The following is a 120,758-nucleotide window of genomic DNA, read 5'->3' as shown; positions in this document are numbered from 1 at the left end:
TGGGCTGTATCCACAGCTTTTTCTGGGTGAATTAGCTGAGGAGTGCAGGAATTCACATACTGGTTTGTTATCACTCATGAATACTGGGCTATGGGAATTTATTGGTTCTTCAAGAAAAAAGAATATTGGAACAATTTATGTAAAAATTACAGGACACAAAAAGTTATGGCCTTTAACTTCACTCTTGCAATGAAATTACTGTGGCCAGATCTCTGGATGCTGTCCCACTTGTGTGAAGTCACCCTGGTGCCCACATTGGGCTCATTGCTGGATCAGGGCCTTTATAAACAGATCAAATAAAAACAAGGTATTTTTAAGTGCTGAGCTTCTGCACTGGTGCTTTGAGGAGTATCTGATTTAACAGGAAGAGAAGATTTAATAGAATCTGATCTAATTTCACTGCTCAGCCTGTTCTGTATTAGTATTTACACTACTTTTTGCATGATACAATTGTTTCTTTGTGCCAGCATCTGTAGAAAGGATCATTTTAGATCTGGAAGAGATGTATTAAAATGTGTAAGTCTATTAAATGTCACGTTATTTACTTTGGCTAGTCATTTCTTTCAGTATTTAAATTTAAACTAAAACAAAGTTTTACAAGTCTGTGGACTCGGATATTATTTTATTTGGGCAAACAGTAATTAAGGTTTCCACCTTGTGGAGCAGAGTGGAATTTCCTGTAGCTGAAAGAATTAAAGGTAGCCTGCAAAGGATTTTTTTTCTTTATAATGGAATTTCCCCCCTTCTAGCTTTATTTATGATACATGAAGAAGATTGGGAAAGGGTGTTTTTTAAAAAATATTTTTTCTGTTTATGTTCTGATTTCTGATCTTAGTTTTAGTCATTGGCATTAAATCAATGTGACAAACCAAAAACAAAATCAGAAGTCCCATTCTGCTCAACTTTTCCTGGACTCTTGGGATGTCACATTGTCACTAGTTCTCCAGTCACTATAGTGACTATAAACAAGACTTGGATTTCAAATGGAAAGAAGAAGACAACTCTATGTTCTCCCCTGATTTGTTGTTGGAAAAAACAACAAAACAAACAGAACTCCCCAAAGAAACAAAAACAATTTACAGACCTCATTTATGCATCATAAGATAAGCAAAGCACAAACTTATTTTGTTCCTTTTTGGATTTCATCTTTAAATTCAAACCTCACAGCTCCTTAGGGAAGCTCAGAGTGTTTACATTGAAGACCTAATACCTGTGCTTCATTTTACCAGATCTAGAATGATCCTTAGTGATGTGGCTAGCCATGGACCATGTTTGCAGATTGCAGATGGATGCAGATCCGAATTTTACTTCTAGAGCAGGGGTGCTGGAACAATCTTTATAGTGGGGGTGCTGAGAGCCATTGAACCAAACTGTAAACCCTGTATATGATGGAAACCACTTCAAGCCAGGGGATGCAGCAGCACCCCCAGCACCCCTAGTTCCAGCACCTACGATCTAGAGCCCTGCAAATCTATGGATATCCACTTTGTATCTGCAGAGAATGTTTGCAGATTGTGGATCAGATGTGGATACAAATTTTGTATCCACGCAGGACTCTAGCTATAGTGTTTGCAGAAAGCAATGTCTTCAGTTTATATAGTGTGGGTTCATCTTCAAAGGAGACAGTCAGCTGGATTTAGGACTCACATTTACATGATAATGGTATGTAATATGAATAGAAATGTTTTCATTCTATTTTTTGTTAATCTGGATTAAAACAATATTGGTTTTCTAGCAACTAAATGTCTCCCTGCAGTTCTGAGGATTCGACATATGATGTTGTGTTAGCTCCCCCTACAGGTCATAGCGTTGCTCTGCAATGTCTGCATCAACCAAAAGACTGAAGCCATTATACAGCACTTAATATCCTCTTTCCCTTCCTTCCCCAGGGGTGCTAAGAACAATGTGGGGGTGCTGAGAGCCACTGAATCAAGCTGTAAACCCTGTATATGATGGAACCAGTTCAAGCCAGGGGGTGCAGCAGTACCCTCAGCATCCTTAGTTCCAGCAGCTATGCTTCCCCCAGTGTAGAGTGATAGAAGGAGCAATTGTTGGTTAGCCCCATGCTCACCTCCTCCCCCCATGTGTTAGCATACGGAGGAGGGTCTGTGCTGCACATTCCACAGTGACCTTCCTGGTTCAGCTACACAGGGGCCTTCTGCAGCTGTGGAAGAGGAGGCTGGATTTGCCCATTAATCTTACTGTGCAGCAATGTATCCATAGGGAAAGCAGATCTGATCAGACCTATTGTATCTCACAGGGGTGTTGTGAAGAATAATTACTTGATTCTTGTTTGCAGGTCCTTGGATGAAAGGCACTAAAGAAATACAAGGCACAGTGGAAGAAGCTGTCAACGTGTATTAAGAATAGCACACAGTGTCATGATACTGACCAGTTCTAACAGCAATATGTCACATCCAATTGTAGCCATTAGAAGTTAGAGTATTCATACAATGGCTTCATCATATGCCACATGGACTCACTGAAATAATGAGACGTAGTTACTATCAAATCTGCTAACAATAATGATTCCTATCTACTATAATACACAGTATAATCACTCACCTTGCTAGTCATGAGTTCAGGAATCATTCTTCTCCAATGCTGAACCCTTATCACTGGATGCTGCTTTACACTCAAATTTGATCTTTTACCCTTTGAATCCATATGCACTGAACAGTGAACACCAAGTGTGTAATTTGTGGCAGGTGATTGCTACAATGTGCCATTCCTGATACGCACAGTGCTATTACATAGAATAGCAGCCTGTTATTCTATGGCAGACTGAGTATTTTTAGTCAAGTAATGACACAGAATAACCTCTCTGTTTCCTGTAACTTTCCAGCCTGAACCAGCTTTGAAAAAACCCGATGGAAAGGGATTCAAGGCTGTTAATTAAATTTCATCCCCTATAGACACTAGATTTTTACTTGGATCCCTTTAAAATGAAAATCTGTGCTTCTTTCAGGATAAATTATGCTTACAATGAGCAATCAGTTGGTATCTCCTGTGCTGGGAAATCTCAGCAGGGAGAAGACTTTTGCTATTGATAAGACATTTTATTTCCTGTTTTCAGAGTGAAAATAAACTTGAAGGTATTCAAGACACTCATTCTGTTTACAGCATACCTCTCGCAATTAGTCATATGGCCATAACTTGACTGAATCCCTTAAAGCAATAGCTGGGAAACGGCAGCACCAGAAAAAATGCTTAGTTATTGTCCTCCACCACCTGACAAAAACAACAGTCTAGGGTTTTGGTCAGTTATCCTGTTGGCCAATTTACAGACACCACAAGCTGGAGCATTTAAAAACCAGACACTTGCTACCAGGTTGGACAGCCACCAACCAAGCTGAATTGCTGCTTGATTTGCAAGATGTTTCGTATTCTGAAACTGTGATCAGTGCAATGTAAAGGTCTTGTTATTACTTTGCAGACATTACTATGAGCAGCATGAGCATCAGTTAGAGTGTCTCTGGGCTGCTGTAACTTATATTGGGGAGTGGAGTTGGCTACTGGCCAGGCCCAAAATCTTATGAGGTGCAAAGATAAATTAAAGTAACTTTTGGCCTCCCTCCCTTGCTTCCTGCATCAGATGCATTTCCACTGGATGGGAGAATTAGGCTCAGAAAGTCTTATAGCTATGGGCATACATTCTGGGTCTCCTGAACCCATGGTATGCAGCATTGTTACTAGGAGCTGGGGCGTTTGTGGAACACTGTGGCTTCATACTGACACTGGGGAGAAGTCATCGCAGAGGGCACTGGTTCAGCCCTTTGACATTAGCTGACAATAAGAAAAGAATAGATTCTTCAGGATTTGGCACATGTGGCTTGGTTCAGTTGCTCCTGAAGTCAAAGGCCAAACTCTTGATGACTACAATGGGCTCAAGATTGCGCTCCTAGTGAGGAAGCAAATGGATGCTTTATTTTTCCTGTTCAGCTTGCATATGCTTTTTTTAAAATTTCTCTTTCCAGACTCCAGCAATAATCCTTGCTGAGCAATGAAGGCAGGCAAAGTAAAGGAACAGAATGTGGCTTTATCTCATACAACTCTTATGACAATCAACAGTTCCAAGAGCTCATGGATTCAACAGAGGTCTCTTTTCTCCCACCTCTTCGTTTAGCAGGGAAGACTGTGATCCTCTTCAGGATCAAGGCAGTGACTTCCACTGCTATCAGCATCTTTGAATTCTGACACTTCCTGGAAAGACTCCCCACTTTATATTAGCTGAAGCTGATAATGGGAATCCAGCTGCAGCTTCCCTGCAGGGGATCAGGCCTCACTAGTGCTGCTGAAGTGCTTAGTCCCCATATTGGCTCAGGCAAGTTCCAGCCTGAAGTAGCATCTTGGTGGAAGACGGTATTTACCGTCACCCTGAGTCCTTAATCCAACCCTCTTTAAAGCTCCAGAAGACATAGGGACAGACCCATATATATGGGAGAGCAATGGGTGCTGGTATCGTTGCATCATTTTCCCCTCTTCAGTCATCTTCCCCAGACTTACAGGCTATTGTAGTGATCTTATGAAGGAATTTTCTGAACTTTGCTAACATTGCGATAACTTAGCCCTCTAGTTATGTCACAAAGCAGGATTGTAAAATCACCCTGTTCTGGTGTGACTACTGTGGCTCAAGGATTTCTCCACCATCACCTTCCAGGGGCACAGTAGGAGAATGCAGGTCCTTTCTTTACTCTGGGTTCTGATTCAGGAATGCTGTTGTGAGTAGTGATTGGACCACTTCATTCCAACCCTATTTCATTTCTCTAGATCACTTCCTGTCTAGGCCTATCTCTAGGCCTTTTGCACAGTCCCGTCCTGTCCTCCCCAGATCCCTTAGAAGAAACAGCACATCACATCAGGTCTCAGGCTTGGTCTACACTTAAAAATTAGGTTGCTGTAGCAACGTCAGTCCTAGGTGTGAAAAATCTAGCCCCCAGTATAGAAGCATCTGTATGGATGGAAGAATGCCTCTGTCATCATAGCTTTAGGCTTTCAGGGAGGTGGTGTTCTGATGCTGACAGAAAACTCCGTTCTATTGGTGTGGGCTATGTCTACACTATGGGGTTATGCCAGCATAGCCAGGGTGAGCTAGCTGTGCCACTGTAGTTTTTGTAGTGTAGACACAGAATAGTGTTACTACCTGGGTCCAGTACTAGTCAATATTCAATATTTTCATTAATGACTTGGATAATGAAATGGAGAGTATGCTTATAACATTGCAGATGTCACCAGGCTGGGAGGGGTTGCAGCATTTTGGAGGACAGGATTAGAATTCAAAACTACATTCACAAATTGGAGAATTGGTCTGAAATCAGCCAGATGAAATTCAATAATGACAAGTGCAAAGTACTTCACTTAGGATGGAAAAATCAAATGCACAACTACAAAATGGGGAATAACTGGCTGAAAAGGATCTGTGGGCTATAGTGGATTGCAAATTGAATATGAGTTAATAATGTGATGCAGTTGTGAAAAAGGTTAATCTCATTCTGGGGTGTGTTAACAGGAGTGGTTTATGTAAGACGTAGGAGATAATGCTCCTGCTGTACTTGGCACTGTAGAGGCCTCAGCCTGTGTCAGTACTGTGTCCAATTCTGGGCACCACACCTTAGGAAAGATGGGGGCAAATTGGCGAGAGTCCAGAAGAGGGCAACAAAAACAAAGAAAGGTTTAGAAAACCTGATCTATGAGGAAAGGTTAAAAAAATGGGGCTTGTTTAGTCTTGAGAATAGAAGGCTGAGGGGGGACCTGATAACAGTCTTCCAATATGTTAAGGGCTGTTAAAAATAGGACTGTGATTAATTGTTCTCCATGTCCACTGAGGGTAGGACAAGAAATAATGGGCTTAATCTGCAGCAAGGGAGATTTAGGTTAGATATTAGGAAAAGCTTTCTAACCATAAGGATAGTTACATTCTGGAATAGGCTTCCAAGGGAGGTTGTGGAATCCCCCTCTTTGGGGGTTTTTAAGAACTGGTTGGACAAACACTTGTCAAGCATGGCTTAGGTTTATTTGGTCCTGCCTTAGTGCAGGGTACTGGATTTGATGACTTCTCGAGGTCCCTTCCAGCTCTACATTTCCATGATCTGTTTATCTTTTACCTTCAGTGGCTTTCCTGCCAGGCTGTATACTGGCCTAGAAAGCCATTCCCTGACACTGTCTTTATCCAGCACTCCTCCCTGATAATGAACCCCTAGGTTTCTTATATATAGTCCTGGTTGATCACGTGTCCCACCTTTTTGGCCACCTAACCCCAACCAATGTCTGGATTCACTCTTGAAATGGCTACCTCACTCTGCTACTGAAACAGAGAAAGAATCAGGGCTCACTAGATACCTAAGCAAATAGACGTGAATAGGCTGATCTTGATTCGTTCACCTTTAAACATATCAAGATTCATAGATTTTAATGCCATAAGGGCCCATTATGATATTCCAGTCTGATCTCATATATAACATACCCACTCACTTTTGTATCAGGCCCTATAACTTGTGTCTGTAGAACATACCTTTGAGAAAGACATTTCCTATTGATTTAAAGACTGCAAGTGATGAAGAGTCTACAACATCCCTTGGTAAGTGCTCCAATGGTTAATCATTCTCACTGTTGAAAATACATGCTTTATTTAGATGTTCTTGTTAGGCACTCAATTATCACTGTGAGGGTCCCAGTGTAAGAACCTATATAGGCTAGACGAGACTAGAAAAATGAGGCCAGGCTGAAAATAGAATGTCCATTTTTAAAAACAAAACAAAAAGTGCTGGCACAATTTTATTCTAACCTGCAAAAATATACCCAGCATAAATCTGAAACTTTCCAGCAAATGCTAAAAAAGTGCAGCTTCTGCATTGCTGGTACAATTTTCTAATGAATCTTTAGGTAAAAACACCAGCTGTGCTAGTGAAAAGCCAGCTGTTTGGTTGTTTCTAACTGAAACAGAAAAGGACCGGCTTAAAGAGCAATGCATAACTTTCAAACCCTTCATATTGCTGCTCCGTTTTGTGTAATTTAGAGAGGCAATCGGTTTCTGTGACACTTCTCAGGGTACCCAGGACTGTGACTGTCCCAACTAACCCCTGTTTTCAGTCTTACTTGTGCTTAGCTGGATGTCAGCTTTTTAACACCACCAGCCTTCTAGCCACTCAAGCATTCTCCTCTGGGCTATGCCAGCCCTTACTTTGCCTTGCAGGTTAACAATAGCTGCACGCCAGTCCCCAAGTCCCTTTGAAGTTTTCCCCAGAAGTGTTCAGCCTCAGACACTGGCTACTCAGAGAAAATACTGGGTCTGCAGTTCCCAAAGGAACAGCATATACACCAGATTGTAAGATTCTGCTCAGGACCAGCACTATGCTTAACACCACAGCACTGAGATATATTTATAGTGGTAACAAAACTAAATTTATTATCAAAGAGTTAGGAGATAGGGAGTAAGGCTGTTGGAAATCAATGGTTACATACAAAACAAAATCATAACACACTTTCTCGAGACTAAACTATTAGGTTTATCACCCATCTAAAGAAACTTTACCTCACCCAAAGTTTTCTTCAGTGATTTCAACCAAGGTTGGCTGATATCCTGTTTTCATTAATGCAAACACACTGCCTATTTACTTCCTAGGTGCAGGATGAGGGAGTATCTTCTTTGCCTCCTACGTATACCCACAGAATTCATTGGCCATCCTCAGACACAGGATAACTATCAGTGGTTTGTTTTTCCCTGTGTACTGCTTCCCTGTTGACTTCCTATCTCTTTGTTAACATCTGACTTTGTGTGTAAATAGGCAGCCGTGATGTTAGCTTACAATGCTTAATTTACATCCCGACAGAGAGACAGGCGAATAAACATCTTTTGTCCGATAGAAAACCTGTATTGTCACCTCTGCAGAAGACTCATATGTTGATACAGACTCGAAGAACATATTTTCAGTATAAGTAACTCCTTACATAGTATCTGTACATACATTTCACAGTAATTTTGATTGGTGTGATCCTGGCTTTAAGACTTCAGAAGACATTGTTTGGTAAACCAGAATGTACATACCAGAATCAAGATATTCTTGTAACTCCCTTGCCAGCAGGCATTAAGGAAGTATTGGGTCACAGGTTCTTTCCAGAGGTACAACAGCCCCTCCCACAGAAAAGCTTGCAGGAATAGACAGGAAAGACACAGAGTAATATATGGGTCTCTCGCCCTTGTCTTTCCACCCATGATTCCCCCCTCCCAATTGCAGATTCCCTGACTCTTCATGAGATCAGGGTGTAGGGTGGGGATGAAGGACAGTGCTGTGTGTGCTATGTGTAGCAGATTCCCACTGTACGAGGAATTCCTGTTCCCCCACCTTAGAAATTAGAGATCACATGACCTGTTAGGTCACATCTCTGTCATTCCCCTCCTGCGCAGTGCAAGATTGTTCCCTATGCTACGTTCTCCAGCGCTTTGTCTGTCCAATCTTAAATCACTCCAGTATTGGGGTTTCCACCCTCCTCAGTCTAGTCTAGTAGACACCAATGTTGAAAATGTTGCCAACTCTCGTGATTTCATCCTGATTAGGGCCCTACCAAATTCGTGGCCATGAAAAACGCGTCACAGACCGTGAAATCTGGTCTCCCCCCCACCCCCCCGTGAAATCTGGTCTTTTCTGTGCTTTTACCATATATTATACAGATTTCTCAAGGGAGACCAGAGTTTCTCAAATTGGGGGTCCTGACCCAAAAGGGAGTTGCAGGGGGGTTGTAAGGTTATTTTAGGCGGGGGGGGCCGCGGTATTGCCACCCTTACGTCTACGCTGCCTTCAGAGCTGGGTGGCTGGAGAGTGGTGGCTGGAGGGATGCAGCTGCTAGTCGGACGCACACCTCTGAAGGCAGCGCCCCGCCAGCGGCAGCCCAGAAGTAAGGGTGGCAATACTTAGACCATGCCATCCTTACTTTTGCGCTGCTGGTGGCGACGGCTCTGTCTCCAGAGCTGGGCTCCCGGCCAGCAGCCGCCGCTCTCCAGCTGCCCAGCTCTGAAGGCAGCGCCGCCGCCAGCAGCAACGCAGAAGTAAGAGTAGCAGTACCGCGACCCCCCCTACAATAACCTTGTGACCCCTCCCCCCAACTTCTTTTTGGGTCAGGACCCCTACAAATACAACACCGTCAGATTTCAGGTTTAAATAGCTGAAATCATGAAATTTACAATTTTAAAAATCCTATGACCGTGAAATTGACCAAAATAAACTGTGAATTTGGTAGGGCCCTAATCGCGACTCTTGTGATAGTTGACTTTTTTTTTTTTAAAGTACCAGCCACTGGAATCAGAAAATTGCCTGAAAAGCTCAGCTGTCATAAAGAAGAAGAGGGAGGTTTCTCGCTGTTCTGGGTGCAGAGAAAAGCTTGAAAACATGCACCTTAGATGCACCAACACCAAAAAAAGGCAAATCAAAAGAACCTCATATTTATTTATTTTTTTAAATGTCATTATTTTAAAGGGCTTAACTCATTATTTCTGATTGCTTGGGATTGGCAATACTGGGAATGTTTCCTGATGCTCACTCTACAGTTTACCTTGATCCTTTCCAAATTTCTAAGCCTTAGTAACCAGCGCATTAATATTCAGCGGATGCCCCATTGATTATGTTTTTATTTACCCGGAATTTACCTAGCATCTTTTTAATCAATGTAAATAGCTAGATGCAAAAGGCAGTTATTACGTATGACTGAAATGCATTATTAAAGCACTCATCAATGGGTTAGCGCTGTGCAGTGTGAATTGTATCTAAAATGCCCTCAACATTTTTATAGTCAATAGGCATTTAATAAAAATGCCATAGCGGTCTTATTGGATCAAAATCTATTTAAAATCCAAATGAAATGTAGGTGCATCCTCTGAGACCAGTGAAGCATTTCAGTTACTGTTCAGTGTAACTTATCCAGAACAACTATTAGTCCGTTGGCCTGCAAAGCCTATGCCTGGAGGCTACACAAAGCAGTATTAAGCAACCAGAGGCGGGTCGAGCGGCTAAAGCTCAGGACCTGGAGTCAGGAGATACAGGCACTATTCTCAGGCCCACTGTGCTGCTCTTCTGAGATATGGCCTACTCAACATTTTGGGAGGAAAGAAGTGTGACTAGAGCCTCCCCATCCACTGTCCCTAACAATCCCTGCAGGGCCATCCCTAGCTATTTTGGTGCCTCTGCGGGGTGGGCTGTGTGGGGCCCCGCCCCAGGCCTCCGTGCAGGATGGGGGGAGGAGGAGATGGCCACTTGTTGTGGGAAGCGGAGTGAGCGGCCCCAGCCTGCTCTGCTCCCCTGGCTCCCAGGCTTGGGGTGGGGGTGGGAACTGCCCTCCAGCACTCCCCAGCGGCATGGCTGGGAGCCAGGAGAGCGGAGCAGGCTTGGGCCAGGTCACTCTACTTACTGGTGAGTTCAGGGATCCCAACCCCTTCCAGAGTCCTCAGGGGAGTGGGGGCGGGGGTGGGGCAGAGCAGGGGTGGGAAGAGGTGGGGCTGGGGAAGAGAAGGGCAGGGGCTGGAGCAGCACCCAGTGGTGCAGGGCACCAGGCCTACGCAACTGCGTACTTTGCATATGGGTAAGGATGGCCCTGAATTCCTGGCTGCCTTGGGGTAGTTGCCAGTTGGGGGTCAATTACAGTAGCCCTCATACTGCACTAATTTATACCGGTGCCTTATCAGCTCCCAGCCAGTCCCAGCACTGGGGAACACAAAGGTTGCATAAAACCATCTTAGTTCATCCACCCCACCCTGCACCAAGTGCAGTTTGGCCGGAGTATATCATCTGGGCCCTGGTTTCTATTGCTGCATCTTCTACAGATTTACCATGTGACCCCAGGCAAATCACTTAGCTTGCTTGTGCCTCAGTTTCCCCATTTGGAAATGGGGATAATGATACATGGGAGGATATGAGGGTGCATTCCTTATTAATGTGTGTAAAGGGCTTTGAGAGTCCCAGATGAAAGGTGCTATACAAGGTTAACAGATTTTATTATTCGCGATTAACCTTGAATTTGTCAGAACCCGTGTTCTCCTTACTGATACCAAAATTCTAACCAAAATCTTTTTGAAAATGACTGCCGCTTCTTCAGTCCCCTCCCCACCCCCAGGCCCTCAGATCCAGATTCATCTTAATTTCCAGCCCTGCTCTGGAAAAAGATCTCTTTCCTCTTTTTGCTTTATTTAAGCTGCTACAGTCCATGGGTGGAGAGTCAGGGCAATATGGAAACTAAACAAAGAGTTTCTTTTCCTCTGGGAAATTAACCAACATATTTGTTTTGATTTCATCTCAGTTTCTTTGCAAATGACTTTGTGCTGAGCCATTGAACTTTCTGTAAACACTGTAGTGAGAGCCATAAAATAAATCATCCAAAGAAGGAAAAAAAAAAACAACCCCTAAACACACATGAGTTACTGGAGCCAGTTCTCTGTTCTCCCTGCTCTTTGTTAACCATCACAGAAGCTGATTTTCCTCTGAGTCACATAGAGATAACATAAGGCAGCATAAACAAGCAGTGGAATCATGGAGCAACTTGGAAAATAGAGATGTTTATTTTTTGAGCTTTGACATGCATTAGAAGAGACATCATTGTGGTATTAAAAAAATCCAGCATGTTATCATCACAGCAACCATTGGACTTCTTCAAACACAGAACAGCATTAGAGAATAAATGACTCAATGTAGTCTGCCGTGCAGGAAATTATATGTAGCTGTCCAGATGGACTGGAAATGGTACTGTGTTTGATCTTCTATCCTGGGCAAATCATGCAGTGCCAGATCAAGCTCCCGTTTGAGAGCACTGGAACCCCACTTTCTTCCAAGTGTAAGAAAATCTTCTCTAGCAGAAAGACCTCCGGGTTCAGACCAGGATTTTGGAGTCACTGAAGTAGAGGCAGTCCCTGTAGATTCCATTCCAGGGTGACCAGACCCTTTGTATTCTGGGTCAGGGCGTTTCAAGAAATTATGCATTGAACTTTGATAATTATTTTTTGACACAAGTGTTTGAAAAGTTGTCATGTGTTCTGTCTTTGTACAGCACCTCACACTGCGGTCCAGGTCCATAACTAGGGCTCTTAGACACCAGGGTAATTCAAATAATAAATAATAACATGGAATGATTCAACTTTATACTGCTTTCACATTAATAAATCCTCCCAGGACCTCTGTGTAATATGATTCTCTTTTACTGATGGGGATAACAGGTGAAGTGACTTGCTCAAGACCATAGAGGGATTCAGCATTAGGGCTGAGATACAAACTCAGGACTTCCTTGGCTCTCAGACCTCTTCTCACAATGCACCTGTGCCTAGAGTATACACAGACTTTTAGACACACTTCTCTAATAGGCTCCCTTTCTGTTTAAGCCTATCATCAGTTTTCATCTCTTTCCACCAGCCCAGCAATGAAGATAAAAGAAACATGAAGGTTCCAGTCCTTTCCTTTGTGTATAAAAATGTATTAAAGAGAAGGAGCTAGCAGAGCAGATGTATTGCTTCTTGGTGACCATGATGCATGGGTGGCAAGTGAACGTGTGGTTGTGGGAGGCTAGACAAAGAGTGTTGCAATCGGCTCAGGGGAATTCTATGTTAGATCTGCTCTTGACAGATACAGAGGAACTGATCACAGAACTAAAAATTAATGGTAGCTTAGGTGCAAGTGATCATGACTTGATCACATTTATAATGTGCAAACAGAACAAAGTCCAGAGCAGTAATATATATATACTTGGTGATTTAAAAGGGTCAGATTCACAAAGCTGAAACCAATCATGAGCCAAATCAGCTGGGAGGAAGAATTTAATCAGAAAAATTGTTTAAGAACACTTTGCTAGATTCCAAAAATGCCACAGTAGAGGAAGAAGTCTGTATTGGTTAAAAAACCAACCTGATTTAGAGTGGGAATGAAGGAAGCTATAATGAATAACTTCCCCTTTCTTCCACGTTTTTTTTATTTTTGATAGTAATAAATATAAATCAGTATTTAGGAACTGTAGAAAACTCAGAAAGCAAGCGAAAGGAAAAGAAGAAGAAATCTAGAGCCAGCAGAGTTAAAGATAATAATAAATAATAAATAATAATAATGAGTTTTAAAAATTATATTAGAACAAAAAGAATCCTGACAACGGTATCGGTCCATTACTAGATGGAAATGGGAGAATTGTCAATAATAATCCTGAAAAAGCAGAAGTGTTCAATAAATATTTCTGTTCTGTATTTGGGGAAAAAACAGTCTTGTCATATGATTATGATAAAATTCTCTCCATTCCACTAGTATGTCAGGAACTTGTTAAACAGCATCTATTAAAGTCAGACATTTTAAAATCAGCAGGTTCAGATAACTTGCATCCAAGAGTTTTAAAAGAGCTGATTGAGGAGCTCACTGTACCATTACTGTTGCTTTTCAATAACACTTGGAACACTGGGGAAATTCCAGAAGACTGGAAGAAAGCTAAAGTTGTGCCAATTTTTTAAAAGGGCAAATGGGATGACCCAGAAAATTATAGGCCTGTTGGCCTGACATCCAAACTGGGCAAGATAATGGAGTGGCTGATATAGCACTTGATTAATAAAGAATTAAAGGAGAATAACATAATTAATGCCAATGAATATGGGTTTATGGAAACAGATCTTGTCAAACTAACTTGATATCTTTTTTTTGATGAGATTACAAGTTTTGTTGATAAAAGTAATAATGTTGATATAATATACTTAGACTCCTGTAAGGCGTTTGACTTGGAACCACACAACATTTTGGTTAAACAACTCAAATGATATAAAATTAACATTAATGGATTAAAAGCTGACTAACTGATAGGTCTCAGCACTTAATGGTAAATGGGGAATCTTTTTTGAGAGGGTGTGTTTCTAGTGGGGTTCTACAGGGCTCTGTTGTTGGTCCTAAGATATTAAACATTTTTATCAGTGACCTAGAGTCAGGAGATACAGCATGCAGAGCTGGGATTGCATTATGGATTCTGGTCAGGAAACCAAATAATATTTAATGTGCAACACCCACCTTAATTGTTTTATTATGTTAAAATGTCAAGGTTGAATCTAACCATTTCTGCTTAAGGTCAAATGCTTTGTGATATCCAGGAATATTTAAAATACTGCCAATGAGCCATTAAGAGCCAGTAGTTAAATGTAAGTGTGGTTTTTGCTCTGTGATTCATTGTTTTTCGGTAGGGCTTGGGGCAGGAATATCAGCACTGAAACAAACAGCTCATTTCTCTCAAGCCTTTTCCATGCTAACCTTCTTTCCCTTAAATTTCCCACAATTGCTTGAAATGGAACCAGGAAAGCAAAACACAGAACCAAAAACAAACAAACAAACAAAAAATCATTAAGTCACCTAGATTCTAAAATAAAAGCAGACACTGAGAGCCAAGCAAACAGCAGTGCTGTAATGTACTGGTAGTGGGTGAGTGAGCTGTGTAAGAGTGAGTGAGTGATGTTGCCCTCTAGTGGCTAGCTTAATGCTGGGGTAAAGGACCTACTACTCCCAACAGTTACACATATTTTTATTTAGTTCATGTGTTAGAGAACTGTATGTTTAGATATAAAAGATGAGGGTTCTGATCTCAGCTCTGTTGTGTGCAATTTATATTTTAACTGCATCTGCAGCACACGGGTTTGTTCCTGTCTGTGAGAGAGACAAACAAAGCAATAAAAAGCAATTCTTGGGATAAGAGCCCTGTAGATTTGGATGTCAGCTAGACATGAGATAGTGATTGGCTTCTCCCTGTGTGAAAATTGAGTACAAAAGACAAGAGAAGCAAAGAGCCAGGAGAGACATTTCTTGGAGCTCCGCTCCTTTGACATTGTATATTCTTGGATGTAGCTGAATGCGATGACAAGAGCATAATTGGAGAGAATATGCCATGAGCTGGGTTCTACATATGCCAGTTTCTACACATGAAATCAAACCTTTGTTTCAGGAAAGATGGTTGCCTGTGGCATTTTCCTTCATGTAGGGTTGGCAGGAGAGGACTTTTATTATTAAAAATGTAGATGGCTCCAATGGCTGGAAAAAAGAGAGTTAAAATCAGCTTGGGGAAGTGCATAGAGTTAGGAATTTGGAAGCATGACAGAAATGACATGAGTCCTAGAACAAATGGAAGGTGTGTCAGAGAGCATAATGATTGTTATGCGTACTCAGGGTAGGTCAAATGCTGCCCTGACTATGACTACAATATGTTTACATGGAGTGTAAGTCAGGAACGAGTGTGGTCCTACAAAAATAATGTCTTATAGCTCATTTCTGCCAAGGATCTCAGATCTGCAGTTTAGGTACTGTATATATGTCTCCAAGAAATCTCTACAAAGCTCCCTGTGTTGATACTCAGTGCTGACTCTTTGGCACGTTAGCAGCTGTGTCTGAAGTCTCTCTCCTTGAAGAGTCTCGGTTTGATTTTCAGACCTGCAGTTCTGCTGTGCAGAGCAGGTGATGGTTTCTTGAATGCATATGTCCCCTTTCCAAACCCTTTTATATTCCATTGGCTTTTACTGCAGGAGAAGGATCAGACACAGAACGTTTGCTGTGTGACTCCAAGACATGTGTCTTGTTAGCCTATATAACAGACTCTATAGTACGACTGGCAACGAAAGTCAGTTGGACATCATACCATGGACCATACAGCTACAAAGGTCTCAATCAGGATGTCTGCTGCCCCCTATCTGCTACAGCCAGAAACAGCGGTATATACCAGAGATTTCACTATTCTTGGTTCCCCTACAAACATACACATAACTCACATTCTTCTGCACCCCTGCCTTCCATTATGTTAGCAGTGATCAGCTCCTATCTGATACCATCCATAGAGAACCCAAAGGATCTACAGCCCTTTTCCATTGCACTAGCCATTCAAAGCCAGCTGTTGAAAGCTCCTGCATAGTTGCACAATGCCCCATATGGAATAAGGTTTAGTTATTTAATTTCCCTGATGAACAGTGTGGCATTTCAGTGTTCTCTGACTTCTTAATCATGAATTAGCCTACTCTTTCATTCCTACTTTCACTATCCCTCTCCTTTTCCTTGACATTCAGAAAAAGTTCAACAGGAGACTGTCACATAACGGTTTTTATCAACTCTTTCCCCCTTGCTAGAGTTATTAATTCTTTTTATTTTAATAATCAAGATAATAAAATAGTATTTTACACTGGGTTGGCCAGAAAGATCCATCAGTGAAATGTTCTGCTTCTGAGGTGAATGCTGAATCTGTTTAATACTGTACAGAAATGCTACCCAAGAGTTTAAGACAGGAAGTAAAGAAGACATCCATGAGTAACCACAGGGAGAACCCAAATAGGCAGAATGTAGAAAAAAATGTCAAATTTGGCTGTAACATCAGGGCTACTCCCCTAATCATGTGACATGTGCTGGGAATGAGTCTGTTTTTTTGTTTCATTTCAAAGTTCATGAGGCTCACAAGTTTCTGGCTCTGACTTGTTGAGTTGCTTGAATAGTAAATAATCAAAACTCATTGGTAAATATTTGGATGAATCAAAGTGCCACTCTAATTTGCAGGCTGTACAGATGTACCCTTAGTCTCCCTGTGCCTCAGCTGTCATCTGTACAATGGGGATAATAGCATCATGAGGGTTTGGACAACTGCTAGATATTCTTTAAAACTCTGGTGAATTCTGAAAGTGGCATTGATATTAGCATGAATGATTATTCATTTGAAAATTCATCTGAAAAAACAAAAAGGATGGTTTTACTGCAATTAGGGTGCTAGCCAGGAACTTGAGAGACCAGTTTTCAGTTCCCTGTTCTGCCACAGACTTCCTGTGTGATCTTGAGCAAGTCACTCTGGCTATGGATACAACAGCGAGTGGTGGCCCATGGCAGTGAGTCTCAGAGTCCTGGTTGACAGACTCAGACTTGCATTAGGGTGCTAAAACTGTGTGGATGTTCTGCTTTGGGCTGGAGCTTAGGCTCTAGGGAGAGGGTAGGCTTCAGAGCCCAGCCGAAACATCTACGTGGCTATTTTTACCTCTGTAGTGCAAGCCCCGTGATCCCAAGTCTGTTGACCTGGGCTCTGAGACTTTTTGCTGCAGGCTGTGCAGATGTACCCTTAGTTTCTCTGTGCCTCAGCTGTCATGTGTACAATGGGGAGAATAGCACTTCCCTATCTGACAGGGGGATCGTGAGGATAGATACATTAAAGATTGTGAGAGGCTCAGATATTACAGTATAGGTAGCCATATTAGTACCTAAGATTGACAGAAAAATTGTAGAAGAGAGAGCATTCATTGTTTAGCCATTCTTAAGAAGCTCCAGTCATTCAGTCTGAGAGCAGAAACAACACTGCATGTGATTTAGGTGACCAGTCACACAAGACAAATAGTGAATAGTCAAAAATAATAGCTTATGAACAATCAGTTGTCTGAAACTCATTCACCCTGTCCATTCAGTGAAGCCTTATGACTAAACATATACACTCACACTGTCTAGAGAAAGGACTGATACATTGGCTGGGGGACTGGCTGTTTGGGGGAATCGGATATAGAGTTTTCCACCTCTATGTCACCAGCTACAATCTAGCCAGGTTGTTAATAAGGGAAAGTTGTTTTTGTCAGTTGACTGTTTAGTGGTTCAGATTAAATGAGCAAATGACCTCACTCCAGTTCCTACTGGACAATGGTCCATATTACTGACACAATCTGCCACTCTCCTTGGTAGTCTCAGAGAGGTTGTGGATTGAATGGACCGCGGTAACTGAACTTCCCTCTTACCTTTCAGGGTTGAAGCATACTGGAAGTGTGATATAGATACAATGTATATTGCTGTCACCTGTGTCATCTCTATTCTGGGGATGAGCAGAGAGCTTCAGTGTCTGGCACTAAATTCCTTTAGCTAGATCATAATGTTGGGGATATTTCAGACCTCTATGTCCTGTTATCTCCAGATCCATCTCTAAAGGGAAATATGTGGAGCCTGGAGACTGATGGCTGGACTTTGAGGTCAGGGTCACTGATCCTCTCTCGGTTCTGAGGACATCTGTGAAAGGACACTCTGGGTATTTCACAAGACAGCTGTCCTGATGAGAGATGCACAAACCATCAGATGACCAGAGAACAGAGCATGCACAGCACACTAAATGGGGCAATTTTAACAAAGAATTTCAGTGGCTTAAATGGGTCAGTCAGAAGCCCAGCAAAACAAAGTTTGTGAGAAGCCAATTTAATCGTGCTGCATTTATTCCTAATTAGCTCTTATATAGTGTTTTCCATCCATAGATAACTATCATTACCTCAGTTTTCCAGAGAGGGAACCTGAGGCCCAGAGCAGTGCAGTGTCTGCCAGTGCAGTGTGAGTTTCATATTTTCCATAGAGATGTTTTCTAAGGGCTTGTCTGTGCACAGCCCAGCATAAGCAGCAGGGCAGAGCTGCACCATGCCCTCTCCTCCCACACTGGACCAGTCCTGTTCTCTAAAGGAGACCCCCCACCTCTGCTTCCCTCATTCCCACCCTCTCAGATGTTCTCCTGCATGTGGGACTGCAATTGTGCCTGGCCCTTATGCAGGATATGGGAATGGGATGTAGGGGGAATGGTTCCTTTTTTCACCCCTGGCCCTACTCTGAATGCCCACCTGCCTAATGACTAGGCACAACTGAGTATAAGAGCTTGATTCAGCTTCCTATTAAAATCATTTGGAGTCTTACTGACTGCTCCCTGGCCTGCCAGTCCTTTGGATCAGCCCCGCGCTCAGACTGAATCCCTGGATCTGAACCACTCTGCTTTGGCATGAACTGGTATGAGGATCCAGATTTTGCAGCATGGCCCATCTCTGGTGGACCTTTCTCATGGGTGAAGGTGAAGGCACAAAGCCTTTGTACATGGAAAGCTTTGGGCTTTGCTATTGTAGCAGAGAAATTACAGTTCCTGTTTTTCATCCTCTTCTTGACAGGAGAGGCTGGCTCAGATTAGCAAGAAGAGAAGCACAAGGCTTGTTTGGCTCTTCCCCAGGCCTCTCTTCTTCACCCTGTGCTCTCTCTCAGCTGCGCTGCTATTCCTAGCCAGAAAGACCTAGATCCCAGCCACAGGTATTTACATGGCCTGGTATTTTTACAACCACAAAAAATTAGTTTCCTCTTGGCTGGAAGCGGGTGGAATCCCAGGTCTGGAACATGTGCTAGTGGGGTAATGTCTGGGGGGAAAAAAAAGAAGCTTACAACATGGAAACACAAGTGCTATGGAAACAAGGGACATAACAAACAAGGCTTAAAGAGACAGGCTCAAAGCTCAGACTTTTGGAGCATACAGGAGGGAAACATACATACAACAAAACTATTGAGGTTTTTTTGTGCTGGGCTAAAGAGATGGGGTAGCTTTGCACTTAGCTATTAAAATGATATAAACCAGATGCATGAAGATAGATAGATACCGTCTAGTATGGTGGCTTTCATCTGAAGTCCATTAAACTGACATGTGACATTTGAAAACTGAACTTCTTTTCTCACATTATCCCTTTTGACAAAAATGTTCACAATTCATGAAGGATGTTAATAAATTGGAGAGGGTTCAGAGAAGAGCCATGAGAATGATGAAAGGATTCGGAAAGATGCCTTTTAGTGATAGACTCAAAGAGCTTAATCTATTTATCTTAACAAAGAGAGAAGATTAAGGGGTGACTTGATTACAGTCTAAAAGAGGGGGGGGTATTTAACAAAGGGTTTCTCAGTCTAGCAGTGAAAGGTATAATATGATCCAATGGCTGGAGTTTGAAGTTAGACAAATTCAGATTGGAAATAAGGTGCACACTTTTAACTGTGAGAGTAATTAACCATTGGAACAGTTTACCAAGGATCATGGTGGAATCTCCATCACTGACAATTTTAAGATCAGTATTGGATGTTTCTCTAGAAGATATGCTCTAGGAATTATTTTGGGTAAATTCTATGGTCTGTGTTATACAGGAGGTCAGACTAGATGATCACAATGGTCCCTTCTGGCCTAGGAATCTAGGCATGTGTGAAGTTGTTCCAATGGTTAATTACTTTCACGGCCATTGTCCATGCTTTCTTCTTTCCATTAATGTACTGTAGATACACCAGTAGGGAGCATATCTTTGTAATTTGTTAACCCACTGATAGGGCTGGTTGAGATGCTGCTGCCAAACCTCTGCTGCACAGTTCTCTGGAGTCATGGCAGGGTCCCACCCTCCCAAAGACAGGTCTCAAAGCTAGCATGTGCTTTTTTTCAGGGCCATGTAGGGTGATTACATGCTGACTGAGAACCCTCGGGTAATAATTACTTAAGTTCCATGGAGATTCTGGACGCATCCCTATTTATCTAGTAGTGGTATATCATAGGTTTCCTTCCACCCCAAAGCTCCCTGGCTAACCGGAGATCTCCATACATGTCATCTAACTTCCTTCATATATGCTATTTTGAACATAATTTCTTTTGCGTCTCTTAGTATCCCTAGGGGGTCTGAACTGTCCCTTGTGGGCAAGGCAGAAAATTTTAGGACAGGTGTGCGTGGAGGTAGATATGGGCAAACACTAAATCTTAGGCCTTATAGCTGAGAATAGGGCTCAGCTGAGGAAGGCTGTTCTTGTAGGCAGTGAACTGGGACTCAGGAGATCTGGGTTCAATTTGTGCTATTGCCACAGGCCTCCTGTGTGACCGTGAGTGAGTCACTTAATCTCTCTGCACCTCAGTTCACCATCTATAAAATGGGTATTAATACTTCCTTTCACTCATCCTTTGTCCATCTAATTTAGATCATAAGCTCCTTGGGGAAGGGACTCTTTCTTACAATATGTATATACAGCACTTATCATAACGGGACCTCAACTTCAGCTAAGCTCCGGAAGTGTGACTTTCACACAAAAAATTCTTTTAAAAAGTACATTGACTAGGTTGACAGGAGCTCCCAGATTTCCTAGTGTATTGCAGGCAGGTTCTTATACTATGCTGCTCACTGTGTTTCTGAGCTTCTTGAACTGCTACCTAGTGAGCTCTGTATAGAAATCTTGTGGGTCTCATGCTCTCTTGGAAAAAAAAGAAAAGAAATAGGCTTCTACGGTTGTTTACCTGTTTTATTCAAACTCCACTACAAGATTCTACTCCTTAAAACCCACCAGGATTAATATCTGGGTTATTTGCATTGAAGAAGGTCCTTTTGGGTTGCTAACATAGCACTACATGCCTCTTTCTCTTCTGCCTTCCTTAAGCCTTTGAGGGGCCATTCCTGGGGTCTTCTCATCTTATGGGCACATTTTTTCCAGTGCTGTTGCCCATACTCTTTATCCAGGCTGTGAGGAATTAGAAAGCCTAGCAAGCATGAGGTATGTGGATTGGAATGTCTGCTGCTCCAGGGATTTAATGGGCTACTGGAATACGCAGACTTCGCTTCAGGTTTCAGTGTATACACACTGTAAATCTTCTTCACAAAATTATAAGAAACAGAAATGCACACACAGCATTGACCAGAACAGCTACAGGACAAGAAAAGCCACAATAAATCTGCCTTCTCTTTTCAAGATGCTGTCTTCATGTCCAACTGCTTGTGTTGCTGCATGATAAAATTAGGGATGTAATTTGCCAAAGGTGAGGGGGGGCAGTTCCCCCCTCGACTTTTCATAGCTCCTCACCAGCCTTTGCTGTGGAAATACACATAAATAATAATTAGGGCTGTCAAGCGATTAAAAAAATTAATCGTGAAATTAATTGCACTGTTAAACAATAATAGAATACCATTTATTTAAATATTTTTGGATATTTTCTACATTTTCAAATATATTGATTTCAATTACAAAACAGAATACAAAGTGTACAGTGCTCACTTTATATTTATTTTTTATTACAAGTATTTGCACTGTAAAAAAACAAAAGAAATAGAACTTTTCAATTCACCTCATACAAGTACTGTAGTGCAATCTCTTTATCATGGAAGTTGAACTTACAAATGTAGAATTGTGCACAAAAAACTGCATTGAAAAATAAAACAATGTAAAACTTTAGAGGCTGCAAATCCACTCAGTCCTACTTCTTGTTCAGCCAATCGCTCAGACAAACAAGTTTGTTTACGTTTGCAGGAGATAATGCTGCCCACTTCTTGTTTACAATGTCAACCTGAAAGTGAGAACAGGCGTTATCATGGCACTATTGTAGCTGGCGTCACAAGATATTTACGTGCCAGATGTGCTAAAGATTTACATGTCTCTTCATTCTTCAACCACCATTCTAGGGGACATGCGTCCATGCTGATGTTGGGTTCTGCTCGATAACAGTCCAAAGCAGTGCGGACTCACACATGTTCATTTTCATCCTCTGAGACAGATGCCAACAGCAGAAGGTTGATTTTCTTTTTTGGTGGTTTGGGTTCTGTAGTTTCCGCATCTGAGTGTTGCTCTTTTAAGACTTTTGAAAGCATGCTCCACACCCCGTCCCTCTCAGATTTTGGAAGGCACTTCAGATTCTTAAACCTTGAGTTGAGTGTTGTAGCTATCTTTAGAAATCTCACATTCGTACCTTCTTTGTGTTTTGTCAAATCTGCAGTGAAAGTGTTCTTAAAATGAACAACATGTGCTGGGTCATCATGCGAGACTGCTATAACATGAAATGGATGGCAGAATGTGGGTAAAACAGAGCAGGGGACATACAATTCTCCCCCAAGGAGTTCAGTCACAAATTTAATTAACATATTATATTTTTAATGAGCGTCATCAGCATGGAAGTATGTCCTCTGGAATGGTGGCCAAAGCATGAAGAGGCATATGAATGTTTACCATATCTGGCACATTGAGCTAAATACATTGCAATGCCAGCTACAAAAGTGCCATGCAAATGCCTGTTCTCACTTTCTGGTGACATTGTAAATAAGAAGAGGGAAGCATTATTTCCTATAAATGTAAACAAACTTGTTTGTTTTAGTGATTGATTGAACAAGAAATAGGACTTAGTGGACTTGTAGGTTCTTATGTTTTACATTGTTTTGTTTTTGAGTGCAGATATGTAACAAAAAAAATCTACATTTGTAAGTTGCACTTTCATGACAAAGAGATTGTACTACATTACTTGTTTGAGGTGAATTGAAAACTACTATTTCTTTTGTTTATCATTTTCACAGTGCAAATATTTATAATAAAAAATAATATATGCTTTGATTTCAATTACAACACAGAATACAATGAAAATGTATGAAAATACATATGAAAATGTAGAAAAACATCCAAAATATTAAATAAATTTCAATTGGTATTCTATTGTTTAACAATGCGATTAAAACTGCGATTAATCTCGATTAATTTTTTTAATCACAATTAATTTTTTTGAGTTAATCGCATGAGTTAACTGTGATTAATTGACAGCCCTAATAATAATAGTAATAATAAAGTAAAAAATGGAGTGTTTATGGTTTTCATAAATTTACTCAAGTTTCCTCAGAATGGGGCCCAGCACACTCCAAACCAGGGGATCTTTTCCTCTCAACCCAATCTGAGTTTCAAGTATGTGACATTGGTTTTATGTGGTTTCATCTTTTGACTGGGAACATTTTGCACAGCTCTGGCCTGGACTAGTAGTAGGACTTATGTCTTCTGTATGACAGCCACTAGTGAGCCATGATACATGTCTTGTCCACAACCAGTACATTAAATCTCACACTCCTGTAATCCTGTCCAGTAAGGACATATATGCCATCTCTATGTCACAGTGATGAAAAGCTTAATGCTGCAATACAGCCTGAACTAAACAATGGCTCCATACTGGCCCAGTGTCAATATAGAGGTCTATTGCCTTTGTTATTTGGGGGAAATTTGCCACCTGGTAAAACACAGGTAAACTTTGCATGGAACTAGGAAATATTACATTTGATAGGAGTCTTTGTCCTTCCACTGGATTGCTTTGTTTGAGGGTCAAAAGGTTTCTCTTTTCTGATTGTGATGACTGTGTGGCTCTGTTGTATCTGACAATCAGTAGCCATCCAGACACCAGAACAGATGAAATCAGCAAAGACTCATGGAATAGCTGTGACAGATACAGCAATTTCCTGCAACATCCTTGAAGAACCTTACTGAATTAAGTTTAAGTATCTTTGGGGTCCATGGTCTGAAAGGCAAAGGGTATGTGTTATTGAAGGCCAAGATTGTATGCTACTGTGATGCTCCTCAGAGGTACCCAGGATTGTGAGGCACCTCACCGCTACTTGCCCTTAGCAGGAAGCAGTCTTGTTTGTGCCTGCTATAGGTCAACTCCCTGAAACCGCCAGCCTCTGGCCGCACAAGCACTGTCGTCCAGGTTTCCACAGACTTCATCCTCTTTGTGCAGGCTACTGATAGGCACACACCCATCCCCCGAACACTTCCTGTAGTATCCAGCCATAATAACCCCTGGACACTCACTGAAATTACAGGTAACCTGTCCCCAAAGGAACAGTGTGCACACAAGTGTGTTTGTTCAACTGAGGGTCAGCATCAATAACATCACAGCACTGAGCTATATTTATACTACAAACAATAATAAGTTTATTCTTCTTCTTAGCTTGTGGGCAATATGCCTCAAGTGGCATGTCACCAGGATTCATCACCGAATTTGGTCTGCAAGTTGGATCATTAACTTCCCCGGTCTGGGCCGGGTACTGACAGGGAGTGCTATGTGAACGCTGATCCATGCCCCAAGAGAGAGATATGTTTTGTATGTAACAGAATAGTAGCTCTTTGAAGTGCAGCCCCAGATAAGGCTCTTCTCCCCCATTGCTTGTTTTTCCTGTGTACTCTTTTCCTGTTGACTTTACGTCTCTGTTGACTTTGTATGTAGATGTAGATGTAACCCATTGTGTCACCTTACATTGTTATGTGAACCCTGGGACGTGTTATGAACTTCAAAAGGCTGCATTGAACAATGGGCCAGACAAAAATTGACTTTTGAGACAGTGTCAAGTGGTTTGCCTGGGGACTCTCTAGGGAGATGTGAATGCTGCAAATTCCCCACCTCAAGTTATCCAAAAACCCAACCTGCTGAAGCTATGTTCTGAGGATGGGACCATTGTCTACTGATTACCTGTTCCCAGAGTCTCAGGATCAAAGGCCCAAGCTGTATAGAGGAAAGACTAACCAGTGTGTTTGTTCTGAGCTGAGGCTGATATGAGCTTGTGAGAACAAAAAAAAATCCTTTGTGGTGTTTGAAGGACTGACTCCTACCAGAGCCTTTGTTGGAGTTGTGGTGTGATCTCTTGTAATCTTATTAGCATGTGGGTTTTTTATAGTTTTTAATATGTTTTCTCTGTAATGTTGTTACCTGAAGAACAAATGTGCTTTCACAGAAAGAGCTGTGTGGTACCTTATAACTCTGGGCAACTACACTGTTCATAGCCTTTGAAGAGAAAGCAAAGTGCAGACACTGCCCTCTTTAGGGAGTCTGGTTTGCTGGGTATGTCACAGTGTAGACAGGGAACCGTAAGCCTGGAAGGAGCGGGAGAGACATGGGTTTCCTCACAGGATGGTGATGACTGAGGAGCCAGGAGACTAGTGTGGGTGCCCTCAAGGAACTATGGAGGGGGAATACAAGTGCAGTTGCCCTGAAGTGTGACAACAGTGCCTGGGCTAGGATTACTGTGGACTCTAGGCAGCAGTTTTGCCAGATGAACCAAAAAGGAATCTTCCCCAAGACAATCTGGCAGGAGTTGTGCTGAGCTTGTCCTACCTGGAAGCTGCTGTTTGTACATCTTCTAGAGGTGATCTAAAAAGGAGAAAAATGGGTTTATGCTCTTTTCTCTTTACTATGTACAAAGAAGGCCTGAAAAGGTTTCATTGTTATAGATTTTTTAAAAAGTATTTTTTCCTGCATACTGTTTATATTAGAAATTTAGATCTTATCTCCCCTGTTTTTCTGGAAACTAATGGAAAACTAGTGAATGAATAGGATTATAAAATCACAGATATGAAAGTATAACTGGATTTATTGAGAAGGGAAGTATTTTTTTTTCAGACGGTAAAACTCTGTTTTTGTTAACACCCATTTAACTCAAAAACCTTGTAAACATTTGGAAGAAAACATGAGCTTGTTAAAGATTCAATTAATCTCACTCATCAGGGCTGAGAACTACACATCGGAGACATCCGTGGAATCTTATGACATTCCTGGTATTTCAAAGGTTAAGAATCAAGCAGAGAAAGTAGATTTTGGGGGATGAAAATGCCAACATTTCAGGCTTCCTTTATGTATCAAAAAGAAACAAAAAAGGACACATTTATATTTCTTTTTCCTTTGCAAGTCACTCTGAAGTTCAGTCATTGTTTGAGAACAGGCTGGGCCCAAGTAAGTTCTGGTGTAACTGAGACACCATTAGAGATATACCAGGTCAAAAGTGGACCGGATGTTTTTTCAAAAAGTACTCTCTTAGCCTTGACTCAACATGGCTGCACTGCAGTTTTTAATATATCAACATTGTTTAATGTAACAAAACAAAATAAACAAATTATGCAGAGAGCAGAGATTTGTGGAAGTGGCTCAGGGACGGACTGAAAGGTCACCCTGGAATTAAATCAACACCAAAACAACCCATTAAAACAACAATTTCCTATCAAATGCTTTTTTTTTTTTAACTAGAAATGCAAAGTTACAAAGGAAAAGCTTTTACCAGATGTAACTCATTAAAAGGGCCAATGCAGGGTACCAAATGGCTTAAATGATGCCCACACAGAAAAGTGTGTGTGTGTGTACACACCACACACACAAAAATATGTTAAAAGATTTAAGTTAAGGTTGCAAAGTCAAGTGCTCAAAAGTTAGGAAATGCCAGAATTTAATTTGCCCCGTGTGCATATGCATCATGATAGGGTCTTTAATTACATGATCACACACTATTTTTCCTGCAGGACCCCTGCCTCACTCGGTGCATAGGATGGACCTTCTGTGGGAATGAGTTAGGGTTATGTAGTGAAGGAAGCTGTTGTCTGTAGCTCACGGCTTCATTTTTTGAAGAAGATGGGAGGTGTGTAGCGAATTAAAGACAGGATTTCAGGAGAGAAAGGATGGTCTCATGATTAAGGCAGTTGAATGCTGCCCTGGGGAATTGGGTTCTATCCCTGCCTCTGCCACAGAGTTCCTCTGTGATGCCAAGCAAGTCACTAAACCAAACTTCACAGGTGGTCACTAATTATGTTCTTCAATTTCTGGGTGCCTGATCTGAGACCCTGGGGTCTTGATTTGCAGAAGTGCTGACCAGTTACAGCTGCAACTGAAGTCAATGGGAGCTGTACTTTGAACATATAAAGGGCTCAAAGTGCTATACAGTGTCAAAATATTCTGGGGAAAAAAAAAAGTCCTGAGGAATCTGAGATTGGGTATCCAAAATTAATGGACACTTTTTTCCGTCATGTCTCTGTACCTGAGCTACCCATCTGTAAATGGAGATGATCATAATACTTCCGCATCTCACAGGGGTGTTGTGGAAATTAATTCACTAATATTTATGAAGCACTCAGATACTGTGATGACAAGTGCCATAAAAAGCCCACGAGGAAATTAATAATTCTTTCTTCTGAGAAAGGTTTGAATAGTTGCAGTGGAAAAACGGCATGTGATCATTTAATTAAAGATAATATTGCTGTAACAGTTATAATTAACATGATGTTAATCAGGATTTTTTCTTTAGCATAGACAAGGAGAGTTATGTTTAAAATGTGTTAGTTGGTTGGGTCAGATTCAGTCTTGGAATACATGCTAAGGTGCTATGAGATGAGCGCTATAGAAAATCCTAGGATAGCAATAAGCAGTTTCTATTCCCATTGACCCCTTATACCAGGGGTGGGCAATAATTTTCAAAGGGGCCCACTCCACGAATTTTGGTAAGTCATCACAGGCCGCACATTTCTACTATATTAATGGAGGGGGTGCTGGGTCTGGGAGGGAGTTCGGTGCAGGAGGGGGCTCCGGGCTGAGGCAGAGTGTTGGGGTGCAGGAGGGAGTGCAGGGGTTGGGAGGGAGTTTAGGTGCAGGAGGTGGTTCTGACCTGGGGCAGGGGATTGGGGTGCAGGCAGGGGTGCGAGGTGCAGGCCCTGGCCAGGAGGCGCTTACCACAGGCGACTCCCGGCCAGCGGCGCAGCAGGGCTCAGGCAGGCTGCCTGCATGCCATGGCCCCAAGCTGCTTCTGGAAGTAGCTGCGGCCAGCTGCTGCTGGCATGTCTCTGCGCGCTCCTTAGGGGGAGGGGGGCAGCGGGTCTCTGTGCGCTGCCCACGCTCGCAAGCATCGCCCCCTCAGCTCCCATTTGCTGGTTTCCGGCTAATGGGAGCTGTGAGGATGGTGCTGGGGGCGAGGGCAGCACGTGGAGCCACCTCCTGCCCACCAGGAGCACACAGAGATGTGCCAGCAGTAGCTGGCCACCTCTGGGAGTGGCATGGGGCCATGGCATGAAGGCAGCCTGCCTGAGCGCCCTGCTGCACCGCAGGACTTTCAGCAGCCCAGAGATTGTGAGCGGGCAGCCAAAGAGCCTGGTGTGTTGGACAGAAATGTTAGACAGGCTGGATTTGGCCCGTGGGCCATATTTTGCTCATCCCTGCCTTATACCAAGGTTTGTTCTTAAAAATATAAGCCAGTTACAATTCTTAAGACATCTGAATTTATGTAAACCTTATTAAAAGCAAATCTTGATCATGAAGGATCCTATGGCATTCCCTATTGGACACTGTGACAGTTCTGGTAGGCTAAGGCACTTAAGCAATGCTTAAATCCATCTCTATTCAGGAAAGCATTTGCTTAAGTCCAGTTGAAGTTAAGCACATGCATAAGTGCTTTTAAAATACTTATACTTCATGGGATGGAGGTTGAGAGCAGCAATATTTGTGAGAATGTTCTGTGGGGCTAGCTGTCTCAGGGTGTCAGTAGTTATTTAGTTCTGTTACGATAAGGAACTCCTACAAGATCTCACTGCAAATAAGAGGGACAGAATAGAGACAGTTTATAAAAGCTAAAGGAAACCTGCCCATTGCGTACACCCCAATGACCCAGCCTCAAACCAGAAAACTTTGAACACCTGAGTATTACTCAGCTGCATAAGGGTTAAAGAGAAAATATAGGAAAGGTGAGTTCTATACAAGGGAAATCCACTGTCTCCAGACTAAACTTCCACAGTACATTCTTTTTCCTGAGGCACTGCAGAGTAATAAAAGAAACAACAACGTATTTTCTTGGAGGATGAAATTAGATACTGGTGGCCAGTGGCCTCTAGGGAGTTCATATTTATATTGTTGAGCATTTTACTCATACTGGAAAAATATTCCCTTTTCCTGAACGTTTGCCCTTTGTCAGGTTGCCAAAGCTTTTCGGGAAGATGAGTCACTATCAAATGACAGGTTTCATAGTAACAGCCGTGTTAGTCTGTATTCGCAAAAAGAAAAGGAGTACTTGTGGCACCTTAGAAACTAACCAATTTATTTGAGCATAAACTTTCATGAGCTACAGCTCACTTCATCGGATGACAGTGAAATTGCTAATTTGTGTTTGTTATGTGAATTATCTTTCGATATAAAAATGCTGCCATTTTATAATGATCTGGAATTGGGATCCATGCACAAGTGCTTGGGCATTTACAAAAGGTCTGCATGAATGGATCAGAAAAGAGTTGTGAGTCCAGCTGTGGCTGCAAGGACTTTGCAGTGACAGCAAATGTCACAGCAGACATTGGGAGAGTTATTTGAACTGGTGTCAGAAGTAGAAGGAATGCTGCAGGTCAAAATTTAAGTGCATTAGGAGAGCTGCAAGGGAGCCCAGGATTAGAACGGCAGGGTATAAGAGGGGTCAGGATTGAGGTACACTAGTGAAGCTGTGTGTTACATTATTATGGTAACAAGGGGTTAATTGTGCTAGGCACTGTACACATTTAGAATAAAAGATGTTTCCTCCCTGAAGAGTTTACAGTCTGAATAAATGAGCCCAGTACTGGAATAGCAGGTGATAATACAGCTGAAGATGGAGGTACACTGGCAGAGCTGTGCATGTGTGGGTGTTTGTTCAGTGTCCATAATTAGAATAGCAGGGCCTGTTGCTGGTCAGAATTGAAGTACATTCGGAGAGTTGTGAGGAGCCCTAGGTTTAGAATTGCAATGGCTATCACAGATCAGAACTGAAGTGAACAGATCATTAAAGCAGTGGGTAAAGGAGAGGAGGCTGATATAATTTATTTAGACTTTCATAAGGTCTCTGACAAAGTCCCTCATAAGCAGTGTTAGGATATAGATATTCAGGCCTGTCTGTAAAGGCCTGTACTCTAAGAATTTAGGTGTATTCTTATCACTTGGCTTTTTATGTAACCCTTCTGCCCGTCCGAGTTGGCAGCAACAAGGGCCGGGTTCAATATCTAGGGGTTCCATTCCAATAACACAATGCAAACCGGCTCGAGCCCCCACCCAGTGACCTGGGAAAAATATATACCACCCCCGCTGGGCGCCTCCAAGAGGCAATACTTCCCCTCTCGCAAGCACAGAGTCTGAGTGTAGCAAAAGTCTTTTAATAACAGAGAGAAACAATGTGGCATTATGTTGGGGAAACACCACCAACCGGATTCATAACACAACCCATGAGCAAAAACAACCCCACCCCAGGCAAATTGGGGCATGCCCTTTTCCCTTTGGTTCTTGAGTCCAGCAACCCCAAAAGTCCAATGCCCCAAAAGTCTCTGTCCCTGGTCAGGGCAGCCCCAGAGTTCGAAAGTTTATCAGCGGAGCTTTACCTCCCAACCTGGGTGGAAATGGGACGGGGGTAAGAGGCACCTTACGTGATCTGAAGCTGACCGCCCCATAGCTCCATAGCGGCGCTCCGCTCCGCCAGCCGCCCCACAAAACTCCTTCGCGCAGCTGCGCTCCGCTCCACCAGCCGCCCCACGAACTCCTTCGCTCAGCTGCGCTCCGCTCCACCAGCCGCCCCACGAACTCCTTCGCTCAGCTGCGCTCCGCTCCGCCAGCCGCCCCACGAACTCCTTCACTCAGCTCCACGGCCCACAAGCAGCTCCTGCCATCCACACACTGCTCCGCGTCGAACTGCTTCACCAGCCGTCCCGCAAACTGCTCCACAATATATCTTCAGGCTCCCCCACTACTTAACACAACACTCAGTGATTTCAGCTCTTAGGTGAATTCAGCTTATAGTAGGGGAGCCCCAGTGCTGGTGCACTGTCAGCCCAAAGTGAGCTCAGCAGCCTATAACTAGACTTCTAATGAAATCAAAATTAGCTCTGATATTCCACAGTGGAGAGAGGAGGAAGTACAATCAGCATGTAAGGCCCTCACCAAGGGGCCCATGCCACCAAGTATTAATACTTGTCCCCAGCCTCTCTCCATTCACACAGTTTTGGAACCCATGACCCTTGCCTAGCGAGTGCTACTTAGATGATGGTGAATCCCTCCATCGTAACAAAAGGCCACGTACAGTTCCAAGCACAGTTCCCATAATCAGGGTAATAACAATTTATTCTTCCTGCCCCAATAACAGAGACACTGAGGATCCCACAGCGGCCAAAGTGACCATTTGGGCAGCTATGGTCTCATTCTAGGCGTGGTGGGTGTGCCTATGCAAATGAGATCTGCCCCTGAAGTTCTTTTCCACAACTTGCCACACCTCACCACCAGATGTCAGGGTGGAGCTCATCCTGACACTGCTTACATCCTCCCCCCAGCCAAGACTTTGTCGTCCCGACAAATCACACTCCCTTTATACCAACTCATTGGTTTCCTCCAAAGGGCCTCAGGAAGCCCACTTTAGCTTCCACAAGCCTGTGTGCTAAATGTATTGGCTCCTCACTAGTCACCCCAGGTGCATCATAAGTTAACCGTTTCACTGGTCTTATCACCCTGTCTCGTCTATTGAGAATCTCTGTTGCCGAAGTAAGGGGAACATCCTCTTGAGTGACGGATGGAGAGGCTTCCCTGGAGGGTCCCTCGGCTACTGGCGTAGGCCCCTGCACTCCTAGTTCTAACGCTGGAGGGTCCAAGGTGCCCAGGACATCCTCTACCTGTCTGTCCCCATTGTCCAATAACCTGTGTGTGTCATCACAGGGGGGTCTCATCAGCAGCACCGGGGTATCAGAAAGGGGCCTAAATAGTTCCGCCATTGGGTTTAGGGCGGAAGAGGGAAAACTCTCGTTTGGTTCAGCTGATCGAGACTGAAATCTTGTCTCCATCCCAGGATACACCAGGGTTGTGTCTTCCTCCTCAGACTCACTCTCAGATGTGCAGAATAGGGGTAAGTTAGCTGCAGGGGGCCCACTGTCTGTGTTGGATGGCGGCTTTGGTCTAGCACCTCTGTTCTGCCCGGCGGCCCTGCCGTGGCCCATCTCACAAGGGGTGCTTACCAATTCCCCCACAGGGAGCAAAAGGTTTCTATGCACCGTCTTTATTTGCCCTGGACCGTCTTCAGGTTTGATCTTGTAGACCGGCAGATCTCCCAGCTTTTCCATCACCAGGTAAGGTATTGCCTTCCATCTGTCAGCTATCTTGTGTTTGCCAGCAATACCCAAATTTCGCAGCAAGACTCTGTCCCCCGGCTGGAGCTCCTGCAAACGCACTCTAGCATCATATCGATGTTTGTTGCGGTCTGCGTTCTTCCGAGCCGCAGCGGTAGCTAAGCGATAAGCATCCCGCAGCTTTTCTCTTAGTCGGGATACATATTGCTGATGAGTTTCATAGCTATCTCCATCCTCTGATACACCAAAGCACAAGTCTATGGGTAATCTTGGTTCTCGCCCAAACATCAAGAGATATGGGGTGACTCCCGTAGCATCGTTCTTTGTGGCATTGTAGGCATGCACCAGAAATGCGACATGCTGGCTCCAGGTTGCCTTCTGCTCTGGTCGCAAAGTTCCCAACATATCTAATAGGGTTCGATTGAACCTCTCTGGCTGAGGATCACCTTGGGGGTGATAAGGCGTTGTCCTAGACTTTTTAATTCCTGCTATCTTCAGCACCTCCTTCAGAAGGTGACTCTCAAAATCCCGCCCCTGATCAGAGTGTATCCGAGCCGGGAATCCATAGACTGAGAAATATTTGTCCCACAATACTCGAGCAACGGTGGTGGCCCTCTGATCACGTGTGGGATATGCTTGTGCATACCGTGTAAAATGGTCAGTCACTACTAGAATGTTTCCAACATTCCTCTTGTCTACCTCTACAGACAAGAAATCAATGCATACCAACTCCAAAGGTTTGTTGCTGGTGATGTTCTTGAGATATGCAGCCCTCGTGGGCAGAGTTTTCCTTTGAACACATCGAGCGCAAGTCTCACATTTCCTGCGAACATCTTCAGCCATTCGGGGCCAATAGAACCTACTACGAATAAGTTCCAGGGTCCTCTCCATCCCTAAATGCCCAAAGTCATCATGCAGGGCCCTCATGGCCAGGGCTCTGTACTTTTTTGGCAGTACTAGTTGTGCTCGTTGTTTTTGTAAAGGGTCAGTGGTCATTCGGTGTAGCACTCCCTGAATCAGTTTTAGTTTGGTCCATTCTCTCAATAGTAGTTTACCCTCCGGGTTAGGTGGGACAACCGCAGTTGGGCTTCGCCCCTCCCTTTTGGCAAGTAGTGTATCACGAATGTCAATATCTTGCCGCTGGGCTTCTTGCCAGTCAGCCGCATTGAGCATGGGCAAAGGAGATTGGTCTAATGCAATATAGTTCACCGAAGCAGAAGGCATGCATTCAGGGGGCAGGCCCAAAGCTTCTGCAACACATCCCTGAAAGTCTTCACGGGCCTCTGGCTCTCGGCGACTCACACTGCAAATAGCTCTCACTCCATCTGTGGGTATCACAGCAACTTCTGGAGCCTGCGGACGCCTGGACAATGCATCTGCATCTACATTGCTTCTCCCTGATCGGTACTGAATGCTGAACTCATAGCTAGCCAAGGCGGCCACCCATCTCTGCCCTGTAGCATCCAGCTTAGCACTTGTTAACACATAAGTCAGTGGATTGTTGTCTGTCCACACCTGGAACTGAGCACCATACAAGTAGTCTCGAAATTTCTCAGTGATGGCCCATTTCAAGGCCAAAAACTCCAGCTTGTGGGTGGGATAGCGAGTTTCACTATCAGACAATCCTCGGCTGGCAAAGGTTACAGGTTTACATTTGCCTTCCACTTCCTGGTACAGGACTGCTCCCAGACCCTCCAAACTGGCATCAGTATGCAGGATAAATGGTTTGCTTGGGTCAGCAAAAACTAGGACTGGAGCATGAGTTAGGCAAGTAATGATTTCTTGAAAAGCCCTTTCACATCTCTCATCCCACCGTGGCCCAAATGGTGCAAAGGGGCCATTGTGTCTCTGCACAGGAGGCTTTGGGGACCTCCCCTTATTCTTGGACTTAGATTTGTTCTTGCTGGACTGATGTCCCCTGGTAAGATCATTCAGAGGCTTTACAATCGTAGCATAGTTTTTCACAAATCTGCGGTAGTAGCCACTAAATCCAAGGAAGGTCTTGAGTTCTCTGTAGTTACTTGGACGTGGCCATGTAGTGAGTGCTTCTATTTTATCAGGATCAGTACTCACACCTTCTTGGGACACAATGTGACCCACATACTTCACTGAGGTTCTGCAGAACTGGCATTTGTCAATTGAAAGCTTCAGACCATAATCCTCCAACCTATCAAGCACTTTAAGAAGTCTTTCTTCATGCTCCTCTAAGGTTCTTCCAAACACAATCAGGTCATCCAAATAAACTAACACTTGCAGTAAATTCATGTCTCCCACAACTTTCTCCATGAGACGTTGAAAAGTGGCAGGTGCTCCAGAAATCCCTTGGGGCATGCGTTCGAACTGATAAAACCCTAATGGGCAGATGAAGGCTGTCTTCTCCTTATCTTCTTCTCCCAGAGGGATCTGGTAGTATCCACTTCGAAGATCCAACACAGAGAACCACTGGCTTCCCAGCAAACAGTCTAAGGCGTCTTGCACTCGAGGCATAGTGTACTGGTCGACCACCGTACGGCTGTTTAGGGTGCGGTAGTCAATACACATCCGGATTTTCCCATTCTTTTTGCGGACTACCACAATGGGTGAGGCGTATGGGCTGCGGGACTCTGTAATGATGCCATTCGCAGCCAGCTCCTGAAGATGATGTCGCACATCTTCCATCTCAGAGAGAGCAATCTTCCTAGATCTCTCCCTGAAAGGTCGAGAGTCATGTAGTCTGATATTGTGCTCTACTCCTTTTGCACATCCCACATCCCACTCATGCAGTGAGAACACCTTGGATCTTTCACAAAGTTTCTTCCTCAGGCGATCTTTCCAGTCCTCGGACACTGGTGAATCTCCAAAGTCAAACTTTGCTGGGTCTATTGCCGGAACTGGAGTTTCATACTGGGGTTTTACAATCGACTCAGGCTCAAAGAGGTCTGCTATCTTTTGTCCTTGCTTCACAAAAATATCACGACTCGTTTCATTAGCAATCAGTATAGTCACCCTTTCCTGGGCTTCAGCAGGTAGGGTTATGACTCCACTGGGGACCAGCACTCCTTCAGGGAGCTCTCCTCCCATCGGCTGCTCTATCATTGCTAACGTCCCTTTACTGCCTTTCAGACAGGTACTCATGACAAGCACTTCTTGCTCCGTCCTTGCAGGCACTACTAAGGGGGTTGTGCCCGCGTACTTCAGTGCCCCAAGCGGTAGCTCAGATGTGTCCCTTTTAGCGCTCTCAATTTTCCTATAGGCTTCAGCACAAAGCGTATGGATCATCAGGGTATTCAGGTACTGGTCTCCAGCCCGCCTTCTGCAGTAATCCGCGAGTACCTTGAAGAGACTGGAGTTGGTCCCTATCAGCACAGACACATCAGAAGTCCCTTTAGGGTCAGGGCATATTAAGGCAGCTGTGTCTACCTCTTCTCTTACCCCAGCAACCTCCTCTGGGAATTCCAGGTGCACTATGACATACCCTTGATAGGGGTATTCATCCATGCTGAGGCCACATAGGCCAAGGCCAGTCAGTGGCTGTATAGGCAGGTGCCTAAGCATCTGTTGGTAGAATGACTGAAATATAATAGTCACTTGAGATCCAGTGTCAAGCACTGCTTTACATTCCACCCCTTCGATCCTCACCATGACCTCTGCTCGAGGCCCTATCAGTCCTGCAGGGATCCCAGCTGGAAAGTCTTTTCTGGGGGAATCTTCAAATCCTGCAGACCTGGGGGGTCCCCGTCCCCAGACCCTCTGGCAGCTACCGGATCTCTCCCAACTGATCCTCAGCTTTCCATACACTAAGGAGGGGTTTTCTTCATTACGGCACTTGGCAGCACTGTGTCCATCCTGACCACATCGGTAGCAGAAGAATTGACCTTTCCCCCTTCGCCTGGGGGGGATGGTGGCTCTAAGTGCGGGCTTCTCAATCGCCACAGTTTGAGGCTTCTTATTCCTAGAAGTCTTAACTCGGTCAACGGTACTTTGCAGCTCAGCTATCCGTTCCGTCAGGACCTGCATTTGTTGGGCAAGTTCCTCTCTGGTGCTCACCATCAGTACACTGGCCATTTGCAGTGGTGTTGTGCTGGCTGGCTCCGATGTTTGGGCTTCCCAAAACTCACTGGCAGCCTGCCTTTCTTCCTCCTCTCGGACCTCTTTTATCAGCTGGGAGTAACTTGGGGGATGTTCCCGTCGTTCTCTTAGCCGGAGATGAAGTAGAATCGGGTTCTGATACTGAGTTCCTCTTACAATTTGAGCCAGTCTGGTCTGATCCATCTGCTCAGCAGTCACTGCTCCCCTCATGACAGCTCTCTGAAGCAGTCTCTCCAGTCTCTGTATGTAGGCTGAAGCCTTCTCGCCCTTTTGTTGTCGGGAATTAAGGAACTTACAGTAGCTGTCTTCAGGGCCCTCTACGCTCCCAAAGTTGTGTTCAAGGGCCTCTAGGCAGTCCTTCACACTGACCCCAGGGTCAATGAGCTTCAGGGTGCGAATCACATCTAATGCTGGGCCGCCAAGGCTCTCTATAAGGCATCTTCGCTTTTCTGCATCTGGTACGGCCCACTCTTGCAGCATTTCAGTGGTATGCTCTAACCAGGGTTCAAACTCCTCCTCCCCAGCAAATAATCTTAACTTACGACAAGAGTCTGACTCAGCATGGGACAGCACAACCTTTTCCAATATTTGCCCCAGAGCTTTTGTCCAATCATCAGCCGAGGCTGCAGCCTCCGAGCTAGAAGCTGCTGAGCCAGGGCCCAACAAACCTGACATATTAGCCATTATACAAACAGTAATTTCCTCAAAATATAAGCACAAACAAAAAAAATATATAAATTGTTTCCCAATGTAGTGGATCACTCAACAGGTGCTTGCGAGGGGTACTGACCCAGGCGATCCCGGACGAGCCCCCAAAAATGTAACCCTTCTGCCCGTCCGAGTTGGCAGCAACAAGGGCCGGGTTCAATATCTAGGGGTTCCATTCCAATAACACAATGCAAACCGGCTCGAGCCCCCACCCAGTGACCTGGGAAAAATATATACCACCCCCGCTGGGCGCCTCCAAGAGGCAATACTTCCCCTCTCGCAAGCACAGAGTCTGAGTGTAGCAAAAGTCTTTTAATAACAGAGAGAAACAATGTGGCATTATGTTGGGGAAACACCACCAACCGGATTCATAACACAACCCATGAGCAAAAACAACCCCACCCCAGGCAAATTGGGGCATGCCCTTTTCCCTTTGGTTCTTGAGTCCAGCAACCCCAAAAGTCCAATGCCCCAAAAGTCTCTGTCCCTGGTCAGGGCAGCCCCAGAGTTCGAAAGTTTATCAGCGGAGCTTTACCGCCCAACCTGGGTGGAAATGGGACGGGGGTAAGAGGCACCTTACGTGATCTGAAGCTGACCGCCCCATAGCTCCATAGCGGCGCTCCGCTCCGCCAGCCGCCCCACAAAACTCCTTCGCGCAGCTGCGCTCCGCTCCACCAGCCGCCCCACGAACTCCTTCGCTCAGCTGCGCTCCGCTCCACCAGCCGCCCCACGAACTCCTTCGCTCAGCTGCGCTCCGCTCCGCCAGCCGCCCCACGAACTCCTTCACTCAGCTCCACGGCCCACAAGCAGCTCCTGCCATCCACACACTGCTCCGCGTCGAACTGCTTCACCAGCCGTCCCGCAAACTGCTCCACAATATATCTTCAGGCTCCCCCACTACTTAACACAACACTCAGTGATTTCAGCTCTTAGGTGAATTCAGCTTATAGTAGGGGAGCCCCAGTGCTGGTGCACTGTCAGCCCAAAGTGAGCTCAGCAGCCTATAACTAGACTTCTAATGAAATCAAAATTAGCTCTGATATTCCACAGTGGAGAGAGGAGGAAGTACAATCAGCATGTAAGGCCCTCACCAAGGGGCCCATGCCACCAAGTATTAATACTTGTCCCCAGCCTCTCTCCATTCACACAGTTTTGGAACCCATGACCCTTGCCTAGCGAGTGCTACTTAGATGATGGTGAATCCCTCCATCGTAACAAAAGGCCACGTACAGTTCCAAGCACAGTTCCCATAATCAGGGTAATAACAATTTATTCTTCCTGCCCCAATAACAGAGACACTGGGGATCCCACAGCGGCCAAAGTGACCATTTGGGCAGCTATGGTCTCATTCTAGGCGTGGTGGGTGTGCCTATGCAAATGAGATCTGCCCCTGAAGTTCTTTTCCACAACTTGCCACACCTCACCACCAGATGTCAGGGTGGAGCTCATCCTGACACTGCTTACATCTATAGAGGTATAAAAGAAAGAATCAAAATCACTGTCTGCCAGTGTAAGGTCCTTCTCTTACTGTGACAGTCTGAGGCCCTGTGCTTAGGCTAAGGCCTTTGGCTAAGCAACAGAGGCAGCCATAAGCTGGGAAGCGACTGGTCACATCCTCACATTCCAAACTCGTCACATTGAAATAAGGTGCTATTGGGCTGTTAGGAATACAGTCCTGTCCTGATAATGCCTATCACCTCCAGAGAAAGGGAAGTGCCTAGAAGATGTAAAAGGAAACTTAGTTTGATAACATCCTGTCTGGCAAGAACTCACTTATCAATAGCTGGGATGTGAAATCTTCACTTCTGTGTTTGTTCTATCACTGTAGTCCCCATTTCCCCATTGTTTGTCTGTATAATCTCTGTCTGGTTCTGTGATTGTTTCTGTCTGCTGTATAATTAATTTTGCTGGGTGTAAACTAATTAAGGTGGTGGGATATAATTGGTTAAATAATCATGTTACAATATGTTAGGATTGGTTAGTTAAATTTCAGGAAAATGATTGGTTAAGGTATAGCTAAGCAGAACTCAAGTTTTACTAGATAGTCTGCAGTCAATCAGGAAGGGGTGGATGGGTGGGGGAAATGGGAACAGGGAATGGGGGTTGGGAAATTGGAATCATGTTTAGCTAAAGGGGGGAATGGGAACAGGGACACAGGTAAGCCTCTGTGGTGTCAGAGCTGGGAAGGGGATCACTAAGGAAGGAAACTGGAATCATGCTTGCTGGAAGTTCACCCCAATAAACATCCAATTGTTTGCACCTTTGGACTTCGGGTATTGTTGCTCTCAGTTCATGCGAGAAGGACCAGGGAAGTAAGTGGGTGAAGGAATAAGCCCCCTAACAAGCGGCTATTAAGTAATCTAACTAGTCAGAAGGTAAGAGGCAAAGTATTGTCATGGATCAAAAACTGGCTAAAACACAGAAAAAAAAATAGGACTAAATAACAATTTTCCTCACAAGCGATGCTTTGGGCACAGTAAGGTGCCTGAAGATTGCATATGAGGCCCAGTGAAGTTTAATATATTTGTTAATGATCTGGAAAGAGGGGTGAGCTGTGAGGTAGCAAAATGTGCAGATGACACAACATTATTTCAGATTAGTGGAGTCCAGAGAGGACTGTGAGGAACTTCAGAGAGGTGAATGGTCAGTACAAGGCAGATGAAGTTCAATGTCAACACTGGAGGAAAAAAATTAAACTACTACTACTATGAATTAACTATATCAACTCAGGAAAGGGACCTGGGTCTCACTGTGGACAACTCAATGAAGAACTCTGCTAAGGGTGTAGCTGCAGTCAAAAAAAGCAAAGAGTGTTAGGATGCATAAGGAATGAGACAGAGAACAACATGGAAAATATTATAGTGCCTTTATATAAAACAATATCTCACTTGGAAAGCTGTGTGCAGTACGAGTCATCCCATCTCATACGGCTATTGCAGAACAAGAAGGGGTTCAAAAAAGGGCCATGAGAATGATTACGGGCATTAAAACCTTCTCATATGAAATGTGATTGAAAAGATTAAAATTGTGTAAGAAAGGAGATGACTTAGAGAGTGAATAATACAAGTATATCAAATAATGAAAGGTCTAGAAGGCAGATTGGGAGTTTCTGTTCTCCCTGACTTGAACCATAAGAACAAGGGGGCATTATGGGATATTAGAGGTGCCAAATTCAAACCTGATAAAAGCAAATGTGTTTCCACACAGTGTGTTATCAAACTGTGGAACTGATTGTCAGATGAGGCTACACCATTGCTGAACTTCATCTGCCTTGTACTGACCATTCACCTCTCTGAAGTTCCTCACAGTCCTCTCTGGACTCCACTAATCTAAATAACGTTGAGGCCTAGAATTCACCAAAAACAGCTGTTGGACATTTATATTTTATTTGGATAATAAGAATATCTATAGTTACAATAGTTAATGCTAACAAATTTTGGAAGGGATATTAAACCTCATGCTTCAGGTCTTATGCCGATCTCTTATCTATTAGGATATAGGTACACAGTAGCTGGCAGGCTGCTTCATAGTGTGAGTAGACTGATACGGGCTAGCTCTACTCAAACTAAAAATAGCACTGTGGCTGAAATGGCATGGGTGGTGGCCTCTGCCCCCTGCAGGATTCTTACCCTTTCCTCTGAAGCACCTGGTGCTGCACTGTAGGAGATAGGATACTGGACTAGATGGACCTGCAGTCTAATCCAGTCAACCGTTCTTATGTTCCTATGTGCATCATCAGAACTATGAGACGTAGGTTCAGAAGAGTAGGGGGAATTACAAGTCAGGACTGAGGCTTATTGGTAGAACTGTGTGGCAATCCAGTGCTGGAATAGCAGGGGATATTGGGTCGGGGATATGGAGGTGTGCTGGGAGATTTATCCAGGATATCAGTCACCCACTTTCATTAATACAAAAATATTTTGAAAGGAGAAAATCTGGAAGGGCTCTGAAAAATTGTTCTTCTAATGAGATTTCCATAGAGAAAGTTAGAGTGTTTGCTCAGTCGTCAATTTGGAAACCGTCATCTTTCAGCCAGTTTCCTTATTTTTCCCCCCTTTAAATACCAAGCATGATTAGATCATGTTATGAACTTATTGTCTGCCAAATTTAATGTTTTCACACATACTGAGTGTGGTGACATTATAAAAGAATCTTAAACTGATAAACCTGTTTGCTTTACATCCGTCTACTGGGGAAAACTCACTCCACCAATTTTTTGGAGCCTAATACAGCAACTAGAGCCAATTCTTTCTGCTTGCTTTTTATAGCTGCTTTATCAAAGTTTGGAAGGAGAGGTTTTAAAAGGAAGTGCTGTCTCAGTCTTAACTGTGGATCGCATGAAGGAAGGTGATGCTATAGTACAACATATGAACCAGATGTCCACGAATATGCAGAACTCTATGCCCTGGACTTTACTATTCCCTCTGACCTGATTACTCTGCAGCACATGCAGCTCAGTTTGGATGACAGTATTTTATTTGGATGACAGACTGTAGAGCATTTCATTTAGAGGGGAGCAGTTGCAGCAGGTTAACAAATGTTCACTCTCACAAAGTGGTGTAAATAGTAGAAGTTTATTGGCAAGCCCCAAACACTGAGGGCCAGATCCTCAGTTGGTGTAAATCAGCCTAGCATTATTGGCACCAATAGTCTTAAGCAGTTTTAGATCAGCTGACAAAGTGACCCTCTGTGTGCTTTACTCACACAAAAATTTCACCTAATTGTCAGTGGCAAATTAGATTAGTGCAACTGGGCTTGTGTGCCATGGATGTGATAGTTCAGATCTTAAATCTGTTTTACTGACTAGGATAGGACTTTTTTCTACCCATGCGGAACAGTGGGGGGAGAGGAATAAACAAGGGGAAATAGTTTCACTTAGTATAATGCAACAAAGCCCATTGCCAGTTGTGTCCACATATCTATTCAGGGGACACCATCATAGGGCCTAATCACATCAGCCACACTATCAGAAGCTCGTTCACCTGCACATCTACCAATGTGATATATGCCATCATGTGCCAGCAATGCTGCTCTGCCATGTACCTTGGGCAAACTGGACAGTCTCTACATAAAAGAATAAATGGACACAAATCAGTTGTCAAGAATTATAACATTCATAAACCAGTCGGAGAACACTTCAATCTCTCTGGTCACTCGATTTCTGATCTCAAAGTGAGTATCCTTCAACAAAAAAACTTCGAAAACAGACTCCAGCGAGAGACTGCTGAATTGGAATTAATTTGCAAATTGGATACAATTAACTTAGGCTTGAATAGAGACTGGGAGTGGTTGAGTCATTATACTAAGTGAAGTCATTATACTAAGATCTGATGAAGTGAGCTGTAGCTCACGAAAGCTTATGCTCTAATAAATTGGTTAGTCTCTAAGGTGCCACAAGTACTCCTTTTCTTTATACTAAGTGAAACTATTTCACCTTGTTTATTCCTCCCCTCCCGCCCCCCCCCCACTGTTCCTCAGATGTTCTTGTTAACTCCTGGAAATGTGCTGGAAATGGCCCACCTTGATTATCACTTCAAAAGGTTTTCTCTCCCCCCACCCCACTCTCCTGCTGGTAATAGCTCATCTTAAGTGATCACTCTCCTTACAATGTATATTTTTTCATGGTCTGTGTGTATATATAAAATCTCATCACTGTACTTTCCACTTTATGCATCCGATGAAGTGAGCTATAGCTCACGAAAGCTTATGCTCAAATAAATTGGTTAGTCTCTAAGGTGCCACAAGTACTCCTTTTCTTTTTGCGGATACAGACTAACACGGCTGCTACTCTGAAACAGTCTACTGAGCCATTTTCATCATAAGCCAGCAAGGGAGGTGAGGAGAAGTTATCCTTCCTTGCACAGTCTCTGTTGTCTCCCAGTCTCAGTGATTAATCAGGGGGCAAAGGGGTGTGTGTGTGTGGGGGGGGGGGAGCCTGGGCCCACCCTCTACTCTGGGCTCCAGCCCAGAGACCCTAATAGTACCAGCTATGGTATCCGACCTTTTAGAAACATGACATGTACAATTCCCTGGGCCACTTCCCTCACGGCAGTCCTCACTTCCTCAAGCTCCACTTCACCCTTGCCTCAGGGCCTCCTTCCTTGTGCCTGATATAGTGTGTACTACTCAGCCTCTCCAACAGCGCAACTTCCTTCCACAGCTCCTGACATGCACACCCACCTGACTGACTGGGAGGCTTTGAACTAGTTTCAGGCAACCCCTGATTGGCTTCACGTGTCCCAATCAACCTAGCCTTCTCCCTGCCTTCTGGAAAGTTCTTAGTTGGCCCCAGGTGTCTTAATTGACCTGGAGCAGCTTCCATTTCACTTAACCTGGTACCAGGGATTTGTTTAGCCTGGAGCTAATATATCTATCTCCCACTACTTTTCTATAGCCATCTGGCCTGGCCCCGTCACAATACATAAATAAAATGATGGCACTAACTAGTTGTCTCAGAGGAAAGATATCTGTTTTATTCCATTCAAAAAACAAATTAGAAAAGTTGAATGGGAAACCTATCTGGAGACTCACATAACGCAGGAATTACAATAATGGATCAAACCAACCAATCCAGTCCAGCATCCTGTGGCCAGCATCAGATGCTTCATATAAAGATACAAGAAAACCCATACTGGGCAGTTATGGAAAAACTGCCCCACCTGGGAAATTTGTTCCTAACCATTGCCACTTAATGTTTGGAAGACTGTGAGAATTCTCGTGCATTAGCACAAAATACAGCAATAACTACAAAATGTAATTTACATTATTATTTCTAGTGTCATGGACCCAGATACTCCGCTGGTGCAAATTCGCATAGCCCCATAGACTTCAGTTGAGCTATGCCGATTTACATCAGCTGCAAATCATAATTTTTATGGGCCTGATCTAAAGCCCTTTGAAGTCGATGATAGTCTTTCCACTGAGTCCAATGCACTTTGGATCAGGCTGTACTGGACAAAAAAATCAATAAAAACTGACATAGAAGCATGTATCAGCAACTAACAAATTTTGGAGCTGTGATACAGAAGACATATAGGTACTATGAAGTTGTGTACAGCTACAAATACCACTAGAGAAAATGACAACAAATTGTGAATGAACTGGTAGGAAAGACTGAAAATGCTCCATTGGATCCAAGGATGGTTTCTTTGGGATCCTTCCTGAGAATGATTTTACTGGTCACAGACAGACTTTTTTCTTGGGCAATGTTGTATGTCACAATGCAGTGGAAATCAGAGAAGATCCCAGTGATACATGAATAAATTTCAGAAGTTTCACACAGTGCCACCACCGAGAAACTGGTTTAAAGATGGAGGAATAACTAGAAGACATAGGAAAAAAAAAAGTGGGAACCTAGGCAAGATGGAATGGTGGGAAATAGACTATTCCTTTCATCATACTCCTTCCACTTGTAAAGTTGAAGTCTGGCTGGATGAAACAGGGATCTCGGATGTTCTTTGTATGCTTATCTCTGCACAGATATGTTGAAAATAATACAAATCAATCACCTCTCTGTCATGTTGCACACCACTGACTAGCTCAGGGAGCCGCACATCAGTGACAAAGTCTTTCACTTTGTTTCACATAGTTTTTCAAACCTTTAAAAGGAAGTTGCAGTGATGCCTTCTGATCCTTCAGACAGCTACATAAATATTTACTAAAAGAGAAGATATACATATATCTATTAACCGTGAATGTTCACAGCTGTCTCGTTTAGAAATTCCTGCCACTCTCCACAGCAGCAAGGGATGTTGGTGCCATTTTACTGCTATTTCCCAGCTGGAAGTCCAGTCGGATGGAATATCTTTTTTTTTTTTTTACTCTGTGTCTACAGTGCCCTCCAATATGGGGGCCTGATCCCTGATTGCTGTCACTGGGTGCTACTGCAATAAATAACAATAACGATTATCATTATCATTTGAGATGGAAGGAATGTAGTTCAGCCCATGAAAACATGTAACGAGCAGGAAACTTTCAATCGGACCGCAAGATGAGTTCCGTTATTTGTCTGAATTTTAGTTAGGTGCTAAGGCCCTACGTTTTCAAAGACTTACTCACATGCATATCTGTAAGAACTCAGTGGGACTAGTCACATGCTGAAAGATAAGCACATGCTTAAGTCTTTGCTGGATCAGAGCCTAAAATATCAGTGATAAGTATAGTATAACTACGTAGATGACTTGGGTGAAATTTGAGTCATGACAGAGGGGCGACCGGGACAAATTTGATTGAGTGGTGTTGCAACCTGCTGTACTGGGTCACAACACTACTCATGACAGAGGGGTGGCTGGGCCAAATCTGCTGCCCTAGGCAGTTGCCCAGGAATCCGTTGCTGTAGGCAGCTGCTTAGTTCGCCTTTGCCTGCTCAACTCTTGGTGCTGTCTGTGGCTGGCTGATTGATAGTTAGGGCTTGGATATTAGTTAGTCTTGTAATTGCCTATCACTTCTTCCACCTGCTTTTCTCTGCAGGTTGCCATGGTGAAGATCATCATATACTGTATACAAAGGAAGAACACAGAAGGAATCACTAAGACTAAAATCAAATCAAGGCATGAAATAACATTGAAAGAAACATATGGCTTAATAGATTCCATTAAGCATTTACATTTGTCTGGCTCTGTTTTGCTGGTCATCTGCCCAGAAATATAATTGCAATCATAAACTTTAAACTGACTCCATGTTCTGAAGAAATATGTTAACAAATAAAAACATTATTATTATTTGTATAAGTCCCATCAGGTTGAAGTAAATAATTAATGCCAATTTTATGATCTCCAGTTCTTTCGGTTACTTCCATTCTGGCCAACGGGCTCTCCTGGATTGTGACAAGGAATATTTCAGTTGCTGAGGATAAGGGTCCTGCTCAGAGATGGGAATAGACTGTACAGCTGAGTCCAGACAAAAGTCTGCAAACAGCTCTCGCCTTTGGCTACCTCTGGAGGAATGCTGATAAAATTCTATTGCGGTTCATAAATGCTGGATATTGCATTATGGGCACATATAGTAGAACTTGAAGCTCAAAGGGCAAAGCACGGCCTTAGTTTAATACACTGAGTAACTTATAAAACAGTCCTCTGATGTTACAGTAAGGTCTGGGATTTCTTTTAAAGGCTGTCTTTTAAAGGCATACACTTTGTAATCTCTCCACTGAAAGGGTTCCGTTATCCAGCAATAAAATTTTGAGGGGAGGAATAAAACATTAGTGTTAATCTTTCATTGAACTGTTGCTTCTGCTCAGTTTTGATTTTAATTTGAATGTAATTTCCACTCTGAGATATAAACCTACTCCAGCATCTCGACTAGTTCCTTTTCTTTCACATTCTTCCTTGAATGGTTTCTTCAGTGTTGACTGGGGCAAGGTGGGCATGATCATGCTGTCATTGAAGCCCATAACAAAACTTTCCAGACTTCAAGTTTGGCTGCAAGTATTCAAATGCTTTCTTTAGCAGAAAACACTCCCTGTGATTTTAATGGGCATCTTGCCTGAGAGAAAACTGCGGAATCAGGACCAAACTCTGCTGAAAAAGATAGGACATTGGGTCAGTGGTATTGGGGATGAGCAAATCTCAGACTGACATGCTTGGTTTAGGCAAGTGTTCAAATCTTGATCATCTGAATTGCTATGGACTGCAAGACTGGGCTGGTAGTCACAAAAGAATGGGCCCTCTTGTGGTATTTCAGCATTCCAGGCTGACACAGAACAAGTGATTGCAGAGGTACCTGAAAATGGGAGCAAAGAAAAAGTTCACTAAACACACACAAAAAAAGAAAAAGCTTTGTTCTTTTGTCTCTGCCTGTGAAATGGACTTAGTTTCAGGTTTGATCTGACTTTATTCACTTCATTTCACCCATACCCAACAGTAAGTGTCTAGTGGTTAGACTATAGGATGAAGAATCTGGACTCCTGGGTTCTCTTCCTGGCTCTGTCATGCACTTACTGTCGTATTTGGAAGATGTTACTTCACTGCTCTGTTTCCCCATCTGTAAAATAGTGATAATCCTAACCCACTTCACAGATTGGGACACACAATGTTTGTAAAGCACTTTTAGAATTTTGTCTGGAGAGCACTATGAAAATGCAAATTATTTTTAAATTATCATTTAATCATTAATTAGTCACTTATTTATTATTATTATTTGTAGTACCGAACCACCTAGATGTCCTCATCATGGACCACTGTGCTAGGTGCTGTATAAACACAGAACAAAATGAATGGGTTATTGATGGGTAGCTACTCTCTAATTTCTGTCATAACACATTGCCTGCCATTTTCACACCACCATGCCTGCCCGCTCTGTTTTACAACTCAGTTGCAGAGTGGCATGCAATTTTCAAACCTGTGCACTGTATGTGCAGCACCAGGACAGATATAAAGTTTGTAGCCAAGTGCTACAGTGAGATTCCTGAGCAGCACAGCACACAGGGCTCAGAGCTTTCAGCTATTTGCTTTCTGTCAGCAAGAGTTACATAGAGCCTGAAATATTTGGCTGGCGTGATCTGCTAATTCATCCCCTGCCTCTCAGTGGAAACATAGGAAGTGTATTCAAGAACACTATGTAAGCAGTTTAGAGCCATTGCAGGGCCAAAGGTTCATCTTGCATATGGCCCATGTCAATGGGCCATGTGCTGGGAGGTCTCTGGGGTCCATGACTGCAGTCAACTCTTTGGATTCTGCACCACCCATTCTTTGGGGATAGAGGAGGGCTGTTATGGTGGTGGATCCACATGGAGGGTCCCTCCTGCAAGGTGCTAAGTACTCTTGAGTAGTGCTGAGCATCCTCTGGGAGTCATTGTTCTCTGAAAACATCCACTCAATGTGCAGTGGCAGTCAAAAAAATGAACAGAATGCTGGGAATCATTAAGAAAGGGATAGCTAAGAGGACAGAAAATATCATGTTGCCTCTATATAAATCCATGGTACGCCCACATCTTGAATACTGTGTGCAGACGTGGTAGGCCAAGGGCTGTCCCTACCCATATGCAAAGTACGCAGCTGCATAGGGCATCAGGAACTTTGGGGCACCAAATTTCCTGGTGCCCTATGTAGCTGCGTGCTGCTCCATTCCCGGCTCCTCGTCTTCCCCATGGCCCCGCCCCTGCTCTGCCCCAGCCCTGCCCCCACTCCACCCTTTCCCCAAAGCCCCTGCCCCTGCTCCACCCCAGCCCCTCCCCCACTCCCCTGAGGACTGCAGCAGGCCCAACCCTGTAGTCACTGTCAGCGGGAAGTGCAGTGACCTGGCCCCAGCCCACTCCATGCTGCCGGTGAATGCTGAGAGGCAGTTCCCACCAGTCCCCCGAGCCTGGGAGCCAGGGGAGCAGAGTGGAGCGGGCTGGGTCCGGGTCCGGGTCACTCTACCTCCCGCCACCCTGAGAGTGCGGGGTAGGGCCCGCCCTGCACTCACCGCGTAGCAGAAAGTGGAGTGTCCCGGCCCCAACCCGTTCTGCTCTGTCAGCTTTGCTGGGGGGGGGCAGTTTCCCCCCGCCCCCCAAGTCTGCTCCTGCTGCCCCACGGGGGCCTGGAGCCCCACATACACACCCCGCAGGGGGGCAGTGTAGGGCACCAAAATGCCTAGGACGGCCCTGGGTTGCCCCATCTCAAAAAAGATATATTGGAATTGGAAAAGGTTCAGAAAAGGGCAACAAAAATGATTAGGGGTACGGAATGATTTCCATATGAGGAGAGATTAATAAGACTGGGACTTTTCAGCTTGGAAAAGAGATGGCTAAGAGGAGATATGATTGAGGTTTATAAAATCATGACTGGTGTAGAGAAAGTAGATAAGGAAGTGTTATTTACTCCTTATAACACAAGAACTAGGGGTTACCAAATGAAATAAATAGGCAGCAGGTTTAAAACAAATAAAAGGAAGTATTTCTTCACACAATGCACAGTCAACCTGTGGAACTCCTTGCCAGAGGATGTTGTGAAGGCCAAGACCATAACAGGGTTCAAAAAAGAACTAGATAAATTTATGAAGGATAGGTCCATCAATGGCTATTAGCCAGGATGGGCAGGGATGGTGACCGTAGACTCTGTTTGCCAGAAGCTGGGAATGAGTGACAGGGAATGGATCACTTGATTATTACCTGTTCTGTTCATTCCCTTTGAGGCACCAGGCACTGTCCACTGTCGGAAAATAGGCTAGATGGACTCTTGGTCTGACCCAGTAGGGCCATTCTTATGTTCTGATGTTGTGTTCTCACCTCCCACTAAAGTCAGTGGGAGCAGAGGGTTCTCAGCACTTCAGAGAAGTACTCAGCACTTTGCAGGATGGAGCCTACTGTCAGATCCACTGGCCCCGCTCTGCTCAGGCCCACCTCACCCAGAAAATAGTCCTCCATGCTAGGACACAAGGAGCCCCTGCAGAGTTGCTCTCCACATACTATGCCCCTTAAAATGGAACCACCCCTGGTCTGCTGTGTTCAAGGACTGCCACACAGCTCTTACTTGGGCCACAGGAATTGGTTCAAATACAGGAACACTAGTGGGCCCCTCTCAATTTCTTCCATTTGTTATTGGCCCTTGTCCTACATTTCCCTGTATCCAGAGTCCTTTAATGCTCTGGAGTCTTCTCTTGCCCTGTAGCCTGAGCAGGTTTCTATTCAGGCCCTTGTGGAACACCCCCGTGGGTAGCTGTAAGCTAACCTGCAGTTTCTCTTACCGAGACTGCCTACGTTACATTCTTTTATCAAGTAACATATAAACTAGGGGCATAAAAGAAGCTATTCATGTTTCCACAGACACTAGAGCTGTTTTGTTTTATTTTGCAAGCTGATAAAAACCTCCAGCTTCTATTCTTTTCAAGATCCTTCAGCTATTTTGAGTGACTTTTGTCTTTTTCTTACACAGAGAGAAGAATGACTACTTTACTGACTGGAGTGGCAGAGCTGGCAGTCAGGAATCAGGTCTGGTCAGTGACATGGTCCCTGTAAGGCTCATGAACCCGGGCCTTTTTAGAGTTTTGCATCTAAAGTATGTCAGATTTCTGATATCCTACTTCTCTGTTGTGAGAGCAGGTGAAGCGTAGTGTTTTCAACCAGGCTGCTCTTGGAGATTTTGGGTTCAAAGTGAGACAAGGCGCAACAGATGTTGGGGGTTCAAACCCACGAGGATTGAAACCGAGAAAACATTATTTGCATGCACTCTTGCAAAGTGAAATCAAAACCTGTGCTGCCAACTCCTTAGATTTTATCGCAGGTCTACAGCTGCTCTTCCTCCTGCCAGGGGCTGGGGGGCAGATGAGGAGCCACCAGTAGGGGAGGATTCTGTGACAGTACGGAAAATAGTTGGGACGGGTGGATCATGGAGGCATGTTGTTTATGCCACTGGCTACTGCTCTGAGATTCTTGAAGTTGCCCAAGCTACCTAGAGCCTTATGGGGAGATGTAGGTGCATGGTAGAGCTGGTCAGAAAAGAGAATTTCTATGCAGCAGGAAATTCCAACATTGAATTAGCTTTTGTTCTAAATGGGAACAAAAAGTAGAAATTTTCAGCTTGGAACCATCAAAACACTTCATTTTGATAATGTTGAAATATTAGACTATAATACAAAGCATTATAAATATAAAATATAATCTAATATTAAAATATAATATAAAAGTTGAACCAAATTCAAATGCAACGATAAAGTCAGAATGAATTGTTTTGACTTTCTTCCCTTGAAAATGAAGTTGAAATTGACGTGTTCCCTTGAAATATTTAGATTTCAACAAAACTACATTTTCCAGTAGAAAACGATTCTGTCAAAAGAGTTTGTCAGCCATCCCTAGGGTAGGTTATTTCGAGCCATTCCTTTTGCACTTTGCATTTTATAGCCATAGTGGAACAAATCTTTATATAACCTTATTCATTATTTGATCCCTGCATAAAAATGTGTGTTATAGTGGTAGTGTTGTAGCCATCTTGGTCTCAGGAGAGACAAGGTACATGGGTCCAATATCTTTTACTGGACCAGGTTCTGCTGATGAAAGAGACAAACTTTCAAGCCTACACAGAACTCTTCTTCAGGATACGTTATGACAGAGGCATCCTCGAGCAGCACATTTCACATGGCAAGGATTCCTAGCCACTAGTGGGGATAGTAGGAGTGCTCTCCCCATGCACAGAGCATGCCCAGCCTTTCACTAATGTGCATCATTCCACCAGCACACAACCTCCTGCACAATTAAAGGGACCTTGCACTGAGCATCTCCTACTGGGGATACAGGCACCTTCTGCTCATTTACACTAGCTGGTAAGACATACAGAAATTATTTTTTTCCTTTATAATTTCTTCCCTTTGAAGATGAAAATTGCTGTCTAAATGTAAGCATTATTCCCCTTTATTGATCTCCCCCCCCACATATAGCCTCCATTAAGTGGGTTGCCTGCTGGAGCCCAGAAAGGGTTAATGCAGCAGTGGAGAGGTTTGGGGTGACGTCGTGCTTCTGGATGCCTGAGAAGTCTCTTGAAGGTAGTTCCCCTCTGGTGATGATGGGAGTGAGCAGAGGTCTGAAATCCGAGATGCCTCGCAGCCTGGACTTGGTGAGGTCCCAGTAAAAGCAGCTCGCTTGCTATCCCACTCCCTGAGCAGTCACTCCGTTGCATTGGCCTGGGCAGCATGGAGCTAGCCCCCTGGACTCACATAGGACTCACACTTCTCCAGCTCCTTTTCATCTCCTGCTTGCCAAGAGGTACTGTAAGTAAGTGAGTGCATTCTATACATGGCTGAATGTTTCCCTTCCCTTTATTGTGGTCAGGGGGCTTTGATTTCTTGCTGCTGTCCTGAGAAGCGGAGAGATCTGAAGGGATGTTAATAATAGAAGGGGCTGATTTATTTATTTATTTTTTGCTGGCACCAGGGAGAAACATCCAGGATAATTTCCCGAGACATTTAACAGACTTAAAAGGGAAACAACTGGCTGGATTTATTGGCCAATGGCCATCAAGAGAAGGGGCTGCAATCACTTCACTTACTTATTGCTTTATTTTCTTAACACACCGCGCTAAGGAAATAATGATAAAAGGGGCATTTAAGTCTACGATTTGTAAAGTGTAATTTGTTTGTCTTGGCAACAGACAGACTTTCCTCTCCAGCTCCAACACCAAGGGGGAAAAAAAAAAACAAAAAACAAGAGAGAAAGAAGGAAAACAAAAGCCACACATTGTTTCCGACCTGAGCTTTAGTTCTGCCAATATTAGTGTTTCAAAGGGGAAACCTTGTTAAAGCTGAATGATCTTTTTATAGCAAATTCTTATGCCACTTTCTGCTGAACCAGCATACTCAGTTCCCTCTTGATAAGGTTAACAATGAGCATTTCGATAGAAGCACACATTTACTATGATTATTCCTAAGAATGTGCATTGTTTACACGTGAATGCGGCTCTAGCTACTTATAAACATTGGCTCCTAATGTCAGCTCTTCGTGCTGCTCTGTGAGGAGTGTAACTCGTTAGAAGCCAGCAGAGGACTCAGAGATAAGGTGCCTCTAAATCAGTGTTTCTCAACAACCAATCTGTGGACCAGTGCCTGTCCCTGAGAGATCCCTGACATAGTTTAGGAAGGCAGCATGTTTGTCCCTGGTATCAAAAAGTTAGAGAAACGCTGCTCACATTTCAGTTGCGAGAGACCCGTGATATCAGAATTCCCAGTAAGGTAAGTATCTCTTTAAAAAATAATGATGGTAAATATCAAGTAAACACTCCAGTGATCCAGATAATGCAGCCTTCAACAGCTATAAATAACAGTATTCATGATAATGGCTCAGGGTCCTCCCCAGTCTCGGTGGGGAGAAGGGACATAAACAGAGTGGCTTCCCTCTGTCGCAGCTTTATTCTTGTCTCCCAGGTCCTGTGGTAGGTAGGCCCTGGGTGGAGGATGGGCATTTTCTATGAAGGTCATGTGCTTCCAAAATGTTAAGAAGGGGCTCCCTCCAAAAGGTTTGGACTCAGTGATACAAGTGAACATTGCCTGTATAAAATACTCTGCCTCCCATTCCACAAAACCCATTAATTCTTTCCTTTGCTTTCCCTCCCAAATGCATTAGCCCTTTGTCTCTAACCCTCAGCCCACAAGTTATCATGCTTCACTCTCCTCTCTACCTGACGTGGCTCCCTTACCCAGTAGCTGTTCCTTACCCTAGCAGCAGTGATGGCAGGTGGGTCCATCCATCCCACAACCTCTGCTGGTGGCAAAAGAATAATCCCACAGTCTCTAGTTATGGGGTGGTTGTTCTAGTGGGTTGTTCTAGTCCAGGTGTCGGGCTGGGTCGTCAGTGGTGGATGAGTGCCTTTTTGGAACTGGAGGTGGGCAGGTCTCTCCTGACTGTTGAAGGCCTCAGAGGTGGGAGGAGGAGCAGGTCTTTCCCAGGCTGATGATGGTGGTGGAATGGGTTTTCCTTGGCTGGTGATTGGAGGAATGGACCTCCAGCTTCCCTGCTGGTACTAATTCTTCAGATGCTGGGAAGGTAGACACCAGCATGGCAAGAGGTGAGCTACAGTGGTTGTAGGACTCCCTCTCAATGCAGCAGCACCTTGGCCCTATCTCCTCTCCTGCTCCTCCTCTTTCACTGCTATGGCTGGTGGTGGGGAGGAGTGCAGGGACTATGTGGTGCTTCCCCCACATACACCTAGAGGAATTGATGGGGGATCCAAGAAGGGAGTTCCCCATACAGCAGGGTCACTCAGAAAAGATGGACCATTTTAAAGAGCAGAGCAGTCTTCACATTTTGGGGCAGGTTCAGAAACAATGGTTTGCCACCTCCCCACGGAAGTAACCAATTTCTGTCCATGATTATCACACCCTGCTGTACAGGGTTTGTGGGGATTTGGGGACAGGAGTGGGGGAAAATTTTGGGAATAAACCTGAAGTATAGCTGATTCATATTTCCTAAAAAGGGTGTGCGTATGTTGAGGTCCCCTAGTCTCTTGCTGCAGAAGTGGACCCCAAATGCATTCAAGATACATCCAGATATATAAACTGAGGTGACCCAGTCACTCAGATTGAATGCATTTTTAGACTCTTCACAAGGACAAAGGGCTAGAGACTTTCATTCTAAATGAAAGCTGGGATTATCTTTTATAGGACCCCAAGAGCCAGACCTGGTAACACGAGGCTTGCAGGATCCCCTGCCAGCTCATCAGTGCCCTGTACATTGTCCATCCATCAAACTCATGAGGACCCCCACCTTAATTCTGTCAGTGTCACTATTACTTTGGGTGCTGTCTCTTATGTGAGATGGAACCCCAACATTCCAAGTTTCCAGGGGCAGCAGCCACCAGGGGAGTCTTGCCATATGGATATATTAGAGGGAGATGGAGTCAGGGGCCATAAAAGCAATATAGAAGCTCTAGTTTAGGGAGAGAACCCCAAATCCATTGTGTAGAGTGGGGTAAATCCCACATCCCCATGGGAACAATTCAGCGGAAACTCTGGGATGGGAGCCTCATGGATTTTCCTGATATCTCTGGGTGTAATTGCAAGGAACATTATTTGTAAGCAAACCTGCTGAGGTGCTCAGGGTGATGGACAAGAATTCATAATAAAGACTAGAGACTAGTTCAGTCCAAAATCCTTTCTCCAAACACCCACAGATGCTGGGGCTGTTTGGAGATGGATTTGACCTTTGGGGCTTGCCCTTCTCTGTAGAATGGAATGCACCAACACCCTCCATACTTTGGAAAAGTTCAGCTCAGTATCCTAATAAAGATCTGAGCTTTGTGGGCTTGGGCTCTGTGTGCTGGTGGACTCTCCCTCCAGCTCAGGAAAGAAACAGTGTCCTGCCCAAGTCCATTAGAGGCCCTGGCCTCTCAGCACAGTTCCTTGATCAAACACAAAAACTCAGAAGTAACACCAAACAAAGCAATTCCCCTGCCCAGCCTGGCCTGTAGTCCTCAGAGGCCTTTAGCCTTTCCTCTCAGTGGTGGAAGCAAGCTACACCTTTCACTTAAATCCCTTGCTAGCTCATGTGACAGACAGGTAGCCCTTAACCCTTTCCTGGTTGTTTTACCCAGTCACAGGCCCATCTCAAACAAATTCATGATAGCAAACTAACTATAGCAAGGTAATAATACCATCCGATACAAAACTACACAGGGGAAGCTGAGAGGGGGGCAGCGTTGGGGCAGACTGGCCCAGAGTGCTTTAGAGGCTGAAGGCATCCTGCTCATTCTGGTTTAGGGCCTGTATTTTGGCCTGACTGGTCAAAAACCTGCACTGATAAGGTGGGGTTTGAGGTTTCCAGGGCGAGGGGAGGATGTGGGTTGAAGAGGAAGGTGCTTGAGATGGGTCAGAATCTGAACAAGGTTTGCTGTGGTCTATACCTGTAGCCTAGTATTCTGGCCAGTGACCCAACCAGCCTGCCCTGAAGGGGAAGAGGGAATTTGGGTGGGCTCAGTATAAGGCAATGGGGAAGGGAGAAAGTTCTCAATATGGGGCAATAGTGGGTGTGATAAAAATTGCCTTTGGGGAAAAAAGGTGCTGTTGAAATGTGGGCAGCAAGGCACAGAGAGCTGCCACAGGGGCAAATATGAACCCCCTAGTGCCTGTCATGGCTGCCTGTAATTAGAGTCCGCAGAATGGCAGTAGAAATACTTGCTGGGATGAGGTAGCCTGTAGAACACTGCAGCATTTATTGTACAAGGAGGATTTGTAGGGCTGGTGTTGCCATGTTGGGATTAGAACTGGTACAACATCGGCTTTCTTGTGTAGGAAGACTGTGCTGGAAGTTCTGCTGACTACTCATGTGGTGTCACGTCAGCAATGAAGATCAAGCACCAGAAAAACCTAGAAATATTCTTGTTATGTGCTGTTCCTGCCATCATACCACCTAGATGGCCAGCTTCCAGCCCCGGCACATAGGAAGCTACTCTCAGACTTTTTCTAATAGCCTCACTTTTGCTAGTCTTTTACTTGGCCTTGTTTTTAGTTACATGGAGGTATTTTCAGAGTTGTTTTTTATGATGGGGTCAGGCAAGGTCATTCATATAGAGAGACAAACTTCAAAACCATATTGAAATTCCTGTTTATGACAGGACAAAGACCTGAAAAGACATTTGTTCCCCCACTAACAATCTTTCTTTTCCTTTCTATGGAGGAAAAGCTTATGGGAAGTTTTTGTTGTTGTATTCTTGCTAAGAAACAAAGTTCCTGTGTTTATAAAGGGTATAATTGGTGCTTGGTATCGGTATTTAATACACAGTAACAATTCTGCAGCCATCCAGGAACTTCACAGTTGTCACTTTGCTGCACATCTGGGCCACTCAATACCTCATTACAGTTGGAAAGATAGTACTCAGAGCCTCTTGCATCAAAACAGGCCCCACTCCTTGAACTACAGTAGAGTCTCCATTGCCTGTTATCAGTGTAGAGCAGTGGTTCTCAACCCACAGCCTATGGGCTGTTTGGCCCATGTGACATCCTCAGGGACATACAGGTAGTTTATACATTGTGTGGATGAGGCCCATATAACACAGAGAGCGGCATATGCATCCCACAATGGTAAACAGGTTGAGAACCACTGGTGTAGAGCTTATAAAACACAGTTGATCAGACCTGATCCAGCAGCAGGCAGTTGTATTTACACTAAATAATTTATTCAATACTTTAAAAAATACAGTACTTAAATGGAAAGTATTTTTTGTGGGTAGTTTAGCCCACTTCAAATATACTTCTGCATCTGGAACTAAAAATAGCTTCAGCGCTTAAATAATGATAAAAATATCATTTAATAACACTTACGGCACTTTTTGTCTTTATAAATATTCACTAATTAAGGGGACAGTGTGAACCAGGAATCTAAGTAATGCCTAAAAAAGAATTAAAAGCAATGTCAGTACTTGTCCCTGAATACACCTACCAGTTTTTGTGGTTTATATACAAGCACTTTCCCTTTGTTTTCCTTCCTTCCCACTGTCATTACTGTGTGAAATGCAACACAAAGAGCAGGGAAAACAAACAGGGGAAACAATGACTCTGAGTCCTCACAAAGTTGCTGTCCGATGCACAAAGTAAACAAACCGAATAGAACAGGAAAATATTTTCCCCTCTCATCTTTCAACAATCTTAGTTGTTGGCAAGAATTGTAAGTACAAACATTTCAGAGAGGAGTATGATTTTTAAAGTTGACATTATTGCCTTCATCCTCACAACATCTGTAGGAAGTTGCGTATTACGAGCATCGTTTGTACAATGTGGAAACTGAGGCAAAAAACGAGGGTAGAGCAAAGGCCCGCACTTTCGGCAGTGATTCGTGATTTTGGTAGCCTCACTTTCTGACTGCCCTACTTGAAATACTTTGAAGGGGCTTGATTTTCAGAGGTGCCAATCACCGACTACTACGGCTGCAATCCACTGGAGCTGCAGATATGCAGCGCCTTTAAAATCAGGTCCCTAGATATCTCAGATGGGGCACCCAAAATACAAGGCATCCAAAATTAGTGATCTGTGTTTATGTTGACATTGCATTCAGAAGTATGACTGGAACACACACAAACATACCCAAGCTAGCTTTGATCTAGAGTGCAGCATCAGGAGCTAGGCACTTGAGTATATACCCAGGGTCCCAGGATGGCTTCAGTGACATATCCAAGATCAATAAGAATTAGTTTTAGGGTTGGGATGAGAATGCTATTGTTCCTGATTCCCAGGCTTGTGCTCAGACAACTAGACAATGACTGAAATCCTGGGCCTGTTACAGTCAGCAGGAGAGTTTTGCTATTCACTTCCGTGGAGCCAGGATTCTATCTTTGTTTACAGCTGATGAATTACATAGCTGCTGCGTGTGCTCAGAGCTCTCACAGACTTTAATGTCAGTTCAGCTCACAGCACCTACAGGATGGGGACCAGAGACTGATTGCAATATTATCAAGAATGAAAGTACAATAGAATTAAAAAATAAAGCAAATCTAAATCCAATGAGCACAGACCTGAAAGGGAAAGAAAATGTATCACCACTTGTTGGGTTTCACCTCTGTCAGTGCTATTTTTTTTTAAATGAGAAAAACTCATTTCAAAGGTACTTGTGGCACCTTAGAGACTAACAAATTTATTTGAGCATAAGCTTTCGTGGGCTAAAACCCACTTCATTGGATGCATGCAGTGGAAAATACAGTAGAAAGATATATATATATATATACACACAGAGAACATGAAACAATGGGTGTTATAATACACACTATAATGAGAGTGATCAGTTAAGGTGAGCTATTACCAGCAGGAGAGAAAAAAACCCCACCTTTTGTAGTGATAATCAAGATGGGCCATTTCCAGCAGTTGACAACAACGTGTGAGGAACAGTGGGGGATGGGGGGTGGGAAATAAACATGGAGAAATAGTTTTACTTTGTGTAATGACACATCCACTCCCAGTCTTTATTCAAGCCTAATTTAATGGTGTCCAGTTTGCAAATTAATTCCAATTCAGCAGTCTCTCGTTGGAGTCTGTTTTTGAAGTTTTTTTGTTGTAATATTGAGACTTTTAGGTCCTGCTGGTAATAGCTCACCTTAACTGATCACTCTTGTTATAGTGTGTATGATAACACCCATTGTTTCATGTTCTCTGTGTATATATATATCTTCCTACTGTATTTTCCACTGCATGCATCCGATGAAGTAGGTTTTAGCCCACAAAAGCTTATGCTCAAATAAATTTGTTCGTCTCTAAGGAGCCACAAGTACTCCTGTTCTTTTTGCAGATACAGACTAACACGGCTGCTACTCTGAAACCTGTCATTTCAAAGGTATTACACTAGGGAACATTGTTTAATATGAAGAGTTTTTAAAAATTGCTCCTTGAAATTCAGACACAAGCTTGCTCCATGCAAGAGAACAGTTGTTAATGAGTATCATAGAATAAGAAGAAAATAAAATAAGGGTCATATTTTTCCCGTCTAACATGAATTTGTTATATAAACATCCAAAGGGATGTAAAGGGAGTATATCTATTCAAGCTTACTCTTAATGATAAAACACTTAATTTGCACAGCACAATTGTCAGAATTATGGACATAGTTACTTAAAGGGAAAACTGTCACATAATTTAGGCCTCCAGATTAGGTACAACCCATTATTAAAATAGAAATAACTTGTGATTTGTTTAATATTAATGAAAACAGTTTTTTTAAATGGATTTCCATAGTCCCCTGGAGTGTTTGCAACATAAATTTTGCAACAATGTGCTAAGGAAACTGAATGTAAGCAAAAGTGAAGTTGAACAGTCTTTTATCATTGGCAAAAATAAAGGAAGGTCAAAAAATTACAGCATACAAAAAAAGTCAAAAATAAGTTATTTCTGTAGAAGTATTTCATTTTTCATTAATGCTTAATTATTAAGACTGGTAGTGCCCAAACTATGATTAGTAATATGGGTTTTAGTTTTTTTAAAACATGGGATTAGGTTTTTATAAATTCACTATTTTATCTTGACAACTTTGCCTTATGTCCAGTATATTTGAGGATGTTGCTACCTGAAAAGTGGCATCAAGATATTTGCAGGAATGTTTCTTATTAATTATTATTATTTTAACAATTTAGACCTGGATCCACAAATATATTTTGTCTCCTAACCTCCACTGATTTCAATAGGATCTAGGCATTAGCTGTTATCTAGCAAATGTCATCCCTAGATCTCAAAGCATAGACTAGGGAGGAGGGTAAATATCACTATCTAGATTTTACAGCTGAGGAAGTGAGCCATGAGAAAGCAGAAGTAGCTTGTAGGATTTGAAAAATCATAGTAATTCAAACAATAATAACAATGTGTTTATACTCTCTTCCTTTCTCTTGGGGACCATCTGACTGTTGGATCCAGCCGTGCCATAGGATTCTCTCTATTTTTGTGAATTTTGGACAGCATTAATGTATCATTTTTGTATAAAGAGTCTGGGAAGTGGGACACTGCCCCCTTTTCTCTCTAGTTACTGGGAGAAAAGTGTGGATGTGTATTTTGAAAACCAGGATTAAATGAACTAACTAGTTAGAGATGAATATCTCATTCCTAATCCCCCAGAGTCATCCAGTCCCTGACAAACCATGGCTAGTATGGAGCCATTGACCTACCAGGGAAAGTCTCTGTATCCCAGTTTTCCATTCTCTTCTGTCATCCAGTCCATGCTAACCTGGATCTGGGTGCAGGGTAGCATTTTCAAAAGTGCCTTCAGCTAGGTCTACACTATAATCTTCCACTGGCATGGCTATCTTGGTCAGAGGTGAGATGAGATTTGATCCCTTACTGACACAGTTGTGCTGGCAAAAGCCCCTAATATAGATGCAATTATACCTCCAGAAGTATAGTTTGTTTTGTTTGACGGGGGGTGGGTGGGCGGGTGGGTGAGTGTCGAATAAGCTATGCCAGCAAAATCACAGCTCTGTTGGTATAAACTGCAGCCGTCCTCAGAGCACTTTGCTGGTATAGTATACTGGTACTACCAAAAAAACCACACTCTTAAATGGGAATGAGAGTGTCCATGGGGAATTGTAGTGCTATAACTATACCTTAGCTAAAAGCTGTATAACTTTCCATGTAGACAAGCCCTTGTCACTTAGGAACCTAAATCACATTGATTTTCAATGTGATTTAGGTGCTTAATACTTTTTGAAAAGTTTATATGGAAGTTTTGTATCTCACTCCCAATGCCCTAGAACCATCCAGTTTCCTCCCCCTACAACCTGGAACTAGCCCGGTTGCCCCTGACTTATGACCAGGTTGCCAGTGAAATGCTGATGCTTTTTGGCTCACTCCAACTATCACTGAAGTCAGTGTCAAGACTTGACGAGAGTGGAATCAGGCCCATATCCCATTCTCAAGAGCTACATGCTCTCCCAGCCCTCATTCTAAGTAAAGCTGGTGATTTAAAGTCTCTCTGCCATCCACCTATCCCTTATTTCAGTAAGACCTTATTGTCTGTGCAAACCCTTTAAAGCTTATTTTTTAAAAATTTAAAGAAATACCATGGAACTATTTTGAGGTGGGGGTACGGAGTGTGCAAAGAGAGACTGCACCCCTCTCTGGAGAGGTTTCCAGCTCTTCAGAAGGATACAGTGAAAGCTAAACTTTGGATGCTTGCATTTCCATTGAATTGCAAACAGTAGTTCTGTCAACCCCTCTGACGTGAACCTTCCCGAGTAGTAATAAAATAATTTCTTGTGGGACTTTCTCACCTCGTTCTCCGAGGTCCTGCAGTTTGGGATAGGATTGCATTTGAGGTTTGGCAAGGAGGCAACTGGGTGAGTCATGCATATGCCCCGACCATCCCAGTGATGGGAAAAACAGGCACACTTCTGTCAAGGCGATCAATAAACTGTTTCAGTTCTTCTGCCGTACGCCATGCTGGATGGCACAAGCAGGTCACTTGGCAGGAGGGGGCAACCGCCTTTTTGAAAAGGTGAAGATGAAATAAGTCTATTTGAAACAAGAAAGAAAAGAATCCTAGGCAGGAAAGAAAGAGAAATGATGTTGGAGGCTGACAGCCAGGGAGCATTCATCAGGACTTGACTTGCTGTGGATTCATTTGCAGAGTATATTGGGTGCTAATGAAAGGTTGACGGCCATGATGATTAGCCATGGAGCTGCTACAATGCAAAGGCCAAGATTCATCCCTGTGCCAGCCCAATGTGATATATGGTATATAAGTGGGAATATGAGCATCATTTTTACAGAGGCAAAAAGAGGTTAAGAACAAAGGCCTGCATTTTCAACATTTTCAACCCAGTCCTAGGGTCAGTGCAGAGACTGTGACTCTCCTATTCAGCAATTCAGTTCCCAGGACAAACTAAACTGAACCCCACTCTGCAATAGCCTTGATAGGCATGTCTACACTGTAGGTGGGAGTGAGCCTTCCAGCCCTGGTGGACAGACTTGTATTAGTGCGGCTTGTGTTAGCATGCTGAAAATAGCTGTGTGGATCCTGTGGAGGCTTGGGCTAGCGACCTGAGGGGTGAGACCCTCACGTGAGTCTTTGGGCTCTCTGATGAGATGGCTCACAAAGGGGTCATTAGTACACAGTGAGCTGTGGATGCCAGGCTGGATCTCTCCATTCCTGCTGGGTACTGAACAACCATCAGATGTAATGGCCTTATGAACCATAATGGCCCCAACATTACAGGTGCATTTATGTGCTAACTAATAACCGCGAGTGCAAATAAAAAGGATGCACACATATAAGTACCTTATTGAACCTGCAGTCCAGGTAGATAGACCTGGAAACGCACCCACAATAGCAAAGGCTAGGTTGAAGATCTCTTAAAAAATCAGATCCCAGCTCACTACCCCCAAATGGGACTGGACTCAAACGAGTGACTGAGAGGTGAAAAGTTCCACACTACACTGACGTGCTGCTAAGTCAACCAGTTACTCCCACCCACTCGCTGACACCTTTCCCCCTGCCATTTGCACTCTTTAATAACATTGCTCTTTCTTGCTCACAGTTTCCATGACCTGGAGCTGGTTTCTTATGTGCAGTTTGTGCCTGGATCTAATGGCCTTTTCTTCCACAATTAAAACCTTATAAATTAGTCCATTGTTTGTTTGCTTGTTCTTGTTTTCAAGTTTCAGATAAATATTTTGCATGGGGAGTTTTGCAACCCAGCTCTTTTAGAGTCACTTCAAGTCTCTGCCTGGACATGTTTTACACTCTCCGGAAATACAGCTGCTGGCTACAAGTCAGACTTGCTCCTTTGAAGGGTGCCTCTATTAGCAAAGTCAAGCCACTAACTGCCCCACAAATATTTTAGCCATGATTCAGAATGGTCCAGCTTCTAATTTATTGCATTTAACTCCACCAGTCAATCCCACCTCCTCTCTCCCTTCTTCTCCCCTCAATTATGAAAGTAATGGTGAAGGGTGAGTGGGGGAGTAAACTGAGTCCCAAAAAGGGATGCAGTGACATACTCCCCCCAAAAGCAAGAGGATAGCAGCAGGGGAGCAATTATGCCTCTCTGAGTCACAGTTTGTTCCTGCTGGGGCAGAGTATCTATGTGCTATTCTAAAGGCTCAATGTAGCCTTCATCAAGACAAAAATGTTCTTTAGTTGCTCTTTTTATGTCCACTTTAAAGTGTCCAAGCAAAATATCCCTTTCGCCTTTTATTACACAGGGTGAGGAGACATCTGTGTAAAGCAAGCTGGATTCCAGAGTTATTAAAGACACACTGTCAAGTCTTTATGTAGATTAAAAAAAAAAAAAAACTTGTACAAAACCTAAGAACAATAGATTCCATTATATTTTTTTTTAAATTCAGAGGAAATGGTTAAAAATGCCACACCCACGAATTCCCCCACCAGGTGTACTCCCCAAACTTTGCAGCCCCATGTTAGTGCATGAGAACCTGAAAGTGAATTAAATTGGCTATAAATCAACGGAAAGCCCATTTCAGTGTCTCAGCTAAGTGCAAGAAGCGAGCAAACAGCAGACACAGGGAAAAGGAAATCTGATGTTTACAATTCTTTAAGGGCCAGAGTCTGCTAACCCTTACCTATACTACTTTACTCTGCAAATAGACCCATTGATTTCAAATGGGTGAAAAGAGAAGAATCAGGCCTGTGGGTCTGGACTAGTCGTACCAATGTAAGTAAAGCTGTGATTTGATATCATTTTAGTTAAAAACACTAACAACTTTGTATGTGGATACTCAGATTGATTTAAACTTGGCTTATAACAGTTGCATTGGTAAATTTATCAGCATAATCTAAACGGATATAGATCCCATTTATTGCTACATACTAGAAATCTTTAAGAAAATGAGATTTCCAGCTTGATTTGGGAAAACTGAAGCGATTTACATAAAATTTATTATAACTTCCAAATTTCCGGGTATTTGTTCAGGGGTTCAGCTTTCATTAGGAATGAGCTGCTTTCTAGGACAGCTAATTTGCATTGTTATTTTTTAATGGCAGATGGTGAGATGTGTTGAATTGGAATGTCAAAAGCTGAGCAGTTTTAATTAGGAGGAAGGTCTTGGCTTAGGGTGAATAGCAGTGAACAGGGACAGGCAAAATCAGATAATTATACCTTTGTAATCAATTTGCTTAGGAATCTGCATAAAATATAGTTCACAGACAATCTATACATATATCTATATCTCTGTAGAAGAAAGAGGTATAGTTATGTGTTTAGTGGACCCAATATGGTCCAGTTGTTTGTCTGCTGTTCTGAAGTTAGGAGACTTGAGTTTAATTCTTGGCTACTGTTTTTGCTCTGGGACCATGGGAAAAGTCATATCACCTCCTCAGTTGCCCATTTGTAAAATGGGGGTAATGATACGTATCTTTGTAAAGCTCTTTAAGACCTATGGATGAAAAGTGCTATATAAGAATTAAGTATTATTATGATTTTAACGAAAGCATATATTACTGGACTGGAAAATTACCCAATAAACCACCACCTCACCAAATGCCAGGCGTTGCTTTTTTGTTGTAGATGGGAAGAAGGTAGGCAACAATCAGGCATGGAATGCAAACTGACTTTCGACTTTAACTATGGAGTCTGAACTGTGGTGAGATTTCCAGGAGTTTGTGTGTCTGGAGCAAGGAATGCGCTATGGAATTATACCAGGGATGAATTTTGCTTACAGCGATTTAGCTCTCCAGCTAAATACAAAAATCAAGAAGCTGTAGGTGGTCCCTTTTTGTTGGGCTAACTATTAGTAAGAAGAAAGGCAAGCTTCTGAGACTCAGGCTTCATCAGGCCATGGAGAATTGAGTGAGGCAGAACTACCACTGAATCCTGTAGAGAGTTAACTCAGACCTCATAATTAAATTATGAGACACACTGAATCAAAAAGGAACTGTGTGAAAAGGAAGCCACATAACATGGATGGGACTTCCGCTCCTTAATAGCAATGTCTGGGTTGTTGCAATAACAAAGCAATTCTATCACTCAGAATAAAAGGGAAAGAATATTCTGTGGCCAAAAAGGAAAAAAGAGGGTCTCATTATGTTTCTTTCACATCTCATCTCTCCAGTCTGCTCTCTCACTTCTTATTATCAGGCTCCACGAAAACAGCCATCAGGTCTGTCAACTGGTTAAGAGACACGCTGACAGCATCATGAGCTCATTAGATTTCAATTTGTAGGGTTTAGACAGTATGGTGGAAGAAGGGAGATGGGATCTGTAGAGTTACTGTATTAGTCTGCAGTCACTATCCAAGGTATTTCAAGCTGTGGTTTCTTAAAAGGGAACTGTCAGGATAGATTAAATCTCACAGTGTTGCAGGGAGAGGTAATTAAAAATGATTTAAAAATCCTTATCTAATCAGAAATGTTTTCATGAAATGAAATTAAAAAAAAAAAAAATCAATGGAAAAAACAGTTTTCTCCTGCAATGAAAGGAGCACTGTGCTAGTGAAGTGAAACTAAGAAATAAACTTGACTAGAAGCCAGAAGTGAAATTGACCTCTCCATTTGGACTCCCCATTCTCCAAGCTGCATGAATAGCAAAATAATACACAAAATGGCAGGAATATTAAACAGTCCAGCAGATATTTTGAATTCTTTTTGAATAATTAATCTAAATTGGAGATGAGGAAGTAAACAAGGACTGGGATTTTTAAAAAGAGCTTTAAAGTGAAAACGTCCCTTCAAATTGGGTTTTTCCCCCTCTGAATGCAGAAGCAGGGAAGACTAACAGAGAACGGAAGGAATAGATTTCCTTAATTATGGGCTGGGCACCTCTTTGGCTGGCGATACAAATCTGCCTCTTTGTGTTTTAACCACCCAAACTCAATTTACATTTTGGCAGGATCAGACATGTTACAACGTGCGTTGGCATTTGCCATGTTGCAGGCCTGGGACAACCTCATGCCCTGTATTATCTGACTATTAACTGAATAATAATTAGTGAACTGGGTAATTCTCTGCATTTTATGCATTATTTCTCCCCCACTTTATGTTCCATTTTCAGAATACATGGTGATCAATGAAAACTGTCCTGGAGCTGAATGGAATATCATGTGCCGGGAGTGCTGTGAATATGACCAGATCCAGTGTGTCTGCCCGGGCGGGAAAGAAAAAGTGGGTTATACCATTCCCTGTTGCAGGAATGAGGAAAATGAGTGTGACTCCTGTTTAATCCATCCAGGTGTGTTGGTTTGTAACACTGTCCCTTGTACCTCTTGTGCTCTCATGCAGGGGGGTTGTTGAAGTGCCAGCATGTGTAGCCAGTCATTGTGCACAGAGCCAAATGGGGCACGCAGCCCATTTTGGCTGCCTGACTTCATGGATTGCTTTTAGTCTCTTCAGGGATCCAAGCGGCTCCTGTACCAGTGTGAGCTAATGGGTTCAGCATATGGCCTCATGTAGCACCATTGCTGGTCACACTGTGGGCTGAAAGTTTCCAGGGTTCTCTGTGCAAGCCTGGAAGCTCTCCAAAAGGTAAAGTCATAACTTGCTTCACACAGATCATTTCTGGATGGGGATTTTATTTCCTCAGCCTCTGGATCTGGTTTGTACATTGCATTATTAAATGAGAGGGGGAAAGAGGCTGGGGAGTTCAGATTCTTCAGAAAGCAATGGGAAAGCAAAGTTAAAAGTAGAAAGAGGGAGAACCAGCTTAGAACAAATTAGATTTACTTACAACCAGGGATGGAGCCATGCTGAATTGACATCCAAACTCACACTGCCCTAAAGGGTGTGTAGAGCAGGGGAGATGGGATGTAGACATACAGGGCAGCTACCAAGATCAGATCCAGATTCGAGAGTTTGAACTTGCCAAAGTGAGGGATAGATGAGATCCACAATAGTCAGGACCACAAAGATCACAAGCTTCTTTTGGATTGTGAAAAGCAAACAAACAGATTCCTCCCCCGCTCCCTTCCTCCCTCTCCTTTCCCTTCCTCCAATACCAACTGTCTAGATGTCATTCAACAAAGTGACTCTGCTTTCAGGCTGCACCATTTTTGAGAACTGTAAGTCCTGCCACAACGGCTCCTGGGGTGGAACACTAGATGACTTCTACATCAAAGGGATCTACTGTGCGGAGTGCAGAGCTGGCTGGTATGGAGGGGACTGCATGAGTAAGTGCTCTCAGTGAGATACCCTACAACTGGGCAGGCTGGCGCTGGGGATATAGTGGAAGGGGTGACTTAATCGGATCATATTGCCATGCTATACCAAACCAGTGGTCCAGTTAGTCCAGCATCCTGACTCTGAGAATGGTCTGTACCAGATGCTTCAGAGGAGGGTGTAAGAAATCCTGCTGGGAGCGGTTATGTAATAATATGCAGTGCTCAGAGGGATAACTAACTGCTTGCCCTCATCAGTGAGATGTGGGCTTAGGCCCTGAAGCATGAGTGTTTATAAGCCTTCCAATCTCCTGATGTCGTTTTTTAATCGTTAACTATTGTAACTCTGGATGTTCTTGTTATCCATGTTATTTCTTTGGATTAGACAAAAATAAAAAGGGTGCCTAACCAAACCCTACAGAGACTCTTGAGGAAGCATGAAGATTTACATGAACAATTATATTAAATAGCAGCTTATCCCACAGACAGCAAAACTCAGGCTCCAACAAAGCACAAAACTCTCCTCACACAGATATAACCACCTTCCACAGCAGAAATGCAGTGCCTTGTAACTTACTCTGATGGTCAAAAGTCTGGGGCTATTTCAGACAATGGTGGGGCTATTTCAGGTCTTGTTCCAGAGTATATAAAATAATGGAAAATTTTTTTGTTTGAGTCCTGCTGAGCTCTTGGCCTCAGTGTTCTCTTCTGCTAGGGAGTTCCAAAGGCTAATGATATAAAAAGGTATTTCCTTTTCTCAGTTTTAAATCTGCTGCCTTTCATTTTCATTGCCTATCTCCTTGCCCTTGTATTATGAAAAAGGATGAATAGCAGGCCCTCATCTACTTTCTCGGTTCTAGTCATTATTTTGTGCATATTTATCATGTCTCCTCTTATTCATAGCTTCCTAGGCCAGAAGGGACCATTGTGATAATCTAGTCTGACACCTGCGTAACACAGGCCATAGACTTTCAGTAGATAAAAATAAAAATTCATGGTGTAAGTATCAAGTTTTAAATACTTAAACTGTCTAGATCAGCAAGTTCTAACCTGAGCAGAGTCCATTCAGGCCTCCATTCCTCTGAGACTGATACGCTAAATTTCTCACAGTTTGCAGCGTGGGTTTTTTCTGTCAACATTTCAAAAACCAGTGACTGTTCTGCTCTGTGTTGATACTAAAGATCCCATCTCACTTTCCATAAGAGTAGAAATAGGAAAGAACCACTGGGTCAATCAAGTCCTTCCTCCTTCTGCCAGCACAGGGTATAGCTACACTTTGAGCTGGGGGCATAATTCCTAGCTTGAGGAGACATACTTGTGCTAGCTCTGATCAAGCCGTCATGCTAAAAATAAAGTGTAGCCATTGTGGCTCAAGCAGCAGGAGGGACTAGCCACCCTGAGCATGGGATGTGTTCCTTGGACTAAAATTTGGTGGGTCAAGGCATGCATGCAATGCCACCCAATCCACCAGCCAGCCCATACCATATGACAAGGCATCGAATCAAAGAGCATTACGGCCCTTGTGTTCACATCTGGAATATTGCATTCATTCTGGGCACCTCGCTAGCAGAAGGGTGTCAATCGACTGAGGGGATACAAAGAAGAGAAACAAACGTGACCTGTCTTCCCGGTGCTGTGTCTAAACGCTGGAGTGCACTCTTCTAGTGAGCACACTCCTTTTCCCAGCACCATGAATGGCTGCTTATCCATGTTCTGCACATTTACATGGATTAGCCTTGAACGAGGATCATCAGTGTGGTGAACAGTTTTGCTAAGTGAGCCAAAAAAGCGGGGCCTTTGTGGCTGAACTCGCAGAAACCGCCATTCTAAGGTTTCTCAGCTGAAATTCACTGCTCACATCTGAATGTTTCTTTTCAGCTAGGAGAGTCAACCCTCTGTATGTGGGACACATCATTTTTTCCCATATGATCTTAATTTTATTCTAGTATTGAACATTTAAAATTCACAGGCAGCTGGGGTGCTATACACACCTCAAGCATGATGCTTTAGAGTTTGCATTCTGGAGTTAAAAGACCCTATAGTTACTTAAAACCAGAACAATTTCCATTGGTCAGAGGACAAAAAGCAATGTCTTCAAAAGGAATTGCAGCCTACCCTATGAGAGTGTGGTCCTATGTTTCCCTCTAGTGGTGGTCCAAATATGACGTTTATGAGTGCTTCTGCTTCTCGCTAGAGGAGTTAATCTTTTAGTTTAACCGACAGAATCTCTTGATTTTAGATGAAAAGGTTCCAGGGTCAAATCTTACTGATGGCCTGAGCAGAATCAGTTCCCTAATCACTGTCTGAAAAATATTGAGAGTGGATTGCTATATGAACTTTTTTGTAATTGGCAAAAAATAAAATAAAAATTCTAAAGCTACATTTTTTGGTCCATCACTTCAGTTTGTAGTCTGTGATTTCCCATTAGAGTTGAGCAAATAATCACTTATAGAATCATTTACTTGTTTAATAGACTTTTCTCTCTTTTTCTGGTGGTGGAATGGCTGGGAGCCAATCTCAGATTACTCATTATTTGATATTTTTTGGAAATTGCCTTGCTGTTTGACACTTAAATGGTGGAATTATGAGCTTTGTTACGTAGTTGTGGTTGGTCATGCAAGTCACATGTAGATTTCCCGGCTGGATAAGTGTAACACTTGTAATCAGGTTTCAGGTGCAAACACTCCAAGTAATCAGGTTTCTGTGTGCAAACTTTACACGTGGTGTGACCAGATATTTGTGTGAGTTATCGCTATTTTTTGTTTTTAAATACTTGGGAAGTGCTCAGAGACTGTAAGATAACAGAGGCCGTCTAACTGACCAACTAGAGAACGTGTAGCTCTCTGACTATTCAGAGACAGCAAACAGAGGAGGGAATAAGCACAAGCAAAGCAGAATCAATGTTGTCCTCCTAAATCTGAAGACATCTTGACACTACAGCTTTGAGAGGCATGAAATGCCTCATTCATCTCAATAAGTTGTTGACTCTGAAGCTTAAAGATGACACATACTGCAGTGGTGGGTGTCTGTACAAAACCCTCAGATAGGCAGAAATGACAACATTTGGAGTGGTTTCACTGCTGATCACCTTAGCAGAAATATTCAGCTCAAGTGCTCATCCTATAGTTCTAAACTACCTTCCATGCCTGCCCAGGTACCAACCAGCCAACTGTCTCCAATGCAGCTGTGCCCAGGCAAGTTCTGCAGTGCAGATCTGCATTGTGAATAAAAAAATCTGAAGCACATTAAGCCTGACAATGGGGATATCAACATCAAATCAAATTCAGGAGCAAAAGAAGTAACACAGGGCTGTCCATCTTGAGTGTATTGTTCCTTTTCATATTTAATGCAGTAAAAACTTTCCATGTTTAAATGGAAATGAAGCTACTATTGCATTTCCCATCTGTAATACCAGAACGTCAGAGACTAGACCAGGGGTTCTCAAACTGTAGGGTCATGACCCCCCAGGGGGTCGCGAGCTGTCAGCCTCCATCCCAAACCTTGTTTCACCTCCAGCATTTATAATAGTGTTAAATATTAAAAAAGTGTTTTTAATTTATAAGGGGGCATCACACTCAGAGGCTTCTTCTGTGAAAGGAGTCACCAGTATAAAAGTTTGAGAACCACTGGTCTAGGGTTCTTCACTATGGAGTAAAGGTCCATTTTTCTGCAGAGTACTTGGGACCTGTGCATACAGAATGTGAATACATGTGGATGAGAGAGATTAAAGGGAGAGAGATGCACCCTTTTCTGTGGTGTAAAATACACTGCAGTACCTCAATCCACTCACCAGATGGAGTCCAGAAGCTCTTAAATGGCTCCTTTTGATGTGTAAAGACAGCAGACATTGCAATGGGTTATAAGCTCAATGAGGCAAACTGATTTTTGTTTTCCCTGTGTCATAGTTTTCTGGGTGAGAAGTCACAATATTAAGTAAGAATAAGAGAAATGAAGACAAAATTCACTTCAAATGGTGCATAAGGGTACACAGCTGCACTTCAGCCACTGGGGCCTGCATTTTAACACTGGGCTGTTTTGATGAGGATTTAGACCAGTGGTTTTCGTACCTTTGTACTGGTGACCCCTTTCACATAGCAAGCCTCTGAGTGCGACCCCCCCACACATCAATTAAAACACTTTTTGACATATTTAACACCATTATAAATGCTGGAGGCAAAGCAGGGTTTGGGGTGGAGGCTGACAGCTCGTGACCCCCATGTAATAACTGCATGACCCCCTGAGGGGTCCCAATCCCCGGTTTGAGAACCGCTGATTTAAGAAGTCTTTATTTGGGGAAGATAAAGGAGAAAGATATGAATTTTTCTCTGGACACTGATCCTTAAATATTCTTGAGAAGGCGAGTGCACACGTACACACACACACTCCCATTACAGTAAAAATATTACTGATGAGATGGCTGATTGCTTAAATATGTAGGGCTAAATTAAGCCCATCACTGTGCAGTGTGCCAAAGTGGGGAGAGAACAATTTTGGGTCATTATTCACTTAGACTTAATGGTGGTGATCAAGAAGTGAAGGCCTCTGACTCTACCATTATTAGTCCTCCTGAGCCACCCAGGTTCTATGTCTCTCTCTCTCTCTCTCGTTCCCTCCACCCCCCAGCAAATTTCTGAATGCCAGTGGATGTAACATTTCTATCACTGTTGCTTTGTCTCCTGTCTTGGCTCCTGATGGAACCCCACAGTGATGCTGGGAAACCCAAACAACAGGTGCGGAACTGTGACCAGATGTCTCCTCCCCCAGTATGAACTCTCATAATGGGATAGAACTCAAAGGGCTCGAATTGTTTTTTCTTTCAGTTCCAGGCCTCAGAGAAGAATCTTTATGTGCCGCTGAAAGCAGCTTTTTTTTCCAGACAGGAAAGGAATCCTGATGCTGACACTTTTCCAAAGTGGATTATTTTTTTCTGAAAGAAGCCGGATTTGCCAGCATTAGTGGCTGGGGTACAAATTACGCTTGAGAATTTTCCAGGTCTCCACAGCTTTAGAAGGGGAAGAAAAAAGATCCCATTTGATCAGAAGGTGATAGAGCTGTTGTTCGCCTGCTGTTTGTCTGGGGGAGGCAGCACAATGTCTGCTAGATGAGCTGGAGAAAGCAGGGTGAAGATCTGATCTGATCTCGGATGTGCTTCACGCAGAGAAGCAAATCTGAGAATATTTGTTTTGAGGAAGTCTCTGAATGGCTCCTCTTTAGCCTTCAGACCGCCTGCTTTGTTGGCCAAACCTACTTCCTTGGCGTGGATGTTCAGAAGTTGAGGCTGTACTGATCCAAACAGAAAAGTGCATTTAGTATGCCCTGCACATAAGCATTCTCTTGCACCAGTTCTTTTGCTTCCTTTTGTGAAAGGCAGGAGTGCAAAGGAAGCTCAAAAACCCCTGGTTACAAAAGGGAAGATTTCTTTGAGGTGATCCAAGAACCATGTCATGCCATCTGAAGATTTCCCACCGCTTTGTCTCAGGTTGTTTTTGAAGCAGGAGCCAGTAACAGCGCAAGGTCCCTCTCCTTGCTGTGGGAAGGCACATTATCATGTGCGATTCTGGCATCCTAGCTGCATCTTAATGGGCCTACAGAAGTGTAGTAATTAATTTTCATCTTTTACATGAGGAACCAACTAAGCCCCAGTGTAGGATGAAACTCTTGTGCTGAACTCCTCGGAGCTGGATTGCTGTTTCATCAGGTTCCATTTAACTGAGGGTAGCTGAGGGTAAACTGACAAAAGGTGTTTTATTAGACAGACAATTCTTAGCAGGAAACAGGAGCAACTGACCTTCAGTTTTCCCATGTCTCTCACCGTAGTTCAGACACATAAGGCCTGATTTTTAGAGGCTGACTTCAGTGGAAGCTATGGATGCTCAGCACTTGTGAAAATCAGGTCACTTCCATACTTGCGTGTCCTCCAAAGGGAAGTATGGCTTATGGCTAATGCCACTTACAGTTACAGCCCCGTCAGTCAAGAAGGGAGTGCACTGAGCAGTTCAGGGTCCCTTTTTGGGAATGGATCAAACTTATTCATTCTCAGTCAAGGAGTAGCGAATGGGGTAAGGAGTGAATGGACTAAAGAGGCTGAAAAGCTTCTGGGAAGTCTCTTGGCCCCTTCTCCATAGCATAACTACAGTCTGTTGGCCTTTCCCAACAGTTCTCTCTCCTGCGCTTGGTCTGCACCCTACCCATAATCCCCCAATGCAGACATGTTATTACTCACAATGCAATTTCTAGAACAGAAGATGCAGTCAGAATCATCCAGCAGTGTACTAACAGAATGCTTAATGAAAATCCTGATAAGCTGTAGGACTCCATTAGGAAAGGTGTAGCCAAGAAATTAAGTATCAAAAGATGTGATCTGCATGGTATCTAATGACATAACTTTGCACCTTCACTTAAGTAATGTTTATAAAGTCCTTTAGGATGATCCTTGACAAGGATTCTCTCATTGAGATAGGCATTATTATTCCTATTCTACAAATGGGGAAACTGAGGTATAGTGCAGTTAAGTGACATGCTCAAGGTGTTTGGTGGCAGAGCTGAAAATAGAACCCAGGATTCCTGATTCCCAGTCCTCTGCGTTAAAAGTGTTCCTTTAACTCCAGGCTGTGGGGAAGAGGAGCAGATCAAGTATGGATTATTGAGATTTAGGTCCAGGATTGGGAAGGGATCCAGTGGTGCTCCAGAGGCAGCAGTCCCTCTCAAAACTTTCCCGTATCCCATCTACTTTGCCCCAGCTGTGCAGGCTCGCTCTGACTAGTTCCTGAGTGGGAGACTACAAAGGTTAAATGTTTCCCTCTTAGCCACATCCACATGTCGGCATGTGAAAAAAAGAGGACAAAGGGGTCAAGGACTGAGGGGAGGAGTCTTTCTAAGGAGGGGTGGGAAGGAACTGGGATTAGGGGAGCCCCACACTTTATGGTAGGACTTGGGGATGCCAAATATTGGTGAGTCCAGACCTTAGCTATGATTAATCTGGTGCTGATGGGGAGAGGTGATACTATATAAGCTTAAAGGAAGGGTGTTGACTTTCTAGATAATGCTGAAACAATATAGTAGCATAATAATACTAATGATATAGTAGGGCATTTTAGTCCTTCAGGAAGTTGCCTCAGATGTTAGTATGTCAAGCTTCTCTATTCTGGCCTCTTCTCCCTGAGCTGCTGAATGAAGGTCTCTAATGGACTTGCTGTTTTTACTTTTCCTCTTCAGGATGCGGGCAGGTTCTTCGGGCTTCCAAAGGTCAGATTTTGCTGGAGAGCTACCCACTGAATGCACACTGTGAATGGACCATTCATGTTAAACCTGGGTTTATCATCGAATTAAGGTAAGTGGGAGGTGAATTTCAGCAAATTCTGTCTTCTGTATGAAGCAAGGTGGCATGTGTATCAGATGGGAATCATATTTTGATCTCCAGGTGGGTCAGACTCTGGTGGCTCTATGGCAAAGAAAGTGCTGCCCCCATCTTAGGAAGGTACCTCATATTTGGCACCTGGCCCAGCAGGAGATCTGGGAATGCTGCACTATTGGCCATATTCTGCCTTCAGTTCCTGCTTGGAACACTCGCTGATACCAATGGACATTTTTAGAGATATCCAGAGCAATATATATCCCTAAGTGCCATTATGGTCAGAGCATCCCATGGTCCAACAGGAAAGCACCAGGCTAGCGTAGAATGGATTCACTGAAGACAAAACTCAGGTGTGTTTTGGGGCAGGGAGAAACTGGCTCAGGTTACTCTGAATCTGTGTGAAAACAATTCACAGTTAGTTAACTGGTGAGGCTCTGAAGCTCATGCTCATTAATGTACCATTCCCCCGGCCCCGTAGACTAGCAGAAATTAGAGAGGGAAAATCCCTCAGATGGAGATGGAAAATGCCTCACATGAGGGGGTGCCGACCACTTGTTGTAGACTTTAACAGATCTCATAGTCAGGAAGTATTTCCTGATATTCAACCTAAATTTTCCCTTTCTAAATATCATATAATTACTTCAAGTGACGTCCTCTTGAACTACCCTAAATAATTCCTTTCTATCCTCGATGCCTATAAGCTTCCTATATCTGTAGTTGTTCAGTCAATCTACGTATCTAGCCCTTTTAATCTTCCCCGATGGCTCAATCTCCTCAGCCCTTCATCAGGGTTACTTTTCCAGTGCTGGAGAGCCTTCACTTGGTGCAATTAATTTTGTTTTTGAATGTGTGTGGCAAAGAGCTCACACATACAGCAGGAAGCTTGGCAGGGGATCAGATTCAGCCCCCACCAGCAACTACAATAAGAACCTGAGTTAAAGGCTTCACATCAATCTTTCACCAGCTTTGGAGAACAGGCAAAGAAGCAATATTCGGTGCACAAACACATTTCTAACCAACAGATTTAAAGATCTGATTTAATATTAACTCAGAGGAAGGAAAATCACTCAAGGAGAAAATAAATTTGGGGGTTCCTTTGACATTAACACCAGTCCCTTTATCATGCTCACTATTGTGTAGTTATAAGCAACAATAATTACAAAACTAACAGTGGTGAAACCTCCTCAGAGCAAGTGCAAGATTCTGTAGGTACCTTCAGGAGTGGCTAGATAAAGCAGTGCCTATAACATGGTACAGGGAGTTTGGTGTTCAAACAACTGATGCTGCTCTGTGTTACTCTTAATGGGAATGAGACACATTTCCTTTGCTTTTACAAGTGCATTGTTGGATTGGGCTGTAGCTCACTCTGTGCAAAAAGCAACAAGAGTATGAATGATATTGCTTTACATTTATGTATGAGGCGCTTTCATTCCTAAGGATGCCAAAGTGCTTCACAAACGGCGGGCTTGACCCTGCTTTCAGTCACATCAGTGGGGGCAGGATTGGGTCCTATGTTTTACAGCATCAGTGAAATGCAGCTATCTCTGGGGTGAGAGGATGGCAGCCAACTGGCACAGATCAGCAATGCACAAGAAAAAAAGGAGAAGAATATTAGGAAAAACCTCTACACTTGCCAATAGTGCAACGGGATCTTTAATTGCCAGGCTGAGTAGACAGGGTATTTATTTTTAAGGTGTCATCCACAAGAGCACTGTAGAACCCTGCTAGGAATTACACCTGCAGCTGTAGGCCACTCTGTCCCCTCCCTTTCCAGGGGGAAGAGTGATGGTTCTGTGCCTGGGAATTTGTGTTACCACTCCAGCACTGTGAAATTGTTATCACTACTGCTGCCACAGGGCGCAAGGTATCTGACTTGAATGGAAACATGGTGTTACCCTTGTGAGAGCTTCCTTCTAGCTGATTTGATCATCCTTCCATTGTGGCCATTCCCCACACAGTTCAGCAAATTCAGTACTAACCCTCTACCTCCCTTGACACAGGGTCCTACTGTTAGGGTGAATGTGTCCAGAAGCAGCGTCTGATGAGGGAGCTCCCAGTGTTGGGTTTAGGAGACTCAGGAGTTTAAACTCCACCAAATCCTTCCATGCTGGCCCTGCTGCCTATGCCTGGTTCTTTAGGCTTACTCCACTTCCACATAAACAAGCAGATTCCCTCTGCCACTCTTACTCTCAGCTCCCAACGGTAATTGTTAGCAAACGGTTTGCCAAGTCAGCATGATTCCTGACAATAGCATTCCATGCTTCCTGGTCTCTACATAGCCCCAACAAACCCTGCGTGATTGCCACAGAGCAATGCTAGGGATCCCATCTGTGTGAAGCAGAAAGAAAACAAGTCACCCCTAGTCACCAGCAGAAGCCAGCCAGCCAGGTCCGGTTTCTGTTCCTTTCTTCAGGGCTCTTTTTATTATCTTCCCAAACAAAGCAAGAAAAGTATACCAAAAAAACCAAACCAAACACAAAACCCCCAAAACACCACACTGATAACAGTCTGGTTAGAAGTTTGGACGGGGATCTACCAGCTAGTCCTATTTAGCAGCAAATATCCTTCCCCTGCATTGCTAAGTTCTCCTTTATATTTCAGCTGAGAGTGTGGGCTAGTCAGGAGTGCTGATCAGCTGTTTCCCAGCACCTGTCTGTGGGGCTGCTTCTCTGGCCTAGGGTCAGCTGCTCCCTCTCTCTCTTCTCTTCTCCCCCCAGCCAGGGCTTTCAAAGGGCAGACTGCCCTGTTGCAGAGGCTTTTATAAACTCTCTTTATCTCACAGAACTGAAAATAAATCATCTCCTGACTTAAGATGTGCTATGCTGTTCTAGGGGATTTGGCTGACCAGACGTGCTTTGATAAATGGTGCCCAGGTTGCTGTCGTAGTTTGTGTGTGCATTTTCTAGCCTCATTTTTCTTTAATTTGTGATTGATCATGCTCCCTCAGCCCATGTCACATCAGGGGATGAGATCAGTTATGAGCTGCCAAAACCTTAACAATGGGTTCCCTCCTCATCCCATGAGGGCGTTGTTGCCCACCCCCGCCCCCACGGGACTTCTACCCCATCCAACCCCCCCTGCGTTCCTTGATTCCCCCCCCCAGCCCCATCCACCCCCCTTCCCTGTCCCCAGACTGCCCCCAGAACCGGGCAGAAGGGGCTCATGGGCCACCGTAGTGGGTGCCCACCCCACCCCTAAGAGCCAGAGGCACCTGCCGGGGGGGTGAGGTGGGGAGTCCTGGAGGTGCTTACCTGGGGCAGCTCCAAGGAAGCATCTGGCAGGTCCCTCTGGCTCCTAGGGGAAGGAGAGCATAGCTGGGGGGGAGCAGAGGGAGCGGCTGCTCCCCCACTGATCATATCAAAAGTGGCGCCTTAGGCACCGACTCCCTGTGGGGCTGGAGCACCCATGGGGAAAATTTGGTGGGTGCAGAGCACCCACTAGCAGCTCCCTGCCCCAGCTCACCTCACTTCTGCTCTGCTCCTCCTCCTCCCCTGAATGCACCACCCCGCTCTGTTTCTCCGCCCCCCCGGCTTCCCGTGAATCAGCTGTTTGGTGGGAAGCCGGGGAGGGCTGAGAAGCAGGCGGCGGCCTCCCGCTCAGGCCGAGGGTGGCGGAGGTGAGCTGGGGCGGGGAACGGTTCCCTGGCGTGCCCCCCTTCCCCCGGGTTACCTGCTGCGGCGCAGTCAGCCCTCCTCGCGCCCCCCCACCCCAGCTCACCTCCACCTCCCTGGGCCTGAGCAGGAAGCTATGACCGGCTTCTCAGCCTGCCTCAGCTTCCCGCGCGAACAGCTGATTTGCAGGAAGCCTGGGGTGGGGGGCAGAGAAGCAGAGTGGGGCGGCGCGTTCAGGGGAGGAGGTGGAGGTGAGTTGGGGCTGGGGCTGGGGCTGGGCCGGGGGTGGAGCAGGGCAAATTTTCCCCTTGGGTGCTCCAGGGCTGCAGCACCCATGGAGTCTGTGCCTAAGGCGCTACTTTTGGCCGGTTAAACTTAGAAGCCCTTTTAGAACCGGTTGTCCCTCGTGGAACAACTGGTTCTAAAAGGGCTTCTAAATTTAACAACTGGTTCTAGCGAACTGGTGGGAACCAGCTCCAGCTCACCACTGGATGAGATAAAGCACTCTAGGAAACGCACAACTCACAATCATTTTCTTTAATGCTGTGACAGAGCTGTATCTTGGAATTGTTCTTTTCCTTTGGCAAGAAGCTTTCCTTGCAGAGGTGTATTCTCAATGCACTCACTAATATCACCTCATAACAGTACTTTATGCTCCTTTTTGGTCTGAGGATCTCCAAGCATTTCATTAACGTTATGGAATTTGGTGTTATAATATCCAGGGCAGTTAGGAAAATAGCCACAATTTTACAGGTGAGAAAATTGACGTTAAATCACTTGCCCATAACTGTGCTTCAGCCAACAACAGACTCCAAGATTTCAAAAGTGTTCATTTGACTCCACTGGGAGCAGAGTTAGGACAATGTTGAGGACTTCTGAAAATCCTGTGCCAGGTCTCTCAGCTCCCATCCCTGCGCCTTAGCCATGAGGCCTTGTGCATTTCCTAGCTACTTCACTCCTACACTCAAACAATGCAGATCAGAAGCCAGTAATCCTTCCCATACCACTAGCTTGTTCATATTTTTTGTCAGCAAAGATTTTTTTTGAAGTGGACCAACTACTGAGACCATTGTGCACGATTTATCTGTCACTTTGTGGCTCCAATGCAGAACTTTGCCTAAGACTCCTTGATATTAATTACTCTACTGCATTTTCAGTAACATGGTTTCTACAGACCTAGGTTCTCTCTACATATATGAAATACTAAACAAGTAGGTATTGAGCCCAGATCTACCCTTGGTTAGAGGTGTCTCCCAGAAATGGGTCTTAGGACCCTGATCCTGCCAACACTTATGCATATGCTTAACTTTATAAGCACATGAGTAGTATAGTAGTGCCAATGGGAAACTGATGCAAGTGAAGTTAAGAATGTGTGTCAGGATTTGTAGGTAGGGGCCCTAAACTCTATCCTGTTTTCACCTGGCTTCAGACGTGTGACAAGCATGAACAGGTTAATTTGTATGAAATTATTGCTTCTGTAAGAGCAATCCTGGGGGTTGATCAGCCAAAGAGAGCTTGTTTCGATGATGTCATGCTGGTAACTTGATATCTCATGGGTAGGTAATAGGATGTCAGACAAACCTGGAATTTGGACTCACCAACTTGCTCATGAAGTTTAAGTGAAACTGACGTGACTTAATCTCTGATGTGTATTGAAAGCAGATGCCATTTTTTTCTAATCCACCTTCCAACAGACCCTTACAAAAACTCTGGGCCATATCTTCCTCTGGTGTAACTTGGTACAGCTCCATTCAACTGCTCATTCAATGGAGCTATGCAGATTTACACCAGCTGAGGTTCAGCTGTTACTCCAAACACAAAAATAAGTACTGAACGAAGACACGTGAGCGTGTATTAATGTTAGTCTGATGGGAGGGGATAGACGAACATCAGCCATTTCACATCACATGGGATTCCTTACGCTCTGAAGGCACTGAGTCCCCAGAAGAGGACAGTCAGGGGAAATCAACTGTAGGAGCATGCTGAACAACCAAACTGGTTGTGCGTTTTCCCCTTCTCTTCAGTTAGAAAATGTTAGATTGCCAGACAATTCAGCCTACCTTTGAAGAGGAAACATGATAGACTCAGTCTGATCCATTATATCCCTTAAATAAACACGGTCTACAGAGTTGAGAGTTTTCAGGAAGACTGGGAAGATTAAAAGTTACATTTTTAAAATATTCTGCTGAGTGGTTAGTGGTGTGGTGCTCTCTCAGGCACAGAGCTTTGAATCCTTAGAGCACAGCACCCTGGGTAAATGCTTATTCTTCAAAGGCTCTTTTTTATTAGCTCTCTTTGTCTGGTTTTCATTCATATTCAGTTTGAATATTTTGGCTCTGTGCTTTGCTAGCAGCAGCATGTTATACTGTTCACTAATGACAGCCTTGCTGCATGGCTGATGCGAGAGGATAGATAGCGTTTACTGTAAAAGCCTCCGGATATTGCGTTATCTCCCTCTCCCGTATGCGTTAACCCCTGTCCCTTCTCCCTTACACAAATGGTGTAAGTACTGGCTATTGACAATTAGTTCCTGTTTTGTCTTCTGATCTGAAATAAAGTGCGGTTTCTTTTTGTTCCCAGTCTGTCTCTTTCTGTCTTATTTATAAGGGACCTATCATCATAGTTTCTAAATGCAGAACGCAACCACTTAAGTAGCACTAATAAAGTCCAAAATGGAATTTAGCTATCTGCCCTTCCAGTGTATCCAGCTGTTATCCTCTCCTTTAGATGGATTCTGTAGGGGGGCAGTAGACTCTGAACTGAATTAGAAACACAGTCCAGCCAGGTGAGAGTAGTAGTCTGATTTTGATGTCCTTCTGCCTCAGGTTTGCCATGCTGAGCCTGGAGTTTGACTACATGTGCCAGTATGATTATGTGGAGATCCGGGATGGGGACAATATAGATAGCAGGATAATTAAGCGTTTCTGTGGCAATGACAGGCCGCCTCCAATCCGAAGCACGGGGACCTCACTCCATGTTCTCTTCCAGTCCGACGGATCCAAGAACTTTGATGGGTTTCATGCTATCTTTGAAGAAATTACAGGTAAAGGAATAAAAAAAAGCACACTGCATTTTATTCTTATTAATTCAGTCTCACTAATTTTTCTCGCTGTTCTGCTTCATTAAAAACTTTCATGCTGTGTTGCCAACAGCAGTTTATACAGGTAGGTACAGTGAAGGTACAAAGTCACCATACGGCTTGCTAAAATGAAGCTCTTTTAAAGTAGACCCCAGCCCCATTATTTGTGCAAAGACTTAACTGATTGCAACAGTTTAGGGCTGAAGTTTCATAGGTTTGCGATGTTTCTTTTTGCACCAAAGAACTGGGAATGAGTGATGAAATGGAATTTTTGTGCACAGTTCCTTGCAGTCAGATAGTTGTTTGAAGTAGTATGTGGAAGCAGAGTAAGCAGTTTAAAATGGTAGAAACCTGTTACATTTCTGCTGTATTACCCATGTGAAAATGCTCTAATTATTTCTGCTGCTTCACATTTCAGATCAGTAGGGCTTTTTAAAAAAATTGTTTATATAGGGCAGATACAGAAGGCTCTTCCCATATAAAAAGCACACAAAAACATTTTCAATTTCTCCTTCAGTGAATAATATGATGTGCTAAATGTTTGTAGTGAAAGAAGTTGGGTTCCAAAATTCCAATCTATTTATTAAACGTATTAGGCTTGAGTCTGATCTCATTTACACAGGGGTAACACCTTCCCCTCTGCGTTACTCCCTGCCCCTTCTGCCTGCCTGCAAAGGGACACTGGGAATGCTGGTAGCTCCTGTTTTGCCTTCTGATCTGAAGTGGGCTACATGTCTTGTGCCTTCTTTGTAAGTGGCAAGTCTATAAAACCTGTCCATAGAGTTCTTAGCAGAGGAGGCTGACCAGTGTGTGCTGGTTTGCCATAGGAAAATCCTACAGGATCTATAACAGCTAACATTAGGATTTCCCAATCCCTCCCTGAAGTAAGACATACGAGACCCCGGACACACATCAGTGTCCCAGATTTAATGGGGTCACATGAGCCGTCAATCTAGTTCAAGAAGTTCAGTTAGTTCATGTAATCTTTGCAGCTAAACCACACCTGAGGGCCAAACCTATTGGGGTTCAGCCGTTACTAATAACTAAGGGTGCAGCTAACAATCTGAAACGTGCATACACGCAGTAGCTAATCTGCTGCCCCATTTCTGCATTTACTGAACCCACTTGTCTACTTGCTGTTCCCTGTAATACAATCACAATCACAGCAGGAACAGTTGGACAATGAGAGCTAGCACTGTGCTAATGAAAGGGCTGATGGAAAACAAAAGTTGCCTCCATCCAAAGAAACCTGGTGTGGGGGATGTTGCATAAGACTGCCTACACTCCTAGGCCTAACGTTTTTGCTATGGAGTAGGATGAATTGATTCCGTTTTCTCTACTCAGCATGCACCTCTTAGTGTGCTAGCACTGGTCTGCACTTTATTTCCACCCCATTTTTAATAGTATTTATTTGAGACTGGGTGGCTGCAAGCCTGGTAATCCATGCAGCGCATGAGGCAAAGGGGTGAGAATTTGTCGGGAGGCCTCATTGTGCACCTTATTAGGAATCTGTCCTGGCCTGATGAGTAGCTGAATTGAAAAGCTTTTGAAGCTCTCACTGTGTCTCTTTATGTGAAGTGTTAACCCAGCCAGCAACTCTGTTCATGGGGAAGAATACAATGTATGTGGCCGGGGGTGGAGGGAAGCTGAGGGACTGAAAGCTCTGGCAGCATACAGCAAGCTTCAGCATTCAGTCTTCTGAAACCCTTCTCAATGCAAAGCCTCAGGGAGTAGCTGACATCCATGTAATAGGCTGAACAGGGCTCACTAGGTCAATCACCTGCCTGATTGTTGAGAACAGGATCAGGTAAACACACTCCAAGACTGAGCAATGGCCCAAAGGGATGCTATGGTATTCGTTGCAGCTTAGCACTGGAAGGAAGAAGATAGGAAAAGTGGCTCATGCAGTGAGAGCAGAGTTTTTTCATTTACACATGTCCACCCTTGTGGGGCACTTTGAAATGGGGGTCACCTTTGTTCTGAGGACCCTATGTGGGATAGATTTTGCAGAAGTTGGCTCAATGACACAATGACACTGATCAAACATGGGGAAGTATCGAGACCAAATGGTCAGAAGAATTTAGGTAAATGCAAAATAATCTGCAAAAGGTATGTCCCTAGAGGAAAGACCAGTGGACAGCTAGTTAATAAAAGCAGCAGCTTAATCCGCTGAACGACCTGTACTGGAACCACCCGAGTGCAGCAACAGACACTGTGTCAAGGATAAAGGGTAATCCAATCTTTGGTGACAGTGGCCAGAAATGACTAAGCTACCTCAGACGTGAAAGACGGGGGAAGAGAAGAAGATTGAAATAAAGTGAGCAGGATAATTCCCCTTGCTCCTGTGTGTGGTTGTCCTTCTTTAATAATCCCCTTGTGGAAGGTGAGGGGATTCCCATCTGATTTGCTGGCAACAATTACTCATGAAACATTATTAATTTCAATACAAAATCCCATAGGTAGGGAGAGGTGCTAACTTCTCTTTATATTTATAATAGAGGCAAGCTGGGTGGGCTTGGTAGAATGTGTGTCCATGGAAATAGAAAGGTTCTGGGAATATTCTAGTTATGTGAGTTGGATGGATATGTTCTGTTGAAACAAAATGTAGCTGGAAAGCGGAAGACTCCCCCCACCCCCTCCCCCCAAAACCAACTATTGTGAAAAAATGTTTTCCAACTCTCTCTCTTAACTAGTTATAGATACTTCTATGATACCCATCACATTGGGAAGTTGGGCCAAATCCTAGTCCACCAGAGGAAAAACTCCCCAAAAGTGCAAAAATTGTGAGCAAAAATTGAATGTCTAAGTCACTGTGTGGCTGTTCTGGTGCATTCTGTGTTTTAGGTTTTTAAAGGGCATAGTGTACTACGACAGATTAGAAATAATGCTGGGTCTCGCTTAATGAGAATCACGACAGTCACCAGTAGCCAGTGGAGTCAGTGGATACTGACCCCTGTCACGGGACATGGGGAGGAAGCTTTTGTAACCTGGTTCCATGTCATATGACCAAAGCCAGGCAATAAAGATTCATTTTTATCAGCTCTTCTGTGTGTCACACCTATCATAATAACCAGCACCCATCCTCATTCATTTGACACAACTGGCTCCACAGAATAAACTGGCAGACAAATAGTGGCTTGTGCTATCAAGACAGAAGCGATAAATAAACATACCATTGTTTCGACTGCATTGACTTCAACTGACAGGAAGATATGGCCTGTTGGTTGCAAAATATCAGTGCTTCCCTGGCTCTTCAGCCTCTTCTTGCTCTCTTTTTTTAAATGTCATTTTAGAACAGCAGGAAACAACAAAATGATCATTTGTAAAAGCTTTTCAGGAATTTGTTCTCTTCCTCAGTCACCCTTTGAATAACCCCCCCATCCTCATATCCAAGCCTTTAAGGAGATTGTGCAAGGTTTCAGCAGTGGCTTTCACTGCCCAACCTAAATACGAATAGCTTTACGTCTCCACATGAAATCTGTGTCAGAAATCTGGTTTTGACGTTATGAGTGGAGTTCCGTTTCTCTTTCACCAGCTGGGTCAAAGAGACTTGAAAAGCCTGTTTCAATAAAAAATTTTGCAAAAGAATTAGCTGATTTGTCGTGTGCCATTCTGGGTTTCATCAAAGAGAGAGTTTGAATATTTTAGTGCCACCTCTGAAACTGATCGTCCTAGCTGAGATTGTGGTCTAAGGGGGCAGCTAGAGCATTACCGACCCTGCTTTGCTCCATCAGTGTTGTTTAGTGGTGGAGTTCATTCCTCCCTTATGTTAAAGTGTAATCGGTGTATTGTTGATAGACAACTGTGATCTATAAGTGAATTAGAATTTACTCTTTTTATACTTTTGTAGCAATGATGGACTAGAAGTTCAACAAATAAAGTTATGAAGAACCTTTAGAAAGTCCTCTAAAAGTGGCAAGAGCATTTTTATGGAAAATTGGGGTGAACTCTTCAATTTGGATCCAGATATAAACTTTACAGCTCTGGCGTACCTTGTTATGATGGATCTGAACCAGAACATCAGATCCAGAACTTCGCAGACTTTGGAGATGTTCCTATTTGAATCTGGATCTAAATTTTATGATTTGATCACTAGTTTCTACCTGGTAAGATCTGAGTTCAGGTTGATTTTTTTCTGAAATGGTTGAGAACCTCACTACCGCTTGAAGTGTAGCTGGTGTTACATCCCATTAAGAGCTAGTGATTTTCCTCTGCTATAATAGAGGAAATACAGAACCCTGAGGGCCTAAATCCAGATCTCTGCAGATAAGTGGAGGAGGAACTGACTTTATGCAGTTTGTTTTAAAATGTATTTATTTGTAGTTTTAAGGGTACATTTTTAAAAAGGGAGAGCAGGCATGGTGCCCAAAAGTGTGTGTAGCACAGTGGCTTTTGCCCATGTTAGTAAGCCTGGTGCATGTGCAAATAATTAGCTATGCACGTAGATACCCATTTATGCTTAAAATATCTGATCTATTTGTACCACTTCTCTAATTGCAGCTGGGTAGTTGTGCCAAGAGGCATCCCAACCTACTGATTCCCAACCTGCTTCCTTTGCCAGTTCAAGGTCATCATAATCCTGATTTAAAAGATCATCATAGGGGTCAAGAGGACACAGGAACATCAATCATTGCATTTGCATCCATGACCCAAGAAGATAGCTATGTTCCTTTAGGGAAATACTGATCACAAAGCCCAGAATGAAGTATGTAAAAGATAGAAATAATGTGACCCCTCAGGTGAACCCACTGTAACTCGAAAGAAGTGATAGAAAGATGGGGGCCATAATGGAAGAAAAAGGAAAAACAACCACCAGTAAAAAGTTGCACATCCCGAGATCTTCCTTCTAGCAAGGAAGGAAGAAGATTGGAGGGCTCCTTGAATCCATTGAGTACTTGACCCTACATATCTAATTAACCTGGGAGGCCTTTAGAAACTACTGTGATGAGTTCTATAGAAAACAGTAGCTAGCTGGTTAGATAAAAACCTTATGAAAGACTGTGAATATTCTTGCCTCTTCTTTTGCAGCTTGTTCTTCATCTCCATGTTATCATGATGGAACATGTATTCTTGATAAAGTTGGTGCCTACAGATGTGCTTGTCTGGCAGGCTATACTGGGAATCACTGTGAAAGCGGTGAGTACAGGCATTGTGTTTGCATGTGATCAAATGCTGCCATGAACTCAGCCAATTGGTAACTGTTTATATATTTTTTATGTGTATGTTGATTATAGTAATGGAGGATGTAATGAGCTCCCCAGAGCTCCGTTAAAGGCATAGCACCTGCTTTCTATTAGGATTGCCATTGAAGACTGCAAGGGTTTTATGTTCATCATAAAGAGAGTATATGGAAAGTATTTTGTGTTGGAAAAAACAGTACACAGGAAGACTTATAAAGGAGCATGCTTACTATGAGAGATGTGTAACCAAGCAGCCATTTTGAATCTTCCGGGCAGGGTTCCTCTCGTCTACCACCACCTATTTCAGTAGTGCCCCAGGTTTGATGCTATTGCTTTAACAAATGGCAACCTTTTGGGCAGAGATATTCTGCCTGCCCTTAAGGCAACAATAATGTCGAACAATAGCAGTCATCACTGACACAAGCATTAGGTTCAGGGCAGATCAAACAAATGGTAGTTTCTAATCCAGTACAGGTGGATGGTCCCAGTTCTAGCTCTTTATTCATATGGGGGAGCTTTTGTTTCTACCATACCAAGCACGTGGTAAAATAACTGGATTCAGGTGAGATCAAGTCAAATATCCATTCTTGCTGTTTTTATCCTTGATGCCTGAGTAAATTATTCTGCCTAATGAAGAATTTAAGGCTGAGGAGGAATAAGAACTGTGCAATGTATACTAAGATAATGGCTGTGTCAACTGCATCAGCAATATCTCAAGTCATTGGGCCAGGTGGAATTCCAGGTATTTGATTCATGATTGAAATGTGGGGGTATCTGGCTTATGATTGAAACAGCTTACAATGGTAGTGCTTTGAATGAAAGCCCACTATGCCGTGTTTGCCCATCAAGATTTTCATTTTATGTCTGTGTAAGCCATTATAAACCCGTCCTTACATGATTTCACATCTTTGCTCATGATGTAGATTTCATAAAATTCCTCAGGGCCAAGTTCATCCCCTGGTATAGCAACTTGAGTGGAGTTGCATCACTGCAATGGCATTAGCCCCTTATGTCCCTGGCTGTAAGTGGAGGTGAAGTACAGTAAGATTTTTACAGTTCCATAACTATTTCATTCATATGACTAGCTTCATCTCATCAAACACCAGAGTCAGAGGCAAGAAAGTGAAACTGACTAAACATAAACGTGTAAGTGGGGGAATAGTCCCACGCTTGTGGGGAAACTTTCCTGGCTTCTGCACTACCCCAGTGAAGTAGGCTAGCGAAAGGATCTGAGTTCTCGCTCCTACTTCCTTTACCCTCCCTGCCCTTGAGGACTCCCCTTCCACTCTTCTGTCTGGCACAGTCCTCCTAACCCCAACAAGGCTGGGCCCAGGATTCCTGGGGGGCACGACCCCTAACCCTGCTGTGGTCACCTAGGACAGGGGCTAGGGTGTCCCCACTCCAGGGTACTCTCTCTGCACTGGGCAATTCTCTGACCCACTGACCATTACATACAAGTTAAAGCAAATGCAAGTTATTTAATCAACAATTAATTTTAAAAAGAATAAGGAAAAATAGGAAAGGTTAAAGGAAACACATCACCCCGCTCTGTGGCAGGGAACATCACAAACAGTTTCTCTGGAATTCAGGGCAGTTCACAGTCTGTTCCTTGTAAGTCCCAGGCCTTCTTCTCAGGCCCTGGCTGTGCTGTAGGAATGCTGTGGGTTGGACACTTGCTCTGGTGGTGGCCATAAGCTCTCAGGCTCTAAGTGGTAGGACCCTTCTTCTCAGTATTGCCCCCGCCCTGTCACGGTTATGATCGAAGCCTGGCCTGCAGAGCCCCTTAGCTGAGGCATCTCCCTGTGCTGGGTCTGCTGCCCAGCGTCTCCCTCGGTCTCCCCAGCTGCTCACCGCACCCAGCTCCAGCTCCAGCCCCAGCTGCACCACTCTGTCTCTGCATGGCTGTTACTGCTGCTGCTCTGCCTCCAGCTCCCTGGGCTGCTTCTTTGGCCCCTCTGGCTCTGGTTGCTGCAGCTCTGCTCCCAGGACAGATCTGCTCTGCAGGCTGCTTCTGTGACTCTGCTCCCAGCACTGACCTGCTTCCTGGGCTGTTTTTCTGGCCCCTCTGGCTCTGGTTGCTGCAGCTCTCCTCCCAGGGCAAGTCTGCTCTCTCTGGGCTGTGCCTCTAGCTTTGGGGCTGCAGCTCTGCTCCCAGGACAGGGTCTACTCTCTCTGGGCTGCTATTCTGGTCCCTCTGGATGTGGCACAGCTCTGCTCCCCAGCTCAGCTTGGGCCCCTGCTATCTCCTTAGCTTGGCTCCACTCTGTCTGACCCAGGCAATTCCAGCTCACATGGAGGACAGGACCTCCCTGGTCTCCTGACTCCCTGATTAGCCTACCCGCCCTGTCATTCAGGCTGATCTGGAGCATTGGCCTCTCCCCATTGTTCCTGGGGACTGTCAGTCTCAGGGTCCTGATTTCCCATAGACCCTTCCCCTTTTAGTACTGGGACCTAGCCAACCAAAACACCCCCATTGACTGTTAGTAAGGGGGCAATAGTCCCCCTGCACATGGTATAAACTTGTCTAGTTCCACAGGGCAATCCACAGAGCAAACAGAATAAATGGTGAAAAACAGAGATTCAAACATCTATTTTGGTTTTAGCAGTCCAAGTGATGCTTAGTAATAGAGTTCAGGGAAGAAGTAATTTAAAATACTTTTATAAAATGATTTTTATCTTGAAATTAATCCTTTAATTTAATTCACGAAGGAACAGTGTCATTTGATGAAATACTGGGGATTTTATGATGTCTGATGCAGCATGTGGTCCTTTTGCTTCTGTGGAGGAACATTTTTACAGCACACACCTCACACCCTTTCTGTCATATACAGAAGGCTTGATATTTTTTCCCATGCATGAATTCCAAACATCTGAATGGGAAAGCATCATGACAAAGTCTCTGTTCAAACTGGCTTCTGAGGAACATTTTTAAAGATCTTTCCTTTACAGTTGCCAAAATGTATCCTGAACATTTGCCAAGAAAGTACACGGGGGAAAAAGCAGAAAATCAAGTTTGATTATATTTTTCAGAGCAAAGGGACAAACTGGAAAAATATCCATGGCAGTAATACTTTAAAAATAGGAGTCAAGTAGTTTCCTAACAGAGTTGTAGTTCCAAGAATTATATGGAGGCCGAATCATGCAAAGTAGCTTTTCACCAACCAGATCTTGCAGATATGGAGCTGAGGGGAAGTGTGGGCCAGTTTTAGTTCTACATAGGATATTTAAAGTGAAGTCACCTTTGCAGCATTGAATAAGCAGTTCTGGAAACCTTGGGTCTGAGTCCCCTTCCAGTTCTACTGGAGTGAATGGTCAGTAATCCCACTGAAGTCAATGGATTTACCTTGGTGTAAAATGGGTGTGTGTGTGGGGGGAGATTAGTGCCTTTGAATATTAAATTGATATAACAAAATTTGCAACAGAAGGCAGCTAGAGCACTGAAAAGATTTTAATGGGGAACAGTCAGAGAAACTAGACCTGCATTCTCTCAAGGAATAGAGATGGAGGGAGCATCTCAGTGAGGCACAGCAAAAGCCATTTAAATGGGAGTGAGACACTCAGCAGAAGTTAGAATTGGAAAAGGTGTATGGTACTGGGTCATCTAGACTCTCGCCATGCCAATGCAGAATTATTCCCTGTCAAGTCTAGTTTTAAATGCACTAATCTATAGGATCGTTCCAGACAATAAGGAGAGCTGCTTGAATGGGACAAACTTCACTGCACCATTTTTTCCCTCTAAGCTAAATTCTGTCACCGTGATGGAATGGCCACTGTGTTCAAGCTGCTTCACTGGGACAATATTCAGCCTAATTATTCTGTCACTTACAATTTGAGATATTAATAAAGTGATTAAAGGCCACAGCTCATGCTCTCTTCTATCTCATACAGTGGCAGCCAGGAAATTGTCTTATCATTTACAATTAGAGGTGTTAATATGGTGGTTTAAAGTCTTCAGCCGAGGGAACTGAATTGAGGACACATGTTAAAACATCTGGTAATGATTCAGTCAAGCAGGTTTAAATGGACAAGGTGGGTGAGGTATTATCTTTTATTGGACCAGCTTCTGTTAGTGAGAGAGATCAGCTTTCGAGCTGACACAGAGCTCTGCTTCAGTTCTATCGAGTATCCTGGAACCAACATGACTACAATAACAGTGCATACAAAATGCATGAGACAACCACTAATTGAGACAACTCTGATGATCCTATTAAATGGTATCTATCACATGACCTTAAATAACAAAATGCCAATCAGCGGAGGAGTTTGAGTGAGGGCTTCATTACTTTCCCCCCATAAATACAATAAACACCACTCCCAAACATTTAAGAACATGTTATGATAATCAAGTAAATAGAGAAACCTAACATTACATTAACAATACTTTTTGTCTCATTCTGTTTTCACACTGAGTTTATTGCGACTCCACTGACCTCAACAGAGTTAGCTGTGATTTACACTGGTATAGGTGAGATCAGAATCAAGCTTTGTGTGTGTGTGTGTGTCTCTCTCAGTAATCATGTGGTCATAGACATTAGAGACAGCAAAGATCTGATAATCTTGTTCATTTCTCTTGTCAATGCTGCGTTGTTCCCTGCCATAGCCAGAGACAGAACAGTAATAAATCCTTAAGAGATATAAATTGGAGCAATGGTAATAAACTGGGTAGAGATCTGATCCTGTTGCTTCATGAACAGAACTGCCACTCAGGCTCATCATGTTGTTGATGTTTTACAAAATGCTGGCTTGTTCTGCAATTGCAAAAAAAATTGGTGGAGTCTTTTCTAACATCACAAAGTTGAGTTTGTCCTCTGAGGACAAACTGTAGAAAGATGGCAGCGCTACTTGAGAGCAACGAGTGAGGTGCTCCCTCCCCCACTCCTTCCATCCCGGGACTGAGAGTTCTGACTCAGTAGCCCTCCCAGGGCCTGCTGGCCCGACAAGCAAGGGACTTTGTCCTCTTTCTTCTCTGAAATTTCCTGTTACCTTTGTTTAAAACAAAACCAAACAAACTTGAGTTCTTGAGCAAATGCAGGGATCTGAGACTGAATGGGGAATTCATTGCTCAGATCCGATTTCCATTTTTCTTCTGTTTCTCAGTCCTGTTTGCCAGGAGCAAGAGATTTGTTTTACATCCCAATGAAGGGCACAGCCAACAGACTCAGCTGTAGCACGCTGTTCCCTCACTACAGCCTCTGGTACTACCAGAGCTGTCCTTAGCAGTTTTCCTGTGAAAAATTGACCCCCATCCACTGTAATCATACAAATTAATACACACAGGACTGGCTTGAGAATTTGGAGAGGGTCCGTAAAGAAAATCATTGTGATTCCCTCATACTTAACTGACTTGTGTATAAAAAGGGGAGTAAATTTTGTCCTTCCTACCCCAGCCTCCTGCTGTCGGTGAAGTGGAGCCCAGCTGTCTGTGCTGGGTTTTGTGCGGAGGTTATACGAGTCGGCATTTAATCCTGTGGTTCAAGGGACAAATCTCCAGATAAGGCTAGGATTGAGGGCTTTTTACTGATAGAATATAGGTGTCCACATTTGCAAACTGGACTCCTTATGTGATCAACGCAAATCATCGTTGCAACTCAGTACCTCCAAAGGGAGCCACAGCTGTTTTCTCAATTAGCAGGTGCATTATCCTACTGTATGCGCATCATAAGGCCAAGTACATGCCTCATGGTTGTACTTTGGTAGTTCAATGGTAATAAAATGCCTCTGATTCGTGGGAAGCCACTCTAAACCCTGAGGCTCAGCTCTGTGACAGCCAAGGGCAGCACGCAGCAGTGCCACGCTCTTCAGTCACAATTACCTCCCTGCTCCCCGCACCCATTTCTCCAAGTAGGAAATAATTTACTGCAGCTTTTTAATGTGGGTCCAGCTTGCTTCTTCCCTTGAATCAGCTGAACATCGCTCATCGGTGCACTGGGGAGGTGAAACCAAGACTCCACCCTTTGCCCATCCTCTGTCCTTGCTCACCTGTTTTGGGACTCACAAGAATACAAGCCCTGCTCCCTCCCACACAGATAGACTTGGAGGTGTAATAAAGTGAGTGCTAATGGGCTTGTCTTCATTGCAGAGTTAACTTGAGTCCCATCCACACACAAAAACACTTCACTTGAATGTGACCATGCTTTTAAATAGTTTGGCTGGCCTGTCTGGAGGTATAGGCTAAAACTTGAATTAGCACAACTCACGTGCTTTTCATATGCCCTCTCTGTATGTGGACACAGATACAGGACCGACTTTCCGTTGTGTCGGTGGGTGCTCTATCCCTGGCTGTGCCTCAGGTCCCATTCCACCCCTTCTCTCAAGGCTACACCCCCGCCCCACCCCATATCTTCCCACTCCCGCTCCACCCCACCTTGCCTCTTCATGCCCCCTTCTGCCCCCTCCCCTAAGCACGCCGCATCCTTGCTCCTCCCCCCACAGCCTCCTGCACGCCATGAAAGTGCAGGGGGAAGCACGGGGAGGGGAAAGCGCTTATTGGTGGGGCCTGCTGGCAGGCAGGAGGCACTGGGGGGAGGGAGAGGTGCTGATAGGGGGACTGCCGGTGGGTGCTCAGCACCCACCATTTTTTCCTGGTGCGTGCTCCAGCCCCGGAGCACCCACGGAGTCGACACCTATGGCCGCAGGCTAGGTCCACGGGAGTGCCAGTAGTCCTCCAGTTCCTTCCTATGTGTCAAGAAAGGACAGACAAGTTTGCCCACAGTTCACAGAGGGGGGGAAACAATTCATAGAGCATCTTAGTTTACTGCATCACAAGAACCATGGGATGTGCTCCAAAAAATCTTAGTGCCACACACAAGTGAATGCAGGGACAGTGTGGACACAGCGGCTCAAGTGTTATTGCACACTGTGGGGTCTCCCCCATGAGCTAGGCTAACTTGAGAAGGGTAACTCAACTTGGGTTATTTACTTTTAATTGTAGTGAAGACCTATCCAATGTGACTACACAAGCAGGACTTACTGCTCTATACGTCTCTTCATAGCTACTTAGGAACGGGTCTCAATGCAATTCTATGGTAATACCATAGATCTTAGTGATATGGCTACTATTTTTCAACATTTTGGGAGAAGGCCAGTTATGATGGAATAAGGCCCCTCTCCATCATCTTTCTCTTGATCCTATTGTACTTATCAAAACTCTTATTAGTTTTTATGCCCCTTGCCAGGTATAACTCATTTTGTGTGCCTTAACTTTTCTGATTTCGTCCCCCCATGCTTGTATATCTACCATAAAGGACACTGTTTACTTCACTATGCTACTGTTGAGGAGATAGATATGTTTAAGAGGTTGCTTAGAGTTTCAGAGTTGCTTAGACTGCAGAAAACATGCACTTGGAATTACTATCATGGATACCCTGTTTTCCTTGATAGTAATGGATGTAAGGAGAGAAATTTGGTTTTGGGATTGGAGAAACAGCATGGTACAGGTTTCAGAGTAACAGCCGTTTTAGTCTGTATTCGCAAAAAGAAAAGGAGTACTTGTGGCACCTTAGAAACTAACCAATTTATTTGAGCATAAGCTTTCGTGAGCTACATCCGATGAAGTGAGCTGTAACTCACGCAAGCTTATGCTCAAATAAATTGGTTAGCATGGTACAGAGGACAGAATTACAGTATGAGTCCCAGATCTGCCACTGACTCACTGTGTGGCCTGGGACAAGTCATGCAATAGTTTTTCCATCTGTGAGAAGAAGTTGATAACCGTTGGCTGCCTGGTGGCAGTGTTGGGAGGAGTCATCAGTGTATATGCTTGCAGTGCTTTGAAATGATAATGGGCTAAGTATTGTTACTGGGAAACAGGTGATGTTTTGAGCAAGCCTGAAGGAAGCTGCACCATTTTTTAATTTCAGAGTGATAGCCATTTTAGTCTGTATCAGCAAAAACAACGAGGAGTCCTTGTGGCTCCTTAGAGACTAACTAATTTATTTGGGTTTAAGCTTTTGTGGGCTAGAACGCACTTCATCAGATGCATGCAGTGGAAAATACAGGAGCAGGTATAAATACATGAAAATATGTGAATTGCCTTACCAAGTAACCTCACACTTGATAAGACAATTCACATCTTTTCATGTACTTATACCTGCTTCTGTATTTTTCACTCCATGCATCTGATGAAGTGCGTTCTAGCCCACGAAAGCTTATGCCCCAATAAATTTGTTAGTCTCTAAGGTGCCACAAGGACTCCTCGTCATTTTTTAATTGTTTCTCCTGGTCCTGTCACAGATTGTTTTTCAGTTCCCATTTGACACCCAGTTTTGCTCTCAGCGGGATTAGACAACATGGAGGTAAAAATGCCTGAGCCCCATCTATAGCGTAGACTCTAGCACTGCTACCACTGGGGACGATTAGAGCTCTCAGTTCTCCTAGTTTTCGCTTCATTGGGAAAAGGTGTATTTTAAAACTGATTTTAAGGTACCTTGTGGTGAAACAGTAGCGGGAGCTTGGGGTTTACTTCAACCTGCTAACGCATGTTAAAACCACAACTTTCTTTTCTTCACTAGAATTTTACCTTGTGCTAGTTATCATGCGTTCACTAAAGCATACACCTTTGTCCTAGTGAAGACAAGGCCTTTCTGTGAGAGCAGTTAAATCTCTGGCCCAGATTCTGTCCTGCATTTTATAGGAGGCACAGCTCAGGGGGGTGGGTAAAAATAGTTTTCACCAACTTTTCACTTTCTGAAGCCTGGGCTAAAACAGTCCCTGTTATAAAGCTAATTTATGGCAACTTTTCACAGAGGCCTTCAGCCCAGAATAGTTGAACCACAGAACACTCTAGCCACACATACACTCCCATCTCCAACACACCTGGGCCTACTGCTATCATGTCCCTATGCTGGTGGCTGTGAGGAGGTGTCAAGGTTCCCTCCCCACTCTGAACTCTAGGGTACAGATGTGGAGACCTGCATGAAAGACCCCCTAAGCTTATTCTTACCAGCTTAGGTTAAAAATTTCCCCAAGGTACAAACTTTGCCTTGTCCTTGAACAGTATGCTGCCACCACCAAGCGTTTTAAACAAAGAACGGGGAAAGAGTCCACGTGGAGACGTCTTCCCCCAAAATATCCCCTCCAAGCCCTACACCCCCTTTCCTGGGGAAGGCTTGATAAGAATCCTCACCAATTTATACAGGTGAACACAGACCCAAACCCTTGGATCTTAAGAACAATGAAAAAATCAATCAGGTTCTTAAAAGAAGAATTTTAATTAAAGAAAAGGTAAAAGAATCATCTCTGTAAACTCAGGATGATAAATACCTTACAGGGTAATCAGATTCAAAGCACAGAGAATCCCTCTAGGAAAAACCTTAAGTTACAAAAAGACACAAAACCAGGAATATACATTCCATCCAGCACAGCTTATTTTACCAGCCACTAAACAAAAGGAAATCTAATGCATTTCTAGCTAGATTACTTACTAACTTAACAGAAGTTGTAAGGCTGCATTCCTGATCTGTTCCTGGCAAAAGCAACACAGAGACAGACAAACCCTCTGTTCCTCCCCCTCCAGATTTGAAAGTATCTTGTCCCCTCATTGGTCATTTTGGGTCAGGTGCCAGCGAGGTTATCTTAGCTTCTTAACCCTTTACAGGTGAAAGGGTTTTGCCTCTGGCTGGGAGGGATTTTATAGCACTGTATATAGAAAGGTGGTTACCCTTCCCTTTATATTTATGACAGGAGGATTGGCATAAAGTCATTACAATAGATCTATAATCAGGGGAATATCTAATTATGGTGTCCTGGTTGCTTTATGCCACAGGAAGAGTGCAAAGGAGCCAGAATGTAGCCAAGAATTGGGGACTCTACAGCCATTTACTCCCTGCTCTCTCTGGAGACTGCCAGTGTGGCTGCTAATTAATACAATTCCTAGCTCTTCAGGTACAAATGCACAAACTGAAGTCTGTGGTAGTCTGAGAGTCACATTGAACACTTCCCTGGCATGCCCAAGTACTAAGAGTTTCCCTCTGCCTTTCTTCAACGGTTCTTCTCAGAGATTTTGCTACTGTGGGATTCAACCATCTATGAAGCTGACTGCCCTATGTGCTCCTCGCTGTTACACACTGTGGGCCCAATTCTTCACTGCCTTGCACCTTATGGAACCACTTACCTCTGTGCTAAGTGGATATAAAACACTACCAAATCAGAATGGTAGCACTGTACACCCACTTTGCAGAGGTGTGAATGATGACATAAGCTACAAGGCAGTGGGGAATCACACTCACTTCTTGTTCTCTTTCTGGCTGCCCCCATGCTCCTCCTTGTTTTGTTCACATGCTCAGCAACTGTTTTTTTTTTTTAGCCAATCAAAGTATCTTGCTTAGCTAGCACTCTTCAGCAGGATGTTGTCTCAGCATTTTATTTCACTCAGTTCTTTTCCTCCCAATACCTTCACACCATCACTTGGTAGTTTTGAGCTCATTTTCTTCAACAGGCAAACAGCACAGAACATCATAAATCTCTTGTTTCTCTTATGCATTCAAGGGCTGAACAGGCCTTTCTGTAGCCCAACCTAATGCAGGTGTAGATCATTAAGATGTGTTTTTCTATTTGATCATTATTTTTGTTACATTTAAGACACATATACAAATATTTTCTTAAAGCACTTGGTTTTTCCTTGCAGGTCACCCATACAAGTGCTGACCAGTCCTGTCCCTTCTTAATTTGAGATCTGACAAGTGGAATGGCTTTGGGCAAATTTCATAAATGGATGTAGTGATGACAATATAATCTTTTATACTACCTTTTATACTACTGTGGTTTTCCTTTTCATCTGCATGAAGGTTGTATTCTCTGCCGTATGAGAATATAACATTTACAAAGGGACATATTTTGGAATTTGTTCTATGTATTAATTCTCAATGTGCATAGAGAAGGTGAATGGTGGGGATCATTAGGATTTCAGTTAGCTCAGCATCCTATGAACTAAAAGGTCCAATTGTGTAATTAAATAGGCCATCCAAATACCGGAAAGGTTGCAACCAGAGACACAGTTTTCTAAGGACTAAGAACAATGCTGATAAAGATCAAGTGGCTAATTGTAAGCAGCAGCCTCCAAATTGCCTCCAGATGAATAAATCACAATGGGTGACCCAAGCCTATTTTCACATGGATACTCTCTCATTCACAGAAGCAGGGAGATGAAAAACATCAGGGATGTGCTCCAATTGGCTGGAAGGGAATGAAAAGATTTTGGTTTCAGTAGGGATTACATCATCGATTTGTCTAATTATTCCTAGCTGGTGGAACTGTTGCAGGAAAAAAAATTACTTGTGAAGAGGCACAGAGAGCAGGATTGGAAATCCACTGGGTAGAGTACCTGGATTGATGATCAACTGTTATGATTTCCTTTGTGCTTCATATTAGGAACGATAATTCATGACATTTATACAGAGCTTTTTAGCTTCAAAGACATGCTATAGATGCATAAACTGAGACTGAAAGGGTTAAGCAGCCAATCTAGTTCCCTTTACCTCTCCCGGCCACTTCTGTAGATAATGAGAGTACTGATCACACAGGGTAGAGTTGGATACTGGGAGGTTGCCAGGGGGTGTGCACTCAATGGATGCTGAACAGTCTCTCTCTATTGGGCCTTTGTCTGCACTGAGCTGCTGGGTCTGAGACAGAAGGGAAATGAGGGTAGAGATAGTTGATCCATAACCATTATTGGATGGCATTTCTCCAACACAACCAAAAGCAGAAGCTACAGAAACCTGGTGACCACATGATCATCTGCAGAGGTTCTTTGCAGTCTTGTAGGAAGGGAGTCTTCTGGGGAGTTCCCCTGTGCTTGGCCTTGGAGTGGAGGACAGGATTTGCCACTTAGGGTATGTCTACTCTGCACCTGGGAGCATGCTTCCCAGTGTGGGTGGACAAACACATGCTAGCTAAAGGACCCCCTGGGTATGTACTAATGTTGCTAGCCCAAGCCATCATCCGTTCAGCCCCCAGCTACACTGTTATTTTTCATATGCTATCTCAAGCAGAGCTACCACCTATCTGTCTACTCACTTTGGGAAGCACATTTCCAGCTTTAGTGTAGACATACCCTGAATTATTTGGCCGAGGCCTCTGAAAGTGACTGTGCTGGATCTGAGGTTAGAATTCAGGAATCACCAGCTTCTCTCACCATGAGTGTAGATACAATAGATTCCGCTTGATAGCAACCTGGATATTGACAACTTCTGGCTAATAGCAGCATTTAGCTGGGAATCAGTCCTGTCCCATTGACTTTAATGTTAGTGGGATTTCGATATTGGCAACAGCATGCCACTTATTAACAACATTTTTGGAAGACGCCCCAGCTGCAGGCAGGTTTGCGGGGCTGCAACTAGGGAAGGAAGCAGTGAGATGTACTGAGCCCCAATGCTTGTAGAGCACAGGGAGAGGTACAGTGCAGCCCCAGTGCCCCCGCTCCCCAGTGTCTGGGCTGCAGCACCTCTTCCCACTGCTGCCTTGCCCAGAGGCTGGTTTGCAAGACCGCAGCCAGGGAAGGCGTGTCCCAGCACTTCCTTCCCTGTCTGGAGCCTTGCAAACCTGCCTTCTGTTTATTAGCAACTTCCGGATAACAGCACCATTTTGCTGGCAACCGAGGGGTTACTAGTAACTGGAATATACTGTACTATGGTGACAGGCACTGTACAGCTAGAGGATTTTGGCTGTTATTCATTTGGCTGTGGCAATAATATGTTATTCATTCATTCATTTGGCTGTGGCAATAATAGTTCAGTAGCAGAGTTACCCAGTTCCTGGAGATTGGGTCATACAGCTTATTATAAAAAGTGCCCCAGTTAACATGAATATTTTTCTAAGAATAGATCCTCCCTGCCCCGCAGCTTCTGTACAGAATGACAGGAGGTCTGCTGTAGTATTTATATCTAGGCTTGGCAGGATTCAATTTCTATTTTTTTTAGAATTTTGCTGAATAATATCGGTCTATTTTTAAACCTTTTTTATTTTTATCAAATTAAATTTTCACATTTGGGGAACCTTGTGGGGGGGAAGGGATACAATAATTATTTATTGATAGGAGAACAAGAGATTCAAAAAGTTAGAGCTTTATAACCAATGAAACACAAATTATCAACAGCCTATGTCAAAATATGCAAAGTAAATACCTTAAATCAACTGCTAAGAATTTCTCAAGAGTAATTTTTCTTACTTTACCTATCTGTAAATTAGGATAACTATTGATGGAAACATTTTTTGCCTTGGTTTGTGTGCATATGGTGAAATCTTTCATTATTGTATGCAGTGTTGTTGTAGCCATGTAGTGTCCCAGGATATTAGAGTGACAATGTGGGTGAGGTAAATGATTTTTATTGGACCAACTTTTATCGATACAAATCTAATCTTTCCAAGCCAATTTATTTGTCTGTATTTTTTTCTATTTGGAGGAACTTGTTATAGGGAAATCATTTTTAGCCTTGCATTTGTAGCCCCCTTGACACACTGTACAGAAATGCCCTCCTTGCTAATCACCTTCCCATTAGTAGATCTCACAAAGCCCAGTTGCTTAATTTAAAAATAAAACTCTTTCCCCCGCCTCCATCTGAAACCTAAAGCCAACAAAATTCAATAGGTTAAATATTCAAGGAACACAAAAGATGATTCTCAGGGACTCTGTACAGCACCGAACACACAAACATATAGCATATGCACACACACAACCACCCATTGAAAGGAGGGATAATATCTCCCAAAGCAATTTAGCTTTCAACATGCCCTTGCCTCAAGACACAATGCATTGATCAAACACAAAATCTCATGAGTAGCACCAAACAAAGCAATTCTCTTGATCAGTGTGTACTGCAGCCTACAGAAACCCTTTCCCCTTCCCTGCCTCAGCTGCAGAAAGATGATACACCTTCTCTTAAATCCCCTGCCAGACCATGTGACAGGCAGGTAGTCCTCAATCATTTTCTGGCCTTTTTACCCAGTCACACAATGATTGTCACTCAGAAAGGCCACTTAAGTCCTCTCCACCAACAAAAGCCAGGAACTTTCTTACCCCCGAGTGTAGATTAGGGAGAGAAGGAATAAATGTGGTTGGAATAAATGTTATCAGGACTTTGTTGTTCACATGGAGTTTCAGAACCCAATGAGCAAGAGTAGAGAACAAACTCTAAGAAAAATATAGATGACAATAAATACCATAAGGATCAGGTCTGAAAATGTAGTTAATTATGGGGCTTTGTGAAGTGCATCCCAGTGCTCTAGGATAGCTGCTGAGGAGTTCAATGGAGGCACTGTCAAAGCATGTGCTAATCACTCTGGGGCTCTGGATCATCTGCGCTTGCACAGAGCTATCACCTGGAAGAGCTAGTTTGCAACAGTAGCAGTTGTGACTAGCACATAGATTGAGGTGAAGATACATTTATTTTACATTGAATTAAGTTTCTCATTTTTCCGAGAGAGGGAGTGTCCCAAGCTACTCGAGTATCAGAGGAAGCAGCATGGTCTGGTGAATAAAGGTACGGTATGAGGAAACCTGTTAGCTGTTCCTATCTCTGCCACCGACTCACTGTCTGACTTTGGGCAAGTCACTTAATCACTCTGTGTCTCAGTTTCCCCAACAACAAAATGGGGGTGATGTTAGCTACGCATTTTTGTAAGGTCTTTGAGATATATGGATGATTAGAGCTAAATATTATTATTCTAACTAAATCTCTTCAGGCAGTCTGTCATAAATATAAAGGGAAGGGTAAACCCCTTTGAAATCCCTCCTGGCCAGGGGAAAGCTCCTCTCACCTGTAAAGGGTTAAGAAGCTAAAGGTAACCTCGCTGGCACCTGACCAAAATGACCAATGAGGAGACAAGATACTTTCAAAAGCTGGGAGGAGGGAGAGAAACAAAGGTTCTGTGGGTCAGTCTATATTCTGTCTTTGCCAGGGATAGACCAGGAATGGAGTCTTAGAACTTTTAGTAAGTAATCTAGCTAGGTATGCGTTAGATTATGATTTCTTTAAATGGCTGAGAAAAGAACTGTGCTGAATAGAATAACTATTTCTGTCTGTGTATCTTTTTTGTAACTTAAGGTTTTGCCTAGAGGGGTTCTCTATGTTTGAATCTAATTACCCTGTAAGGTATCTACCATCCTGATTTTACAGGGGGGATTTCTTTATTTCTATTTACTTCTAGTTTTATTAAAAGTCTTCTTGTAAGAAAACTGAATGCTTTTTCATTGTTCTCAGATCCAAGGGTTTGGGTCTGTGGTCACCTATGCAAATTGGTGAGGCTTTTTATCCAACATTTCCCAGGAAAGGGGGGGTGCAAGCATTGGGAGGATTGTTCATTGTTCTTAAGATCCAAGGATCTGGGTCTGTAGTCACCTAGGCAAATTGGTGAGGCTTTTTACCAAACCTTGTCCAGGAAGTGGGGTGCAAGGTTTTGGGAAGTATTTTGGGGGGAAAGATGCGTCCAAACAGCTCTTCCCCAGTAACCAGTATTAGTTTGGTGGTGGTAGCGGCCAATCCAAGGACAAAGGGTGGAATATTTTGTACTTTGGGGAAGTTTTGACCTAAGCTGGTAAAGATAAGCTTAGGAGGTTTTTCATGCAGGTCCCCACATCTGTACCCTAGAGTTCAGAGTGGGGGAGGAACCGTGACACAGTCATTTTAATAATCTTGCCCTCAAAACAAAAATTAGAGCAGAAAAAATAAAAGGTGATCAAATGAGACCCCCAGAAGCAAAAATCAAACCTATTTTTATTTAACATGGTTTATTTCAGTGGGGTTGGAGGCATACAGGGCCTCTGTATCTGTAAAGGACATTGAGCTGAAGGAAGTTCATGCAGGTAGAGCTGGATGGGAATTTTCCATTGGAATGATTTTCTGACAGGAATTCACTTTCAGCAAATTTGAAATTTCCCCAGTTTTGTAGAAATTTTTTTTATTTTCAGTTGGAAAATGGTTCCCAGATCCATGGCTCCCTTACTCCTCAGTAGCCTGCCTGGAAGGCCACTAGTTAGCCTGGTATCCCAGGCTCCCTGGCTCCTGGAGCAGTCTGCCAAGTGGATTGCCCCAGAGCCAGCCCTTTCTAGTTCCCAGGCTCCCTGAGCTGCCTGACTCTCCACCCAGTGGTCTGCCAGAACTCTGTGCAGTTCAGGAAGCTTCAGAAACATTTCAAAAGAATCAAAATGAAATTTCAGAATTCCCATTTGGTGGGAAATTTTAAAAAACAACAACCACCAGTGTTTCACTGCGATGATTTTTTTTAAATTTCGGAATTTCTTGTGGAATGGGAATTCTGCTTTCCTGTTAGATCCATGTGCACGTATCTGCTAACTCCTGTAAATGAACTTCACCTGGAACATCATTTGTTAGTGTCATATTGAATGGAGTCTATAGGCCTCTCTTCAGCTACAGAACAAGTACATCAGAATCAGCAGCAGCTTCTCCTCCATACTGCCCACTGCCAGTGCACCTCAGTCTTGACCTAAGGGGCTGCACGTAGCAGGGGTGAGAAGAGACCTCAGTCTCCACGGCTCATTCAGTTCAGTCCTTGGCTTCTCAGCTGAGATTACCAACATACCTTATGCAAAAGCAATACTGCAAGTTAATAGAAAAACCTTCCCTGAAAGCAGTTGAATAGGCACAATGTGTTATACACATTAGAACAAAGGTCAGACTGGAAGCAAATCTCTAACTTGGGACTGTGTGACCAGATCAACTTCTTTAGCAGCAGCATCATTAAAAGGCCTACACAAGCAATTTAAAAACAAACAAACGAAAAACATTTATAGGCCCTACTGTGTCAGATTTTAGGAGGATGAATGGGAAATGCAAGCCTTGCATTAGGACCAGTGATGATAAATCAGGTATCATCTGGGCATGCAATCTATTATTGAAAAGGAGATGCATTATTTAGATATAATGTATTGTGTTTTCTGCTCTCCCACCCAGTCCCCCATATATAAAAAGTGGCTTTATTTTTTTTTTTTTGAACAATGAGGCCATGGGACAAGAACAAATGGCACCTCCAGCAGGGAGTTGAAGGACACTGAAGGGAGAAAAAGTGCAGTTGATCCAGTTTCTCCCATTGCAGATTCTGGCATGAAAACCATTTCTAAATGACAGATGATTCAGAACTGAGGAATGTCTCCCAAAAGCAATTGAAAAAGGAAGGGGAATCAGCACTGTATTATTTATAATGGAACATCTGACTTTAAGAATATTTATTCATTTATTCTAGTTTTTCTCTCAATGCAAAAAAAAAAATCTGTCCAACAGGGAACAGTTTTAATATATTTCACGAGACAGATATGTTTTTCCTTTTCCAGGATGTGTCAGTAGGAGACAAAGGAGCATGCTATTAAATTTTATTACACAGTCCATGAATGTGTTACACAAGCAATTGAGACATCTGTTTTGGTTTTTTTTTGTTAGAGCATCTCTAACAGCGCAGTCCCAACTGTGTCAGCATTTCTGCTAGAAAGGCCTGAAGCCATCCCATCTTGTGCTTTTACCATTTAAGCTCTCACAAACTATATAAGTCAGGCTGGGTCCATGCTTGTATTAGATACTGCAGTGATCAGGATGTGCAAGTACTAGGATAGATTGGCTGTGAAATGTCCAAGGAAGACTGGAGGTTGAAAAACAAAGAGAAATTAAAGATGGAAAAGATCTGTTAGATAGTCCAGTCCATTTGCCTACCAGTGCAGGATTGTTTTCTCCAGGGCATTTTCTAGTGCATTCTCTGGCTGAATTTTCAGTTCTCACATGGCGAATTCTACTGCTTCCATTGGGAGTCTACACAGAAGGTTTTCTTGATACTCAGTAAGAATTTTTTTCAGAGTAGCAGCCATGTTAGTCTGTATTCGCAAAAAGAAAAGGAGTACTAGTGGCACCTTTGAGACTAATCAATTTATTTGAGCATAAGCTTTCGTGAGCTACAGCTCACTTCATCGGATGCATCCTTTTCTTTTTAGCAAGAATTTTCTGATTCTTAATTTCATCCTATCACTTCTAGACACACCCCTTTGTGCAGCCCTAAATAATTTCTAGCCGTCCTTGATCTTTTCAAACTTCAGATTCTTGTAGGCTATTAGCCATTGCTAAGGTATACATACTCAGCCCTTAACCTTTCTTCGTGGGTAAATTCCACATCATTTATGTCACTTTTCTCTGAACTCCCTCCAGTTTCTCTATATCTTTTGTGACAAAGCTCTGTCCTTGCCTCTGTGGGTCCCGCATTTCCTGGCGGATTTTGCTAGCCTCAGAGGCTCACTGTGACCCTCCACGTAACCCTTCTTTCTCTAGAGACAAGGGTCACAGTCTACTGAGCCATTTTCATCATAAGCCAGTGAGGGAGGTGAGGAGAAGTTATCCTTCCTTGCACAGTCTCTGTTGTCTCCCAGTCTGTGATTAATCAGGGGGCAAAGATGTGTGTGTGTGTGGGAGCCCGGGCCCACCCTCTACTCCGGGCTCCAGCCCAGGGACCCTAATAGTATCAGCTATGGTAGCTGACCTTTTAGAAACATGACATGTACAATTCCCTGGGCTACTTCCTCAAGCTCCACTTCACTCTTACCTCAGGGCCCCCTTCCTTGTGCCTGATATGGTGTATACTACTCAGTCTCTCCAACAGCACAACTTCCTCCCACAGCTCCTGACATGCACACCCACCTGACTAACTGGGAGGCTTTGAACTAGTTTCAGCCAGCTCCTGATTGGCTTCAGGTGTCCCAATCAACCTAGCATTCTCCCTGCCTTCTGGAAAGTTCTTAATTGGCCCCAGGTGTCTTAATTGACCTGGAGCAGCTTCCATTTCACTTATCCTGGTACCAGGGATTTGTTTAGCCTGGAGCTAATATATCTATCTCCCACTACTTTTCTATAGCCATCTGGCCTTGCCCTGTCACACTTTCTAGCAGTGAGGTGCCAAGAACAAATGCAGTATCCAAGGCATGGTCACACTTGTGCCATGTGGAGAGGGATTATTTTCAGCTCCAAGACATGCTGCATCTGTGTTTAGACAGCCCTAGATTGCACTGACTTTTGTGGTGACTTTTGTGGTGTGGTTGCATTGAAAACTCATGTTTAATTTGCTGCCCATATTTGCCTCCCAGAACCTCTCTAAGTTATTCCATCTGCTGGGTTGCAGGTGGGTGTTCTCCTCTGTTCTCAGAAGGCAGAGTGTGAAAGTCCTAGGCAGCCTAGAGCTATTGCTTCAGATGCTTTCAGAGTTGTCTCAATCTGTCATTCCTTCAATATAAATAAATTGCAGTTGTTTGTGGATATTTTTCTGCTTGAGTCCTTAAAAATCAAGGTTCTGTTGGCTCTGGGTGGGCATAAAAGGTCTGATGGTACTTTTCAGAGAGACTCTACTTGTGTCTGGTCAAAGTTTCCCCTACCCCCAACTAGTGTGGCCATCACACTGGTGGTGCATCTACATAGCTTGAAAAAGTGCTGTGGGAGAAAATGTTATCGTCTGAAAAGCTTGGCAGTGACTGCCAGGGTATATGACAGAACGGGGGACATTGCATTAACACCAAGTTGCTCCCTTAGTCTTAGAAGTAGGATAAGAGCTACTGATGCCTGTGCTTGACTCAGAGAGAAAGTCCTCTTCCTATAGTTTATCAAGACAGGTTTTTCCTTCTTCTGGTCCACTATAGCCAACTAATGCTACATCTGATCAGCATGTGAAAGCTGTAATTACTTAAGAATCCCCAAAGGTGTGAAGCTAGAATCACAGGATAATAGGAATCACTTATTTTAGAGAGAGGACCTGATCCTCAGCAGCTGGCAGATTCAGGCTCATCGTGCTTCAGAGTGAGAGTTTGACTTAAAACCAGATCTCCAATAGAGGTCAGTCGCTAAAGAGAATTATAAATAGAACCAGGCGCAGATGGCTGGACATTTTGCTGGATTGCACAGCACAGGGTTAGGTATAAATGACAGCTACTTTCACAAAGTAGTCCACTATTTTTTTAAAAAACTTTTGAGAAATAGCTGCACAGACAACTGGAAGGGTTGGGTGTATTCTGAAAGGAGCTGAGAATGTTGAAAGGCTTTAACAAAATATCTCAGACAAAGAAGACCATCCTAAAATTCAATTGCATGTGCTGTACAATCTGAGGGAGATGAGAAGCAATCAGGTTCATGCACCTGACAGGCAGCCATCCGGATAATGAAAGGAAAGAATTATAGGAAGCACAAAAGGTGCTAGGTTTTCTTTCAGGATCATCAGTGGAGATTTCATTGCAAAAAGTGGCCATGAGGTGAAAAGGATAAGGGCCCAATGGAACTGTTTAAAATACAGTAGGGAATAAGGATGAAAAGGAAGAGAAGCTGAAAGGAACAAAACAACAGAGAAACTCAGAAGGGTAAAGGATGCTATCAGGGTAACTTCATTACGACTGCCAGTCCAGATATTCTAGAGAACAATGCAGGACTCAGCTACAATAGTGCAATCTGATGAATGCACTGTGATATAAAATCTGATTAGTTTGATGAGAACAAAAACTAACATACAAAATAATCGACTAATTCTGCACTTACAGTGGCAAAGTGTAAGCAAAGGACAGAAGTGAGATAAATGTTTGAAAGACTTGTGTCAGAAGGGAACAGACACACAGCAGGTAAAAATATAGGTAACAAAAGGAATGTCTTTATTAATAATACTCAGCCATAATATGATGAAAGCACTGTAGAGATATTAGCTAATCCTCACACCATTTCTGTGAGGTAGGTAGTTTTATTATCCTCATCTGGGGGATATAGAAGCAAAATAACTTACCAAGACCCCACCATGAGTCTGTGGTCAAGCTACGATTAGAGCTCAGGACTTCCAAACCTGTGCTCATTTCTTTTGGTCCCAGTGTCTTTATTAACTTATCCCATGCACAAGTGCAATCTAGCTCATAATTTTGATGTTGGGTGTTGTACCAAGATAATGGAATCGAACTGTTAAAGAGAACCTTGAGATGGACAAAGCTAAGAAGGTCACCAGACTGGAAACCAATATAATGAACAGGACTAGAAACTGAAGATCATCAAGTAGGATATCAAGCAAGAAAGATACCCCGAGTCTGTGATATTCTCCCAGAAAAAGTTATTGTAGCTGGACAAAGATTCTGTCCGAGTGTATCCCAAAGATTGGGAAGCACAATTTAAACTGGTTGAAAAATAGTGTAGAGCTGATATGGGATATTGGTTAGGACTACCAGAGATGCAGAAAGCCCTATATGGGAGAGGAAGACTAATTCTGAGTGTGTTTCACAGATATTTATAGTGCTCCCCCCCCCGCTTTTTTTTAAAAAATGTATGGCAGTTGACAAGTCTGTTATGACTTTATATTTAGAGAGGAAAATTAGGAGCATGATGGAATAAATTAGCATTCCAAGAAAGATATGAAGAGTGACTGAGAATAGAGAGACCACATCTGGGCAGGCAAATTATGTTTAGAAATTTCAAAATACCTAGAAAAAATGCTTAAACAGTATGATGAATACATCCCCCTCTGCTCTCTTTCCTTTACATATGTAAAGCTATCAACTAGGAACCATAATGATATAAAAGATTTTTTGCTCAATTTTTAGGGTTACCATTTGGAGTGTTCTGGGTAAGGATATGTCCAAGTCTAAACTCTGAACCCACCAAGTTTGGGAGTGTTTGGATTTGGGGTCTTTTCTAGTTACTAAATGTCCAATGGTTTTCTCTCCCAAGGCTCACGGATAGTGGCACTGAGCCACATTGCCAAATGATCTCTTGAAGTGTGTAATATTTCTCAAAATGGTCAGAATTCTATGGACCCTTGATGCTTGTGAATGGTGTGACATCCAGACCTGCTCTTGCAAACCTTACTCACATAAATAGTCCTTATTTATGTGAGTAGTTACATAGACTTCAGTGAGTCTACTCGCATGTGTCATGAGTAAGGATTACAGGATTGGACCCTGAGAGAGGCTTTGCTATTGGCATCAATAGGAACAGGATTTGGTCATCAGTTAATAAGTAATAATATTCTTTACACTTTTAGTTAATGAAATAGTAACATAGTAAAAGAAAAATTCATAATCCTATGAAAGAAGCGTGAAACAGGAAAGATCTGTCTGGCACCCATCTGCATTGAGACTACCATCTTCTATGGGCCACAACTGCTCTTATAAAACAAGATAACAGGTACCACTGAAACAGGTAAAGCCCTAATCCTGCAGGGCTACACCTTCGTGGAGCCCAGTTGACTTCAATGCTGCATCTGTTCTCAGCGAATTGTAGAATAGGGCCCAAGATACACAGAAAGAGAGAGACACTGAATCTTCTGTTCTCTATTATGCCCTTGGAGACATTCTTCCTTGGTGTGATTAAGCTACCCAGCCAACCAGTGTACAAAGGGTGCTGTGACCTGCACATTTACTATCTGCAATAATTACATTTATTGGGATTTTTCAGTATATCCCAATATAGAAAATACTGTGGCAATGGTAAATATTGCATTATGGTAAATGACAAGGTCCATTTTTAACAGTTGTTTTTGGGCCCCACAAAACACAGCTGTACATGCTTTTAGATGTGAGTGAGAAATATTAAAGAGTATGTGAAAGCTGAAACAAGAATTTTAAAGAATTTCAAAACTGGGGTTTCCAGGTTCTAAGTTATATCTTGTATTTCTCTGTTGACCATTCAAAACTCCTATTGAGATGGAGGGAGCTTCAAATAGGGACAGTTTTAGCAACTTAAGGCCCCAGTCCTGCAAACACTCAGGCATGTGCTTACCTTAGCATACATGAACTGAATGGTACCACTTATGTGCTGAAAGTTAAGCATATGCATAAGTGTTTGTAGGATCAGGACCTAAGTAAATTTTTGAAAGAACTTGCATGTACCTGGTCTTGTAATTTTGACTCCTGTGCCCATTTTTAAGCTATTTTTTTAAATATTCTACATAAATTATCTTCCTAACACAGTCCTGTTTTTGTAATAAAGTGGATTTTTTTGAAATATCTGAACTGTCAGTGGTGATGTGTAGGACTCCAGGTGCTCCCGCTCATGGTATTGTGGAAGGAGATGACTTTAAATACGGGGCCCAGGTTTACTTCAAGTGCAACGCAGGTTACAACTTAAAAGGCAGCCGTGTTGCCTACTGTCAGCTTGATGGGAGTTGGTCAACACATCATCATGAATGTGGTAAGGTTGCTTTAAGTTTTGATTTTTATCATGCCTAACCCATTGTATTGTCATTAAAACAAGCTATTGGGATTTAAATATTGGAATGTCCAAATCTCACTTGGAATTGGGCACATCCATGACTTAACACAATGTTCTTTCATCTCTGTATTTTTAAGACACCGTAGTGGATATTAATTTACTATCTTGGTGCCCAGGCCTGCAATCCTTACTCAAACAAAGCTCCCATTGTTTCATCTATGCCTAAGCAAAGACTGCTGGGCTTGGACCATGATTGCATAATTTCTAGAACCTGAAATACAAAAGAGGACCATGTGTCTTGTGCATTAATTAATAGCTATTTCCAGCACTACTGTGTTTCTTCTGAAGAGGTTTGTTGCACTCTGTGGCAGTGATTAAATGGCTCATTGTGGGGAGAACAGAGTAACATAGCAATAGGACAGTCATGCTAGAAAAAGAAAAATACTTTTGGTTAATGTTGCCTTGATAGTATGAAGGCAAACCTTAGGTCTGCCATTGAAGATTCAAATCTTTCCTTTCCACCCCCCTAGCCAAACAGTGTCCTGTATATATTTCTTCTTCCAGAAAGATGCTTCTGTTTCAGTTGTTTCCCACTGGACAGCTTTTGTTCCCAGATTCTAGAATCCTTTGCACTGGTTGGAGTAGGGCTTTCCAAAAGATGCTGAGGCAAACAATGCAAAATATTCTTGGGAATGTTTGGGGACTCCTTTATAAGAGCTCTTGGAGATCAGGAACAACAATTAAGGACATCCTTTGGGATAGATAGGAATTCTCCAACTGAAATAAATGTTTTGGAGTTTGGTCTATGAGTAACTTCAGTTTCCCTAACATTATGATGACATTGGCTACACCTCTTTAGTCTATAACTTGGTCTGCCCCTAGCCTTGTCTCTTATTGAAGCTATCTATGTTGTAAGAAGTATGTTCTTCCCAACTGGCTTCTCCTTCTGTTTAATCCATCAGATAAGTCATAGCCCTATACTTAACTTATGTCGCAGTCTGACACCATAGAAATGATAGTGCTGTCGCAGGGTCAGATAGGAGAAGAAGGTCCTTTTCAAGTGGAGGCAGTTAGCTTACTTGGTTCAGAGAAGTTCAGGTACTTCTGAAATACAAGGGCTCTACTAACTACTTGGTGCAACCAGGCTGGATGCTACTATGGAAAATAGTTTACAAAAAAGGCTCCTTGGTGTGATATCTCAACAAGGATAGACTGATGTGATGTGGTTTCTGCCTGTCCTACCCTACTTTCCTATAGGAATGACAGACTAGATGGCAGTCTGGTCAGTGCCTGTAGGCAGGTCAAATATTTGTAGGGTAACTATAGACAGGCACATCAGGTATCTTAATTCCCCATCTCCATATCTGTGAGATCACATGGTGATGGGAGTGGTATTGTGAGACATGACCACTAGCAATGTACCAGCCACAAGGTCTTGTGAAGGAATGAAATTAATCTGTGATATGTGATCAGGAGTAAAGCAAGAGGGAGAATGATGGAACTAAACTAAAAGCAGGCATAGAGCTTCCTTTCTCTCCCTCTCCTGGATGTGAGAGAGCTCAGCTCCACCTCTTCCTGCCTCTTCAATATGGTCCAGATTCGGCAAAGCACTTACGCATGTGCCTAACTTTAAGCAGGTGATCAAGTCCATCTCTATTCACTCAGACACTCAGACATATGCTTAACTTTGGTCACATGTTTAAGTCCCATTTAAGTTAATGTAAAAAGAACATACTTAAGCACTGTGCAGAATAGGGATGGATTTAAAATAATATGCTTAAGGCTAGTCACATGGTTAAGTGCTTTGTCAGGACATGTCTGGCAAAATGAAGACTTATGCCCAGTTCAGGAAAACAGAGGGGAGTTGCACTGACCCCATCTATGATGCAAAAAATACACATTAATTTCAGCCTCATAAGAAAAGCAGCAGGGGGAAAATCAATGATTGCCAATGGACAATATCAATGGGAAATATTCTTTTTATTTCAGAGCTTCTAAATGGGTCACACAAACAGCAGAAAGCTGAAAAAAATAAAGAGTAGGGAAAATATCACTTTAAGGAACATAATCAACTAGTTGTAAGCCACAAAAAAGCAGTAAACGGTAGGAGGAAAAACAAAACAAATAAAGGGAAAAGAAAAATGGGGAGGGGATTGAGGAAGAAAAGTTTTTTTTGTAGACAGAACCTCATGTGAATAAGAACGTTTTCATGTTTGCCTTTATTTCAGAGAAAATCAGTGTTCTTTATATTTCAGTATTTCCCTGCATTGTTAAGATCTCTGTTGTGCTTAAAAAAAAAGAGAGAGAGAGAGAAAAGAAACTGAATATAAACAAAAGTGAACCTAAGTAATCTAGTTTCATTATCCAAACCTAGTGAAATGTGGAAAGTAAATAAAACAAGAAAAATGGTGCAATAAGACCCTGATCCTGCAAAGTTTTATGTATATGCTTAATTTTATGCACTGTAAGTAGTCCTGTAGAAGCCAATGGAACAACTCAGTGTGTGTAAAGTTAAGCTTATGCCTAACATTTTATAGGACTGAGGCCTAAATTTGATTTTTAAAATTATTTTCGATTTAAAGCCTTTCAGCTTTTAAAAACCTATGGTGCTGTTAGCAGTATGGTTATTATTTCTAGGCTAAGACTTCTACATTGACATTGTCCCTTTAATATTTGTTGCTGACTAGTCCTGGCATCACATTTAGTTTAAAACATTAATTGTAAATTAAGTATACTTTGTGTAGCACTGTGGGCGTGAAATGTCAAATGATCAGGGGCTCACAATTAATTCTCTGTGAAAAATGTTTACTTTTTTTTCTTGTTGTTAGTTCTACAAGAAAAAAACTGCTCAGACCCTGGTGGCCCATTCAATGGCTACAGAAGAGTGGTGGAAGACACTGGGCTAAAGACCGGACGCTACGCAAAAATCGGCACAGTCATTGCTTTCTTTTGTAACAACTCATACGTTCTTAGTGGTAATGAGCAGAGGACCTGCCAAGACAATGGAGAGTGGTCAGGGAAACAACCAATCTGCATAAAAGGTAGTTTTCAGTCTCTTTGCTCCAGCTCATAAAAACTGATATGTTTTACCTGGAATTTGTTTTGTATATTATTTTCTGGCTAAACTATCTGTTTTCTAAATACCTTCAATAAAAGGGTGTGTAATGGCTCAATCAGATTGGCACCTGATACTGAAGCTGATAGTCTGCCCACGCTCTCTGGCTGCTGAACTCAGCCAGGGAAGATGGTAGTGATTCCAAGAGAAGTTTCTTCCTTTAAGAAAGGATAGGAATTTATCTCATTTCCCCCAACACCTTTGTTTTCCCTACCCTCATACTGGAATCCGGTATGGGTAGCGTCAGTGAATCAAAGAAGACCATGGAGGAACTGGAAAATGAAGAAAGGTCTATTCTGTATAAGGAATTATTAGTCTTGCTGTCACAAGGTCCAGTTTTCAATCAGGTTTAGTCAACAGGACTCCTTACATAAGTAAGGGTTTGCAAGATCAGGCTTACAGTCTGCAGTCTTTCAAGACTTGGTTCAGCAATCCGTCTGCATTCAGCAAAGCACTTAAGCACGTGTTTAAGTGCTTTGCTGATTCAGGGTCTAATAGACGTGTGATGGGAACCACAACAAGAGGAAGGATGTGTGTTGGGAACTATCTAAACATTTCCCCAAAGAGAGAGAATTTTGTAATACATATTAACAGATCTTTGTTAAACAAAATGAAATATTATAAGGACAATTATTTATCCTTTTGGGGTTTTGTTCTGTATTTTAAGGCTTAAACACCCTTGCTGCACATTGTGTTAAGTGCTCCATTGATAGAAAGTACCTTTTCCCTCTAACCCTTTTGATTGATGTTAACTTTAACAATTACCAAAGGTTTAACATATGTTATTAATCACAAATGCAACTAAGTATTGTAGAATGCCACAGTGTATGACTTCTCAAACATACAGATGAACCACATCCAACAGGAATCCCTCAGTTCATCCACTTTACTGGAGGGAAAGAGATCTTGGCACAATCAGCTGAATTATTAAGGACCAATCAGATATCTATCTCCCCCCCAAAATAATTATAATATACATAATTTAAAGTCCTGGGATTCCCCCATCTGTTATCTTAGGCAAATTTGAGTCAACTTGTTATGCTCGTTCGAATTAGGCCCCTCTCAGACGGGTGTACAAGATGACAGGTTGGCAGCTATCTGTAACATCCTACTATTTTCATGCCAGGTGCCCAATCATCTGGATTATCCATGTATACCTAGGCAGATGGTGATTATATATTTTAATTCGATTTTAACAAAAGTTCACTCAGATTGCAAATAATCTGCTGTGGTCTTTTAATTATTGCTCTGCAAAAGCACTAGTGGTCATTTCTCTCTCTATGGCTAAAACTATTATACCTGCCTAAGGCAGAAGACACACAGATATTACAAAGATGGATGCCTGGCAAATGGGGTAGATAGAGCAACAGAAAAAGTATTTTTAGGGGCAGAGAAAAAGTTGGGCTCCTCAGCTAATCTCTTGTGGTATATCACATTCTTGGTAGACACTGAAAAGAGTTTGAGAGAGAGAGAGAACTCAACTCTTTTCAGTGTCTATCAGGAATGTAATATACCACAAGAGACTAGTTGAGGATCCCAGCTTTTGCTATCTATCTATCTATCATTTATTTAGGCAGGTTTAACAGGTTTACAAAACCCTTGCCATGTATATATCAGAGACAAAATAATTATCATTCCAACAGTGAGCATTTGTTTAGAGAAACATACAGTAACATAATCATCAGATCTCTCTATAACAGGGCCAACAGGGGTGTTACCACATATATTTTAATGCATATAATTATATCTACTTATTGCCTCTTCTCTTCATCCAGTCCATTGTTGCTAGTGACAGGAAAGATGGACAGGTATCTGAACCATAACATTTGAGCTCTGAACATGGAAAAGGATTGTGCAACACTGTATTTTTTTTAGCCTGCAGAGAGCCAAAGATCTCTGACCTGGTGAGACAGAAAGTGCTTCCAATGCAGGTTCAGTCAAGGTGAGATTGTAATGCCTCAATTTTAAGAACGTTTGTTGTTTATTCCCCCTATGGGATGCAGCCAGAATTAGGGTTGTGATCTTTGTAACAGTCAGCAGGGGTTCCCCAGAGATTCCTTGGGACTGTGGGGTCTTACTGAGGAAACTGGGGGTGAAGGGGGAAGGCATCCTAGGATGGTCTGTTGCAATAGGCACCATCACCCAAAGAGATGCTACATGATGTGGTAGGAAGCTGGGCTTGATAGGGATGGGAAAGCTTGGTCAGAAAAAAATCAGGGCCTGCCCTGAACTTTTGCTCATTTCTCAGAAAGAACCCAACCCAAATCTGTCTGAGGATTCTGCCATGTTCAGAGTAATTTTTTTATAATCATTAGTATTTTTTGGTTTTGTGCCCCTCTGCAGTGCTGACCTTGTATGTTTTTAGTGGCAGTGCAAACATGACCAATATCTTCAGTCTCTGCCCCCCCCCCCCCAAAAAAAAAAAATTTACACTGCTTAACACACATGCCACCAAGAAACATATTTGGCCCTTATCACCATAGTATCTGGGCATCTCACACCCATGAATTGAACTTGTATCCCCATGCAGTAGGGAAGTATTATCCTCATTTGTACAGATGGGGAACGGAGGCAGAGAAAGTGATTTATCTGCTGTTACACAGAAAGTTGGCAGCTGAAGAGGGAACTGAACATAGGCGTCAGAAGTCCTAACCTAGTGCCCTATCAACTGGACCATCCTTCCTATTCAGATGTCGTCTTGTTTAAAGAAAAGAAATGGACTTTACTGCCACTGCTCTCAGTCTTAGTATCTTGGCTTTGAGGGGGTGTCACATGTAATCTGACAGTTTCCACATATATAAGACAATCTGTCTCTCTGGGACCTTAAGGGATATATGCTATCATGAGAAAAATCATAACATACCGTGAGAAAAATCTATTCCCCAGGCATTTCTAGCTCGATTGGCTGCAACAGGTAGCAGCAATCTCACAGGAAACTCATTTCCTGTCCATTTTTGCAGATTTCAATAGGTTTCCCCACAAGCAATCAGACCTTCATGTACTTCCAAGTGGTTTCTCACAGAGATCATGTAGTTGTCATGAATGAAGGATTTAAAATATTAGCTTTGTAAAGTTCATAGTAAAAATTCAGAATGGTTAATTTCATTTTTAGAGCACATTTAAACATTAAAAATAGGTCCCATACTTCATCAGATCAGTGCAATCCCTAAACTAAAATTTAGCGATTGGTGCAATTATACATTCTCTCCGGTATGGTAATCATCTCTGTTAATTGCTAAATCAAGCTACTTTATCAACATAGTTTAGTCTGAATCTTTTCCCAATACTGCCTATTATAATGTTCACTAGCGAAAAAGAAGGAGTCTAAACTCCTCTCTAGTGAAAATTAATTATAGAACACCCAATTCGAGTATAATTTTTCCATTGAAAAATGCAGCATCACATGTCTTTTGCAAATGGTGATAACATGAACTATTATCCACAAAATATTCCTATGTAACTGGAGACACTCCAGAAAAGGTAAACTAAAAAAACAAAAACAACCCCTCCCCCCATCTATATAAAGGCTGAGCTGCAAATGGGAATTCTGCTAAACTGTGTTGGAGAGTTTTTTGCCTTGTGCTTCCAGCAAATAAGCAAAGCCCTTACGTTTTAAAATGGTGCGTAGTGCAGCTGGTGATAAAGCAATGATCATGATCGTTTTTTGTCATATTATCATTTCCCCATGTTTCTTGTATGGTGAAACAGGGAGACGCCTTTGCATCAACTCTACTCTTCTGCATTCAGCAAACAGAAGCTCGAAATATATCCAACCAAGAAGCCAATGCTGCCCTTTGGAGACCTGCCTCCAGGGTACCAGCATTTGCACACTCAGCTTCAGTATGACTGCATTTCTCCCTTCTACCGCCGCCTGGGAAGCAGCAGGAGAACCTGTCTGAAGACAGGAAAATGGAGTGGGCGGGCTCCCACATGCATTCCAAGTGAGTTGTTAAGAAGAAAAGAAATACTCATCTTCTGTGGGTGGGGGCATGTATGCATCTTAGATAAATGGAGATTCCTAACAATGTAGGCTGCCTGTGCTCCCAGCTGGGCGAGAAGGCGCAATGGCACTGGGAAGATAGATGACTCTTTCTACTCCACAGCAGAACTTCTGTTGATGACACCAAGTGAGGAGTCAAACTTTCAGTTTTGTAATTTGCCTATGATTTGGAAACATTTTCCTATTATTCACATTTTCCCACTTAGAGCAAATTCAATTTTTCACTTGTCTCTGCGCTTTGGCAGATAATTTACAAATACATCAGACCAAAAGCAATAAAGTGGAACCAGTGAACTTTTAAGAGGCTACTCCCTTTACTCGATCCTGCTGAGGATGGGACTATTTTGCAAAGTTCAGAACTGGGTACGAATTACCTCAGAGTTAGGGGCTATGCAAATCTGGAGATTTGGGACAGCCCATTATTGGCATAGGGCCAACTGTAAAGTTCAGATCCAGACAAAAGTTCAGAGGGTTTTGGATCTGGGATTTTGGTTTGGGCTCATCTCAAGTATCTAGAAATATTTTTTTCAGTCTTTAGTTGCATAAAGCCCATTTCTACGAGATGACCCATTTCTGGTCGATTCTTGTGTGGTTGCTTAAGATGGGTTTTAGGGTGGAATTTTCACACAGCTGTGGTGTCATCCTGATTCTTTCATATCTTTATGTAATTATATTGTTATAGGGCAGTCTTACAAAATTGTAATGGAAAATTACTAGTTCAGATGCAAAATTTACCTTCCCACCTTTTAAGAGGAATTCCAATGAGAATGAAAAAACTAATAATATTTTATTCACCCTTTAAAAATAAAAATTCTCAAGGTGTTTGTGGGTGAGTAGAATGTTGCAAGGCTGATCTAAGGGTTAATTGGTAAACATTTTCCTGGTGCTAACCAATAAAGTTTAGTACCCTAAGGCGCACCATAGTTGGGAATCAGGACGTGGAGACATTCAGATTCTTGAGGAAAAAGAATCAACTCATCCTAGGTTCATATTTTTACAGTCTGTGGAAAAACGGAAAACATCACTCTTCAAAAGACTTCATCTATCAGATGGCCCTGGCAAGCAGCCATCTATCGGAAAGCCAATGGGGTAAAGGAGATCAGCCTCCGGAAGGGGGCGTGGATCCTGATCTGCAGTGGGGCCCTGGTGAATGAGCGCACTGTGGTGGTGGCAGCTCACTGTGTCACTGACTTGGGGAAGATCACGGTCCTCAAGACAGCGGAACTCAAAGTGGTCTTGGGGAAATTCTACAGGGACGACGACCGAAATGAGAAGACTATCCAGAACTTACGGGTGAGTAAGGCATTCAGATGGGAGTGGAGAAGTGCTGACAGAGATACAGACCTGGATCACCCCTGTGGTCCGTCTTGCATGAAGAGAAAAAAGCCCATTCTTAGGAATATGTATTATATATTTTGCATACTTTTGTTTTGACATTCCTGGAGCCTGAAGTCCCATGTTCATTGGCAGAACTCTTATGGTATGGGAGGGGCAGCAGCACCACTGCAAGCTTCCCTGCACATCATCCCACTAACATCCCTCACTCCTGACAAATAGGGATGAATAGAATTGTTCAGCTGGTCTCTTGGCTGAGATTTCCAAAAAAAAAGGGATGCCAGCCAGTGCCAACCAGTGATTGTGCTTTCGGGGAGGGAGACACATGTCCACTGATCCTGGTCTGTGACCATCAACTCATTTTACATTTCAGCCCCAGATCTAAACAACTCCAAACTTTGGGGAAGTTTGGATCTGACTCCAGATCCATAGATAACAGTTCAGGCCCAGGTCTCATCAAAGTAATTTGATGAGTTAATTGATTTTCCAAGCTAACCTGGGCAGACTAATGGTTTCATATCAAAATCAGGAGAAACTCAGCAGTTTTAATTGTGTTTTTCTTTTTGATTTTTGAGTTCATTAATATGTTCTCTCCAATAAAATACAGTTACTTTGTTTCTTGTTTTATATTCAACTTTCTGCTTCATTTTGGTACCTAACCCCACCTTCCTCTGCCTATCCAGAGTATTTTATTATTCTTGATAGGAAAGTCTTTCCCCATTCTGCTGCCTGGAGTTTTCTTCTGACAGCATCTTATCAGCCCAGTAAGGGATAAAAGATTAGGCTCTAAAGTTATATATTGCATAATGCATTAACTCTTTCTTTTGGGGTGAGTTATTGGAAGAAACTCAATAAGATATATTTTAGTTCATCTGTAGGACACTGTTACATTTCTGCAGACTGAAACTGACATGCAATCAGACATTGTCCACTAAAGGACTAGGCAAAGTTTTCTCAATAAAAGGTTAAGCTACTTGAAATATATTTCCCTCTTCCCTCCTCCAATTTCATTGCAATCATAAAGTGGGCCAATTTTTGTTGAAAAATTGATTGCCTTTCATGATTTCTTTCTTTTTGCTGTCAGTAAAAATTGATTTGATCCCAAGCAAAAGTTGTCTTTGAAACACCGCATTTGAATATTTTGCATATTCTTGATTTGAAAGAGCATTTGACTGAGTAGCATAGACAAGGAAGCTTTGAGGGGTGCAAAATCAGCTGAGATTAAATGTGAAAATATCATGGAAAAATGGTCAATGATTTCCCACACTTCTATTGTCCATCATTATTAATTCTGTAAATTTTCCCTCTCTGGTTCCTTCCTAGATTTCTGCCATCCTAGTGCATCCAAACTTTGACCCCATATTGCTTGATTCCGACATGGCCATTGTAAAACTCCTGGACAAAGCCAAAATCAGCAGCCATGTTCAACCCATTTGCCTGGCATCTGCTCATGATTTGGACCCATCCACAGAGGATTTAAAAATAGTGATTACTGGCTGGAAGATACTGGCTGACATTAAGGATCCCAGCTACAAGAATGATACAATCCGCATGGGAGTTGTTCAGATGGTGGACTCGCTCTTGTGCGAGCAGCAGTATGAGGATAATGGAATCCAGGTCATCATCACTGACAGCATGTTCTGTGCCAGGCAGCACCCCACTGCCTTTTCTAACATCTGCCCTGCTGAGACTGGAGGCATTGCAGCCATAACGTTGCCAGGAAAAGCGTCTCCTGAGCTAAAATGGCACCTGATGGGATTAGTGAGCTGGGGCTATGATAAAACTTGCAGCCTAGAACTCTACACTGGTTATACCAAAGCAATTCCATTCAAGGACTGGATTGAGAAGAACATGAAATAAAAAGCTGTTTCTGGAAATGGCCTTTTATAAATTTCGTAGTTTCTCTCACAATCTCTACTGCTTTAGGCTTCTCTTCCCACCGACGGTTAAGGCAGATGCCCTGACATTTTGTCATAGGCTCCGCTGTTCAGTGAGGCCACTTTACTTACAATACAGGCTCTCTCTGCTTGAGGAGTTTCGACTTATCTCCCCCTGCCTGTCTTCCTGGGTGGGAAGGTGGTGCTTGGCTCCTGAATCTGACACCCATAAGCAGGACAACTGGTAATGGCTGAATTCAGTCTGTGGTTTATAGTCAGCTAGATAAATGGATCTGTGTGCATTTCACAAAGGAGCACAGGTTTGAGAGTAGCCTGAAGTAATTACTATGGAGGAGCTTGTTATGGTGTATTCTCTGTATTGCCATAGTACGATGTATTCTTTCCCCCTCCTGAGTACTGTACACATTAAATGAAGGTTTGTTTTTTAACCTATTTACCCATGTCCGATATCAGTTTTATTCAGAGTCCCTGTCTCCTTTTTTATGTCCCACTGTCAGTGGGATGAACCTCCCCGCTTAGCGGTTATGCAGTAGGGGAACCCGGTCTCTCCCCCTCCACTCTGTCCCAACCCAAGAGCCCTCTTGAGCATCATAAGGCAGGAGTCCACTACTGGCTGTCTGGCTAATGCCTCCCCTGGTCCTCCTCAGCAGGGTAGGGATTCTTGGCTCTGTGCAGCAGATCTCCCCTGGGAAAGCCTTCCCGGCATTGTCCCTTTGCAGCAGGAAGCGCAGGTCTGTCTCGCTTCACCTACCATCCTGCTGTGCTGAGAGACTACTTTCCACTGCTCTCCTCCAACTGGAGCAGGCCCATGAGGCAGCAAGGTTTCCCAAGCCCAGGATTGTTCCTGCACCCTTAACTCTCCAGTGTGGGGTTTGTCCATCACAT

The 120,758-nt window shown here is 43.2% G+C and overlaps 1 protein-coding gene across 3 annotated transcripts; it reads left to right on the top strand.

Moving 5' to 3' along the window:
• Positions 1-51,676: 51,676 nt before the first annotated feature.
• Positions 51,677-120,284, top strand: PAMR1 (peptidase domain containing associated with muscle regeneration 1). Of its 3 annotated transcripts, none has more exons than XM_073350663.2 (12): positions 51,677-51,852; positions 66,053-66,229; positions 67,035-67,163; positions 74,367-74,481; positions 80,942-81,159; positions 86,224-86,331; positions 109,334-109,504; positions 112,354-112,566; positions 114,516-114,582; positions 116,349-116,581; positions 117,641-117,933; positions 119,299-120,284. In XM_073350663.2, the coding sequence occupies exons 1-12, from the start codon at positions 51,780-51,782 to the stop codon at positions 119,833-119,835; spliced, it is 2,334 nt and encodes a 777-aa protein (XP_073206764.1). In that variant the 5' UTR covers positions 51,677-51,779; the 3' UTR covers positions 119,836-120,284. The 3 variants fall into 3 exon arrangements, with proteins under 3 accessions (XP_073206764.1, XP_073206763.1, XP_073206765.1); XM_073350662.2 differs by having other exon boundaries at positions 51,677-51,861; XM_073350664.2 differs by lacking the exon at positions 109,334-109,504 and having other exon boundaries at positions 51,677-51,861.
• Positions 120,285-120,758: the final 474 nt, after the last annotated feature.

Source organism: Lepidochelys kempii, chromosome 6, assembly GCF_965140285.1.
Source record: "Lepidochelys kempii isolate rLepKem1 chromosome 6, rLepKem1.hap1, whole genome shotgun sequence".
Classification (NCBI taxonomy): domain Eukaryota; kingdom Metazoa; phylum Chordata; order Testudines; family Cheloniidae; genus Lepidochelys; species Lepidochelys kempii.
Note: the sequence above shows the minus strand (reverse complement) of the source record. Positions and strands in the feature narration are given on the sequence as shown.

Coding starts and splice junctions, on each gene's coding strand:
- PAMR1 (XM_073350662.2), top strand. CDS start 51,780: ATGGAGCTAGCCCCCTGGACTCACATAGGACTCACACTTCTCCAGCTC. Junction 86,332..109,333: donor TGGGAATCACTGTGAAAGCG/GTGAGTACAGGC, acceptor CTGAACTGTCAG/TGGTGATGTGTAGGACTCCA. Junction 109,505..112,353: donor AACACATCATCATGAATGTG/GTAAGGTTGCTT, acceptor TCTTGTTGTTAG/TTCTACAAGAAAAAAACTGC.